The sequence below is a fragment of the Macrotis lagotis genome, chromosome 2 (genome assembly GCF_037893015.1).
Source record: "Macrotis lagotis isolate mMagLag1 chromosome 2, bilby.v1.9.chrom.fasta, whole genome shotgun sequence".
Taxonomy (NCBI): Eukaryota; Metazoa; Chordata; class Mammalia; order Peramelemorphia; family Peramelidae; genus Macrotis; species Macrotis lagotis.
In genome coordinates this window covers 186,283,354-186,399,224 of record NC_133659.1, presented here as the reverse complement: position 1 = coordinate 186,399,224, position 115,871 = coordinate 186,283,354, and the positions used below count along the sequence as shown (strand labels likewise).

Here is a 115,871-nt window from a genome sequence, read left to right as displayed (position 1 = left end):
GAATGATCAGATGAGGTGGTCAGCCTCAGGATGGTTGCTAGCGGGCTCCTCCCCACCCAGCTCCACGGAATTCAACTTAACAAACCTCTGCCCCCCGCCCCGAAAACGGCCGGTGCGGTCCCCTCGGCAGTCTGAGAAGCGACCTTAGAGATCGCGGTCTGGGTTTTACAGCTGGAGAAACTGAGGCCAGACCTGCCCGAGATCACAGTTAGTGGCAGAAGCAGGACTAGAAGCCGGGACAAAGGATCATCCCGTTGGCACCATAATAAATAAATAAATAAATAAATATATGTGTTTGTGTGTGTGTGTGTGTGTGTGTGTATATATATATATTCCATAATATACTCCAGATCCAGGGAAAAGACTTCAGGATGAGAATAGGGGAAAGTTTAATTGTGACCGGGTTTGCGGTCGATTAAAAGAGTGTCGGGTTCATTGGGGGGAGGTACTACACGAAAGGTGGCTAGAATATACATCCCGGGGCATCAGGCCAAGAAAGCCACCCTCTGTCTCCTGCCACCCAATGGAAATACAGTCTTGAATTTGTTCTGGGACCCCAGATAACCTCAGAGATAGACAGGATGTTGTTCCCAAGGAGACTGGCCCTTTATTGCGGTCTAGAGAGAATTAGTTACTCTGAGACCATCGCACAACTCTACAACTCCTCCCCAACTTTAACACCATCTGGTCACTGAGGTACCCCCCCCCCCAAGATACAGAGGAAGGTAGAGACACAGGAGTGTGGAGGTGGAGGGTTGGGAGGGGTATAAGTTATAAATAACCAGTAGGTGGGTGGGAGTGGGGAAGAATGGGAGACACAGAAGATCCTAGGCAGATGACACATGCTCCTTCTCAGACACAGCTGCATTTCAACACTGGGGACAATGAGAGTGGGGCGTGGATTTTACAAGGGAAAGGGGAGTGATCCTATCTGACACAGGCCCCTTCCTACTCCCCTCTGTCTATTGAACTGGGGGGAGCAGAGCTTTGTCTCTTCCAAGTGCTGTGTAGGGGGAGGTAAGTTAGATGCTATAATGGGTCCCTGGAGCACTTGTTAAGGATTCTACACACACACCCCTTGGGGCCACTAGTGTCGTGAATGTTGTGCCAGGCAGGTTGGCGCCTTTGCTCCTCCTAGAGATGGCAACAGGGGCCCCTAGGGTGCAGTGCAGGGAGGGCTTTTATGTTCCTCTGCTTGTCTTGTCTCCTGTAAGCCTCTGGAGCTTCCCAATACATCCCAAGAAACAGCCAGGTCCAACAGCTACAAAAATAAAGAGAATTTTATTTCCCCTATGAGAGCCAGAGAGGAAAAGGAAGGTTCTCTTGAGGAGAAAAGGGGATGGGAGGATATGGCCCAATGCTCAGGGAGCAGAAATGGTTTATGTGGAGAGGGGACCCTGAGTGTGAGACAGTACAGGGAGGGAGGTAGATGGACTGAGTCACAGGCTGGAACTGGGGTGGGGGGAAGGCGTCAGAGCTGGAGAGCTGGGAAAGAGTTATTCCTGGGAATATCTGAAGGGTCGTCGACAGCCAGACTGGTTACCTTGAGCAGAAACCTAGGAACATAAAACACACCGTGAACAATGAGAGTTAAAGATGTGCTTAGAATATTATTTTTTTCAAAAAGAAGGAGGAAGAGGAGGAGGAGAAGAAAGAAAAAGAGAGAGAGAGAGAGAGAGAGAGAGAGAGAGAGAGAGAGAGAGAGAGAAAATAAAGGAAAGAATGTAAGCTCTTTAATGACAGGAACCATTTTTGACTTTCTATATATGTCCAATGTTTAGTAAAACATTAAAAAACTGTATTCCACACAATACTGTATTCTAGCAGTGAGTAAGTTTGGAAGAATAGAGCCTGGAGTTGTATTGATATCACTGAGTTGAAACTGGGTTGGACTTGCTCGTCAGGAGAATTGGATTTGAATCCAGACTGATACATTATAGTTGGGTGACCACAGTAGTCACTGTTATATCTCAGAATCCTTTCCCCTTCTTGAAAGCACAAGGAAATACCACCTATTTCCCAGAGAGCTGTGAGAAAAGTATTTTGTAATCCTTAAAACAGAAAGCAAATGGGAGCCAAAGAGTATACTATACACTCTTATTCTGCAAATCCCTCTCCCCAAAGGGGTTTCCCTCAGTCCCTTTCTTACCCCCCTCAGATGGGGAAAGAGTTTTTGTCCCTAGAGAATCTCTGTCTTAATTCCTAAATGGGAAGAATGGTATACTGGATTGAACACCAGATTTAAAAGTCGGAAAGACTAAATTTGGAATCTTGCCTCTGATACTTAAATCTTAGACAAATCACTTTGACCTCTCCAAGCCTCAGGGGGATTGGAAATGGTGATCTCAAAAGTACTTTCTAGCTCCAAATTTATAATTCCAGGAATCTTCCCAGCCTAGGCTACGTGATGCCTAAAAGACTATATATGCTTGGAGATCTCTCATCACAGCTGAAGACTTTAGATTCCCCCACTTTCCGCATTTTGGGGGGCAGAACAGAGCTAAGTGTTTCTCATCTTCACCAAGTGATCTCAAGAGAAAAATCTCATCTACCTCCCTCCCTGCTTCAGTCATTCTGGGCAGGAAATCCTTCAAGCAATCTAACCTCTCATACTTGTTACAGTTTCAACAAGAGACAGAAATCAACTAAGTCCTTATTTTCTGTACTTGAGAAGACTTTGGAGACTGTGGGGGCACAGTTCAGCTTTGCCTTTAGAGACTCCCAGCCCAGGACTTAATGTTTGCTTCTTTCCTTCCCCAAGCAGGAAAACCTCCAGGACTTTTCACTACTGCCTCTGGAGTCTTCCCCACTTAACTTAGTCTTGTTCACATACCATTCCCTGCCACCCCACCACCACCACCACCACTCTTCCCTACCTGCTTTCAGGTCACCTGGGAAAAGGGCACTTCCTCTGCCCAGTCTGACGCAGGCACAACTCTTTGTCTCATGCCCACTGGGCACAGTTGGCTCAGATGGCTCCTTGAGGAGTACAGGGGCAGGAGGGAAAGAATGAAAGAGGGAGTGGGGTCAGGGTTCACCACCATTTGTCACACCTCTGAAGTTCAGAGGACCCAATGATGATCAGTCCATCCAGTGGCTTTTGACCCTGTAGTGGGCAAGCAAGGTACCCAAACCATCCCTGGAGAGCGGCCCAAGCCCCCACTGGATAGGCCTGGGCCCTAAAACCATGGTCACTGGAAAGTATCTGAACTGGAGTGGAAGTGATATTGGTTGGTGCTTTGAAGTGGAGCTGAGCCATTGGGGAAGACAGAGCCAGCAGATGGAGATGGAACTTCCAGGCCAGATGATGGTCCCATCGGGGCAGGACCAGAGGCAGGGCTAGAAGGGCATAGCTGTACAGAACGTAAGGTTGGTGTAGTAGACCTAGAGCTCTGGGAAGAAGTCCCCATTTCTGATTCCCTCAGACCAGCTTGGGGAGAACTTTGGAGACAGTGGACCTCAGCACATGTGGTATCCTGAGTCCCAGGGCATGGCTCAGTCAACAATTGAGAAACACAAAGAGGTCTTGGTGGTGGACATGGAGGAGTTGAAGGCCCAGAGTGTACAGGAAAGTCTGTGAAGGAGGCCCGGGATGCCAGCCAGGCTTGAAGCAAATGCATCATGTGGCGAAGTTCTCTGCTGAGCTGAGACACTTCCTGGTTGAGGTGATTGATCTGCAGAAAATATGGTTATTACAGGCAATCATGCAAAAAAAATTGACTAAAATTTCCAAACATGGGCGGCTAGGTGGCACAATGGATAAAGCACAGGCCCTGGAGTCAGGAGTACCCGAGTTCAAATTCATCTGGCCTCAGACACTTAATAATTACCTAGTTTGCCTTGCAAAAAAAAAAAACTAAACTAAAAAAAGGAAAAAAGAAAAAAATTTCCAAATGTTTTGGTTTTGACCTTTTAACCCGGAGCAGGCTCCCAGGAACATACTCTTTTTTTTTTAAGGTTTTTGCAAGGCATGTGGTGTTAAGTAGCTTACCCAAGGCCACACAGCTAGGTAATTATCAAGTATCTGAGGTCAGATTTGAACTCAGGTACTCCTGACTCCAGGGCAGGTGCACTACCTAGCCACCCCAAAGCACACACTCTTTAGAAGACCAATGACAAAAAAAAGGTCCATTTCTACAACTAAAAATTTTATAAAACATATATAAATCTTGTTTTTTCAAGGGAAAACAATTTGAAATGATGTAGGTCGCCATCTACATTGGTGAGGTGTGGCTAAGCAAGTTGTGGGACATGAAAGTAATGAAATATTCTTGTTCTGAAAGAAACCATGAATATGAGTTCAGAGAAATGTAAAAAGACAGTGGATGTGGCAAAATTATCATGACCAAGCATTATCCCAAAGAAAAGAGCCTGGAAGGCATTCTGTATCCCCTCCCCAGCTCACCCAAGACTTCTTTGCAAAAGGTTTGAAACCTACCACTTATAAAGTCCAACTTTTTCCATATGTTGCCTATGTTTTCCTTGAACTGTTTCCCTCCCTGTTTTTGTTTGTTATAAAAGATGGATCTCTGGGAAGGGGAGGGAAATGTCAATAATATAAATATCAAAGATGCACAAATTTCCTTATTAAGTAGTTAATGCCAATTAAGCCAGCACAAATTAACACAAAAAAATCCATGCAATATCAATTTAATAATTCTTTTTTTAATGTCTATGCTTTCAGATCACAAAAACTTCCTATAATGTCTTTACTCCCTCATCTTGACTCTGCCCCTAAAATTTCTCAAGATGAAATGAGTTTGAACATGGGCCCAGTGATGAATGGTATGTTCATAGCATGAGGACTAGTCTAGATAAATGAAAAACTGACTACAGGTGTTCATTTGTTTTTTGCTTGTTTGGTTTCCCAACCATAACAATTTATGAAAACCTATCTCCTAAGACAAGGAATTGTTGTAATCTTTATCAGTGATAGAACAAAGACATCAGTCAAAGCATGGAGCCTTGAATAATAACTTCTAGGGAACTGATAGCTTTTCTAGCTGTGGAGAACAGGGTGGTATCACAGGGGTGATATTAGGGGAATGAAAGGTGGTTGTGATTGATGAGAAAAGAGCATGAGTATGGATTGTTAGGTTATTAAGGGCCTAGAGGTAATTCAGAGGCTTGAAAATGGAACAAGAAGTAATATGGAATGATGGGGGTGGTAGAGTAGGGCTGAATAGGAGTGAGAGAAGGCCTCAATTTAGAGATAACTGATCTTAGAGCCAGAAATTGAGTTGGAGTTGGAATCCTCTTTCATGCTAGCTCTGCAATCCTGTCATTTAACCTGTCTCAGCCTCAATTTCCTCATCTGTAAAATAAAGACAATAACATCACCTACTTCACAGGGTTATTGGGATGGTCAAATAAGATAATAGCACTTCACAAACCTTAGACTGCTATACAATTACTAGTTACTACTACTGTTGTTAGAGGATTTAGGTTCAAATCCTAGCTCTAAATATTTGCTGCTTCTAAGACTGTGGGCAAGTCACAAACTCACCGGATATATGAAGGGATACTCTCATCTGTAAAATGAAAGACTTGGATTAGATGACCTCAAAGGTCATCTGCAGGACCAGCCAAGTTACTCTTCCCTTGCATTTAATATACTTCTATATCTATCTAGGGCAGGTAGCTGGCCTGGGAGTTAGGAAGACCTGAGTTCAAATCTAACCTCAGACATGTACTAGTTGTATGACCCTAGGCAATCATTTAACCCTGTTTACCTGTGTCCTCATTTGTGAAATAAGCTGAAGAAAGAATGACAAACCAGTCCAGTATCTTTGCCAAGAAAACCCCAAATGAGGTCACGGAGAGTCAGATATGACTGAAACAACTCAACAACAAGAAGTATCTCCCTCTAATGTGAGATAAAGTATAAAATCCTCTATTTGGTGTTCAAAGCCCTTTATAACCTGCCCCCTCCCACACACATATACACCTGTCTAGTCTTCTTGTACCTCCCCCCACCACCAGAAACTCTGCAATCCAATGACACTGTCCTTCTTGCTATTCTACAAAGACATTCCATGCATTTTCATTGACTGTCCCTCCCCCTCATGTCAGGAATAATCTCCCTCTTTTTCTCTGCTTCCTGTCTTGCTTCAGTTCCCATCTAAAATCTCACCTTCTATAACTCTTTTCTGATCCCCATTAATGCTAGTACCTTCCTTCTGAGATTATTCCTAAATTATACTGAATATATCTTATTTGTATATACTTGTTTGCATGTTACTCCTTCTTTAGACTGTTTTTGCAAGGCAATGGGGTTAAGTGACTTGCCCAAGGTCACACAGCTAAGTAATTAGTAAGTGTCTGAGGTCAAATTTGAATTCAGGTCCTCCTGACTCCAGGACTGGTGCTCTATTCACTGCACCACCTAGCTGCCCCCTAGACTTCGAGATCCTTGAAGCCAGGGACTGTCTTTTGCCATTCTTTGTATTACTGGTACTTTATATACATGGTACCTGACCCAAGATAGGCAATTCATAAATGCTTGTTGACTGATTCAAATGTTCCCTCCATTTACAAACTTGTGATGCCATAATAAACAGTGAAAGACCCTAGCACAGGTCTGATGAGTTTACCTAATGAAGGTGAGGGACATGTACTTGTAAAGCTGTAGCTTTCAAAAACAACACACTGTTCTACTAGGCCTTTGCAAAAGACTGAATCTGTTTGCAAACAACTGCTGCTTTCTCTTGGGTGATGGGAGGGTTTGACCAAGGCAAAGGGCACAGATGAGTCCAAGTTCTGCCAGGTCTTTTTTTCTGCCCCACTAACAGGAGCTCTGCCCCCCCCTCCCTACCCTCCAGCCCCTGTGGGATAGTGGCTGTTTACCAGAGAAGAGAGGGTGACAAAATCCCAAGGGTAAGGAACCTATGACTCCTTGGCAACCACTCAGAGACAAATGGGATTATGCCATACCCCCTAATCCAGAGCCTGAGACCTGCATAGTGGAGGACTTTTCCCTATACCTGGAAGATTAAACCAAAGTACAGGATATCTGGGGTCCTGATCAGTATGGAGCTTAGTGACCACCCCTTGTTTACCTTCCTTTCCCCCTCCCCATTGTGCCTTTCCTCCTCCCTACTTTCATGGGTTCATTTTGAGAAAAGGCTAGAGGAAGTTTTAGAAAGATAAGTGGGAGACAGGGAGGGGATCCAGGTTGCAGTAGGTTCCCTCCTCCATACCGCAGAATTGAGAGTTTTTCTCTCTCTCTAGGCCATAAAGCCCATTCAATTTGGAAGTGAGAGGGGATATCTCTTGAAAATGGTATGTTTTCTCCCATTAATTGGACAAGGGAAATATCCTGGATTCAGAATCAAGAGAGAATGATTGAATCATGCCTTGACATTGTGTGACTCACTGGCAAATTGTTTAACCTCTCTCAGCCTCAGTTTCCTTAGCTCAAGACAGATAACAAAGACACTTTGTACATGCTTCATAGTGATGTAATGAAGATCAATATAAAAATGTCCTTAAAACATTTTACAAATTTTAAGGTATTATATGTACGTTAGGAGTTATGGACATCTCACCTCTCGGTTCAATCGACAAACTTTCACCTTCATCTCCTCTGTTTCAGCAGCCAGCTCCCTGCTGGGTCCAGACCCTTAAGTTAGAAAAGGGGAAGGAGAGGTAGATAGTGTCAGGGAATCTGGATGGCCTGGAAGAAAGGAAGGAGTCTCCCCTCTTTTTATCACAGGGAACCCTTGGAAGATCCTAGATAGCAGAGGAAGGTGAAGAGAATCCACGGGAATATGGAATTGAATGATTGATTAATGAGTTGATTGACTGATTGTACCCAGATACTACACTACTGTGCTACAAGATAGCCACATGAAAATAGAAAGTGATCTCAGAGGGAAAACCACAGCAGTAGAGAATGAAGGGTGGGATGAAGAGGGACTGGGAGAAGCCTCCTTTAGAAGGTGAGATTTGAATTGACTCGTACCTGAGGGAGGTGACTGCCGTCGAGGACGAGGCAGTTTGGGTCCCCGGACAACGTGAAAACTTTGAGATTCTCCAGTGCTGTTAGAATCCTCGATGCCATCCACTATCCTGGGGAAGCCGGGGAGAAGGATGGGGATGGGAAAGGCAGTCGTTACAAGTGGAGAAAGCAGAGAATAGAGTAAAAGGACAGAAGGGTAACAAGGTCAAGTCAGCGGGGAGCAGTGAGGAGATACAAGGGGGATATTGGGAGATGGGTGAGGGAGGTGGGATATTGGGCAAATCTGGACTGGGGTAGAGGATGTTGAAAAGTGGGCAGTGGCTCAGCAGTAGAATCAGGAATTGGTGTAAGTGATACAGTAGAAAGAGCTTGAGAAAGTTGGGAAGAGGATTGAGGACAGATTGGGAATGGCTGGCATCTCACCGGGGGCTGAGGTCCGGGGGTCCATAGGTGCCCAGTGGGGGGATGAGCAGCTGAGGGGCCTTCCAGGCAGCGGGACCCTTCAGGGGGGCATGAAGGGAGGGACTTTGGCCCCGGCCAGCCGGGGCTGGGGAAGGGGAGGGAGATTGGGAAGGGGAAGAAGTGAGGGCAGAGAATGGAGGCAACTCATCACCCAGAAGGCTGGCAAGGGAGCCTCTGGGCCGAGCAGGGCTGAGGCTAGGCAGCAGGAGTGGCCGGCGGGGTCGAGGGGCTCCCGCAGGCTCTGGGCCTCCTTCGGCCTCCATGATAGATGATGCCAGGGTCTTGTCTGAGGAGGAACCGAAGCTGTCTGACTGGGGCTAAAGGAAGAGTGGGCCATTTATGGCCTCAGGGGCCACAGAGAAGAATACCCCTTCTCTGAGTAAGGGAGCCTTCTTCTCTTTTCAAATGATTTCGCCCTAAGCAGCAACAGAACTGAGGAAAGACATAACTTCTCAACCCTTATACCTACTAATCTATGGCTCTATCTATTCATATATACATACATATATATATATATATAATATATATATTTATGCATACACACATTTGCATGTGCATATATATGTGTGTGTGTATTGTTAGGTTCTAGAACTACAAAAATTTTTTAAATGACATAGACCCTTCCCTTAAGAGACTTACTCTTCCCTGACCTGAGCCCCTGGGGATTCTCCCAGTCCAGCCCCACTCCCCAGGGGCACAGATTACCTGAGAAAGGCGTGGGGATCGGCAAAAACGATTGAGACCCTGGAGAGGACAAGGCGGAGATTAGAGAGGAAGAGGGGGAAGAGGAGTCAGTATCTGAGAGATACCATCTTGTTTCTTCAAGGTCAACTCCCATTTTATCCCTCCTCCTCAAACTAGTGTTCCTCAGAGTCAGACTGAGATGGGGGCTGGGCAAAAATCTAATGGCAAAGGCTCAGATAAGGTCCTTTCCCCAACTCTGAGGTCAAGGGAAAGAGAAAAGAAGATAAAGATCTGGAGATGAAAAGATAGAGCCAGAAAGAGGTAGGGAAAGCAAAATTAGGATCCAGATATAAGTACAGGAGCCAGCTGATAAGTATTGCCTTCCACACTGGTAGACTACCTAGCATATGAGAAGCACTCAATTAATATTTGATAAATAAATAAAAGATGTATCCAACTAGATCAGTTAGAAGAGCAACAAGGACAAGGGGTCCTGATGAATCCCCATGAGGTCAGGGTAATGGTTACATATGAACCATATGCAGAGTAGTCATATCTTGAAGGAGTCTGGCATAGGAATCCTTGCTAAGGGGTAGTTTAAGCATGAGTTTCAGAGGAAAGGACAGAAAGGACCCTAATAAGGTAAATGATATACATACATGGGAATCAGAGCTTTGGTGCAGGTTAAAGGTGAGGTCTCGGGACAGGCCAGCTCGGAAGGCAGCCCCATATTCAGGATAGAGCCGCAGAACATCAGCTAGTCCTTGACCACTCAGCTGTTGCAAGCCACAGTAGGTCAGCGCCTTTACATCAGCATCTGTCTTCAGGACACAACCCGAAGAGGCTGATCCTGATCCCAACCCAGGGTCCAATCCTGGCTCTGAGACATCTGCCCCAATCAGGTCTCCCTTCCCTGTGAGTGACATGACATTGGATGGTCAGTGTTTGATCAATGAAGGAGGCTAGAGCATGGAATTGAAGGAACAGCATTAATCAGTGGAAGAAATGGTAAAAGGGATTAGGACAGTGATTGTAAATGTTTGTTTGAAATAGTCAGGTGGTCAATAGATGGACTGATTATTAAAAAGGAGAATCAGTGGCTAGAATGATCATCAGAGTTAGGGGATGTTCAATGACTGCAATGATTGATGGGGACACGACCAGTCACAGAAATGATTTTCAATACACAGACTGAGTATGAGGATAGGGGAGAGTCAGGAGCTGGAATGATAACTGGGAATGGAAGATGGTCAGTGACTGGAATTATCAGTGGTTTGGGGGAAGTAGCAGGGATGATCGATGTCTGGAATTATTAGTGGGGGTAGAGAATATTTAATGGATAAATTGGTCAGTAAGGGTAGAGATAGTGGATCGAATAACCAATAAGGGTAAGAGACGGTCAGTAGTTGGGGGGTAGAATATGGACAGTGGTCAGAATGATCAATGGTGATCAGAGATGGTCAGTGCCTAGAATAATCAATGGATAGAATACTTAGAGCAGAAATGGTCAGTAGAATTGGTGGACAGTAGAATAATAGTCAATAGGGAAAGTCAGTGGAAGAATGTTCAGTAGGATTGAGAGAATAGTCAGTAAGAGGATGGTCATCAACAATTCCAGATGCCCACTCTGAATTCCCCAGATTTCTAACTTTCTGTTGATCCCTGAAGCTGAGACTAAGTGTCTCACCTAGAATAGCCAGCACCATGTTGTCCTGTAGGACTTCAAGTGAACCAGAGCAGACATAATAATATGCCTGCAAGGCATCCCCTCTTCGTAGCAGGTACTCTCCAGGAGCACAGAAAGAGGTCTTGATATGTAGCGAGAGGGCTCTCAAGCAACCCCGGCTTGCTGCTCCAAAGAGTGGCAGCTGCAGAATTTCCCGGTTCAGGTGCATTGCAATGTCAGCCCGCAGTTCATCTGGGAAGTCCTTTAGCAACTGCATAAAGAACATAGGTGACCCTGATGCTGCTATACTCATTCATAACATGCTGGAAGATCTGGAAGGAAGGAGATCATGTTTCCCAACCCTGACCACTCAGAAGTCCTTCCCCAATCTCTTCTGTTGCACCCTAACCCTAACATCTCATCTCCTTGAACAACAATGAGATCTTCCCCCATTTAGTGATGATGACCTTTCCCCACTTATGACCTGGGCCCATGACCAGTGCTCACTGAGAATCACAGAAAGTTCAGTTGGAATGAACTTCATAGGCCATGTCTAATGACAACATCCTCAATAAGTGATCATCCATACTTTTTGTAGAGAAACCCATTATGTCCTAAGTTAGCCTATCCTACTTTTGAATAGATCTATATATTAGGAAGTTTTTATCCCCCTAAATCAAGCATAAATGTGTCTTTCAACATTTTACCCCCTTCCCAATTGCTTCTAGTTCTGCTTTCTGGGGCCAAACAGGAGCAATTTTCTTAACTTTTTTTTTTTTTGCAAGGCAATAGGGTTAAGTGGCTTGCCCAAGGCCACACAGCTAAGTTAGTATTATGTGTCTGAGGCTGGATTTGAACCCAGGTACTCCTGACTCCAGGGCCGGTGCTTTAGCCACTGCGCCACCTAGCCACCCCACTGCGCCACCTAGCTGCCCCCAAGCAGGAGCAATTTAAAATCTCCATGTGATACTCCCTTCAAATACTTGAAGACAACTGTCATCTATCACCCAACCTCTTCTTCAGGCTTAGTGACCTCAAATTTGATTTGAACTTAAGACTCTTCATCATCTTGGTAACCCTTCTTTCATTTCTCTTCAACTTATCAATGTTTTTCCAAAAACATGGTGCCCAGTACTGAATGTAGCAAAGCTTTAGAGACAGTCTTACTCTTTAATATAATGGGACTCTCATCTTCTCAGTCCTAAATTCTACACTTATCAATATAGCCTAAGATTTGATTAGTTTCCTTAAAAGACATATCACACACTGCTAGGTTATACTGAGCTTGTGGTCCACTAAACCTTCAGGTCATTTTTGGACAAACTGCCACCTCACCACACATCCTTCATCTTTGATTTAGGAACTTTCCCTGGTTGCTTTAGTTTGGCTATCTACAAATTCTGGCCTGACCTCCCATCAGAGCTTAGTGGGTAAAGTGCTTGCAGGTGATGTGCTGACCTCATTGGCATCAATGCCACTGTTGACAGCCCATGTGGTCTGGAAGTATTCCAGCATGCGCTGCTTGAGGGGTCGGGGCAGGCGGTGTACTCTGATGAAATCTTTCAAGTCTTTCATGCGCGTGTGGTAGAGAGAGCGTCGGGAATACATACGTTGGATGATGGCCGTCACATTTCCAAATACCACAGCATGCATTAGTGCTAGTGGGTAGAGGAGATAGCAATAGCACTTCAGAGTCAGATAGGAACAAGATTAGGCTACTATGGACAAGGGATGGGGTTCATTCTCAGGATAGACAGTGATCACAGTAGGTAGCTTTGAAAGCAGTTCCTTGGGAACATGGTTAGACTTGACAGTAAAGATTCTCCCATTCTTCTCCCAAGAGATGGTGCTTACTGCTTAGGAACTCTACAAATCCCACTAATTGACATACATGTTGTCTGGTGGGGCCATACCCCCGACTTCTTCATTGGGGGGAATTAACCTAGGACAAACCTCAGAGCCAAGTAGAGTGAAAGCAAGAGAGAATGGGCAATTAATTAATTATCTTTAGATTTCTAAGGTGGGTAGATGAGGGAAAATGGAGATCCAGAGTCCTTGGTCAGAGTGTCTCACCCCCAATAAGCATGGTGCAAATGGAGAATATCTTCTCTGCATCTGTGTTGGCACAGACGTTGCCAAAGCCGACACTGGTGAGGCTGCTCAGTGTAAAGTAGAGGGCAGCAATGTAGGCACTACGCCGAGAGGGGCCACCCATAGCTGAGCCATTCACATAGGGAGACTCGAGCCTTTTGCCCAGTTCATGTAGCCAACCTACATTGGGAAACAGGAGAACAGAACAGTTTCCAGAGACCTGTGATGCTACCCACCAACCACACTGAGTAGGGTGGTAATGGGGGAGGGAAAGGATAATTTAGCTTGAAAAATATCCCTAAACCCACATGACCTTGGACAAGTCACTTAACTTCAGTTTCTTCATCTCTAAAATGAGAGGATTAGACTAAATGGTATCTTGTTTTTTTCTAGTTCCAAATCTATGATCTAGCTCCAAATTCAAATATATATAATTGAAATCCAAGACTGAGGAACATCAGAAATTAGGGGACTATGGCAGGTATGTGTGTGTGTGTGTGTGTGTGTGTGTGTGTGTGTGTTGGGGGGAAAGATTCTTTTTCTCAAGGCCTCAGCTACCACCTTGGTATAAGGAAACTGGTAGAGACTGAGGAGAAAGTGAAGGTTTGGGAGGACTCATGGAGCTGAGAGGACAAGTAAGAGAATCCTGTAGCATTGGGTTACTTGAAGGATCAGTCCAAGGGTCCTGAGAGGAGTTACTGCAAAGGTCTCACTGGAAATTAGTTGGAGATTCTAGAAGGTCTATTAATTTCTAATGGGAGAAGAGTAGGGAGTTCCCAAAATAGAGATTTAGTAAAGATATTAGGCTGAGGAGTCAGAAATCCAACACTCACCAATGTCCCAGACCAGTGGGTCATTGGCCTCCATCTCCTTTCGACCAATGACATACCAGATGCAGGCCATCCAATGTGCCAGCAGGGCAAACACGGACATGAGCAGGGTGAGCACCATGGCACTGTATTGTGAATACCGATCCAGTTTCTGCAACAGTCGCAGTAGCCGCAAGAGACGCACTGTCTTCAATAGGTGCACCAGTGATGTCTGGGAGGAGAAAAGACAAAAGGGGTTGGTGAAACCCCATACCTAGATAGTTCAATGTCTCTTCATGGCCCTCAGAGGCCCCAGGTAAAGCCTTGTCAGTCCCTATCCAGTACTGGCTCTGGCTTGCTACTTGGAAAAACAGAAAGGTCAAGATATCATTATAATAGAAGGAAAAAGATAATAATGAGTTGATTATAGGCTCACAGTCCAAGAGTTGGAGGGGACCCCAAAGTCATATGGTTCTACCCCCTTCATTTTCCAGAGAAGGAAGCAAATCAACTTTCCCAAGATCACATAGGTAGTGAGCTTCAGACATAAGCATTAAACTCTAGTTCTATAATTCCAGTGCCAATGTTCTTTCCACTAGACACACTGACTCTACTAAACCTGTAAGCATTATTTAAACCCTCACTATGTGCTAAACACTATGTTAGAGATAAAAAGAAAAAATGGAATTGTCTTTGCCCTCAAGAAAAATTACATTCCACCAGGAAAATGATGTACTAATAAATAGCATACAAGTAAATACAAATATTGGGGGAGGGGTGGAGCAAGGTAGGTGACTCAGTGGATAGGGCTCTGAATCTAGCATTAGGGGAAGACTTAAGTTTGAATCCAGCCTCAGATATGTTCTAGATTTATGATCCTGTTTGCCTTAGTTTATCTATAAAAATAAGCAGGAGAAGGAAATGACAAACTAAAATCTTTGTCAAGAAAACCCTAAATGGGGCGGCTAGGTGGCACAGTGGATAAAGCACCGGCCCTGGAGTCAGGAGTACCTGAGTTCAAATCCGGTCTCAGACACTTAATAATTACCTAGCTGTGTGGCCTTGGGCAAGCCACTTAGCCCCATCTGCCTTGCAAAAAACCTTAAAAAAAAAAAAGGCAGAGACTAGTCATGAAGTCAGACATGACTGAAAAACAATTGAGGATTAGCAGTTTGAGGATCAAGAAAGGCTTCATGTGGGAGGTAGTCCTTGAACTGAGCATTGAAGGAAGATTCCAAGGGTTAGAGGGGAGAAGAGAGGGCTTTGACACATGGCCAGAATGCTTAAGATAGGGCATTCAAATGGAAGATACCAGGCACCTGCTTTTAGGAGAAGATATTCTCCATTCCCCTACTACATGGATGGGAACAGCCTCTTTCCATTGACAGATTCAAATGACAAATTTAATTATACCAGATGGAGGCACATTTACTCACTTTTTTTTGGTGGAATGTATTATCCCATTCACCTAAAGAATAGTCACCATGCACTAAACTGAAGGTTGGGAGAGAGGAAAGAGAATAGCCTATGCAAAAACCAAGAGGCAAAGAGATGGATCATTATGTTTTTAGAAGTCAACTCAAAATGAATAGAAATCAGAGGTTTTTTGGTTTGGTTTTGTTAGTTGGTTTTTTTTTTTTTTTTTGCAAGGCAATGGGGTTAAGTGGCTTGCCCAAGGCCACACAGATAGGTAATTATTAAGTGTCTGAGGCCGGATTTGATCTCAGGTACTCCTGATTCCAGGGCCGGTGCTCTATCCACTGTGCCACCTATCCACCCCGAGATCAGAGTTTTGAAAGACAGATAATGTATTAGCCTAGGAAGATAAGGTGGAATCAGACTGTAATGGGCTTGAAATACCAATCAGAGAAGTCTGTATTTTATCTTCAGAGTTTAGAATAGGGGACTCCTTGTACTTTTTGATCAAGGGAATGACCTAGGGAAACTCTGTTATAGGAGTATCATTTTGGTAGCTGTGTGGAGGATAAAAAGGTGAAAGATGATTCATGGACACCAATTAGGAAGGCATTGCAATAATCCAGGAGAGAGAGATAATGAAATCCTGAACTTGAAGTGAGTGGAGAGAATTAAAGTGGAGTCTAAGATAAATGGTGAAGACTTGATTTTGGGGGTTGAGAAAGAACTAGAAAGAGATAGACATGGAAGTAGAATAGACAAGATTTGGCTACACATTGAATAGGGGGTGTGAGGGAAAGTGAAAAGTTGAGAATGAATCTGAAGGTGGATTACTGGAAAGATAGTGCTCTAGACAGAAATAAGTAAGAAAAACAGAGGATATTTAGGAGGAAATAAAGTGAGTTTTATTTTGAACAAGTAGAATTTGAGATGTTTACAGGATATTCAACTGGAAATGGTCAATCCAATGATGACATGGGACAAGTTCAAAAGAAAGAATAGGACTAGATAGACAGACATGGAAGTTATCTGCATTGAGATGATAAATGAACTCATAGGAGATATTGATATCACCAAGGGAATGTGTAGAGAGAATAGGTCAAGATAGAGCCTTGGAGTACCCTCATAGTTAGGTGGTTAAGACATGGTTGTTGATGCAATAAAGGAATGACCAGATAATTGAGAAAGATCAGAGAGAGAAAAATATCATGAAAACTCAGATAATAGAAAGTATATAGAAGAGCATGTTCAGCAGTGGTATAGAAAAACAAGAAAGATGAGGACCCAAAAAAAAAAAAAAAGACCATTAAGAGATTGTTGTTCTGGGGCAACTATGTGACTTAGTAGATAGAGCAAGTAGCTCTGAGTCAGGAGAACCTGAGTTCAAATCCAGCCTCAAACATTTACTAACTGTGTGACCCTGGATAAGTCACTTAACCCTCCCCAACTCCAAAAAAAAAAACCATTGCTCTGTGAAACAAGTAGCTCTCTAAGTTGGGTAGAGAAAAGGACATATTAGGAAATCAAAATGATATAAAAAAGATAAAAAATCCTCTTCTACTGATACAATTTGAATTTTGATATCATTATTTAATTGAAACAGTCTTCTCCAAGGTTACCAGTGCCATTCTCCTTTGATTCTTCTCCTTTCTATCTAGCTGTTTCTCAATCTTCTCAGTCTCCTTTGATGCATCATTGACCTCCCATCTATTGGAGACCTTAAGGCTGTATCCATTTCTCCATCCTTTACTGGTTCATCAATCATGTCATGCCTACTAAATAGGAGTGTTCCCCAATATTCAGTCCAGGACCCTTTTCTCCTCTCTCTAAACTCTCCCACTTGGTGATCTTATTACCTCTCATGGATTCCACTATCATCTCCATGTAAATGATTTCTAAATGTATAAAGCCAGTCCTAGTCACTCTTCTTATGCTACAAATATAGCATCCACAAATATCTTTTGGACATTTTGAACTAGATAACTTATAGATTTATAACAAGTCTAAGCTACAACTCATCAGCTTTCCCCCCTAAATCCTCCCTTCTACTGAACTTACCCAGTACTAGTAAGTGTACCATCATCCCTTCCAATCACCCAGGCTCACAACCTCAGTTTTTTTTCCTTTTTTTCTCAGTCATCTAACATAGCTAACCCAGAGATAACTAGGTAGTACAACAAAAAGATACCAGGACCTGGAGTAAGGAAGACTTGAGTTCAAATACTATCTTAGATATTTACTGTGTGATCCTGGACAAACCATCACTTTCCTCAACTGCAAAATGGGCATAATAATATCCCCTATTTTTCCCTCAGGGTTGTTGTAAAGAGCAAATCAGGTAATATTTAAAAAGCCCTTTGGCACATAGTAGACACATAAATACTTGTTTCCTTCCTTTCTTATGTCCTTCTTTTTTTCCCTCCTTTCCTCCTTCCTTCTTTTCTTCCTTCCCTGCTTCCTTACTTTTTTCCTTCATTGCTTCCATCTTTCTCCCTTCCTTCTTTCCCTCTGTCCTTCCTCTCATTGTCACTGAATGGATTCTTGTCAGTTTGCCTTTACAATATCTCTATTTCTCTCCTACTATTCATCTAGCTACCACCCTAGTTTAAGTTCTTATCTTCTTTTACCAATACTGTTGCAATAGACTTCTGACCCATCTTCTTGCTTCAAATCTATCCTCACTCTAATTGTTGTTTTTGTCAGTTATCTGACTCTTTGTGACCCCATTTGGGGTTTCTTGGCAAAGATACTGGAGTAATTTGCCATTTCTTTCTCTAACTAATCTTACAGTTGAAAAAATTGAGGTAGAGTGAAGTGATTTGCCCTGGGTCACAGAGTTATTAAGTGTCTTGGGCCAGATTTGCAGTCAGATTTTCCCAATTTCAGACCCAGCACTCTATCTACTGCACTACCTAGCTGCCCTCCAAACCTAATAGCCAATGAGATTTCTTCTAAAGCACAGGTCTAGCCATGTCAACCCTGCCCTGCCCCTTCTGCTCAACAAACCCTAGTGGTTTCCTATGACATACAAGACCAAATATAAAATCCTCTGGCATTTAAAGCTCTTCATTATCTGCTTCCTTCCCAACTAACTTTCCATTCTTTTTACAATTTACTCTTTTCTGTGCACATTATAATCTAGATACAGTAACCTACTTACTGCTTCTCACTTTTCTCTCAGAGATTACTTCCATCTAATCTTTCTCTTTATGTACCAAGTTATTTACATGATGTTCCCCTCCCCACCAGGAAAGGAGCTCCTGAGTTTCTGTCGAAACTATTTTAGCATTTCTTTATATCTGCAGCATTTAGCCTAGTGTCTATCATGTACTATTTAATAACCGTTTGGTGACTGATTGTAGAGAAGGGAGAAGATATCCTCCATTTTCTCAATCAAGTGAGATTCTCTAACAAGAGGGAATAGGAAGATGGGATGGGATGGGATAAGATGCTTGAAAGGAGAAGACTTGGAACAAGTGATGTGGGGAATGCTCTAGAGATTTAGTTAGGGAACAGTAAAAGGATTACCTTGTGTCTTTGAGATAAGGTGACATAAATTTGTTCCAGACTCAGTATGTGAGTAGGAGCAGAGGTTCAGTAGTGGGGGTTTAGCAAAGCATGACATAGGACAAGGGGTAAAGTATTCATAAATTCATGAGAATGTAAAGATTAACTGGCCAACTATAGGATCAAGATTAGAAAAGGAGGGAAATGAGACCAGATGATTTAGAAGAGCACTGAGGGCTATATTGACCAAAGGTCACACTGAAGATGAAGAATAAATTGAGGAAGAGTGAGGAATAGAAAAATAGACAGGAGATTATAGTCAGATAGAAGAATAATAGAAACTTTTGTTGTTCATTTGTTTCAGTCACTTCTAACTCTTTATGATCCCATCTGGGATTTTTTTTTTGGCAATGATATTAGCCTGGTTTGCCATTTCTTTCTCCAGCTCATTTGACAGATGTGGAAACTGAGGCAAACTGGGTTAAGTGCCTTTCTCAGGATCATACAGCTAGTAAGTATATGAGGCTGGATTTGAACTCAAATCTTCCCTACTTTGTACCAGAACTCCATCCACTGAGTCACCCAGCTACTCAAAAATAATAACTTCTTACATTTTTATAGTGTTTTGAGGGTTACATTCAGGGTAGGTAGGTATATGAGGAAATTGAGGCTCAGAGAAAGTAAGGGATTTGTCACTGGCCACATAGCTCAAAAGAAAAGCAGTGTGGAAGAATTGAAAAATTACTGAATTTTGTCAGAGAACGTGAATTCAGAATTGAGCAACTTAACCTGATTGGGACACATAGGTGGTGTGGCAGCTCAGGATAATGTGTAGTGAGAAAAAAGGAAAGATTACATTGGACTCTCATATATGACCTCTAGTGTCCCTTCCAACTCTAGCTGGATCTTGAGGAAGATTTTGTAACTGTCTATGAAAGAAGAAAAGGAGAGAGAGGGATTAAAAAAACAAGCAAGAGGGATAGCTAGATGGCCCAGTGAATAGAGCACCAGCATTGGAGTCAAGAGGACCTGAGTTCAAATCTGATCTCAGACACTTAACAATTACCTAGATGTGACCTTGGGCAAGTCACTTAACCCCACTGCCTTGCAAATAAAAAAAAAACAAACAAGCAAGAACTTTCTCTCTCTTAATGACCTCTGGGAAGAACCTATCTTACCCAGAAGGAAAGCCCAGATGAGCTAATCTCTGAAGAAGACCTTGCTTGAAACCCCTGGACTACCAAAAATGCAAGTGACCTCAGAAACAACTTAATATAACACATTCATTTTATAGCTGAGGAAACTGAGGCTGGGGGCAACCCAATAATTTGTCCAGGGTCTCATAGCTCAAAACTGACAACTGGCATTTGAGTTTCTGTGAATCAAGACTTCTTTTCACTGTATCACTGTTTGACAATAATGAACATCCTTGAAGACACTCAGAGTCACTTATGATAGAGTATATGTAACAGGCAGTGGGGTCCTTACAGACATGCAAAAGTCTTTACAGTTATGTGGGAATATGTGCAGACAGGCTAGTTTGGGTACCCTCTCATCCATTCTCCCTTTAGGCAAGATAATACTCAGACCCAGTATTTCAGGGTCAGGAGGTCTGGTTAAAAGACTCATATCTGTCCCTTTAAAACCTTAAAGTGAAATAGGGAGGGGGGAGGGGAAGAGGGTAAAGACTAAAGTGCTGATATACTTTTCCCTAACCTCTAGGCCCCTAAACACACCACTCAGGGGACCGAATTTCTAACTATGGAGGAGAGAAAAGGGGAGAATCTTGTAGCACCACCATCCCAAGGCAGGTTACCTCTTTTATTCCTGGCCCATTGGCCTTGAGGTGCCAAAAGAGAGGGGTAGGTAGATATCCATATACTTGTGCATTCAGACAGTTGGAGGCATGCATATGGGAGCCAAAGCATGATCACTTACATCCATGCATATGAGTTCATTCAGGGTTCGAGGCACACACATGTGTGTGGGAGCATGCACATGTGTGTGCGGAGCTGAGAGATGAAGCCCACAGCCTGTTGGTGGCTGGTTAAATCAGGGTATGTGTAGGCGGCTTCCTGCTATAGCTAGCTGGAAGTGCAGCAGGCAGAGAAAATCAACCTCCAACCCTACTCCCTTCAGATGGAGAGAGACCCAAGGGACCCCATCCTCCTCCTCCTCTTCCTCCTCCTCTGCCTTCACCTCCATCCTCTCTTTTCTCTAAACAACTGGAGTGACCTTATTTCTCTGCCAAAGGACAGGACCTTGAGTTCTGGATCCCAGAACTGGCCTTGCAATTTCTTCACCCTTCTGTCTATCACTGAGAAGAGGGAGGAGGTGATTCTGAGAAGATGTCTGAGAAAATAGGCCTGGGGGCAATCTAACATAAGATAACCCTCTGCCCCATCCCAACTTTTCACTGGGTTGCCCTCCTTACCTGAAATTCTGTTTCTCCTTCCCTTTACATCTTCTTTGCCTAGCTTCTTTCCATTATACCTCACTGCTTCTCACTTCCCAATCCCCTAATATTAAAAAAAAAAATGGGGCAGATAATTGTGACATGACTAGATCTAGATTATTCCTCTAGTCAGTGTCAATTCAGGACTAGAAACAAGGTCCTGTTTTGGTCTTCTTTCCCCTCCACCACACTGACTTCCCTGAACATCTTAAAGAAAATCTTTTTTTTCCCTTCAAAACTCCCATAAGTTACATCATTCATTTATTAATTTGTTATCTCTTACTTGCTATGTCATACTCCCAAATAGATTCTATCTACCTTGATAGCAGGGACTGTGTTATTAATTTTCTAACTCATATAGTATCCAGTAAGGTTTTGGGCCCCTAAAAGATACTCATTAAGTAGCATGCTAATGAGAAGGAAGACCTTGGAGGAGAATTGAGGATTATCTTTGGGTTTGAGCTACCCTACACTCCTCTTGGAAGGGAGTGTTGGGCTGAATTTGGCATTTTCCAACCTCTCAGCAAGAGAAATTGGTACCAAGGCCTGAATTTAAAGATCCTTTTTGTTTTTTGTATCAGGTAGGGAAGGAAAGATCCTGGATCCTGAATTGAGGATATTAGAATCAGGGAAGAGTCTGAATCCCATGGGAGGTCACTTACAACGGTAATATTGAAGGCATATAGCAGGTCAAAGGGCAGAGCAGCAATGAGGTCAATGAAGAACCAAGTGGCCAGATAGTGAAGGCCAATGGAGCGGGGGGCAGAGACAACTTGACCTGATTGGGACACATAGGTGGTGCGGAAGTTCAGGATAATGTCTAGTGAGAGAAAAGGAAAGAAGACAAATGTCAAAATTGTTAGGAGGATAGGAATGTTATCTTCACCCTAACCAGTCCTGGGAACTTTAACCTCATTAGGAATTGTAAGTGGGACTTTGGGATTGAAAAGGTTCCAGATGGTGAGGATGGGCTACAGCTGGACCATTCTTTAGCTGAGATGAAAGACTCCATGCTGGGATCCCAGAGACCCAGGGAAGGGGGTGGGTCCCAGGTCAAACTATATTCTGGAAACCTAGGAGAGGGATGGAACACAGATGGATCTGGGAGCTTAAAGTAGGTTTGGAGTCTGGACTTTGGGGAGGAAGGTCCAGAAAGTATCTGGGGTGGACTCTGACCTAGGATGAAGAGCATCTCCACAACGATGTCACTGACGAGAGTGTGCCGGGTGGTGATGGGGCTGTCATCGGCGCCTGAGAAGCAGACGTTGTAGGGGACAGTGATGGCCACATAGAAGGTGGCAAGGAGGATGAGGCCATCCCAGAGGGCCTTGGGGACACTGTAGTGAAGGAGGAGGCAGCGGGACCCCCCCACAGAGGCTACCTTGTATTCAGGCACTGACGGCTTCGGTTCAAACACGTTCTGGGGGAAAAGGAATCGGGGCTGGGGGGACACTGGGGGGGAAAAGGGCTGGGGAACATTGGGAGGAAAGGGGCAAGGGTAATCATGAGGTAAAGGGACTGGGGCTGAGAATTCTGGGAAGAAGGAAGCAGAGTCTAGGGGCTCTAGCCTGCATCCAGAATGCAGAGAAAGAGATCTCTGAGTCAGTGTGATCCATTTGGAGTCCCTCTCCCCTAGCTCTGTAGTTCTGCTTCTTTGTCTGGTTTGCCCTCTTTCTCCCACTCTCAAATTAACCCCTTTTTGTTTGAGTTGCTCCTATTTCTGAGGGCACCCTGAAAGGTTTGCTCCTCCTAGTCTAGAGCTTGAGTTGGGGTATGGGATAAAGTCCCTGATTCCCAGTATATGAAGAGTAAGTAGGGATGCTCTCCTGAAAGAGAGGTGGTGACAAGTGGAGTCTGAGATTCTAATTAGGGTTTAGCCCTGAGGCCATTAGTTTCTCCCTTCTCAAGCTTTGCTTCTGGGCTCAGGAAGTATCAGTGGAAGGAGATGAAACACTCTAGGGATAGCAATCATACCCACCTCAGCAGTCCTAGTGATGAGCACAGAATATTAGCTAATACAGTAACTTGTCTGGGTGCAGTGGAGAGGGGAAAGGGAAGGGCTCCTTTGTAGGAGACTTGAAATTCTCATAGGTTAAATGGAGAACAAACACTTATCTTTCTCCCTGATCCCAGGGAAAAAAGGTCTTATCTTTGGGGATCTCACTACCCAATTATTTTTTTCACACACTGATATCAAGGAAAACTGTGGAGTAGTAGAAAATGCCAATAACCTATATCTTGCCTTTTTGACATAACAAAAAAAAATGGGATGATGTCACAAGCCCTCCCCCCAGGAAGTAGGAAGCTCATCAAGGCAGGGATAGTACAGGTTAGGGACATGGGCAGAAATAGGACTAGGGGAACAGGAGGATATTTTTTGGGCGGGGGGGGGGAATGAGAGACACAGGAAAATGAATAAAGGAATAGAGGAATTTGGAAAATGGGTGGAATAGGGTACATTGCAGATATCAGGCTACAGAGACAAGGATTAGGGAACAATTGGAAGACAGGAAGACAGAGGGATTTAGAAACTAAAGACTGGGAGGGGCTAGGGCAACTGGGAGATGACTCACATTGTTGGCTTTTACATTGCCCTGACCACGGCGGCCAAACTGGGTGGTAAGCCTGTGTAGAACAGTATGACCCTGTCTCCTGGCTGTTCGAAGCCTTGAACTACCTCCTTTTCTGCTTTTAGTCTTCTCTGCTAGAGGAGTGAGTTGGGAGAAAGCATAATCTGTGAACCCTGGGCAACATGTAAAGTGTCATCCTTCTCACCTCAGGACTCTCTTCCTTCAATAGGCCTCCCCATGGTTTGCTTTCCTACCCCATCATTCTCCTTGCTCCCCCCAATTACTGAAGTTACCATGGTTATTCCCTCCAGGAGGACCCAGTCCCCGTCCCTGGCTCTGGGTGATGTCTTTGAAGGAAAAAAGAAATAGCACCACATCTCCCATCTCATTCTTGATAGGCATCATATCCAGGAGACACCAGAAAGCTGAACCTGGGGAGAAAGGAAGAGATATAATAGATAAAGAGCCCTGATTACTCCAAGACATCCCTTTTCCCCAAATAATCCTTTCCTTTAGTCCAAGGAGATAAAACAGGGGCTTGTTTTTAGACAACAAGAGGTTGGAGGATAATAGATTGTAATAAAAATTAGAATAGGAAATATATTTTTTCTACAGATTAGAAATAAAAATAAAATTATAAAATTGAGTTCCTGTCGGGTAGGGACTGTCTTTTTGTTTGTTTGTTTGTTTGTTTGTATTTGTATCTCCAGCATGTAGAATATTGCTTGGCAGCTAGAAAGTAGTTTCTTTGGCTCATTGACTTGACTTTTAAAATGTGTGTTAACAAATAATAGATATTAATATAACATTTTAAAATTGGCAAAGCCCTTTTTGCATATTATCTTATTTGAATCTTACAACAATCTTGTGAAACTCCAGATATAATTATCACCCCCATTTTGCAGATGAGGAAATGGAGGCATAGAAATCTTAAGTAAGTGCTTGTCCACCCTCACACAATTAATGGGTGACAGATGAAATATTTGGATATAGGTCTTTCTAAATCTGTTAGGCCCTTTAGCCACGAGACACCCCTAAGTCTCTTGGGGGAGTCAAAGAGTTCTCACCATCCTTTCGGTAGAAGCAAAGCTCAGCTCGGTGCTCCTGCCGGCCTTCCAGAGCTTTGTGGAGCCGCTGCAGGGCAGGCTCACTGGTCTCAGGGCCATAGAGGAAGCGACAGCTGCAGGTTTTCTGCATCACCTCAGTTCGGCAGAAGCCTGTGAGGTCGCAGAAGCCGTCCGAACAGTACACGATGGGATAGCCCCTGGGACCCTGAGCATTAGCCAGCAGGAAGTTACTGTCTGTGAGGAGAAAAAGCCTCAGAATGGGGGTAAGGGGTAGGGCTTCGTTGGAGAAGGGAAGATTTGAGAAAGGATATCTTAAGTTCAAGATGAGCATGGATCTGAAGTTACAGACATAGGATCACAGATTCCAAGATTTAGAGCTGGAAGGAACCTTAGCAGTTTTTTAATCTATTTACTTCCCACAACTATTTTATAAGAAATGATACCAAGGTAGGTTCAGTAACTTGCCTAAAGATGCACAGGAAGCAAGCAGATCAGGGATTCAGTCTTAGGTCCATGACTAAATCCACAATCTCTCCAGTTCTATCCCAGGAAAAGCTTAGAGCAAGATTTTCAAATTCTGAACCTTACACTTGACATAGAGACTCTAAAATAAAGAAACTAAATATTGGTCTAATGACTAGAGACCCAGGTATTATTCCCAGGCTGGGAAACTGGAGCAATGGTAGAGAGGGAGGGGATCTATTCTGATTGCTCATCTAGAGGCAGGTAAAAGATTATTCTCAATTTATAAATGAGCCCCAGGGAAGTTGAGTGATTTGTTTAAGGTCACAAAGTTAATATAAAATATGGGAAAGGAACTAGAATCCACCTCTTTTTAGAATTCTAGAATGTTAAAGCCCCGAAGAGCCTATAGTCTAGCCCATTTCATTTTATTGATGAGAAAAATTGAAACCCAGGAAGAGGAATGCCTTGCCCAAGATCACATATTTGTTTTTGGAAGAGTCAGACATGAACCTATTAGATCTTTTGACCTAGGTGCTTCTTCACTATATTACAGAGACTTGGAGATTTGGAGTGGTAATGATAGTTATAATCTGTCCCTGATACTCAAAGTTTGAAGACCCCCCCCCCAGACCTTCTCCCCACCCCTTTGTCCAACCCCATAAAAACAAGATGGGGGCCGACTGCGAAGAGGGAGAGCACAGAAGACTATTCTCAGCAGGATGAGAGGAGAGAGAGGCCAACATAGCTTGAGCTCAGACTCAGGATCAGAGTCTAAGTAGAAGTAGAATATAAATTGCTACTCAAGCTCCCCTCTCCTCTTCTCAGAGTCCTTTGAGGGGACAAAGGGGAGAGGATGGTAGTTGAAAGGGGCACTGGAGGCGAGGGGATAGGAGCAGGGCCCCGTGCTCTTCCTCCTCCCTTCATCGCAGGGCTGGTTGCCACGGTGATAGGTGCTATGGAAACGCAGGAGGCGGGAGGAGGGGAATGAAGGGAGGGGTAGGGCCCGAGCAACTCCGCATCCGCCCTCGGGTACCACTTTCCTTCCCCTCCTTCTCTCTCTTGGCCAACCCGAAGGGGCCAGCTTAGCTCCTTTGTAAGAAAAAGGGGAAACGTAGGAGGGGCTCTGGGGTGGCTGTCCACGGTCCTGAATTGAGAACTAGCGCTAGGTGGGATGCGGACGGGTACAGTGAAATGAGTAGGGTTAAAAGAGAGCTCTCTTCTCCACTACTGAGGGCAGCCATCCCCTCTTTAGTCAGTGAGGCAGAGAATCTCAGTTTATGGTTCTTTGGTCTGTTGTGTAGGGTGCACATGACCTTGGTTCCAACCTCCTTTTGCATTGCTCCTGTCCCAGTGAAGTCCGGAATTTTATTTCTTCGGGGGGGGGGGAAGGGCGGGAAAAAAGAGAAAAACTGGGGTCCTCATAGCATAAACGAGGTTTTGGCTTCCTTTCTTTTTAATCTTCCCGTCCCCTCTTCCCTAGTCCCTCCATACCCTCCATTCACACACACATATGCCCATCCCCATAGCTCAGTCTTTGGGGACTGGGGTTAGGAAACCGAGATTTAGGGGAGGGGGTGTCCCTAGGCCTCGAAAAACCCCTTTCCGCCTCTACTGCACAACGAGCCTCCCCTGACCCCTCCCCACACCAACGCGCCCCTAGCAACATCTGACCCTTTGCAACCACAGTGAGGTCCAACTTCAAACGTTTCTGGCTCCCCTCACTGCTTGTCCTCACAACAGTCCCAGCCTTTGTCCCGTCTCTTCAAGAGGCCTCATCCCAATGCATTTTCTAAATGCCCAGCTCTGACCCGTCCGCCCTCAGCCTCTCTCTCCCTAGGTCTCGGGATGCGACTCCTCTCCAGTGTCCTTGGGCTTCCCATTCCCACCTTCACTTGTGTTTCCGTAGCGCTCAGGCTGACAAGACAAGGACAGGTTGCACTCTCCGACCCAACAACCCGGGGGTCACCCCAGTCCCTTGCTCTCTCTCCCCAGCCTCTGCAGCTCTCGACCTCTACTCACGAGTGCCGTCGAAGCGTGTGGCGATCGTGTCCAAGAAGGTGTTTTGGGGGGCCAGCAACCCCTTCATGACAGGCATGGCCCTGGGGTAGAGAGATCCGAGTTGGAGGAGGCGGTTACAGGGAGAGGATTAGCACGGCCGGGCAGGGTGGGGCGCGCTGCCGGCCGGGCCGGGGCGCCCCATGCGCCTGCCTCCCTCCCTGTCTCCTCTCCTCCTGTACTCCTACGACGCCGCCGCCTCTCTGCTGGGCTTGGGGCTCCGCTTTTCTTCGCGGCGCAGCCCGGGCCACCCCGCCCCCCCCAGTCCCTTTTGGGGCTGCGTTCTTCCCCCCTGTGGCCTGGCGAGCGCCCGCCACGTGGCCCCCAAGGGGGAGGGGCTGCCAAAGACAGCCCCCTCCCCTCTCAGCAGCCCACTTCTGCGAGGTAGGGCCCACCCACGCGTGTCTCAGAGGGAGCTGGCTGACGACACGCCCACAGGGGAGTCCTGGAGGGATAGGGAGAGACTAGCATAGAGAACATCCCCCCTTCCATGTGTCCCCGCCTCCTAACCTGTCTTCCTTTCAGAGAGCTCTCGGCGGCCCCAGGTGTGAAGCTTCTGCTCTGTGGCCCGGCTCCCGTGCATGATTCTGGGCCTCCTACTTCTGGCTCCGCCCTTGGGCTTCCCCCTCGCTTCGCCTACGCGGGACCTTATACTTGCAGTTCTGCGCTGCGTGCTGGAACCCAGGAGCCCCCTATTGGGCCCTCCCTTTATTCACTACCCCTCAAATTAGTTCTTGCTGAATTCAAGAGGCCGCGGCATGTGGAGAAAAGCAGAAGGAGGGCGTTCTACCTGTGTGACTTGGTGCAAGTTATTTTACTTCTCTCAATTTCTTTTTCCTCATTGGTGAAATGATGACGTCTTAAATCCCTATGAACTCTAAATTTATTAACTTATGATAGCTTCCAGAAATATGATCCAGCAGCGAGAGAAGAGGTAAAGTGGATGAAATGTTGGGTTTGGGATCAGGAACACCTGGTTCTAGATATCACTTCACATGGATATCTAAGCTATGTAGCCTTGGATCAATCATTTAACACATAAAGAGGTGTTCCATAAAACTCATCTACTAAATCAGAGTTAAGTTTCAATCTGCTTTGACGGATAGTTTCCGCACCAGAAATTCCAAAGAAAACCGTATCATAAATCCTTTTGATAGTCTCATTTTAATTTTGCAAAGCATATGGTCTCATTTGGATCCTTCCTCAGTGAGGTAAAGTATCAGCCTGACTTTTCTGGTGCTTGTGATCAAGTGGCATGAAGGTACTAAGAATTGGAGAGTGATAGATCTAATTCCAAGCCCAGAATTCTTATCTACACCTCACTGCCTCTCTAAAATGACCCCTATCTAATCTTGTGCAGAAATGGCTACAATCACATGGTTTGTCCAACTTTCAACTTGCACTTTTTGGGTAGTTTTTATTGATATCTTTCATTTTTAACACCCCCACCTCAGAATCTTCCCTGTAAGAACATTTTAAAAAAAGTAATCCCACAAACAGTAAGGAAAGTATCAGTCAAGTCTTACAGTATATTCCATGTTCCACCCCCTTGGTCCTTCACCTCAGCAAAGAAGAAAGGGAGGTTCAGCTTGTGTGTCTTAAAATAATTATTTTAACATCTTACTTTGACATCTGCCCCTTTCTCACACATACATACCTCTCCAGAATGGAAAGAGAAGCTAGAGGATTTAGAAACCTAGAGAAGACTGAGACTCTGGGACAGTCAGGTGGATTATAAATCTCTGAAGGTTACTTTAGGACAGAACCAGAAAATCAAGGGGACTGATACTATCACAGAAATGTATGCAAGTGGGATTAGCACAACTTCCTGACAGTGAAGGAGGGAACAGAGATAGGAATAAAGGCAGCTATAAGCTTTATTATTCCCTCTGTAAACTGTAGGGGAATAGGGCAGTCAGATGGCAGTGGGTAGATGGGACAAGGCATGACAGGAACCATTTCCTGGGTTGGATTTGATTTGATTTTTTTTTTTGAGGAATGTTTCTGTTTAGTTCTTCAGTCTCTGACTGGGATGGATGTAGACAAAGGAAAGTAAGATTAAATCTTGTGTCTGTCTTCTTAATATTCAAGGACTAAAGACTCCAAAATGGTATATGATGAGGATAAGATGTGGGATAGAGTTTAGATTAGCAGTTACCAAGGTGCCCTAAGGGTGACTGAGACTGCAATAGGAAGAACTTTGAGAATACAAGGGATATTTTATAATATTCCTTTTTTTTTTTTAAAGAAATGTACATGGTAGCATAAATCTACAACTGGAAGGGCTTTAGGAGAACATCCAATTCATTTAAGGTATGAGGAAAATAGGATTTAGGAAGATTAAGTGGAAATCACATAGATGGTAAATTTGAACCCAGAATGGAGATATCCTTGCCACTCAATCTGCCCACCCCTTCAATTTCTTCAACTCCAGCAAATCCTGCCCTCTTTTCATTTTTGTGCTGTCGTTTTATACTATAGAGAATGTCCAAGTTTAAAATGACTGTGGCACACAGAAGGATATAATTTACAGACCTTGTTTCAGACCCTTTCCTCCCCACAAAAATTTGCTACTAGGGAAAAGAAGAGGGTGGCCGCAATAACAGAAAAAGGACACATTCAACGTGAATCATCTTTATTCCCCCAGTTCTCCGGGTGGAGCACAGACTGAGAGGAGGGAAAGAACCCACCTGTTTCTCCCATCCCCTTATTTGGGGACACCCCGAATACATGGAAATTAAGAAGTTCCTACCCCGCTAATCCCTCCCCAGCCTTTGCCCAGACAACTAAATCACTGAACAGCCAGTCTTGGGAGTCCAGTGGTGCCCCAAGGCTTTGAAAGCCCAGTTGTTGGGGGAGTGGCTATTGGTAGACAGGCGCCTCTGTGGCTCACTACCCTTGCCAGCTCTGGACAGGGTTCTGTGCTGCGGGGCTGTCGGTACACAGATGCCCAATGCAGGACAAGGTGCCAGAGACCCGGGAACAGCTGCTGTAGCCCGGGGCTCCGGAGGGACCGGGGAGGGGTTCTCCACTTGCGCCAGCACGACGCCCCACTGTGAGGATGCCTGCTGCATGGTTGCCACTGGCTTGCAGGAGCCTCTGGAGTCGTCCCTGGAGCCCAGATAGGCCCGCCCTCCGTTTCCCCAAGGTGAGGATGCCCGCTGCGTGGTTGCCGGCTCCATGTAGCAGGTCGTAGAGACGACAGGAGCAAGTTTTCTGTCGGCAGCAGTTGGGCATGGGCTGGGCAGTTGCTCGAGCAGGTAGCATCGCCGGAAGCACCAGCAAGAGGAGCAGCAGCGTCACCGTGGCCCAAGGAGCCTAGATGGGAAGGGTGAGGAGAGAGGTGGGCTCTGTACAGGAAGGGGCAAGCCTCCCTCCACCCCGCACCCCTCTCCCCATGCCAGCACTTTTAAATCTCCCATCCCTATGAAATTGTTGGCCAGAAATTCCAATTCCAATAAAACTAAGAGTTTAAAGAAGATGAAATCACTTAAAGCCTAACTTTCTATACTGCCCTAGGGGATCAAGAAAATGGATCATTTAAACTTCCTCCCACCCTTGGGAGGTCTTATCACCTCCACTCTAAATACAAAAGGACAAGGAGATGGAAATGAATTAGATCTGACCATAAAATGGGTTTAGGGGATTCCACATTTCCTATGGATGGATATCTATCTAGCCAAGACTCCCATCTTCTCTCCACCCCAATGTCCACCACAATCAAACCTATTAGTCTTTCCTGTGCTTGTTTTCTCATCTGGTCTGTCTCACTACACCCTATTCCTCCAACTCCCCCCCCCCACCATGCTGGCATGCATAGAATGTTTTCAAGTTCATAAGCAAATAAGAGAAAAGTCAGGATGCTAAGGATGAGTCCTTTTCATTTCTATTGCCTCTCCTGTGGGAGAGTTAGGATAATAGGCTCACCCACTGCTCACTTTCCAGTTGCCTGTCTCATGGTCCACAACAAGAAACTGAACCATGGACCTAAAATGGGGACTCCTAACTCCTCATTAAGATCAGTTGAGGCTCTCCCACTCCAAATTGAGCTAATAAAACTGTTTGCAGCCTGAGAGATCACTTCCCCTACCTACATCTCCTATTCCCTGCTTCCTTGATCCCTGAGGCCTTTACCTTTGGAGTGGTTGGATCCATGGTGCCAGAAGCTCTGGAATAAGTGGAAGCCAGAAGCATGTCAGGCTGTCCAGTCAGAGGGTGCAGAGAGCCAAGCAGATGCTGGGCAGCAGTGACTGGGTGGCAGTGACTGGGCAGCTCTCAACTTGAGGCTTATAGTGACCATGGCTTGAAGGGGGAGGGATGGGCATCTACGCACATCCCTCCGATCAGACAAAGCCAGAACTAAGAATACCATCTTGGGGGGGGGCTTGTCTCCAGGCTGGGTTGGAAGAATGAATGAGGTGACAACTTTGGAGACGGTGTTTGGGTGATGGGGCCTCTGACCTTCCCCTGGAGAAGATGGAAAGCTCCCTGGAGATGAAGCAGTCGCTGGGCATTAATAAGGCAATTGCAGACCCAGGAATCCGAGAACACAAAAGCAGCTCCAGCTCTGACTGGGGACAATGAGACTGAGCCAGAGGGGAAATGAGGGTCGTTAGACTAATTAAAGGATAGGGTGAAAATGAGGGGGGGGGGCCCAGATACTGCATCTTGTCCTAGACATGGTACATAAATCATATGTAGCGAGGGAAAAGGATGAATTGTTAGCAACTCTCTTTATTCTCATTTCTTTGTCTTTCCAAGGCTCCAAAGAGTTATTTCTCAGAGGAAAAAAAATGCTTTTATTTGCCCTCATCTTCCTTTTTTTAAGTTCACTTCTCTCCTAGTTTCATAAATATTTCTCTTTTACCCTTTCATCCCACCCCTGAGACATAGAACCATTATACATAATCATCTTAGTTTATTGTGACCTGGCTTGTTGATAGGTTTCTTTGGAGGCAGAGGCCACTATTTCATGGGCTAGGTTCAGCAACTGCTTAGGTTTCCTATTCCCTTTTAATATTATTGACCCCACTTCTCCCCCATTTCTAGCATAACACCAAGGTAGAAGGAATAATAGTGGAGTGAAATGGAAATAAAGAATAATACATTGGCACTATGTACAGCAGAGTTTAGCTCTTGGCTTGTCCTCAGTTTCCTTTTCTCTAATACAAGGACATTAGTTTAGATGATTTCTGAGACTTCCTTTTAGTTCTAACATTCCAAAAAACTGTGCTTGCAACAGAGCTCAGAATATACTGTCTCTGACAAGGTTTCCCCCACCTGATACCCCTTCCCTGGCCAGTATCAGTACAACCTCTTGAGAAACAGGGACTGGGTAACTGAGATAATGCTACTATTAAATTAAGGTTAAGTCAATGAGGGTGAAGGAGGAGAGGACAGAGTGTTCCCTTTCTAGTTTAGAGGCTTCTTACTTGTTCAGGGGCATGACTCACCAATCACCCTTCCTATTTTCTATTTTACACCATATCTCTTAGACATGGATAGAGAGGAGTTAGCTAGGTCACCCTGGAGTCAGGAAGACCTGAGTTCAAATCCAGCCTCAGACACTTAATAATTTCCTAGCTGTGTGACCTTGGGCAAGTCACTTAACCCCATTGCCTTGCAAAAACCAAAAAAAATGAATTGAAAAAATGAATAGACAAGCAGTATGGCACACAGACAGTTGGCCTTGGTTCAAGACCAGCCTCAGACACACATGGGGTGTGTGACCCTGGAAAAGCCAACACCTTTTAGTGCTCTTAGAAGCAGAAAATGCAGGGCAGCTAGGTAGCGCAGTGGATAGAGCACTGGCCCTGGAGTCAGTAGTACCTGAATTCAAATCCAGCCTCAGACACTTAATGATTACCTAGCTGTGTGGCCTTGGGCAAGCCACTTAACCCCATTTGCCATGCCAAAAAAAAAAAAGTAGAGAATGTTTCTGATGCTGACTGGCATTGGTAGAGTTTCCTCTTTCAGAAAATTCCCTATATTAATGAAATCAGAGGCCTAATGTCTATCCTTGTCCTAGTCCCTATGTTTAAAAATCAATTCATCGGTTATGCATGGGGACAGAAGAGACAACAAGACAGTCACCTATACTTGTTCTATTAGGGGAAGGAAAAAGAACTATGTCCCTCATCTACTAGGGCCCTCACCTCCAATAACACTACCTCCCCCCCCATTAACAGTCCTTCACTGCCTGGCAGCTGAAATTAGCATTATTTAAGCTGGATAGGAGGCAGGAAAACTGGCCACAAGGGTTCCCAAGTGAGCCTTTTTTTCCCCACTCTGAGAGAGCACAGAGGTACTAGATTGAGAGATCCCCCTGGACTATGGGTTTCCACAGAGACATATAAGAGAGATATACTGTGATGGAAGTGGGGACCTAATAACACTCAAGACACTACCCTCCTCAGCAGAAACTGGATTAGGCTTTTATGTCTCAGGATCCGGGGCATCTCTGGAGGAAAGGAGGAAAAGGGCATCAATGAAGGAGAGGAGGAGAGGAGAGCTCGAAGTTCACTAAAGCCTCCTTGGCCCACCAGGTGGACTTGAGCTGGTCCAATACTTCCTCGGAAACGGAGAGACTTGTAGGTGGAGGAGGCTTCCTGGAGGCAGTGATCCAGCTGGGAATAGAAAGGACAGATAAAGCTTAATCCAGAGTATAGATCATGGATTTATCATAGCTAAAAAGGACCTTAGGTTCTCTCCTCTTTCTCATCTCAATTTCCTCTGTTTTCTTCCCTGGATAAGTTTCTCTTTCTCCCTCCCAATCATCTGGACAGTCAGATCTGGAGTGGGGTAGCTAAAACCCCTTTTTCTTTACTCCCTTACCTTGTAGCGATGGTCCTCAGACAAGCCTCTTACTCCTCTCAGTTCTACAAATACTTCATAGTGGGGGGCAGAGCCATCAGAGAAGGAGCCTAAGGGAAGTTTCCACACTTTATTTGAGGGAATCCTGGATGGGTTCTTACCTCCCATTAGTTCTCATTTTGGGGTACATGGAGAAAAGTGACAGGCATTTGGGGGGAGTGTGGGGGTACATCTGGACTTGTAAATGGAGAACAGAAGATTGCTATTTCATAAGAGAAGGAAAAAGGAAGGGAAACAACACTTCAGAATGAATGAAGATACTATTGTGGAGAGGATTTCTATCAAGAGATGAGGAACTGCTATCTGCCTGGAAACTTGGAGAGACTCTGGGCAGTGGGAAGTGAGGGCAGAATGGTGGTAAAAATACACCTATTTAAAGGCAGGGGACTGGATAGCATGACCCTAGCAGAGGGAGTAGAGGGAGTAGAAAAATGTCTTACCCAAAATGCCACTCTCTGCACAGCAGAAATCCAGCAACTTGGCCCCTGGCCAGAGCCCCACAGCACGTAGTAACGCCCCAGAGAACACATCTTCAGAGATCCCCTCACCTCGGATATTGAGGGACTGATTCAGCCTAGGAAGGGGTGTGGGGAGGGAACAAAGGGGTCAGATCAGTCTTCCAAGGAGAGTAGCATTCAGGGATGTTTTCTCCTCTAATCCTCAGGGAGGGGCTGACAAGATTCTCGGAACCTCCTAACAGTTTCAGGGAGAAGATTTATGTGGCTTGTTTAAAAAGAAGTCAGGGTTTAGAGTTAGGAGGACAAACTGTTCCTGGAGTCTCCCAGTTCGGGAGGGCCCTGCAGGATCTCTCCCAGATCTCTTAGCAGGGGAACTTTGGGGCCACGGGTTTGTCTAAGGGATATCTTGATCTGAGATATTTCAGCTTGAGTCTCTTCTATAATCCCCTGGAAAAACTCTCTTAGTATTTCCCTCAGTGGGTCACTCACCTTCGGACAAATCTGACTACAGGACACTGATTGTAGAAGTCAATGACTTGGACCACATCTCCCAGGAGGCACCTATTCATAGCAAAGAAAGGGGATTAAATGGTAATAAGAAAGAGATAAGGTAGGGAAGACAAGGAGCAATTCCTTCAGCCCCTGACTCCCTCATCCCCAGCTTTACCAGGAGTTCATTTGCTTAATATTCCTTCCACCTTCATCTTGCCGGTGTAATACCTAGAGGGGCAGAGGTGAGATGGGGATTGGGGGTGGGATGAATCACCTGGTGAGACCAGCATTATTGGTTAGCACCAGCTCATATTCTTCCCCTTGCTGGGCCTCTCCTAATAGGAGAGTGGAGGGGGCCTCCTCTTGGCTCTTCTCCCAAGCTGGGAACAGTTCCACAAAGGGAGGTCCTGGGAGTAAAAGGTATCCTGACTTTAGCTGCTTTCCACATAGGTTCAATCCAATCACACCTGAGGGTAGGAAGAAGAAGAAGGGTGGGGCAGAAAACAAATTGTGAGCCAGGAACTTCAGAACAAAGCTCACCCTTCCCTTAGCTTACCCAAACTAGCTATATGGAAATGAGAGCTGGATAAAAAGTGGGACCCAGATCAGTCTCTTAATGAGAGGGATTCTGGCATATTCTCCCACCAGCTCATCTATGGGGGAGGATAGGGTCCCTATTGCCTTGTGAACTTTTGCCTTGCCTGATAGTACCCCCTGACCCTTCCCATTCCAACTCTTGACTTTTTGCTTCTTCTTCCTTCCAGGAGCAAATCTTCCCCTCCATCACTTGACCCTAACTGCTTCAACCTGTCTAAACCATGACCCCCAGGTGACCACTGCTGTCCACCCTAGGCCCACTCCAGAGCTCTCCCAACTCCCTGACCTCCAGCAGCTACATAAATAGGTGAGAAGAAAGGCAACCCTTGGCACCAGGTAGCCCCCAAGGCAGCCTTGGCCACGTCTTGCCCCCCTGCGTCCTTCATCACCACCACCTGCAGCTGGGGCCAGAGCCTTCGAGCCAGTCCTTGGGGTCCCTGTTCCAGTTCAGTTTTCAGCTCTGCTGCCCGAGTAGGGGCAGGGGGCAAGAAGCCAGGCATGCCAGCAGCCACTGCCTCCACCAGCCCCTCCCAGTCAGCCCCAAGGCAGGAGAAGACATCCAGTAACTCAGTTGCTGTTCCGGCCTCTAGCACCTGCAGCTCCCTGGTTCCAAGAGCTGCCAGAAGTAATGCCCAAGGGTCCCCTGCTCCTGTTCCAGAGGGATAAGTCCAGTCCAGGGGCCTCAGGGGCCAGGGGAGGGAGCAAGGCCAGGGGGAAGTGAGGGTCAAACGAGCAGTGCCTCCTGGGACTAGTGCCCCTGGATACAACTGTTTCAGAGAATTGAAACTCAGCAATGTGACCTGGAAAGAGAAACAAGTATGGATGGGGAAGCATCAATTTATTTCCTATCCCAATTCCAAGCCTGAGTCAAGTCTCCCCAAACTGATCTCAGTGTCAAAAATTTCCAGGTAACATTCCCACCACTCATGGGGTATGAGCTTCAAGATTTGTAGCTCAGATGAGGAAAGTGGTTCCTTTAACCCTCTTCTCTCCACCCTGGAGGCCCCTCTGACATTTCCCCTAGCTACCTGTAAAGAATCCCAGGGGGTAGAATTGGACTGGTGATATTGCAACTTTGCCATATTCTCATCTGTCTCCTCTGTCTTGCCATGGGGGTCCAGGTGAGGCCAAACCAGAGGGAACTGACTCCGGAAATCATTCAAGTCTGTGAAAATCAGAGATACCACCACCATCACCACCCCTATTGGAAATACTTTCGTTAGAATCATCTCTTAGAGGGGAGATCCAGGAGACTCTTTGGTATATAAGGGGGGGGGGGGCTTTTTCTAGAAGGATCAAAGAGAAAAGAACTTCTGGGCCTGATCTGGAAGGAAACCAGAGTTTGGGACCAGCACAGTGTGACTAACTTAGGAAGTTCCTGTTTTGGAAAGGTCTCTGTCAGTCTGATGTCTGGCCAATCAGTTAAGCAAGGGACTTGCTTAGAGTAGGGACTCTCTCTCATTCTAAGACCAAATTATGGGGATTTCTGGGTCCAGAGGTTTTGTGTGTGGTTTCTCTCAGTCTATGTACTTTCTATTCATAGGATTATAAATTTAGAGATGGAAAGGACCTTAGTCCTTTTCAGATAAGAAACAAAGGTCCAGAAGATTAAGTTATTTGCCCAAGATCACACAGGTAGTAAGCAGCAGAATCATATTTTTAACCTAGGTTTTTGAAATCCCAATGCAGCATTCTCTCCACTGTATTACTCACTGTGGTGGTAGATAGCTAGAGGGTACAAATGGAGAGAGTGCTGGACTTGGTAATCGGGAAGACCAGAGTCTGAGTCCTGTCTCTAGTGAATTCTAGTGAATGACCCTTGGCAAGTTGCTTAAACACTCAGTTTCCCCATCTGTAAAATGGGGATAATAATACCACTTACCTCCCAGAGTTGTTGTGAGGGTCAAATGAGATATCATATGTAAAATGCTTTTAAATCTTAAAGCTCTAAACAAATGTCATATTACTATTCCTCCATGTTATTACATTGGTTATACCTGGGAATTATTTCCATATTCATTTGGAGAAACCTACCTGGTATTTTCCCTAGTGGGTCCGTGGCAGTGCGGGGTCCTTGAAGACACTGATGCAGCACCTGCTCCTGGCTTCGATGGACATGTCTTGTGCTTTTCTCCAGTCGCCACTGCTTCCAGGCTGCTGCCCAGCTCAGGGCTCTTAAGGCCATATAGTGCTGCAGCACAGGGCCCCAGGCCTTCCGGGACCTTCTGCTCTTCTGCCACCAGAGTAAAAAGGGCAAGGGCAGCAGCAAGAGTAGTAATAGCAGTGGCAGCAGCATCTTGATGGAAGCTTTTAGGAGAGGGATAAGGGAACCATGGCAGCTTCTTCCTGGCCTGGGGCACACATGGGACAACTGAGGCAAATGGGGGGGAGGGGAGAGGGAGAGGAGAAAGGAGCATTCCCTGTGGCTGCTGGGATTTGTTTGGTTTTCTCCACCTACCTCCGTGGTATTTCCAGGACACCCAGGACTCCAATCCCCTCGTTTTCACCTCCTCCCTTTATTTTTCCTCGGTGTTCCAAAGCCTCTTCTCGAAACCCCAGTTTCTGAGGGTCCTTCCGGGTTTCTTCCGGAAACAGTAGTCCTCTTCCGGACCAGAAAGAGTTGGAGTTTTAAAGGGCAGGGCCCAGTTGGGTAAATCTGGTCACTGGGAAGGCGGCCAGCTGCAGCTCGGGGTGTGCAGCGGGGGAAGTGGAAGGTAGAAGGGGTGTCTTAAAGGGACAGGCTGTAAAAAGTTAGGAGCTCTAGCTCGATTGGGGTTTTTATGGGGAGGGGAAGAGGAAGAAACAAGAGCAGGGCATAATGAAAGGCAGGCTTGGGGAGTGGGAATAGGGTTTTAAAGCACATTTTGATTGTCTGTGAGTAGCATGCAAATGAACATCTGTTTCTTGGGGCAAACATTCCTAGTAAGGCTTGCAGCTTCAGAGAGGGGACAGTTCCAGAGTAAGAGAAAACTAGAGAGGTAAAGGGATTGAGTGCATGAGAGGAGGCTACATAAGGAACCAACTTGGGAAAAGGTCTAGAGATTTATTAATGGAATGGACCACATTCTCAGACACTGAAGGAATTGATAGATATGATTGATGAGACACTGTGGTTGTTATTCAGGCTTTTCAGATTAAGTCTGACTTTTGGTGACTCCATTTGGGGTTTTCTTGGCAAAGATACTGGAGTGTTTTGTCATTTCTTTCTCTAGCTCATTTTACAGATGAGGAAACTAAAGCAAATAGGATTAAGTGTCTTGTCCCAGGGTCACATAGCTATTAAGTGTTTGAGGCTGGATTTGAACTCACATCTTCCTGACTCCAGATCTGACGCCCTATGCATTGTGCCACCTAGATGCCCCATTTTTAGTGATCTTTTTTCTTTTTCTTTCTTTTTCTTTTTTTTTTAGGTTTTTGCAAGGCAAATGGGGTTAAGTGGCTTGCCCAAGGCCACACAGCTAGGTAATTATTAAGTGTCTGAGACTGGATTTGAACCCAGGTATTCCTGACTCCAAGGCTGATGCTTTATCCCCTATACCACCTAGCCACCCCCATTTTTAATGATCTTTAGATCCTGGAGAAACAGAGAGATATGGCAGACCTGGACAGGACAAATATTCTGATTTTCAAAAATTGTGGAGAGAATGGGATCTTCCAACCATAGGCCAAAGAATTTGACTTTTTCTCTAAGGTAAACCTAATTCTAAAGGATTGATTGTTAAAATCTAGAAAATATCACAAAGAATTAGCATGCCACCATAGTTCCATCAAGAAGAGGCGATCATGGAAAACTTCTGTGCTATAAGAAATGAAGAACAAGATGTTTTCAGAGAAACTTGGGAGGTAAATGGATGCAAAATGAAGTGAGTAGGAGTTATGAACTGATTCAATCATTCTGGAGAGCAATAGGGAAAGAGCAATAAAGCTGATCATACCCAGTACTTCCTATTCTAGACCTATATCCAGAAGAATCATAAAAAATGGGAGAAGTACCCCATGTTCCAAAATTTTCATAGCAGCTCTTTTTTATGGTGGCAAAGAATTGGAAATTGAGAGGATGCCCATCAATTGGGGAATGGCTGAACAAGTTATGGTATATGAATGTTATGGTATACTATTATTCCATAAGAAACCATGAATGGTCAGGCTCTAGAGAAGCATGGAATAAATTACAAGAACTGATGCTGAGCGAAGTAAGCAGAACCAAGAGAACATTGTACACATTAACAACAACATTGTGAGTTGATTAACCTTGATGGATATAGCTCTTCTCAGAAGTTCAGAGAGCTAAAGACAACCCTAGGAGACCTGCTATGGACAATGCCATCCCTATATGGAGGAAAAAAATCCAAACCAAAAAAATCCTACAGAATCTGAATGCACACTACATTTACTTTTTAAAAATTTCTCTTATGTATTTCTTTACTTTAGCATGGTTTTCTTTCATTTCCATTAATCCTAATTCCTCATACAAAAAATAACTAATCTGTAAACATGTTAAACGCAAATGTGTATGTACAATATTTACTTGACTGTTTGCCCCTGAAGGCAGAGGGGTGAGAAGAGAGGGTGGAAAGAAATTAGGTAACTTAAAAATATGCACATACAAGTGGATGAATGTTGAAAAACTTTCATAACATCTAATTTGAAAAATAAAATAAAATATCAATTGAAAAAATAAATTAGCTCATGTTTAAAAAAAAAGAAAAACTAAAGTGAATAGAAACCAGAGAACACTATATACAATAAAAGCAACATTATAATGATGATCAAGACTTAGTTACTCTGATCAATACAATGATCCATGACAATTCCAAAAAAATCATATTGAAAAATTCTATCCAACTCCAGAGAGAGAACTAATGAACTCTGAATGTAGATTAAATCATTTTTTCCACTTTCTTTTTTTTTTTTGCTTTTTTCAACATGGCTATTATGAAAATATTTTGTATGATTTCACATGTATAATTGATAGCATTTTGCTTGCCTTCTAAATGTGTGGGAGAAGAGCTGAGGGGAGGGAAACAATTTGGAACTCAAAATTTAAATAAATGAATATGAAAAATAAATAAAGGGGGAAAAAAAAGAACAGGTTAACATGCCAAAGAACTAGAGACTGAGGGGTGGCCAATTTTCTGAGGAATGATAAGTTATGGTGCATGAATATAACAGACTACTAATGTACTCTGAGAAAAATGATGAAGGAAATGGTTTAGAGTAATTGGGGAAGACTGTATGAACTGATGCAAAATAAAACAAGTAGAAGTTTAATTTTAATAATTTTAATAATAATAATATAAAGACAAACAACTTTGAGAGACTTAGGAACTCTGATAAAAAATGACCAATCATAATTCCAGATGAATAAATATATTACTAATCTTCAGAGGGCAGATTCAGATTTTTTTTGTACATAGCCAACTTGAGAATTTGTTTTATAGAAATAAATATTTTCATAATAGGTTTTGTTTCTCAGTGGGGAGGAGTGAGAGGGAGGAAATGGAATCGATAGAGTGTGGACCAAAAAATGTGGACCATAATTAAAAGAAAGAAAAAATCAATCAGGCCATCCCAGATAAATATCATTTTCCTTTTTTTTTTTTTTGGAAGCAGTTGAGAAAATAGCTCATTCTTTTCTTGTAAAAAATGCCCTTGAAAGAGGGTCTCCCGTAAAGTGAACCATGATAGCTAACATTTTTTTTTATCAGTGATTTTATAAAGACTACTTTATTAAACTTGTAGATAGCAAAGGGACAAGTTACATACTAGATGACTGACAGGATCAAAAAATATTTGATTTGAACTGAAAACAAGATTAAATTTAACAGGGGAAAAAGGTCTTATCTTTGAGTTTAAGATATCAATTTCATAAGCACAAAAGTTGGAGAGAAATGATTAAGTAATAATTTGAAAAACAGCTGAGAATTTTAGGGCATTGAAAGCTAACACTTAAAAGTTAAGACTGATATGGCAGTCAGAAAAGGCTAATGTAGGGGTGGTTAGGCAGCGCAGTAGATAGAACACTGGCCTTGGAGTCAGGAGTACCTGAGTTCAAATCAGACCTCAGACACTTAATAATTACCTAGCTGTGTGGCTTTGGGCAAATCATTTAACCTCATTGCCTTGCAAAAAAACTTAAAAAAAAAAAAAAGGCTAATGAAAAACACTGGTTCCAGAAATAAGACGATAGTCTAACTATGTGCTTCATAGGTCAGACTTTGTACAGAATATTATGTTCAGGGACAGCTAGGTGGCGCAGTGGATAGAGCACCAGCCCTGGGGTCAGGAGTGCCTGAGTTCAAATCCGGCCTCAGACACTTAATGATTACCTAGCTGTGTGGCCTTGGGCAAGCCACTTAACCCTATTTGCCTTGAAAAAAAACCTAAAAATAAAAATAAAACAAAACAGAATACTATGTTCAGTTTGAAGTGCTACATTTTAAGAAGGATATTGATAAACTGAAGAATATACAAGAAGAACCATCAGCATTATGAAGGAGGTCGAGTTTAGGCTACTGAAGATCTACTGAAAGAACTGAAATTGCTTAGCTTAGAAAAGAGAAGACCAGTGTGAGATGGAGAGCAGAGGTGGAAGATAGCTATCTTCAAATACTTGAAATGCTGTCCTGTGAGTGAAGGATAAGAATTTCTCCCTTTGGCCCCAAGGGGCAGAACTAGGAGCTCTCAGTAGAAGCTAAAAGGAAAGAAATTTAGTCATGTCATCAGGAAAAACTTCCTAACAATTTAGAGCTATTCAAAATTGGAAAGAGCTGCATTGGGAAGTTGTGAACTTTTCAAGTAAAGCCTGGATGTGGGTTGCAGTGTGGATTCTTTCCAGGTGTATATTAGTTTAGAAGGGTACTGAAGCCCCTTTTGCTTTGAAATTCTGTGATCCTCATTTTTAAAATTTTCTTTTATTTTTTCCAATTACATGTAACAATAGTTTTCAACATTCACTTTTTGTAATATTTTGAATTCTACATTTTTCTTTCTTCCTCCCTTCCCTTTCCCCTCCCCATGACAGCAAAAATCTGAAAAGTTATACATGTACAATCATGTCTAATATATTTCTATATTAGCCATGTTGTAAAAGAAGAATCAGAATAAAAGGGAAAAAACACAAAACAAATTTTAAAAAAGTAAAAATTGTAAGCTTTGGTTTGCAGACTCCATAGTTTTTTCCTGATTGTGGATGGCATTTTTTTTTTAGGTTTTTGCAAGGCAAATGGGGTTAAATGGCTTGCCCAAGGCCACACAGCTAGGTAATCATTAAGTGTCTGAGGTCGGATTTGAATCCAGAACTCCTGACTCCAGGGCCGGTGCTTTATCCATTGCGCCACCTAGCCGCCCTGGATGGCATTTTCTATCACAAGTCCTTTAGATTTGTCTTTGTTCATTGAACTACTCAGAGGAGATAAGTCTATCATAGTTGATCTTCACAAAATGTTACTGTTAATGAGTACAATGTTCTCCTGGTTCTGCTCACTTCATTCAGCATCAGTTCACATTAAAATCTTTCCAGATTTTTCTGAAAGCTCATGATTTTTTTGGGGGGGGATTTTTCAAGGCAATAGGGGGTAAGTGACTTTCCCAAGGTCACACAGTTAGGCAAGCATTAAGTATGAGGCTGGATTTGAACTGAGATCCTCCTGACTCCAGGGCTGGTGCTCTATCTATTGTGCCACCTAGCTGCCCCTGCTCATGTTACCAAATAGCATTCTATCACATTTATATGTCTTAATTCATTTAGTCATTCCCTACTTCACGAGTATCCCCTCAATTTCCAATTCTTTGCCACTATATTTTTGTACATGTGGGTCTTTCTCCCTTTTTTCTGATTTCTTTAGAATAGACTTTGGAGGGCTATTGCTGGATCAAAGGGTACGCACCATTTTATATCCCTTTTGCCATAGTTTCAAGAATGGTTGGATCAGTTCACAACTTCACTAACAATGCATTAGTGTTGTGACCCTCATTTTACAAATGAATCCCAGAGAAGCAATATATTTAATGCCACATGGGTAGTAAGTAGCAGTCAGGTTCTGAATCCAGGCCCTTTATGTGATGCTTAGAAGTCTAATTCTGGGGAGGCAGTCATGAGGCAACTATGAGAATGACCTTTAAATCTAATTAGAGGGGAAGCTTCACAGCAAAATAGGTCATATTTTTTTCAGGAATGAGAAAGACAATGATCAGGAAGGTGGTTTCCCTAGTGTGAAGCTCATTCATTGTACTGTGAGCCCTGCTGCCCTCAACACCCTCACCCCCAAAACTTTGCATGCATATACAGGACAAATAAATCAAATGAAAAAGGTTTTATCTCTTCAGGAGGCCTTTATTGTAACATAAAATACACAATTTTGTGACTGCTCAAAATTGTACACAATACTTTATTGGTGGCTGGTTATATATGAATCTGCTTCAACACTAAAATATGTATCTGAAATAATTTCACAAAGTTTTAAAAAGAAAAATTATCAAAAGTATTCTCTTATTTAAATTATACTCACTTCTGGGGTATTCCCACCCCCCACAAAACTCTATGAATACCACACACCGTTCAAACATTTTTGTTGTTTTGTGAGAGGGTCAGGGAAGGCAGGGGAAATGTTCAAAACTTGACTTTCTCAATAATCACCATTAACAAAAAGTTTGGCTCTGTAATTTGCAAAGGGGGGGAGAGGGAGAAAGAAAACAAATATTATATATACATAAATACATACATATATAAATGTATATTTATATATATGTATGTATGTATTTCAGTCCAAAATTTCTCACAGGAGCAGCTTCTGGAAGAGGGAGGGCAGCTAAGCAAGTGGCCAGGCCTCATGCTATCTGAGAAGCCTGATATCCCTAGAGAACTGCGATGAGGGAGTGAGTGAGGCTTAAGAGCATCCCTGCTTCCTAGAACCATCTTCAGCGTGGAAATGGCCGGAGGCCAGAAAAGAGAGACACATTTCTCCAGCTTTCTCTTGCTCAGCTTTTTGCCTGGGCACTTCATTATGATCCTATTCTTGTGCTGCCCCCTGGCGGAAACATGCTGCCAGAACAGGAATTGAATTCTCATGCCATGCCACTCCAGGCCAGACCAAGTCTCAGCCCAGGACCTGAGACTCCAAAAGCTGTTCAGAAGGGATAATCAGGAAGTGAGCAATCTGGAGAGTCATTTCGCTGATACCTAATGAAAGGTCTGGGTACCTAGGAAACATGGACTTTCCTCTTCCTCTTTTACCCCCTCCTCCATCTTCAGGACTGAAGTCCTGATTAAGCCCATATCTTGGGGTGAACAACATTCCACAGCCAATGCTGGTGATCCTGGAGAGTTTGGTCTTCTCCCAGGAGAGGCAAAGAGATACTCCTACTGCCTGGCAATGACAGGCTGTGGATGCCCAGGTTAAAAAATAATCAACATATAAAACTGAGCCAAGGCTAACACACAGAGGCTTTTAAAAAGTTACCTTCCAATAAATACTTTACTAAAGAGGAATATTTCTCCATCAACATCAAGATACTTGATAAATTCATAACTTTTTTGTTAAAAAAATATCTGTTTATTTACTAGCAAGTATAAAAATAAGGTTTTTAGTGACATCACTCTCCTGGATATGGCCATATGCCTTTCTCTTGGAGAGAGGGGGCTGGGGCAAGAACCTCATAGGCCTCACCCATAGACTGTGTCTGCTCATTCCTCAACCCATGTCCAGCTACACATTCTAGCTATAGCCCACATATCCCCAGTAGTAAAAAGCTACTGAAGACACTGCCATGAGTCAAAATTATGATAGGCTTCATTTCATTTTTTTTCCCTTTTTTTTCCTGCTTACTAAAATAAAACCAAAAACATTACAAATAAACCAAACCCCCAAAACCTCTATCACTGCCCACAATCACACATTAAGTAGATCATGGACTTCAAATTCAACAAGCTAGCCTTTGGTTCAGATGGCATTCATGCCATCAAATCTTCAAGACACTGGTGTAAACACTGGAAGGAAATGCAAGTGACAATGGGTGTGGCTGGCATAGGACTTGGGGTAAAAAGAAATAATTCTGATGACATGTGAGTGGGGAGAGGTAGGAAGGAAATGAAGAAGATACATTTTAGAAAAAACAAAAGGGCATCTAACATTTATAAAATCCATAACCCTTTAAGTGATCCTTTAAAAAAACAAAAACCCTCACACTTTAGAATCCAACAGTCCAAGCAGGGAAGGAAAAGTCTTTGATCAGATGCAAATTGCAGGTTTCCGCTGCTAACAAATTATTGTTTTTAACCCTGGAAGTTAATATCTAGTATTCCACTATAGCCCAAATGCACAGGATATCGGTCCTACCAGCATGTACATATATGGCTAGTCTTTCTTGTACCCATTTTGAACATACACATCCCCAAACATTCATGCATGCATGCGTTCTCTCTCCCGCAAAGGAGCAAATTCACACAAAAAGGTGAACTTATATGTGCTAAGTGGTATTTCAAAAAGATCAACCCCCAAACAGAAAACCCACAACTCTTTACCCCACTCCATCTATCTTTTCAAACTGTCATAATTTCTCAACCCTACCTAGAAAAAAAAGAAAGAAAACCTGGCTTTTTCTGTTAAAAGGCAGTGATCAAAATTTCAAAGGACAGTTAAAGGCAACAACTGTTAAAATTTTGACTGCAATATTTGCCTGAAACAGCAATATGTCATTGATTAGGAGGTGCCACCTCCCTTCCACTGCTATCCATCCCCACCCTCCCAAAGTCAAAGCTCAGCCTTTCCCAGAAACTGGCTTTTAGTAAAGAGAAATTGGCCACAGTCCCTAAGGTCCTGACAACACAGCCAAATCCTGGACAGAAAGGAGGAGAGGGGGAGAACAATACCTCACTTGAATACACATACACACACACTCACTCACACACACACACACTCTCACACCCACCCCACTGGCATCACCATGCACAGAAATACTAAAGTCACAACTAGTATTAACACTTCACATTATGAGTATTATTTCCAAAGAGAAGCGATTCATGGAATTAAACATCCACAAGAGCGATCCTCTGGCGAGGGATGAAGAGCTATGGGGTGGAGGGGTCAGGGGTCACGACTGGGCGTGGGGAATCCATTGATTGTCCATTGGTCGGCGTAAGAGTTCTTCAACATGTCTTGCTACATCCATAGTGTCATCCAGGTCAAAATCCCCATCTGGGTCAAGGACAGAGTCAGGACTGATAAAGAAAGAGAGAGATCATCAGAACCTGAAAAGAAATCCCATCCCCAGTTAATCTTAGGACTCTACATGACATTAGCCTTATTCTTTTGCTGTGAGATAATTTTTACCATATCATTAGCTCATAGGTAAATGGAGAGTCAATCATTTAATAAAGCTGTATCCAGTGACTCAAATTAAATCCCTCCCAAACCACAGAAAAACTGGTTTGAAGGACACCTTGTGACAATGCGGAGCAACTAACAGCCCACCCCATCCCTAGGATGATCCCTGGCATTTTTCAACTGAATAGATTGGTCTCTTTAGCTCACCAATCCTAACTTAAATCAATAAACCCCAGTCCACTAGGGGACCCTAACAGTTCAACATTGGTCACCACCTCCTTGGGCCCCTAAGAGAATACAACCTACTTCTGAGGATACATGTTATAATGAGATTGGGAGCACACGGCTGGGGATGGGGCTTGATCCATGTATGTGGCACTGCCCCCTGAAGAATCTGCAGATGCACTGACAAACCTGGAGGAAGAAGCAAAAATATGACTTCAACTTGAAAGGATGAAGGGGAAACAGGCCTAGAGGGAGAAAGAAGGGCTAGTAGCTATTTTATCTGGTTCTAAGACCCTAGGAATCTCTTTCTGTGATTCTAGGACTTGAGACTTGAGCACAATATGCTTGTACTTGCTAAACTGGGTCTATAGCTTTTCCTCAGGGTTGCCTCTGCTCAGTCAGTACTATTCAAGAAAACCCAACTCAGTCGCCTCTCCATTGTCATTTGTTTTGGGGATTCAGCTTTTTTAATATACCTCTAGTTGAGTCTAAGATAGTGTAAAGCAGAATTCTGTCCTAAGGAAGTATCTTTTGGGGTAAATAGGAAGGGAAGTTATGCCAAATACTCTGAGAAAAGGAAATGTAGTTTTGATGCTAGGATAAAACCAAGATCCCACCCAACAACCAAGCTCAAAAAGGAATCCTGGGAAAGAACTGGACAGGGCACTTATGGAATATGATTGGGGGATATGAGGGATGTGAGTTGGCACTTACTCTGGGACCACCTGCTTGATCTGTGGTTTCACATATCCATCTACAGCTTTAGCTGCCAAGGAGAGACAGAAGAGGAGTGAGGACAGTGGGGGCTCCCAAATAGGTAGCTAGGTAATATTTTCCTTAGAAATGGTATTCCTTTTAGAATCGTAAAACAGAAAGGCACCCAGAGACCTAGTCCCCAATTTTACCCAACAAAGTCAACAAAGTACCATCTCAATGCAGAAAACGCAAATTAAAGGCTTCATTGATATAATTCATTGGCAAATTTCACTAAATTCCCCCAACCACAAACCAGATTTTCAATATTAAAAGTCCAAATTAAACATTAAAGATACTGTCACCCCAAAGGAAAATGTACCTCCCCCATTCACCTGCCTGCTTGTTTTCATACTGCAGTGGAGAGTTTGACATTTTCATGGCATTGAAAAAGACACTCTCCCACTCATTCCCAGGTGAGTACTATTTATACAATGAGTTGGGTTTTTTTTAAATGCTAATTGTTTTCCTCATTCTCCATATAACTTGTCCTAGGAGAGTAGCCTTGGGAATAAAACTAGGCTATTCAACTTTATGTGAAAGGCTCATTTATAGAAAGTCCCACTCAGAAATAGGAAAACATAGCATTATTTCCTAGAAGCAAAAATTAGAATAAGCATCAGAAGACTAATTTAACTGCTCCTATTTATGGAGTACTTGATGGTTACAAAGGGCTTTTCATGCTATCTCACTTGATACTCATTCTCACTTTTATAGATCAGGAAACTGAGGCTCAGAGTTTACATGACAAGTCCGAGCTCATTCAGCCAGTAACTAGCAGAACTAGGGTCTGAATCAACATTTTGGGTCAAGGTTAGTAATCATGAAACAGCATCAAGATCCAACCAAATAAGACTCTTTGTGGTTAATAAGCTTCTTCAGCTTGTATATAAGTAACATAACTTGATCTAGTCAGGACTACAGAACTTTAGGATTTGATAACTAGTACTGAATTTTACATCTTTTAAATAATTCAGTTCCCTTCAAGAAGTGACAGAATAGTAAAGGAGATTAAAAAAAATAATTTAGTCAAAGGAAGTCATTTGGAGATAGATATAAAAGGAAATTCTTGGTTATAAATGCTAATAGAGGGAAACAGATATGTATATTAAAAACTGCATGTAATTAAGCAATCATCTAGCTTTGAAATTTTCAATATTTCTTTCTTTCTTCCTGGAAGATTTGTCTTCTCAATTCTACTTGGTATATGCTAGCTTTAAAAATGAGTTTTCATCCCTTAAGATGCTGACATAAGGGATGTGGGGTAGAGAGAATTCATAATTAACACTTGTCATGGGTATTGTAGAAGTTGTATAAAATACATGTGTAATTGAAAATTAAGTTTATATATTGCTACATAAGATTGAAAAGGCAGCAATGAGACACATCAAAACTAGATCAAACTTTGAATTTTGTTACCAGTGGCAGACTCGCACATAACTGGTGTGTAATACTTGGAGTATACTTCATCTTTTGGCCGATCAGGAAATACGTAGATAAGGTAATTCAGATCTCCCAAGCGGTCAGCCAGGGACCGGATAGAGAAGTCTCTGGTGGTAAAAGGCATCAGATTCCAAAACATCCTCTCCTCTAAATCAACAAATAGAAAAATGACATTCTAAATCTCCATTCAAAAAATGGAACAGGAAATCTCTCCTTTGCCAAAGGTCTGCAATATTACTGTCATCCAAAAGGCTCTTCTTAAGAGCCACCTTCCGGTTATGTCAGAGGTAATGACTAAGATCAGTGACAACAGAAATACACTCATTTTCCTTATGTGAGCTAAGTGTGAATCCTTGATGAATCCTCATCAAATGCAGTTCTAATGCCAAGTTATTTCCCTTGGGAGGAAATGAATTCTTAATTTTTCACCTCTTTTGTCTTAAAAAAAAGCAATATACATATGTTGGCAAATAAGAATGATAACTTATATAATTACATTTTATTCAGAAAAACAAATAGAACCTCTCAAAGTTCTTCAAAATATCACTTCTAAGTTCAGGGCTAGACAGGACAACCACTGATAATGCCCTTAAAAGTTTAAGGACTGAAGGCACAATTAAAATGATCCAAATGATACTGTACCAAGAGCATCTATATGACCTAAAAATATATTTTTACTACAACAAATATTAAGACAATGTTCCCCCCCCCCAAAAAAAACAACATGAATTCTGAGGATGCTGTATAATGAAGTCAGTTTAATTTCTCAACTGAGAGAGAAACAATTTTATAAAAAAAGGTAGCTAACCTAAGGTGAAGCAACTACCTTTTTGATGGTAGTGGTGGTGGTAATGTAATGGTGGTTGGTTGTTTTATTCAAGAAGGACAAAGGAGCATACTTACGAGAGTCAAATTTCCAGGCAATGGTGATGCCCCCTATTTCAGAGTCACTAAAGCGAAGCAGGAAGGTCCCATCTGGTTTGTTGATGAGTAGGTCATGGGCCTGTTGCTTGTTCACAAAACCCAAGATGGCCCTAGTCACAGAAACAAAAGGAGAAAAAAACATGTGAAGCTTTATTCCCTAAAAGGAAAACTTTTTCCTTTATTTCTAGCCAAGTATTAATAGACTCTCACCCATCATTCCAATGAGGCTTGAGATGTTTTTTTAAAACTTCCATCACCCCATCAAACCACTGCCAGAAAGTGTAATTCCGTCCAGGTAAGTTCTCCTGTGTTTTGACACAATAAAACAATTTTTTAAATCCTGAAGGAAAGGAAGGAGGAAAGGAGTATGAAAGACATTTGGAATTCAAGTCTTTTTTTTTAATTGAAGTTGCAACCAAATAAACAGAAAACAACCATCTGTCACATCTTACCTTCACGAATCTTTGCCTCTGAGTTTCACCAACAGAATTATTACCCAAAAGAGTATATTCAGGAGAGATTGAAATCTTTTTTTTTTCCTGTTGTGGACCAGCACCTCAGTTCTTCCCTGACCCATTCACAGATTCTCTGACAGCTCTCCTTAGTGCTTCTTCTTTGCCCCATCACATTTTATAATAATATACCATTCTATTTCTGTGTATGTGCTTTGTGGAAGGCAATCAGGGTTACGTGACTTGCCAAGGGTAATATGATTTTTAAGTGTCTGAAGCTGAATTTGAACTTAGGTGCTCCTGACTCCAGAATTGTTGCTCTATTCAATGTGCCACCTACCTACCCCATCCTCCTCATTGGTAAATGGGTCACATCAACTCCTACTTAGACTAAACACTTAATATGTATTTACTGATTGGAAAGGAAGTGAACTGAGGATGGTACAAAGGGAACAAGGAGCAGAGACACCCCAGAACAATATCCATGGCTTTCAAACACCACAGTTTTTTCAATTGACACTGACCAGATCAACCCATGAAACCAAGAATACCTTATCATCAAATAGCACAGGCTGCCAATGCCCTTAAACTAAACAGGTTAACAAATCATTTTAAAGAGCCAGGAATCAAAATAACAGAATTATCAGTTATCTGAGCTAATGATGCTGAAAACAGTTTTCTTAATTATTAATTAATTATTCTTAAATTGAAATTTTTCTTTCCCAATCCAAAAGATAAAGTAACTGATCTCTAAATAAACATCCTTGTATAAAGGTAAAGTCACCACTAGGAGTTTAGAGAAATAATATAATAGTTAAGTAATGTAATAGTTTGAGTGGGGAATAATCTTATATTACAAAAAAATTTAAAGGATGAGAGTAAATGAAACACCATAAATCATACTTTTCCTGAACACTTCTCTTCTCTCTGGTTTTAATTATGTTTTGCTTCATTTTATGTTTTTATTATGAGGGACAAAAATTGACTAAATGTGCTTGCAAGTCTAATTGCTTTGAGCCTATGAGCAATAAAACTTAATCTCCAGGAACATTTTCTCTATTCCAAAATCTGGCTGAGTCTTTTATTAAAAAAAGTTGCCAATAGTGTCTCTTAATAGTGAAGGGTAGAGGCCATAGAAGTAGGATTAGAAGAAAACTCCTCAAAATTTCTATTGTGAAAGATTCTCCCGAGGTGTGCAGTCACCTGACCCCCATTCCCCTCACCCTGTTGAACTGGGACCAAGAAATGGCCATGCTGTTGTAATCCTCCATGTTGTTGCTGCTGCTGTTGAACAGTTTCTGAGCCAAGAACACCAAGTTCTCTTTTGTCAGGCCTCGGTTGCTCTGCACTTCTGCCTTGAACTTCATGTTGAGAGCCTCACACAGCTGGGGCCACAGGACTTTATCAGGAACAGCAAATGGCACCCGGCCCTGGACAAGAGGAAATGATAAAGAGACTAAGAACAAGTCAGAGAAAGGTATATATTCTGCAAAGGAAGAAGGTCTAAAAGTATACAAGAAATAGCTAACTAATCAAATTCCTTCAGAAGAAAAAATTATCTACACTAAGAATAAGTAGGAAGCCTTAGGACAAAGATCCCACAGTTCCTGAGAGGTATACTATCCCACCAAGCTCAGACATTCCCACTTTAGCCTCATATGCATGACTAAGAAAGACGTTTCAGGGTAGGCTCCCTCTGTAAGAGAAATAGTTCAAAACTGTGGGAAGACAGCTAAGATTGAAAAATCACACCAAGACTCTGGTGCTTTTGTTAGATAGTTTTATGGAGAGAAGAGGGATTTAATGGATATGATAAGGATATGGATAAGCTCTGGCACTTAATAATGAAGAAAGCCAGAGTGCAATGGATTGAATCTCAGCATCATTCACTCATATCCACATATTTGAAAATAATGTTGGCCTCATAAATCCTCAACTTTTCTATATTTGACTAGCAAGATACAGCAGGAAGAGCTAGAAAGAGAAATTCCATTCAAAGTAACCTCAGACAATATAAAATACCTGGGAGTCTATTTGCCAAGGCAGACTGAGAAACTTTTTGAAAACAATTATAAAACACTTCTCACACAAATTAAATCAGATTTAAATAACTGGGCAAACATCAACTGCTCATGGATAGGTAGTGCTACTATAATAAAAATGATAATTCTACCAAAACTAAACTACCTGTTTAGTGCCCTACCAATCAAAATTCCAAAAGATTAATAAGTTAGAAAAAGTTTTTTTTTAGTTTTTTTAGGTTTTTTTTTTGCAAGGCTTAAGGGTTAAGTGGCTTGCCCAAGGCCACACAGTTAGGTAATTATTAAGTATCTGAGGCCGGATTTCAACTCAGGTACTCCTGACTCCAAGGTCGGTGCTCTATCCACTGCATCACCTAGCCACCCCTAGAAAAAGTTTTAAGTAAATTCATATGGAGAAATAAAAAGTCAAGAATTTCCAGGGATTTAATGAAAAAAAAGTGCAAAAGAAGGGGACTTAGCCCTACCTGATCTAAAATTATATTATAAAGCATCAATCATCAAAACTGTCTGGTATTGGCTAAGAAATAGAGTGGTGGACCAGTGGAATAGACTAGGTGCAATAGCAGGAAACGATTATGGTAATCTGCTGTTTGATAAACCCAAAGAGTCCAGCTATTGGGATAAAAACTCTCTCTTTGGGTTTTTGCAAGGCAAATGGGGTTAAGTGGCTTGCCCAAGGCCACACAGCTAGGTAATTATTAAGTGTCTGAGACCAGATTTGAACCCAGGTACTCCTGATTCCAAGGCTGGTGCTTTATCCACTACACCATCTAGCCGCCCCTAAAAACTCTCTCTTTGATAAAAACTGCTGGGAAAATTGGAAGTCAGTATGGAAGAAACTTAGATTAGACCAACACCTAACACCCTTTACCAAGATAAGATCCAAATGCATATAGGATTTAGACATAAAAACAATACTATAAGCAAATTAGAAGATCAAGGACTAGTTTACCTGTCAGATCTATGGAAAGGGAAGCAGTTTATGACTAAGGAAGAGATGGAGAATATCACTAAAAACAAACTAGATTTTGATTACATTAAATTAAAAAGCTTTTGCACAGATAAAACCACTGCAACCAAGATCAAAAGAAATGTAGTAAACTGCGAAACAATTTTTACAATTAAAGTTTCTGACAAAGGATTAATTTCTAAAATATACAGAGAACTGAGTCATATTTTTTAAAAAAAGCCATTCCCTAGTTGACAAATGGTCAAAGGATATGCAAAGGCAATTTACAGATGAGGAGATCATTGTTGGAAGGGTTGCAGGAAATCTGGGACACTATTACATTGTTGGTGGAGCTGTGAACTCATCCAAACTTTCTGGAGAGAAATTTGGAATTATGTCCAAAGGACAACAAGAATGTACATACCCTTTGATCCAGCAATACCACTACTGGGTCTACACCCTGAAGAGATGATGAAAAAGGGTAAAAATATCACTTGTACAAAAATATTCATAGCAGCCCTGTCTGTGGTGGCAAAGAATGGGAAATCAAGTAAATGTCCTTCAATTAGGGAATGGCTTAGCAAACTGTGGTATATGTATGTCATAGAACATTACTGTTCTATTAGAAACCAGAAGGGATGGGAATTCAGGGAAGCCTGGAGGGATTTGCATGAACTGATGCTGAGTGAGATGAGCAGAACCAGAAAAACACTGTACACTGTAACAGCAACATTGAGGTGATGATTAACCTTGATGGACACGCTTATTTCATCAGTGCAACAATCAGGGACAATTTGGGGCTGTCTGCAATGGAGAATACCATCTGTATCCAGATAAAGAACCATGGAGTCTGAACAAAGTTCAAGGACTATTCCCTTTAATTTATAAAAAAAAACTGATTTTATTTTATTGTCTGATCTTGTTATCTGTTATACTTTATGTTTCTTCTTTAAGGATATGATTTCTCTCTCATCACACTCAATTTGGATCAATGTACAACATGGAAACAATGTAAAGACTGACAAATTGCTTTCTGTGGGGAGTGGGGGAGGGAAGTAAGATGGGGGAAAAATTGTAAAAACTCAAAATAAATATCTTTAACTAAAAAAAAATAATGTTGGACAAATCTTAGTTTACTTCTTTTAAATGCAGATTTTTCTTGATATCTTTTGTTTTTACAACACAAAGGTAATCCTCCCTGTGTAAATCTCTCCCCTACCTTCCTTCCAGAAAGCCCTTAAAAGTTCTTTCTTGGGGTGGCTAGGTGGTGCACTGAATAAAGCACCGGCCCTGGAGTCAGGAGTACCTGGGTTCAAATCCGGTCTCAGACACTTGATAATTACCTAGCTGTGTGGCCTTGGGCCAGCCACTTAACCCCATTTGCATTGCAAAAACCTAAAAAAAAAAAAGTTCTCTCTTACAGTTTGTTCTTCAGTTGTTTTTCAGTTATGTCCTAATCTTAATAACTCCATTTGAGGTTTTCTTGGCAGAGATCCTGGAGTTGTTTGCCCTTGACTTCTCCACCTCATTTGATAGATGAGGAAACTGAGGCAAAACAGGGTTAAGTGACTTGTCCAAAGTCACACAGCTAATGAGTATCTGAGGTCAGATTTGAACTTATGAAGATGCAATTTGATTCTAAGTTCAGCTCTCTATCCATTGTATTACCTAGCTGCCACTGATATAACACTTCTCTCATATAAACATTCTTTTAAAGGAAAAAAATTTGAAAACAAAATAATATTGAAAAAGTCTGACATTACGCACAAAGTTTCATGGATCCCAATATCTGCAAAGGAGTAAGGGGGGGGGGTGTATCCTCATGCCTCTTTTTGGGAGGGGGTCAAATTTGTTCTTTAATCATTTTACAACATAAAGTTTCAATGGACTTGTGGTTATGGTTGTTTCCAGTTAATTTATACTGTTGTATAATTATGCTGTTGCATAATTTTACTGTTGTAACCAATGTGCATCTTCTTTTCTTGGCTCTGTTTACTTTACTTTGCATGAACTTTTACTTAATTGCTGTTTACATGCGTTTTTCCAGGGTTCATCCTGTTCATCATTTCTATAGTATAGTAATATTCTATTAGGTTCAAAATTAGCTTAGCCATTTCTCAATCTATGGAAATGCATTTCTAGTTTTTTGGCATGCCAAAAAGTACTGCCATCAATACTTTTTGTCAATGACCTCCTTTGCAATAGAACCTCTAGGCAAGGGTATGGACATTTTTATCACTACATGCATAATGCCAAAATGATTTCCAGAATTGTTAGATCAATTCACAGCTCCACTAACAAGTTAACACTTCTATTTTTCTACAACCTCTCCTACAATGATTATTTCATCTTTTGTTGTCTTTGTCAATTTGCTGGCAACTAAGTGAAACCACAGGGTATTGTGATGTGCATTTTTCTTTAGTATGTAATTTGGGGCATTTTTCATATGGGTTTGTTAATGATTTGCAATTTTTCTTTTAAGAATTGTATGTTCATATCTTTGGACTTTGTTTCTACTGGGGATAGCTTTTATTGAAGTCAAATATTTCTGCTAGTTTTCCACATCAAATTCTTATCAAATATATTTTATAAAATATTTTCTCCTGTCAAAGACTTCCCTTATTATTCTTAGATGAACTCATTTAACTTGTGCAAAAGCTATTCAACATCTTGTAATCAGAATTACTTTTTTTTATCTTTTGGATTTGCCTTTGTCTCTTACCTGGTTAAAAATTCATACCTTATCCATACTTGTGACAAATATATGAAATAGGTACATTAATGTAAGCATTGTTGGTGTCACTATAGAACTGTATCCAAAATATTACTAAACTGTGCATATTTTTTGACCCTACTATAGTATTACCCCAAAGAGATAAAAAAAAAAGAGGAAAAGGTCCACATATACAAAAATATTTATGGTAGCTCTTTTTATTCAGTGGCAAAGAATTGGGAACTAAGGAAGTGTATATCAATTAGGAATGGCTGAACAAATTTTAGCATATAAGTGTAACAGATATCTATTGTGCCATAAGAAATAATGAAAAGGATAGTTTCAGAGAAAATTGAGAATGAATTAAAGAAGAATTAAGCAACAGAACCAGGAGAACATTTTATACAATGACAATAACATTTTAAAAAATCATGTATCCATTTTGAATTTATTATGGAATTTGGGGTAAAATGTTGGTATAAACCTAATTTTTGCCACATCACTCTCCTGCTTTCTTAGTAGTTCTTGTCAAATTGGGAATTCTTTCCTAGATAATTTACATTTTTAGGTTTATCAAACTCTGAATGACTTGAGTTAAATTATTTCTGATTCTTCCTTGTCTAGTCTATTTCACTGATATATTACAAAAGATACTTTTCCAATAATGTTATGGGTTGGACAAGATTATGTGAGAATTTGAGGCCATGTGGTAAGCAGGAAAAGGAAGGAGGAAGAACCTAGTCATTCTGTCCATAGATTTTACAGACTAAGACTGGTTTCTTCTCATCAGAACCAGATCATTTTGGGACAGAGTATTTTTTTAAAATCTTAAATTAAGGTGAAGTCATCTTAAGTATTTCAAGAAATTGTTTCACAGAGTCCTCCTGATGGCAGCAAAAGAGAGTAAATTGTATTTTAAAGAACACTGACATGGATACTAAGTGATGCTTGTCATCTCCACCCAGAAAGAGCTCATATCTTAGGCTCTGGTCAGTATAAGTACTAAGGGAGTTATAATAAGGATAACTGATCTTTTCTGAAACAACTTCTGCTAGAAAATACAATGTAATCAACTTTCCCTTATAAAGCAATATGGACAATTTTCTTTTCTTTTTTTTTAAAGGTTTTTTTTTTGCAAGGCAAATGGGATTAAGTGGCTTGCCCAAGGCCACATGGCTAGGTAATTAAGTGTCTGAGACCGGATTTGAACCCAGGTACTCCTGACTCCAGGGCCAGTGCTTTATCCACTGCACCACCTAGCCACCCCAACAATTTTCAAATAGCAATACTACCTATCAGCCCACAAACTCCTTGAATAACAACTCTGGAATGAAGTGAAAAAATCATAATATTTTGAAAAACCTTAAAGGTAATCGAAAAGCAAGCACTGTGAGCTTCTTTTTCAGAGAGGAAGGAAATCATGATGTAATTTTTTTTAGCTTGTAGGGGCTTTGCTGGCCTCACCCTCTCCTAGGGTTTAAAAGGAACTAGAAGGAACTAAAGAGTAAAGAACATGACAAATAACGTTAGACTAAAACTAGGCTTGGGTAAACTTATTTTTCCCTTCTTTTTTATCCTAGGGAATGGCACTCTGAAAAGGGGAGGAGAGAAGTAAATTGAGAAAAATAAGTAATGTCAAAGAAAATGATAATAATAAAATACATTTTTTAATAAGAAGGAACACAAAATTTATCTCCAACTTCAGGATTCATTAAGAAGACTGCATTTGGGGCAGCTAGATGGCACAGTGGATGGAGCATCAGCCCTGGAGTCAGAAGGACCCGAGTTCAAATCCCAGCCTCAGATATTTAATAATTACCTAGTCGTGTGACCTTGGGTAAATCACTTAATCCCATTGCCTTAAATAAATAAAATAATTTAAAAAAATACTGCATTCCATAACTGGGAAACATTCAATGAAATAAAAATAATTAAAAAAAAGAATACTATTATTGTTCTAATTCCAGTAGGGGTCTTTCCTCAAAAAAAGAATCAAGACATCAGTCTGAAGACATTAAGGCATGGACATAAGAAAATACTCACAGGTTCTGCAAAAGCATTGTCCCAGAGAACAGTAGCTGTGGCATTGTTATCTTGGCTACCATGAACTATCACCACCACAGGGAGGGAGAGGGTCTAGATGAAACAAACAAGAAATGTCAGATTCCACAACCATTACATTCTTTCCTTCCTTTTTAAAAAGATATGTAAATATTTTATTTGTTTTTCCAATTATGTACAATGGTAGTTTTTAACCAATCTTTTTTTTTGCAATGTCTTAAGTTTTACATTTTTCTGCCTCCCTCCCTTCCCTCCCCATCCCCCAACAGAAAGCAATCTGATATAGGCTTTACATTTGTAGCCAGGCTTTAAAACACAGATCAAAACTGAATGTGTTGTGAGAGAAGAATCAGATCCAAAAGGGAGAAAGAAAACAAAGATAACAAAATTATGGAATACATAAGACAACATTTAAAAATTGAAGATGGGGGAAGTTAGGTGGTGCAATGGATAGAGTACAGGCCCCTGGAATCAGGAGGATCTGAGTTCAAATCCAGATGCAGACACTTAATAATTGCCTGGCTATGTGACCTTGTGCAAGTCACTTAATCCCACTGCCTTAAATAATTTTTTAAAAGCTTTTAAAAAATTGAAGATAATAAGCCTTGGTCTTCTTTTAAACTTCATAGTTCCTCCTCTTAGTATTTTTTATCACAAGTGCATTGAAATTGTCTTAGATTATTTTATTGCTGAAATGAACAAGTCCTGCATAGTTGATTATCACCTTATATTATTGTTAATATTTATAATGTTGCCCTGGTTTTGTTCATCTCACTCAGCATCAATTGATGCAAGTCTTTCCAGGCTTTTTTGAAATCACATCCCTCATGATTTCTCATAGAATAATAATAGTGTTCCATCACATCCATATACAATTTATTCAGTCATTCTTCAATTGATGGGCATCCCCTCTATTTCCAATTATTTGCCACGACAAAAGTCTCCCTCCTTTTCTTACTAACAAATCTCAACACCCTTGGCTCTAAGCAACTGTGATCCTTGAACACAGCATTTGGATTATTCTAGGGAAAAAAACTATGATTTTACTTAGCTCTGACATAAACATGAGGGGCTCCAGGAATTTAGAAGCTGCCCCAAAATACCGAGTTGTTTAGAGTTTTACAAACAAACACTAAAAATCCCTGGGACAAGTACTCAAATTCACACTTTAAGCTGCCTGGGAAATTTTTCATGATACATCTATTGTTTTTGTTTCAATCTACTTATGGCATCTTGTTGCTCACCTAGTTACTATCTCCTGAATGACCTCAGGCTTTTATCCCTGAGATAACCTTACCACACTCTATAGTAAAAGGAAGGGGATGACTAAAGTACTTCAGAAAAGACAATTGCTCTATATTCAGAAGTGATTAAGCCAACAGGATTGGTAGAGAGATTTTTTTACCTTGACCTGAAAAACCAGTTCATTCCCACCAACACTGAACTGCGACTCAAAGAGGATTGTAAATTTCTCTTCTGTTACTGATTCTGCACCACGACGGTCAGACCTCTTAATACGTTTTAGTGACTGTGAAAGGAAGAAATGAGATGACAACTCAATCCAAGATTTTAATAAATTGGGTGATTTCATCCCTCCAGCCCTCCTCTCCTCACCATATTCCTGAAGTGTGCGCTGAGGGTGCCAGTTGCCTGGTGATATTCCATCACACAGCAATTGTTCAATATCTCACCACTGTAATCACTGCAAACAAGATCCCCCACAACAAACCAGTTTCAAGGACCCACAAGCTTCAGGGTCAAAGCACAAGTTTTGAAATTAAACTAGGGCAGTGATAAAGACCTATCACACTCGAGACAGAAAAGTAGGCTGAAGCAGAGATTAACTCTAAATGAACAATTACACAGGAAGAGGGGAATAGGCTAAAGGAATGGGATAAGAAAGTAATTGCACCTTAACAGATGTCTCTTTCCTCTATTTGGGAGAACAGAAGAGAGGCAAGGTATCAGAGAAGGGATGACTAATAATCAGATCTCTCTCTAGGAGAGAAGATCTTTTCTTTTTTAAAGCCCAAGGACCCCAGGGGAAGCAGCAGATAGGAAGGAAAGGAATCCATCATTACTTTCGCGTGTTCTCGTTCTTCAGCAAAGACTTGGCCTGCTGCTCACTGATGATGGTGGCTTTCACTTGAGGAGGGTTCATGTGCACATTCAACTTTCCACCCACCAGGAGACGCACTGTGGCTGCAAACTTGGTCTGTGTTTTCAGGACCTGAGGGGGCTGCTTCTCAATGATGAAAGTGCTGGAAGGAAGAGAAATAATCAGATATCTAGGATGCTGCTCACACCCCTTCTCATGAGGCAGTTTTCCCCCAGTCTGAAGTAGCAAAAAGAGAATGCTTCTAATGGTTTGGAGATCAATCAGCAAGGTGTGCTAAGGATGACCTTGGGTCCTTTCAACTTCTAGGGATGGGTAGATCTCCTCTAAGAAGCTGCAAAAACTCTACTCTTATCCAAAAGAATACTGAGTTAGAAGATAGCAAGTAGGAGAAGGGACCTAAGATAGAAGGCCAAAAGGAGTTAGAGATTATTGGATTGGGGAAGAAGTGAAGGGGTGTCTGTGCTTTGGGAGGTATCTCAATTTCTCTCCAGGACACTGTCTGTTGGGAGTGAGAATCAGGAAAGCTCAGGCCAAACAGCCTGTGAAGAAGAGTCCAAAAGAAAGGACAGTATGCAACAGGAGAGCCAGATGTTACCAGCTCAGTGATTCATAGAACTTTCCATTGCTCTCCAACGCTGGAGCTGGCTCAAGATGAAGTCACCTGGTCACCAATGCTGAGATGATATCTGTGATGGTGGCATTGAGCTCAGTCAGCATCTCCTCCACAGGTCCAGGAATGGGCAACTGTTGACAAAGATGTTCAGCCCTCCTGATCTGCTGCCGGTTCTGCCAGATGATCTCTGCCAACTTCTCACACCTGGGCGGGGAGAGCCACAGGGTAACACAAGAGAATGGAGTAAATTATCCAAGATTTAGGCTGACCCAATACTGACCTAGGGAATGATATCCCATGCTAGATAGGAACTTTCTCTCCAATCAAGGAAAACAAGGAACCACAGTAGAGGATTAGGTTGGGAGGGGTGGTGCTTGGCTTCAGTTACCTTCTCTAACCATTCAGTCTGGAAAACTGGCACTGAGGACAAAAATCCAAGGCCAAAAGCCTTATCCTCAAAGCCCCATACAGACCCAAGTAACCTCCCTCACATACCAAGATTGAAGGACATCCAGGCTGCCCTCTGGGGGCCCTCCATTCCCAGCCAGTTGCTGCCTTCTCTTCCATTGGATCAGCTCATCATCCAGAATAATAGTTTGCTGCTTCCTGAGCAGCTGGAGGGTTTTTTGGTGTTTCTCTGCCAGCTCCTGCAAAGACCAATGGATCAGAGCTGGGAGGCATCTTAACATATCTTCTGCTCCAGCCCCCTCATATGACTAGTGAGCAATGAAGTCCATAGAGGTCCAGCTCCAATCCCCAGAAGAAGTAGTAGTAAGTGATAGTGCTGGGGAATAGAACCCAGGGTTCTGACTCCAAGGCCAGGACCCTTGGATGGCTCAGAGTACAGCTTTCTCTCTTCCATTTAACAAAGAAGAAGATGATGGGGAAGGTCTTTTCTCACATGGCTTCCTTGCTTCTCTTGCCTCAGCTTCCCTGCTCCTGATTCCCCTTGTAGCTTCCCTGCTTGGTTCTTTGGCTCAACTTCCCCAAAAGAGAGCAGGACACTGCTGTCCATCAAAGGACACCCACCACCCTTCACCCCCTTATCAATTCTGCCCAGGACAGAGAAGAAAGGAAGGTGCTCACCACACGGTACTGTTGGAGAGTCTGAGCCTCACGCTGCAGCCAGGCCTCCAGAGACACCTGCTTCTGTTGAAGTGCTGTTTCCCTTGTCAAGCGTTCCTGGGGACTCAACTGTGACAGCTGGGAAAACTGAGCTATGGGGGAAAGGAACAAACCAGGACACTCTCCTTTAGATTTCACACAGGAAGCCTGGGGACTCAGGCATCTTGTGATCAGGAATGGGGGATACCCCCCTCCAAAATGAGAGAGAAAGAGAGAGAGAGAGAGAGAGAGAGAGAGAGAGAGAGAGAGAGGGAGGGAGGGAGGGAGGGAGGGGGGAGAGAGAGAGAGAGAGAGAGAGAGAGAGAGAGAGAGAGAGAGAGAGAGACCTCTCTGAGCAACCGCCTCTTCTGCTTTCAGTCTCCTCTCCAACAGTGCTTCTAGTTGAAGAAGGCCTCATCCTTTCCCCTCAAATACAACAATGGACAAGCAGGGTCCATTTCCTACTTCACATCCCCTCTAATCTACCTGGCTTCTCCCAGATGAGGAATGTGATGAGGGAGGCTGCACAGGGGGGTGTGTGTGTGTCCCAAGAGTAAGAAGAGAGGCACCAGAATCCCATGATCCAACAGAAGCTACCAAGTGAGGGGAAGCTGTTTGATCTCAACCCAACCTCTCACAAAGAGAGGGTGCTCATGTCCCAGCTGCTAGCAACTGTGCTCCCAGCCCAGGCACTTGAGGTTGGTCTTTCTGATAACATGCCTGTCTGGCTATCCTGGGACAAAGCCAGGCTCCAGCCTAAGAGACCAGGAGAGGGAGCTCCTGGAGCTCCACACTTGCTTTCTTCCAAGGTGAGCCTTAGCCTGGTTCTGCTCCAAAGGTTCCCACATCCTAGGCACAAGGTAGACACTATCCCCCTGACCCAAGGAAGGGCTGTTCAGTTGCCAGCTCTGAGCTCCAGACATTTCCTGGAAACCCTTTCAAAGCCAGCCTTCCCATGATCTGTCAAATACAACTAATTCCCACCATCCCTGGTTGGGCAGACCTTGATATTTTTATGTCCCATGCAACATTCACTTGTGTTTCCTCTAAGGGGATGAGGTGCTCTGAGTTTGTGGGCATTTTAAAAACATCTATTGTGATCACAGCAGTAGCTGGTATTGTACTTAGACTGGGAGCTGTCTGAGAATGTGAGCTGCTTCCCCATTAGACTAGGAGCTGGGTGAGGATAGATCAAGTCTCTCCCTTCCTTCTTCTTTGGTGTCTTTGCCACTGTGTTCTGTGTTTATCAGTGATGGGCTTTTTGGCAGCTCTAGTCCAAGGCCAATGCCCCAACTAAAAGCCCCATTTTTCTTTCCAGTTCTTAGCTCTCTTGGTGGTTCCTGGTCCCACCATCAACCATAACCCTGACTCTAGCCACACTGGTCTCACCTTGGTTTCTGAGGCTCTCCTGGTACTGGATGATGAAATACTCCTGGGTCTGCTGTAGCTTCTTCAGTTCATTCTCTGTGTCCTGAGTGACCAGGCGAAGCTCCTCAAATGTCTGGTTGATCTGTAGGTGTTTCTGGGACATAGCATCAGCCAGGTTTCCAACTGGAGAACTACACTGCACACAGTGGGAGACAAGGGGAGAGGCAGCAGGGTCACAAGGCCACAGAGGCCTGAGGCTTTGGATAAAGCCAGTGGCTCTCTGTGGTACACTCCACAGTCTCCAAACCTTTACCACAAGGACAAGACAATTACCATTCAGACAAAAGAAAGGAAAAGACTCAGCTAGGAAACTAGGAGACTCTTGTAGGGCATAATTCTGGAAAAAAAAAAGGGAATTTTGGTTTGTTTCTAGCCTAGTCTCATCTGAGGAAATCCTCAATGGACTTCCAAGGGGGCATAAGAAGAGGGATTATTCCAGAGCATCATTTTCACTAACAATGAGGACTCCTCTTTCTGGACAGTGCAGACAGACCCAACTTGGTTGAATCACTCAGCTCTTTCTCTCCTGCTATGGAATAGAATGTTACAGACATCTAGATGGCGGTCTCTCAAAGAGATTTCAACTCCCCCTTTCCCCACACACCCATTGACTTAACAAGGCCAATGTCACCAGGTTTCCGTAGTACCTACCATTCAGTGATTTATTTCCATGAAGACATTCTGCTCTGTCTCAACCAGTTTAATCTTCCAGCCCACTTCTAAATGATATGACTCTCAGAGGAAGAGGATTTGTCCTCAAATTCTCAAAAAAACAGCACCATCCTCATCTCTCATAGAGAACAATTCATAATCAAAACCTAATTCTTACTCCCACTAGATCAGTTCTGTTCAGGACCAGAGTTTCTCCCAGAGGAGGCATGTGATGAGGGAAGGACTGGGAGCAGTGGGGATGTAACAGTTTTTTGTACCATCAGGTGTAATTGTATATCAGTTAGCTTTGCTTAAATTGTCTTTTTTTTTCTTTCCCTATTAGAGTGTGAGTTTCACAAGAACAAGAAGTATGGAGTATTTTTCTTTTTTTTTGAAAGGACCTAGAACACAGTAATTGATTAATAAATGCTTGCTGACTGACATTTCTCCTTTCTTCCAGGGGATGATCTACAGTTTAGGGGAAAGCTGGAGAAGGATATATTTAGAAATGAAGGTAACACAAAACCAAATGATATCAACAAAAATTTTAAATGTTTTCAAAAGGCCTAGCTCAGAACCAGTAACATTTTCTAGCATCTTCGACTACCACCCAATTCATCAAAACCTAAGCCTCAGCATTTCTCATTCTCCTTGAACTGTGTTCATTTACCTGTTTGTGATATTTTATCATAAAATCAAATAATTTGATATATGAGTGTCTCACATCTCCTATAGGCTAGTAAATTACTTGGGGCCATAAACCATCTTTCCTATTACTTTTGTGCCCCATTTAGCCCTTGGAATAGTTTTCTGTGCATAAGAGAAATTCACTCAGTGTGAAGAAAGAATCCGATGAGAGAGGAAGCTCTTACAAAGCTCTCTGGGACACTTACATTGGTAGCTTCTCGGACTAGCCTCTGTTCATTGTATAGTATGTGCCGGATGCATCGGACCAGTTCCATAGGGCAGCGGTCATAGGTGCTCTGAAAGAATCAAACAGTAAATACCAAGTAGATCTTGTCTAAGTTATAGAATCTATTACTCTCTGAGGAATCTAAGTTTTAATTAGTGAAAAGCATCCTCACACCTCTGATCTTGTGTTTTGAAAAGAACTCATCATGGAAGCATTTTTAACAATGCAACTACATAAGTAAACAAATATGTATCTTGATCAGTAGATGACAATCTAGGATACAGAGTAAGTTACAAAAATATATATCCTTTTCTAAAAAGAGTAAACATCAACAAAAACAGAGTCCATTTACAATTGATACCCCTCCTTAGATATGCCACAAAGAAACAATGGACTGAAGAAACAAATTTAATTTTTTTTGGAATGAGAGTTCTAAAAGAAGTAGCAGATTTCCTGGGAAGGAAGGAGTAGCTGTACTCAGATTTCATATTCACCTGAAGCTGAGTTGCATAATGCCCTAGCTTGATCTTCAGTAAAAACCCATCTTCCCCAACTTGGTGCTCAGCTTTCTTCTGCAGCTCCTGGATCAGACCCTCCAGGAGCTGAGTAGCTTTAATGTTCTCCTGTGGATTATCAAGATCTATTGAGTCCCTGGAGGGAAAAAAATTACACACACATGTATATATACATGCACTCCTCATGTGCTTTTTAATGTGCAACCTCAGTGCATGGCAAGATATCATTAAAAATAAACAAACTACCTCTTTGTGCCCAATTAGAAAATTTTCAGGAATCTGCTCCATGTAAATCAACTAGATGCTTCTATTCATCTAATCCTCATTCACTGATTACCTTGGCTGGACTGTATAGTCTAGTTTCTTTCCTTTTATAAAGTACTGTCCCTTGTCCTTTCTCCCACAGGTCTGCTCTGGGGTGCTTGTGCTATCTGCTCCTGGAAACAAAGGGAGAAGGAGCATTTCCATGTACTTTATGGGCAATAAGGGTTCTAGAACTTTGACATATACGTGGTCTTCTCAGTTTTCACTAAACACAACAATACCCCCGTCTGAATTTAGACTCTTCCAGAGTCTAAATAGAGGACTGCCTTCAGGCAATCTTACATATCCCTCCTCTCATAGTGATTTATTTCTCTGTCAGAACCAAGGATCAGACATTATGTTTCTTAAGAAGAGACTTGGAAGTAACAGCAACATAAATACAGTAACTGGTCAATTTCTCTGTATTATTTGCCTTAAATACTGAAAATGAATGATCTAGAAAGAAGATACCCATAGTGTTTGTGAAAGGTAGCCACTTAAAGCATGGGTTATAAACCTGGGCAGTGTTAATATTCCAGTAATGGAGAATGAGGTTCAGTTCACATGCCATCTCCAATAGGAGATCTACTTCTAATCCCTTCCTCCCTAGAAATTATTTGTCTATTTGCTTATATGTATATGATAATGAAACTCCTCCTTTTCTGGGTGTTCACAGTAGGTGAATGCTGAATGAATGACTAAGCTACTTTAAAAGCATGGGATCTTAGAACTGGATTTCGTTTGTTTATTTTGGGAACTCCAAACAATTGCTTCTAGACAGTACTAAAATTGCTAACTCCATTCACAGAGGGAATCAAACAGCTGTCAGATTGAAATAACTCTCAGTCACTACTGACCTGGATTGGATCCAAACAAGTGACCTAGTACTAAAAAGACTTTATATTTCATTGCCCATCCCTGAAGCCAATGCATCTGTTTTCAAATGTAGGCACATACAGAGGTATTCAAAGACTTTAGTTGTTTACTCTATCAAATAATATGCCAAAGTCAACACTGGGAAAAAAGAGGAAGGAAAGACAAATTTTTAAAATGTGAATAAGATGCACTAAATAAAAGTGAAGGAAAGGTATCAAGAATAACCCTACACCACTAATGTTGAATTTGGCAGAATTTTCCTGCTTGAGGCTCTCCTTACTCTTGAGATATTTTCAAATTTTAAATAAAACTCGAAGTCAAATTTGCCTCAATTCAGAACTAAGTTATTAACCTATTTTAATGATGTGAACAGTCTTACTTTGTCCTGCTTAAACCTGAATTTAAGATTTTCCTGTTAAAGTCCTTATAATGATATAATCACTCAAACAATGTAAGACTAGGGGTATATATGAATCTAAAAACAATTCTTTAGTATTCATTTAAGTTATTATAAAACTGCTTGGTGGAGTTTTAAAATTTTGAATAGAAACTTGCTATTGTCTCTTTGCCTTCTCTTAATAACCTTCCACAAAAAAATGGAACATCCTATCCCTAAAAAAAAAAGCACCTAAGTGAATAAATATCAGGAGTGATAGTAAGCAAAGTACATTTGACATGTTAGATTTTATTAATCCAATAGCTGATTTCATGCCTAAGGCATTTTAAAACTACAAAGAAACTCTAATCATTTTTGGAATTTCCCAATGTCACTTTTATAAATGGAAATTCATCTAGTGGCACAATCAGTGAAAAGCAACTAATCCTATGTATACATTAGCAAAGAGAATGGTTCTTTCCCAGGTCTGTCATACAGAAGAGGCCTGAGGCACCTACGCTAATATGGCAACCACAATGAATTGTCCTTTAAAACCTTGAAAAACATTTCAATGCATTGATGTTTTTATGTCTGAAATACTTAATTTTAAGGCTGACAGAAATTGACACTGATAGCCAGGGTTTTGACAAAGACATCACCAAGGAGAGAACAGATTACATTTTGTAGCAATTTCTGTTGGATACAATTTTGTGAATTTTATCCATCCCTTTAAGCCTTAAAGTTTGAGGACAAAACCCATATTCTCTTTTTTCTAATATGGTGACTAGAGCACTCACACACAATGTTTCGCACCCTTTGGGAGCTCACAGCATAACTTGATGGTTCATATTTATTAGCAATAACATTCTAACAGACAGCTAGGAGGTTACCAGTCCTAGAGTTAAGAGGACTGAGTTCCATTCTGGCCTCAGATACTATTGTAAGTTTCAATCAGGTCTCAGACAATTAGTAGCTATATGACCTTGGGCAAGTCTCTTAGTCTTGTTTGCCTCAGTTTCTCATCTGCAAAATGAGTTGAAGGCAAACCACTCTAGTATCTTTTCCAAGAAAACTCCAAATGGGCTCATGGAGAATCAGATCAAGACTGAAAAGTCTCAGTAAAAAAAAAATAAATTTCCAATTCTGGAAGAAAAATTCCCAAAGCTCCAATCTCTCTCTCTCTCTCTCTCTCTCTCTCTCTCTTCCCCCCAAAATTTTAAAGTCTAAATTAGCTTTCTACCATTCTTATTAAGCAAAGATCAAATTTCTAGATCCCCAAATTACTGAGCAATAAGAAAAACTAGTTTACATACCAAGCTTGGCTCTCAATCCACTGAGATAAGTAATGCCGCACCTCGATGGGAAAGTGCTGGCCATATAATGCTTGCATCTGGTGGAGGGCATCTCCCTGGAGCTGCTGTGCTTGGATCCACACAGCCATTGTTCACAATCTGCTAAATAAACCAACCAAGTTTTGTTGCTGTTTGTAAAAATTGTTAAAAGAATTCGCACTGTAGGAAAAACTGTAAAGCAATCAAGGTTATGACCTCTCCTAATGGTCTAGTGATCAGATTTTACAGATTTCAACATTAAGTGTGACTTTTATCAGACTTTGATACTAATGTCACTTAAAGTGGTCATATAAGTAGCTGCCTGACAAGGTTGATGCAGCTGTTGTCTAGTAAATCCCAAGAACAAAAGTACCATTACTGTAGAACATAGAACAATTTTTAAAATCTACTATTTAATAGCTACTCTTTCAGTTCCTCCTCCCACTGCCAAAATAAAGTGATAATTTAACATTATACAGGAAAATAATAAAAATGGTAGGGATGTGAGATCCTTTGATTTTAGAGAATGTAATAAAGAATTATTTTAAAGCAAACTCATAAAAGCAAGGTGAAAATGCCTCATGCCTAATGTTTAACAAAATATTATATAGCTTGTTAATCTTCACCATACAGTAACATATGGGACTCTGCATTCGAAAAGCAGACATTTGAGGAAAATGTTCCAAGATTCAACTTCAAGGTCTACTGCCATGACATTTCTGAAGCAATGCTCAGCTACATTACGACACTTTAAAAACTACTATCATTATCAGCACATTCCAATTAAAATCAGGGAGGACATGTTTGATCCACATAATGGATCAAAATAGAACAGATTTAATTTTATTCTTTAAGATGGTTTCAATTTTATATGTTTTACTTGATTGCACATATATAATTCTATATCAAATAGCTTATTGCCTCCAGGAAAGGGAAGAGAGTGAGGAAGAGAATTTGGAACTCAAAATTTAAAAAAAAAGGATGTTAAAAACTGGTTTTACATGTAATTGGGGAAAATATTTTTAAAAAATAAAAAAATTCTCAATTTTAAAAAATGTGTTACTTTACCAAAAAATTAGAATGAGTTACTTATTTGCCTAGGTTGCCATCCATACCTTCTATCTCATAACCACCAGAAAATCTACATCTCAATCATCATCATAAATTGGATTAGACCAGAACTTAGAGAGCAAAGCTCCACATCACTTTCCTTCACAAAAGATCAAATGGAAAATCACAACAACCCCAAATAATGAAATTTTACATAAGTAGGGCTATTTGTTTTAGAATCCACCCAAGGGGATTTAGTTATCAAAGAGTAAAAAGAACTCTAAGTGATTAGTTACATCTAAGATAGGAAATATTTGCTATAGTTTCTTAAATAGTACAGATACTACACCCAACAAACTTTACTTTCCTAAAGTTGTAGTTATCTGATCACATAACACTGAGCTATTTATGGGACAGGTCAGTTAGCCAACAGTGAGAAGTAGGTTGGATGCCAGCATCTATTTTGGGGTTGTGCAATGTTGCAGAGCAACATTTGAGTCGTACACTTTATTTGGTGCTTTTTAATTGAGATCACAATAAAATTGCCTACAGAGTAGGTGCAATATTTTTAGTGGGTATAAGAACTAAACCAGAGGAAAAAGAATCTTCCAGAAGGAGTGCACTTAACTCAGTTTATTATTCAACCATACATCAATAAAACACTTTATTGAATGTCATGGTTTTGGATCAAGATATCTTACATCTTGGATTTGGGAAGCTCAAAACACATTTGAAAATGATAGAGGATCACATAATTTTGGAGGTAAAAGGGACTTCAGAGTCCATCAAGTCAAACCAACCTGAAATGGGATTTCCTGTACAACAGATCCACTCCAAGTTTTCATTCAGTCTTTGTTGTTGTTGTTTTATTGTTTATTGTAGAAGAAAAATATCTTGGGATTTAAAAAAAATGTACTATAAATAACCAGTGAAGAAAATAACACACATCTAGAAAATAAAGAGATAACTATTACAGAAAAGAAACTCATGAAATCATTACCTCAAAGAATCCCTTAGGATCTTTCTCATAAACTGAGATTTTCATTCACCTAGCAATATTTAGATAGTTAATTTGAAAAATACTAGATCAAAAATTGATAGAAATTCTTAAAAATGAAATCGATTGACAAATAAGGAAATTACATTTAAGTTCAATGAAAGAAAAGTTCATTCAGTCTTTGCTTAAAAATTTCAAGTGAAGGAAAGCTCACTATCTCCAGGGGGAGTCCATTTGTGGATAGCCTTAATTGTTAAGATGTTTTCCCTTACCTCAAAATTAACTTTATTTCTTTGTAATGACCATACATTATTCTTCTTCATGCCATACTCTAGTCCCAAAGAGAACAAGTCTAATTAACTTCCAAATGATAGGTTCTTCAAAAACTTTAAGACAGCTATCATATGTTCCCTGTTTATTTTTATTTCCTAGGCTAAAAGTCCCAAATCCCTCTTTTGATCTTTTATAGAATGAATTTGAACACTGTCACCATTCTGATTGCCCTTCTCTAGATAATCTATAATTTATCAATGTTCCTAAAATGTTGTACCAAACCTGAACACAACACTCCATATGAAGACTGACAAGAGCAGAGAACAGCAATAGTTCCATCCTTTCTTTGTACTTCCTCTTTTCCTACATTTCCAGATACCATGGCTCTCAATGCAGTTCAAGATTGCATTAGCTTTAATGGATAAATTACTGGCTTATATTCACATTGCAGTTCACTAAAATTCCCAAAGCTTTTTTTCAAATGAAGTGCTGTCTAGCCATAACTTATAAGTTTTTGAATAAAAATGTGAATCTTTACATTTATCCCTATTAAATGTTATATTATTTGATTTGGCCAATTTTTCTAACTAGCCTGTGATAGTATTTTTGAATTCTGATTTTGTCATCCAAGTGTATTAAATATTCCTCACAAATCTGTCATCTACAAATTTGCTAAGTGTCCCACATTTGCTTCTCCAAATTCTTAATAAAAAGATTAAAGTTAGTAGAGCAAAATGGGCAGTCAGGTGGATAAAAGCACAAGCCCTGGTGTCAAGGGGACCGGAGTTCAAATGTGGCCTCAGACACTAGATATGTGACCCTGGGCAAAACACCTAACCTTGATTGTCTTCCCTTCCCCCTCATTCCTCATCTCACTGCCAAAAAAAGTAGAGCAAGTTTAGAGCTTGGAAAATCCAATGGAGATTTCTTTCCATGTTGACATTAAACATTAATGACTATTCTTTGGATCAGATTTAAATTATTCTAGGTATATAACAGTATACTTAATTGTACTATCATCTCTCCCATACTTCTCCATCTTCTCTACAAGTATAGTATAAGATAGTCTGTCAAACGCATTGTTAAAATCTGGGTAAAGTGTATCTATAACATCTTCCTGATCTACCAGTTTAGTAACACCATCAAAAAAGGAAATAAGTTAAATTTGGTACAACTTGTTCTTGATGAAGTCAGGTTGACGCTTTGTGATCATTACTTCCTTTTCTAGCAATTCACTATCTTCTTAATAATATATTCTAGAATTTTCCTAGAAATTGAAGTTCATTGGGGTTTCATTTTTCTATCCTTTTTTGAAAACTGATTTGAGAAAAGAGGAGGGAAAAATTTGGAACTCAAATTTTTAAAAAATGAATATTATAAATCGTCTTTACATGTACTCAGGGGGGAAATAAAATATTATTTTAAATTTTTAAAAGGAAATTGACCCATTTGTCCCTGTCCAAGTCTAATATCTCTAGTTTTTAATAATCTTTCAAAGATCACTGCCGGTTCTTTCATTACTCAACACTAGAATAATTCCTTTGAGTCTGCTAGTATGAACTCATCAAGTTAGCTGGGGGTACTCTTACTACCCACCTTACCTGGCAGGGGAATCAATTCTTCTATTAGCCATTTTTTGTTTTGCCCCTTTCCATCTAAAAACCATTTCTTTCATAGGAAACTGAGACAAAGCAAAATACAAGTTGAGTGGCTCTACTTCTCTTTATGGTGAGTTACATTGTCCCATCTATAATAAGTAATGGTTCCATCCTTTCTTTGTGCTTCCTCTTTTCCCACACAAAGCTTTAAGACTCTTTTTAATATACTTAATTTTCCTGGACAGCCTTAGTACATTCTGAGATTTAGCAATGTGGACACTCTGCTTATTGGAGTAGGCTATGCTTTTATAATTGTATTCCATTTAACTACCCTAGTTCAGCATGTCTTAAAAATCTAAATTATTGGTGAATTCCCTGAATATTTACAATGATTCCTTTAGACAATTACCTTTTCTCTGTTTGAAGGAACTGTTCCCTTGGATAGAAGATACTTACCTCTCCTAGGCTCTTATTACCTCTAGTCTGGATTGCAATAACAGACTCCCAGGTCTCATCTATGGAAGTCTAGTCTCTTCCACCTTCTTTTGTCCTTCACACTCCTGCCAAAACCATTTCCATAATGTATCTTTCATATCATCTCACTTGTTTTTCAACTTAGAAGTTCCCTATTTAATGCTGGTACATTTCAAACAAAACATGATCTCTTTCATCCATTATCATATAATTCTAAATAATTTTTTTAGGGGTTTTTTTTTTGCAAGGCAAATGGGGTTAAGTGGCTTGCCCAAGGCCACACAGCTAGGTAATTATTAAGTGTCTGATACCGGATTTGAACCCAGGTACTCCTGAATCCAAGGCCGGTGCTTTATCCACTACGCCACCTAGCCACCCCTTAATTCTAAATCATTTAAACCTTTGTTAACCTATTGTGGGGGCAGCTAGATTTTTACAGTGGATAGAGTCCTCTTCCTAAGTTCAAATCTGGCCTTAGTAGTTGTATGAGCCTGGGCAAATCAATTAACTCTGTTTGGCTCAGTCCTCATCTATAAAATCATCTGGAGAAGGAAATGGCAAACAAAGCTAGTATCTCTGCCAAGAAAACACCAAATGGGCTCATAAAGAGTCATGGAAAATGCTTGACAACAATAGCATAAAAATTTATATAGGTCCTATCAGTCAAATGTATGACAATAAATTACATCTGAAAAGCATTCGGGTACAATGGAAACAGCATCACCTCTGAATACAGAGGGCCTGGGTTCAAATTCTGCTTCTTATACTTACTACAGTGACATTGAGCAAGCTATTAACTACCCGGCCTTGGCCTCAGTTTCTTCATCCATAAAGCTGATGGAATGGCCATTCTTTTCCAGTTTAATCAATGGTCCTAATTCCTGGGAAAGAATCATAACTATCTAGGATTATGCTTTATAATAATTCTACTCAAATGCAGGAAGATCTTATCTTAGTTCTTAATTTTATCAAGTAGCAGAATGCATGATTTCTTTTTCTGGAGGGGGGTGTTGTGGGGCAATGGAGTTAAGTGATTTGCCCAGGGTCATGTAGCTAGGAAGTATTAAAAGTCTGAGGCTACATTTGAACTCAGTTTCTCCTAACTCCAGGGTCAGTGCTCTATCCACTGTACCATCTAAATGTCCCTGAGAATGCATGATTTCTAAATCAAGTTTCATTAATTCCCTTACTACAGCCCTAAGCTAAGACATCTTATATAAAGTATTGGATCTGAATTTAAAAAAATACAAATAAGATACTCTTAAATTTATGCAAATATCAATATTAATATATTTAATGACTTATACATGAGAGCAAATAGTTGCTCTGAGTATTATTATGCTATTAATATAAACCAAAACAGTCAAAGTTGCATGGCTTTTGATCCTGTTTATGTGGTTATTTTATTAGCTGTTATGCATATTCAGCACAAATCACCTTTTTTAAAAAAATTTACGGTAATTTTAATAGTTGTTATTCTGAATCAATAGATCTATTAATTTTGCCAAACAAATCTTGCTGTAGTCATAAATTACTTTTCTTACTAATTAGAAACACAGAATGAAATGGCAATATTGAAAGTTTTTTATAAGCTATTATAAAAATAAATCAACCTTACAATGTTAGGAAAAAGTGAGAAAGTTACAAAAGCCTCCAGTGTGTTTGATTCTGTGTTAAACTTGGCACAGGCTGTGGACCAGAGCTACCCGGAGTTGGCAGGCAGAAGGAGGCTGAAATCTCTAACACTGGAAGGAACTCCAAAATCAGTGAGATCACAGATCCATATGAATATTAGGAAAACACAGCTTTATTTTTTAAAAAATGAAATGACTAACAGATATGACAAAAAAAATCACTCTTGGCAACAAAATATTTTAAACAGTTGTGACAAAGTTTCAAGTCTAAATATTATTTCGCTCCACCAGATCTTAAAACTTTTCACATGTATGATTAGGACAATTCAAGGATAACATAGAAGCTATAATACCAATGCAGCTGAACAGCTGGATTTCGTTCTTTTACTCTAGAGTATTTATCAAAACCATAGCCAGATACTCTGTATATGCAACAACTGTACATTTGTCCCAAATACAAGTTGTTTTTTTTCTGCTTACTTATAAGCAGTCCCATCTTCAGTGCATGACGTTCTAACAAGGGAAGTGGTTTATATCTTTGGTAAATCATCGCAGTGGCTTCTGCATTAAGACTGGGAAATGGATTCACATTCTTACTTTTAGTCAAAGAAGAATAGTCTGAGCTCCCTTAAGCAATACTCTCAGTAGTCTTAAGAATTCCAAAGAACTTAATACAGCAATACTTCTTCAGATGAACAATAATATGCATTCAACAAATATTTCAAGCCACCTATCAAATAGATATCAAGACCCCAGCAAAATAGGACTCTAAGTACTTATTAATTAAAATGTCAAAGGAATCATCACACACAACACACTCAGAGAACTTGAATGGACTTATGAGTCAAGAAGACTTGTATTCAAGCCCTGTCTCTCACACCTAAGTTATGTGATCATGGGAAAATCACTTGCTCTCTCCACACTGTTTTTCTACAATTATAAAGGGAGTTTCTATACTGAGAATTCCTATCAAAGATCTTGATTGCATTTCCCCCTCCCAATCCAAACAAGTCACATATAAAATTACATACATTATTAAGCACTGAAAATTAGCTTCTCTAAAGTTTCTGACAGAGCACTGTAGTCTTTGGTAGGAGCCATAGTTAATGGCTAAAAAGTTAAAAAGTTCATAGGAATTTTTAAAAAATTGACCTGCTACTGTTTAAAATAGGAGGGGAGAGTAGTGGGGCATGGTTAAAGAAAAGCAGTTCTGGCTTAGAAGACTTTAAAAATGTATTCAAGGATTTATTTCTACCAAAGCTAGTCATTCAACTTAAAACACTTTAAATGTCCTCAAGTCCTTGAGCCCAAATGCTTGGGATAGAGCAAGTTCTAAGAATAATAGGTTGGTGTCTGGAATAGGGATCCTTGGGGAATTCAAGACTTAGAAACTTACAGATATGGTCCTGAGATAGCTCAGTGGATAGAGCCTACGGACCACAGTTGAAAGTCTAGACTTCAAATCCTGCCTCAGACACTCACTAGCTATATGACCCTGGGCAAGTCTAACTTGTTTGCCTCAGCTTCCTCATCTGTAAAGTGGAGTTAATAGTAGCACTTACCTCCCAAGGTAGGTATCATATGACATTATATTTGTAAAGTGATTAGCATAGTGCTTGGATCAAAAGCACTGCTATATAAATGCTAGCTATTAATCTTTTCCCCTCCTTGAACCTTTTCATATATACATTCCACACAAACTATTTTTATTTTTTTATTCCCCTCACACCCTTCAATTTGATTTTGATATAGTCCAAACAGATCTTGGAAAAGAATGGCAATCCCATTTCAGAAAATTCATTTTATTAGGAAGAAGTTTTCTTCTTGAATGTTGTACACCCTAACAGCAACATGGGGTTGATGATCAATCTTGATGGATTTGCTTATTTCATCAGTGCAACAATCAGGGATTATTTGGGGGTATCTGTGATGGAGAATACCATCTGTATCCAAAGAGGGAATTGTGGAGTTAGAACAAAAACCAAAGACTATTTATTACCTTCAATTAATTAATTAATTAATTAGTTCGTTCATTCATTCATTCATTCATTTATTTTGGGGTTTTTGCAAGGCAAATGGGGTTAAGTGGCTTGCCCAAGGCCACACAGCTAGGTAATTATTAAGTGTCTGAGACTAGATTTGAACCCAGGTACTCCTGACTCCAGGGCTGGTGCTCTATCCACTGTAACACCTAGCCACCCCTATTACCTTTAATTTAAAAAAAAAAGTATCTCATGTAATTTTGCTTTCTATTAATTTTATTTTTTCTTTAAGTATATGATTTCTCTCTCAACATATTCAGTTTTGTTCAGTGTATAGCATGAAAATAATATAAAGGCGATCAGACAGCCTTCTGTGGGGGCTGGGAATAGGAAGCAAGATTGGGGGAAAATTGTAAAGTTCAAAAAACAATTAAAAAAGTTTTCTTCTTTCCAAAAGAGAAATAAGAAGTGAGTTTGCATAGCACTCTAAGCCTCTCCTCAGCTGTAAATGAAGATCAAAAAATCTCACCCTCTAAGATACGTATATTTTTGAAATGGCAAAATAAGAATTTGTCATACTTTCTAAACCACTACATTTATTCAAACAAATTCTTCAGGCACAGAAGATGGGAATCTTAGAATTGGAAAGGACCTTTAAAGTCATATAGTTCAAATACTTATCATTTGCAGTGGACAGTCAATCATTAAATATTTTTAATTGCCTATTTTATGTAAATCAATGGGGATACATAGAAAATGAAAAGTGTCTCTCTCTACTCCGAAAGAACTTAGGACTGACAATATGCAAACAAATATATATACATTTAATGTTTGGTTTTAGAGATAGTATTTTTCCCTGAAGGCTAGATAAATCTCAGAAATTTTGGTATATTATTTATCATTAACATTTTTTCACATTATTTTTCCTATATCTCGTTTTTTGATACAGACATCATTTAGGATTTTATTGTTAAGACTCCATTTGGGTGTCTTTTGACTGTTTTCTCTGAATTGATTTTTATTTTCATTGCTTTATAGTCTATAAAGAATGTGTTTACTATTTCTGCCTTTTTCTATTTGAATTATCTCTGTGCCCTAAAGCATGGTCTGTTTGTGTGAAAGTTCTATGTGATGTTAAGAAATATGTATATTCTTTGACAGTCCAGTTTTGAAGATGCCAAAAGTTTTTTAGTTCTATTCCTCCATCAAATTATTAAATTCTGCCTTTTCCCCTTATATTTATCTTTCTATTAAATTTGTTTAAAAGTGAGAGAAAAAGAGAGAGGCATTAAAATTTCCTGCTACTACTGGAGAGAATTTTACTATCCCTAACAATCTCTATTTGAACACTTCTAGTGGTAGAAACTGATGACCTCAACAAAGTGCTACATATAATTTTGGGGCTACTGTAATTATTAGAAAGTAATTCAAAATCTTACTCTTTATCCTCTGGAGCTTTACAGGATAGATAGAGATGTAGAGAAAGCATTTAATAATCATTTGCTAGGTCCCAGGTAACATAGTAAGCCAGGGGACACAATTAACAAGCAATCAAGACAGTTCATAAAGAGAAGCAAGAAGGGTGAGGGAAGGAGAGCTACTTGTGCAGAGACAAAGAAGAGGGCTACGGGAAGTTGTGTGAAGTCCTGGACTCCAGCAATGGAAAGCAAAAGCTGACCTATTAGAGCAAAGGGAATTAAGAGTAGAAAATGTGCGGCGTATCTTCAAATCACTATTGCAGAGGAAAAAACTCAATGAACTGAAAGTCAGGAGACATGGGTTCTAGTCTTGACATTACTACTAAATAGCTGTGACCCGGGGGAAATCATTAATTTTGTGTCTCAGTTATCTCCTATGTAAAATAAGAGGGTTAGAATGAATGTTAAAATTTCCCTCCAGGTCCATGATTATTATAAAAACAATTATGTCCAGTAAGTCTTCTTTTCTGTAAGCTAAATATTACCAGTTCCTGTAACATTATTTGTGCCAATCAACAAGCATTTAATAAGGGCTTCTTATGTGCCAGTCATTGGCTGTTCTCTGGAGGAATTTTGTCCATTTCCATTTTAAAATGTAGTACTCAAAAATATAATATTACAACAAAATATAGTTTGATTGGTGGAATTATTATTGCCCTTATTCTAGATACTATGCATTTATGCATGAATCTTGAGACTGCTTTAGCTTTTTCTTTTTTTTTCTTTTTTGCAAAGCAAACAGGGTTAAGTGGTTTGCCCAAGGCCACACACCTAGGTAATTATTAAGTGTCTGACACCGGATTTGAACCCAGGTACTCCTGACTCCAGGGCCAGTGCTTTATCCACTACGTCACCTAGCTGCCCCTGCTTTAGTTTTTTCAATACTCTTTTTTGGGACTCTGAATGGCAGCATGGGATAGTAGGAAAAAAAATTGGAATCAGAAGACTTGGGTTCAAATATTAACCTTATCACTCACTAGTTGTGTGGTTGACTATTTGTGAGGTTCATAGGACCTCAGTTTTCTCATCTGTAAAATGAGAATAGTCTCATTTTCACAATCTACCTTATAGGGTCATTCCTACTGTATCTGCTTTCTCCCTGTAATCCCATTTGAGGATTTCTTAGAAAACATACTGGAATGGTTTGGCATTTTTTTCCCCCAGCACATTTTACAGATGAGGAAACTGAAGTGAACAGAGTTAAATGATTTGCCCAGGGTCTCATAACTAGTAAGTGTCTGATGTTGGATTTGAACTCAGCTCTTCCTGACTCCTGGTCTGGCACTCTAGCTCCTTCATCACATAGCTGTTTAATAGGATCATTGGGGGAAAAAAATATTTTGTAAAATGAAGTGCCCTATAAACATGAACTTTTATTGCTATGCCCAGGTTCATATCAAAGTAGACAAACATGCCTTCAATCAAATTCTTTTTTTTTTTAGGTTTTTGCAAGGCAAATGGGGTTAAATGGCTTGCCCAAGGCCACACAGTTAGGTAATTATTAAGTGTCTGAGGCCGGATTTGAACTCAGGTACTCCTGACTCCAGTGCCAGTGCTCTATCCACTGTGCCAACTAGCTGCCCCTCAATCAAATTCTTGATAAAAATGTTGCACATAATGGAACCCTGTTGCTTCTGTGTTCATGCTGAAGACTATTTTTTTGGCTCTCATGCCTAGCACACTGTCTGGCACATACTAGGTAGTTTAAAAAAAAAAGGCTTGCTGAATTGAACTGAGTTGAAGCTCTATACTCTTTGGATATAATCATTCAAACAGCTACAAATTTTGGAAGCAAATAAGCACATATTCTCCCTCATGCCAGAAGGTATACCATGGAAGTCTTTTATTCAGGAGTCATATGCAACTAGGAAGATGAAAAAAAATTCATTGATGTCAGCTTTTCTATTTTATTACAAAGACAAATCTATCTGACAATTAATTAAAGAGAATCAAATCTCAATTTTTAAAAATTACACTCTTAGGTGATTTATCAAAAATTCTAAAATAAATATAGGACAAAATTAAAATAGAGAAGCTGACCAATCATAGGAATATATGGCATTAAAGATTAATTAGTAGATAGCTCAACGATGAGAAAGTAGCTTTACTATTCGTTCAAATCTAAAAAAAGTCAGTAAAAAAACATTGTAGCATGATAACTAGCGATATTAGCTTAGGTTTTGTTCAAGGACAGAAGGCAGAGAATATTTTTAAATTCTTACTGAGGAAAGCAACAGCAGTTCTAGTTGCCTAGTGGTGAGGATTTTGGTGACATTAAAATATTCAATAACAATGAAAGATAAATTTACCATTTGTATGAAAATTGGTCTAATATAACTTAAAATGTGAAATTAAAATGTATCAAGTCAACAAATAGGTAAATACTAGAGTCACTTTTTTTAGGTAACAATATTTCTAAAAACACCAGAATATAAACTGTCAAAAAGAAGAAGATATTAGACTATTAACCACTCAAAAATCTGTAAGTTACAATCAATCAACAAAAATATATTAAGCACCTATTACATGCCAGGCATTGTGACAGACATTGAGGATAAAAACAAAAAGAATGACCTAACTGCTACTCTCACAGAGCTTGCATTTTAAAGGGAGATAACAGGTGTGTATGTCTGTATGTGTATATATACAGACAATACACATCTATTTATTTATATATACAACTATTTATTTATATGTATATATATACCCATACATATATATATATGTAAACACATAAAAAACACACAAAGAGAATAACAACAAATAAATACCACTTTAAGAAGGAGAAAAGAGAAGATCCATTTGCACAACATAAAAATCAAGTCTACATTACCAGTGGATAATTACTTTTTAAAAATTCTACTTTAACATAAGAAGCTTTGGTCAACTACAAGACATCTTAGAAATGGGGAAAGTATAGAGGTCTATTTCCCTTTGTGAGAATGTATCAGCATCTAGATTTATTAGATTTTTTGCTGCTGACAATATAAACCAGAATCTTCATATTACTATGCCCTGAAGTATGAATACATATATATTACTTTACATACTTAAAATGAAGCAAGTAAATGGAACAATCTATTTCTGAAGAAACTACATCAATATCATTTTGTAAGGAACTGAAAGCATTTTCAGGAGCTCACAAATAATGAGCATCTGCATTATGGGAAAAAAGAGTTAAATATAATTTCAGATTTCACATAGTCTTATAACATTTTTCTTGAAGCCTGAAACTTTCTCAGAATCCTGTGTTAGTTTCAAAATTTCAAGTGGATATTTGTATCTGTACCCATTTTACATTGTCATTCAAGATTAAACCATCTAAGAAAGTGGCCCATAAACAAAGTTTGTGATGTTTTTTTTTTCTTTCTGTTCTTTTATTCTTCAGTCATTACATCTGCTACAATTTTCTGGAGCTACTTAGATGAAGGTTAATCTCCTCAAAATTCTGTAGTAAAAACAAAAATAGATATAACTGATTAACAAGATACTTTACATGTTTCCACGAACTTTCCCTTTGTCACTGAGAACTACAGTATTACATTTTGGCTAAGCAAAATCTCCTTTGAAGGCTGTACTAAGTCAAAGCCCAGAGAGAGACACATGAACTAGATACTTATTGGCAATCAGTACGTCTATATCACAGAAGTCAACTAACCTGAAATACATAAAGAACCCAATAGTAAAAAGATAGACATTTATACTTTTATCCAAATTATGGCATTTAGAGTCTGCTACTATCCTATAGGTGCAGCTAGGTGGTGTAATGGATAGAGTAAACTGCCTGGCCTGTAGATAGGAACACTCTCTTCCTGAGTTTAAATCTGGCCTTGCTAGACACTTACCAACTTGTGTGATCCTGGGCAAGTCACTCAATCTTATTTACCTCAGTTCCCTCTTCCGTAAAATGATCCAGAGAAGGAAATGGCAAACCATTTCAGTATCTTTACCAAGAAAATCCTAAATGAGGACATGAAGAATTGGATATGACTGAAAGCAACTAAACAATAGTTAACCTACAGTTTTTAATACTATAGATTAGGGTAGAAAAGGAGAGGGATGTAAGTGAAAATTATGAATTCTACACTATTTTTTCAAATAAATTCACTTCTACTGAGTGGTTCGTATTACAGAGGAATAAATTAATTACATTCACAATTAGTTGGAAGATTTCAAATAAATAGTAATTCAAATTAATGATGTGGTTTCAAGTGGAAAATAAAGCTAAAATTGATTTTTTTGCCATTCCTTTATATTTGATTACTGTATTTAAATCCTTTAAAGTATTTTTGGACTCAAATATTATTTATACTTAATTTATTCATATAACTTTCTTCTATGCCAAAGAAATTTTAATTCAGTTCAGATTGAAAAAGTGAAAGTTCTGGTTTAGCAGAGTTTGAACTAATGATGCTTCTTTCTTAAGGAGACTTCAAAGACAAAGAAAAAAATAGGATTTGGAGATTAACTGTTAAAAAAATTAATTATTATAAGCTTAGATTAATTTTTCATCTTCATTTGGCCTGATATGGCTGAATAGATGGATCAAGTTACAATTTTTTCTATTTTCATGTTGAAATAAAAATAACTAAGAGATTTTTTGACAGATATAGAAGGCAGTCCCAACCCTCCCCTCACTAACCATATTTGATGTCCCCCCACAAGTTTAAAGTCTAGAATAACACAAGAACATTTTGGGGCCTAGTTTTTAATTCTATCACAAAAAGAGCTAGATTTTGGTTCCAACCTACTCAGTTCTGAACTCTAAATAATATGTCAGATATATTATTCTATTCTAAATGGCACCTGCCTGTTTTGGGCCAAGAGCTTAACCCTAAAACTAGGGTACTGATGTGATTCCAATAGCTTCCAAATGGCCTCTAGAAATTTAAATTCATTCAGGAGTAAAGGCATGAATATTTCAGACCAAATGACTACAGCACAGTAAATATGCTGCCATCTTGCTGGTAGAGATCAGAGAAAATCCTAATCTTAAAAATAAAAATCGTAACATTTAGAGTATTTTCTAATTTATTCTAAGCTCAAAAAACCAAACTCAAGAATACTTGAATAAATATGTATGTCTATGCATGTAAGTATGTATGTGATACCTCCTATAGAGTTACTTTTCCCAACTCCTATGAGCACTAGAAGACTAAATCCCTACAAAAGAGGCTTACCATTCCTACCATCAGATATAAGTTTCACTGATTATCAGCTAACTAAACTTAATTAGCTTTTAGAAAGGGACATTTAGCAAGGTGGTATAACTGGACAATTGTTACAGAAATGTCCTCTCAAATTATGGGTATAACTTCCTTTAAAACACACACACACACACACACAAACACACAGAGTCCCTGGGGAAAGTGGGCTCAAACTTAAGAGAGCTCACATGACCAAGGGATGAAGTCAACAGTTCTTCATTACTGAAGGTTTTTTTTTTTCCCTTCATGGAGTTCTACTTAAGTGTGTGCTACTATGTTCCAAGGGTCAGTATCTTTGAAGAATCCTGAAGTTACCTTTCCTTGGCACATCTACTTTGTCCTCAGTGACGCCCGACACATTCTCTATTATCAACCACAGCTGTTGAGACACTATTGAGAAAAGGAAATTTCGTATTTTCTCATCTTTCAAAGTTCACAAGGTATTAACTGTTCAATTGCAGAGTGGCAGATGAGAATGTAATACTTCTGTGTGGGGGCTCATTCTCCACATGTTTTTAATATCCTCTGTACAGAATGGTAGGTGCAAGGAATCCTCCTCTTAGAAACTTTTCCCTCATAATATCTTCTTTAATATATATCAGCACAGAAGTATATCTAATTCTTTCAACAAATCCCAATATATTCCCAGAGTGTCATCCTCTGATATTATCCAATGGTTCAAAACACTTCTTTCCTTCTAAATTAAGGACTCTTTCAGAATCAAGCTTATATTTTTGCTTGACTAATTCTATAAACTCATGTATTCTTACCTGATAAAGATATCAGAGTATAACTGGTCTATACCCTGAAGAGATCATGAAAAAGGGCAAAAACATCACTTGTACAAAAATATTCATAGCAGCTGTTTGTGGTGGCAAGAATTGGAAATTGAGTGAATGTCTATCAATTGGGGAATGGTTGAACAAATTGTGGTATATGTAAGTTATGGAACACTATTGTTCTATTAGAAACCAGGAGGGATGGGAATTTAGGGAAGCCTGGAGGGATTTGCATGAACTGATGCTGAGTGAGATAAGCAGAACAGGAGAACATTGTACACCCTAACAGCAACATGGGGGTGATGCTCATACTTAATGGACTTACTCATTTCATCAGTGCAACAATCAGGCACAATTTTGGGGTATCTTCGATGGAGAATACCATCTGTATCCAGGGAAAGAATTGTAAAGTTTAAACAAAGACCAAAAACTATTACCGTTAATTGAAAAAAAACATTATCTTATTATGTAATTTTGCTATCTCTTATATATATATATATATATATATATGTATATATATCTTTATTTTTTTCCTTAAGGATATGATTTCTCTCTCATTACATTCAACTTAGATCAATGTATACCAATGTAAAGACTAACAGATTGCCTTTTGTGGGGTGGGGGGAGGGAAGCAAGATTAGGGGGAAAATTGTAAAATTCAAAAATAATACATTTTTAAAAAAGATATTAGAGTATAAAGTATCTTATAAATTACATTAACTGTGACTGAAGAATGTGGAACATTCCCCTAACATAAATCTAATTATGAGAACTGTAAAAGACTAGGAAAGTGAACAGGGCTAACTATCAAGCAAAAACTATTTGTTTTTTTGTTTTGTTTTTTCAAGGCAATGGGGTAAAGTGAATTGCCCAAGGTCAGACAACTAAGTAAGTATAAGGCGTCTGAGGTACAATTTGAATTCAGGTCCTCCAGACTCAGGGCTGCACCACCTAAAAATGCCCCATATCAGCAAAATATTCTCTACACAGAGATCTACTCTGTCATTTCTATAGCTGCCATATTTATAGATATGTTGTTGTTTTTCAGTCGTGTCCAACTCTTTGTGACCCCATTTGGGGTTTTCTTGGCAAAGATACTGGAGTGGTTTGCCATTTCCTTCTCCAGTTCATTGTATAGATAAGAAAACTGAAGCAACAGTGACTTGCAGAGGATCATGTAGCTAGTTAAGTATCTAAGGTCATATTTTAATTCAGGAAAATGAGTTTTCTTGACTTTAGGCCTGGACTCAATCTACTGTACTTATTTTTGTCCTTTAAGGAGAAAATACTTCCATAACTGGTTCCTTTGTCATGTTCACTGAAGAGTATTACAGTTCATTAAATACAATTCATAAAAGAACACATACTTGTGAAGAGTGTATCTTTCTACTGGAAAAATATGTTTAAGTGAAATAAGTTCTGCTGGGGTAAAAGGGTGTTATTGGGGAAATAATATGCCAAGGGAACAAACTCTATTAGCAAAAAGAAAGGACAAATTAAATAGGACCTTCAATATTAAAAAATGACATTATTGTCTTAGGGCTTTGGGAGAAGAAAAAACTTTTTAAAAACTCAAGCAAAAAATAGAGGCAAAAAATTCTGTTCACATTAGGAAGAATAAAAATAAGTTTATGAGCAAATTAATTTAGGCAACAGAGCAACTGGTGCCATTTGATAAATGTTATTAATTACATTTGCTATGATAAATCAATTCTTGGGTAGCAGATTTTCTCTTGCTTACTCTCTACCAACTCCTTACTTGGAACTCTGAACTTAGGTACATGTTACTCAAAACAGAGGAAAGATGTACTGAAAGACTCCTGACTCTTAACTAATGACTTATGCCCCAAGATGCCAGCCAAGATCATGATAGAACAGTCCTGTGTATGTCCTTTCTGTCTGAACTATTACAGGAAGAAGCAAAGAGCAGCGATTTCCTTCCCAAAGGTCAGCTGCCTCTGAGAGACCAAACAGAAAGTAGTTAGTTCTTGCCAACTTCCCCTCCTGCTTCTGAAGAGTATGCAACAGCTTTTAGTTTCCAGTAAAGCTCCAAAGAAAAACAAAGCAAGTATGAGACTCAGAGTCTATGCAATACAAATCTTACTTGATTCAACTGTAATCAATAAAATCACTGAGCTCTATATCTGTTAACATGAAAAGAGAATAGGAGGAATATTTAGACTGTGTGGAACAAAACTAAAAGAAACAATGTAAGAACTAGTTTGAGTCTTACGATAATAGAGCCTTTGGAAAATAATTTTTAAAAAGATAATATTTTGATCGCAATGATAATACCAGCATTATCAATATCTAGTGAGTAATGAAGGGTACTTTTTGGTAAGAGAAGGTTGGCAAGTTATAGGGCTGACAACTAGGAGATATAGGTGTACTTTTCTCATTTCTAATATAAAGGAGATGTCAAGAATTTTCCTATAGCCACAAAAACAAGGGAAGAAGTTCCTTAATCAGCTTGAGAAAAATAGAAAGTCTTGGTTATTGGATGAAGGCAAGGGACTCCACAAAGGAACCATCTAATGAGTGACTGGCAGTATCAGGCATATCCCTTGGGCATAAATAAAAAAGCAAGGCAAACAGTTTGAGGGCATCTACCTGTGGAAGGGGAAAGGAAGGGGATTATTCTTTGTTCCCCTCCACACACACTTCAACTGTAGATTCTAACAGCAAAGCTATTTGTCCAAAAGGAAATATTCTGTCCATTCTTCCCACTGACATAGTATATATTTATGGAAGACAGAGTCTCAGATTTATGGATTTTTTATAAAGCTATCTTAGTAAGTACTAATATAATCTACTGATCTTTCATTAATGTAAAGCTCGGTGGTGGGAGTTCATATGCTATAGTTTTAGATGGAGTTCTTGTATTTCTTAAATCCTGAAGTAAGGAGGATTTCAGAGGCAATGCTATATAAACTTTTTAGGTTAGATGGAGCTAAAAGTACATTCCATTAAGAAAAATATATGGGGGTAGGGTAGGGGTGAAGGATAAGAATATTTATCTCTTCAACAGAAACTAACTTATGGACAATACTGAAGAAATCTCAAAATAAAGAGTATAGTATATTTTTGCTCTAACAGGCGCAATATACAGCATAAAAATGGACATTCTTCTCCTTTATAGAAATCAATAAGGACTTCTTTGAACAGTGAATGGGAGGAAAAGAAGGAAAAAAAGAATATTTGAAAGACTTCATTTAACCAGATCAGTTCATAGCTTAACCAGCACACTGCCTACAATTAAACTTGCTAGGTCCTTTGAAAACGTGTCTCTACACATTGTGTTATAAGGTTCTATGTGGTTTCCAACACCTTAGTTTCAGGTTGCGGTAGTAACGGAGGCACCAGTTGTTTTTTTTTTTGAAAGATATGCTTTTTTGTTCTAAAGGTTTAGGGCTTTGATGATAGTGGCATATTTAACCCCACCCCAAGAATACTCAACAGTCTGAAATGAAAAAAACTACTTTAGGTTCAAGGAAAAATGTATTAGTGCATTGTATATGCAAGAACACTCAGTGGAAACTGTCTACCTCAAGGGAGAAACAACAACAACAAAAAAAAAACCTACTTCATTTTCAGCCCTTTCCTGCACTTAAGAAATGACTAAACCCTTCCTCTTAAATAAATTCAAAAGGGTAGTTTCAGGAGGAAAATGGGCATACAAACCAGATTAGTCTAATCTGAACAATAGCTTTGGTTGGCTAGTCCTAACTACGGCTTGAAATTATGTTCAAGAAATACAAGTTAAAAGAATAATAATAATAATAATAATAATAATAATAATAATAATAATAATAATAATCACATGACATGAAGCAAAACAAGGGTCAACCATTCTTAAGAGCTAGTCAATATTTCAATGAAAAACTTAATTCTATTAAAATTTAGAACACGTACCAACTGGAAAAAGCCATATGATGTTATAGCTGGCAACATTTTAATAAGATAAAAACAAACAAGTGTTCCTCTAAAACCTTAAAGTCTTCAGAGAGCATACAGGGAACTGAATAAGAAAAAACAGAGGACCTTGGGGTAAACTGGCTCTGTACTGATGATTTTTAGAGAGGAAAGACAAGGAATAATAAAATGAATACACTAAGAAAGGAGTAAAAAGGAGTGAAGCTTGCTATTTCTCATACTTGAAGCTTGTGGGAAGAATGTGAAAATATGGGAGGAGGGTTGGAAATTAGGACAAACATCATACTTATTGAAAATGAGGAGTTCAACACACACATATACACACACACAATTTGGTATAGAAATATTCTACAGGAAAATGAGGATGAAGAATTCGGAGAGAAAATAAATTGGGGAGATGATAAGTACAAGCAAGACAAACTCCTTATTCCTGAAGAAGAAAAATCCAGAAGTAGAATCTAATGGGGTGTTTCATTAACTGGGGAATAGCTGAACAAATTGTGGCATATAAATGTAATTATTTCACTATGAGAAATGACAAAAAAAATGATTGCAGAGAATCTAGGTAATATGAACTGACAATGAAATAAGCAGAACCTGAAAAGCAATATATAAAAGGACAACAACACTAAAGACAAGCAACTTTGAAAAACTTAGGAACTCTGACCAATATAATAACCAAATATGTATCTAGACTAGTGATTCAACATTTTGCTCTCAGAATCTTTTTGCAGTCTTAAAAAAGGAGCTTTTGCTTATATAGTTAAGATCCATTACTGCATCAGAAACTAAAACATCTTAGTATCATTATGTTTGACTTTGACCTTGAGAACCTCCAAATAGGTCTCAAGAACTCATAGGGGTTCCCAAACAACCCTGTGAGAACAACAGCTCCAGACTATATTACCCATCCTCACACAGAGAAATGACAGGTGCAGAAAGTGACACTTATTTCATGAGTTAATCTTGTTTGATTCTGCTTATTTGTTAGGAGATACCCCCCACACAAACATCTTTTTTAAAAATCAAGGTGGTTGAAGCCATGGGAGAGGGATTAGCAATACCTAATGCCAAGAAGAGAAAAGCACAAAGAACCAGGGCAATGTTGGAAAGTTAACATATGAAATTTATTCTATACTTTTTAAAAAACCTAAGCAGTATAAAGTAGAAATTAACAGTTTTATAAACAATCATCTTTTGTATTCTACTACATTAATAGAAATGCATTTTTACATAAAAGTTCAAATTTTTAAAAAGAAAAACAGTCCTTTAAGAGTTAGGAGTTAATCTCTGAACATAAAACACTATTGTGCAATGTGTTATGGGAAGATTTGGGACAAGGACACCGGGGCAATACCCTAGTCTTATGAAAGGATATGAAATAAATGAAATAAATATTACCCTATTGCTACTATTTTGCTCATCCACCAGTATACAATATAATTTATCATTTCTTAAACATTTTGTAAGACTTCCATGTTAAATATCATCAATAAGACCCAACAAATAAAGGAATTTTGAAGAACATGGAAATTCAGCTAATTCCTTTATGCTGCTATTTTTAACAGTGTCAAGTTCATTAGCTAGACTCCCTATTTCAGAAATAATGATACTGATTCATACTTTAGCAACTGGTGACAGAGGATTGACTCAGCATTGATTTTGATCAAGGTAAATACAGTGGAAGTAGCACCATTTCATAAAACATCATGACAAGTTTGTAAAATAGAGATGACACATAACGAGGACTATTTCCAACAAAGAAGAGAATTGCCCAAGATATAATGAAGCTAATGTGAGCAAAGAAATCAAAGGAGACTTCCTCATCATGCAGACTGTACTGTTTCTCTCTAATTAGATCTCAAGAAAGAAGTTGAATGCAAACGGAAGCACCACACATTTATCAACATTTCACTGCTTTGGTTACCATGTACACAACTAAATACAATCCAGAAAGATTTATCATTGTACCAAAACAAGATGATGAGCTTCCACATCCAGAATGCTGATGAATGCTAGGATGACTCAGTAGTAATGACATCAGTCAGAAAGAAATCATACCTATTTTCTGCCTTCTGAGAGTTCTTCAACTTCAGGATGAAATATTGATTCGTGATGATATTTCAGTAAATCCATGCATCTATAAGCTACTTTATATCCAAGCTGTATTTCCATGCACAAAAGCAAATTTAGCAAATGAAATAGTTTGACTTGCCATAAACAAACTGACTGCCAAAATCACAGGCTGCTTGCTCAAAAGCTGTCACTAATTAGCAGTTGCTGCTGTAAAAAAGAGTCAAACTTAATGCCAATGAGAACATATTAACCTGAAAGAACTAGTGATATAACACAAGGAAAGCATATTTTATTTTTAGTAAATTTCACAAATTAACAAATTTGAAGAAGTCAACCTAGATGAAAATAGTTCTGTGTCTATTCATATTTAAACAACCATAATAATAACTCATATTTGTGTGACTTTTTTTTTTTTGCAAGGCAATAGTGTTAAGTGACTTGTCAATTACAGCTAGGTAATTATTAGGTGTCCAAGTCCAGATTTGAACTCAGGTAGTCCTGACTCCAGGGCCAGTGCTCTATCCACTGTGCTACCTAGCCACCCCGTATGACTGCTTTAAGGCTTACAAATCACTTTCTTTACAACAAATCTACGAAACAGACAAAATAAATACTGACTCCATTTTAAAGATAGGCAAACTAAGGCTCAGAAAGTTGATGCAATGTGTTTGTAATCACAGGGCTATCTTTAGGGGTCAAGATTGGAAGTCAGGTCTAGTGACTACAATCAGTCCAGCATTCTTGACTGAGGGATTTTGCTATTACATTCTGAAGGTAAATAGATTTTAAGAACAAGAACGAAAAGTGGGGGGAGAGGAGAATGGTTAAAAGGGTAATGAATTATGCCACAATTGTTTCTTGGTCTTTCCATCAAGTCAAACTTAGTTCTGTATAATTTTGCACAGTAGATTTCTGTCTAAAACATTTCTAGAACCTAAATGTATTTATAGACAGTAAATGACACTTCTTTAAAAGTCTTTCCTAATTGAGCATTACATTGCCTAGTTGCTGGGTTCTGAACATTTATGTTGCTTATTTTATGATTCCCTATTTTACAAATGAAAGAATGCTCACAGACAGTACACTTGATACAATCATTTACATTACAAATTACAAATCATTTTTTTCTACAACAAACCTTGTTTGACACTCTTTTTCCCTGAACTTCTGTGACTGTTCTATCCTGATTTTCTGCCTACTCCTTTACCATACTTTCATGTCTTCTGATGATCTTTCTTACTATGTTCCAGGTTCTATGCTAAGTGTTGGGGAATAGAAAAAAGGATTAAAAACAAAAACTGCTTTCAAGGAATCTAACAGGGAGATGATACGCAAATTGTATTCAAACATGATGCATACAGGATTAATTGTGAAATCATCTCAGAAGGAAGGCACTAGAATAGGAATGAAAAACTTTGCAAAAGGTGGGGTTTTAGATGAGTCTGGAAAGAAGCAAATACAAAGGAGAAAATCTCAAGGAGGGGACAACTAGTGAAAATGTAGAGTTGGAAGGTAGAGTATCATGTGCAAGGAACAGCAAAGTTAGTATCACTGGATCAGAGAGTACAGGAAAGGAGTAAATGTATAGGAAGACTGAGAAGGTAGGAATGGGTCAAGTTATTAAGGGCTTTAAAAGAGAGATTTTCTATTTGATGTTAGAGATAATAGGATACCATTGAGGTTTATGGAAAAAGTGGTAGAAGGGAAGGTGACGTGATCAGATGGGACCTACCAGAAGTTTAAGCTTAAGGTAGTGAGGGCTTGCATCAGATTGGTAGCAGTAGCAGATGAGGGAAGGTATATTCAAGAGATATAATGAAGACAGAATGAACAGAACATGGCAACAGAATGGTTATGGGGGAGAACAGTGAGAGAAAGAATAAGAAGTTGAAGGTGATACCTACCTTAGTAACTCTGGATGACTAGAAGGATGGAAGGGAAATTAGGAAGAGGGGAAGGTTTGGGGATAAAGATAATTAATTGAATTTTGGACCCACTGAGCTTAAGATCTACAGGATCTACAATTTGAGACATCAAGGTTACCGGGCATGGCCTGGATAAAGATCCAGCGAAGCAGCCTGAGAAAGCACTATCAGACAGGTAGGAGGACAATCAGGAAGACAGGAATGTGTTGTGATTAGCACAGTGCTTTACACATTAAATAGCTGATCTATAAACATCTGTAGTTCTTATTTAATTGATTTCCTCAAGATGGGTGAATGATAGAAACCAATGTTACTAATTTTATTTTCAGGGTTCTAGTTAAGTTGCTTTAAAATTGTATTCTGGTTCAGATCCCTTCTCAAAATTCTATAAATTCTATCACAACTCATACTTCAAATCTACCCTTTCTCTATTCCCTAAAACATTAGCATCTCTCTTTTTTTAAACTCCTTCCTCTTTCATCAATAATAATCAAATCTGTGCCCTTTTGACTCAGAACATGGTTCTTTTAGTTTCATTTCTATAATATCCCTTCTCTACATCCTATTATGTCTACTTCTTGCAACTTGATTCATATCTTAGGCTACTGGTTGTATCTCCTAAGACATAGTCTCTACACAAACTTTGGAAGACCCTCAGTAATCCCAATCTGAGAAAGAACTCAAAAATATTTCTAATGTTCTCCAGTATTATATTAAGATAGTTGGATATACATTGGTCTAAAAAGTAAATTAACACTGAGTTGTGAGGTTTAGAGATAGACAACTACTTCATGCTCTGAATTTTAAGGTCAGGTTCTCTCTACAACTACTCAGACTTGAAAAAAAAAGAAAAATGAGTATTCGATTTCTACATGAAGCAGCAATTAAAATCCCTCTTAAAGGGGCGGCTAGGTGGCGCAGTGGATAAAGCACCAGATCTGGAGTCAGGAGTACCTGGGTTCAAATCCGGACTCAGACATTTAATAATATAGCTGTGTGGCCTTGGGCAAAACACTTAACCCCATTTGCCTTGCAAAAACCTAAAAAAAAACTTAAATGCTCATGGCCTTATGCAGGGTTATTCTATACTAGTAAATTTCCAGTTCATAATCAAGCTAGAAGGAGAACAACCTACTTTATAGATCATGGGGAAAGACTAATCTCTGATATTATTGTCACTGCAGACCTATCAAGAAGATCTAGAGAAAAACCAGCAGACATGCAGATTAGACATCACAGTTTCTAAAGCCTTAATAACACCCTGGGGGTTAAGTGACAAACTGCTAAATTATCCTGTCTGAACATTTATTGTGTTTCATCACTAAGGAGAAATTGGGAACAAAGGAGGATTCCAACTGATTTCTTAACCTATCCTGGGATAATAGGAGACCAGCCAGTCAATTCTCCTAGGCAAAGGAACATGTCACCAAGAAATTCTGCTACTATACCTCTAGCTTCTGCACTAATACAAATGGTTTCCACTTTATCTAATGTGACCATCTAGTCCAACTTGTACCTGAACAAAAACCTCCACAATACTCCCAATAAGTGATCCCATTCAGCCTTTACTTAAAGACCTCAAGTGAGGGAAGCAGTCTATTATACTAAAAGAGATCTAATTGTTAGGATCATTTTTTATGCTGAGATACAATTTGCCTTTTTACATCTTCCATCCACTGCTAGAACTAAATAAAACAAATCTCATCTCTCAAACATAAAACAACCCTTCAAATATTTGATTGAACCTTCTACCATACTGGTTGCTTCCTCTGGAGGCTCTCAAACTAATAAAACTTCATCACAAAATATGGCACCCAGAATTTAATACTTGTAGATGTTTTTTGTGCAATTGATCTATTGTCTCCCTCCTGGATATTATGCTCTTTTAATGAAACATTAGATTGGGGAGGGGTATGTAAGCTCATAAAAGAGCTTATAGTGGAGGGGGGGGAACCTCAGATCTTATTCATTCAAATGCATAGTTACACTTCTCCCATCTTGTACTTGCAAAGTTGAACTCAAGTATAGGACTTTACCATTTACTTTTTACTTGTTTTATTTTTAGCTTTCCAAACAAAAAAGAACAACTCCTTTCACCCCTACCCCTCAGAGTACACTTCATCTCATTGTTGCTATCTTAAATGCAATCTGTTTTAGGAGGAAAAACTGAAATCTGGAGGTTTGAAGAAAACTCAATTAATTCCCTCAGTAAGGAAACAAGGTTCTTTTAATGATCAATACTAGCTTTTCTTTGGATTCTGACACAAACATTTTACTAATGAAGATAAATTTAAGCAGACTTTTCTAACAGCAACAAATTAAACCCTTGGAAATTCTATTAAATGAAATGAACAGTATGCCACAACTTTTTTTTTAATACTTGTTTTCGCTACTTCTTATGCCAGCAGAAAGAATAAAACTTAGATAACAAACATAGCAGCTTGGAGATAAACAAATACATTAGTTCTTGGCCCTCTGGAAGATTCTTTAAAGACAAAGAAATACAATGAAATCATGCTGATCCCAGGGATTTGACCTACCTTTGGAAAAGCTGCTTAGTATCTGAGCTATTTCTGATCAAACCAGGACATCTGTTAATCCCTGATGAAAGTTGATTATCTTTATGGAGACACAGTTTATGCAAAACAGACCTGTTCCAATCAAAGGATTCTAAGGGCTAAGATCATTTTAGTGTGGCATTAGACCAGCTTTTGTTTTGGATATACAATTTAATTATGAAGATAATCCTCTAAGCTCATCACAATCAAACAATAAAAACTACATATCTTTGGGAGATAATTTTCAGATCCAATCCCCACAAAAAAGACCATAGCATTCAAAACTGACTAGAGAATTCAAATTTCTCCTGACAAATACTAAGGTGAAAAGTGGAAGGAGATTAGCAAGCATTTATTCACTGAATTAAAACAGATATGCACTCCATTACAACAAATACAAATGCACACTCATATACACACACATAAGATATACAAAATTTCTCTAAAATGAAAAGACTTCAAGCTCCAGATAATGGTCCCTTTTTAAAAAGTTTCGTATGATGCAGTTTGTGGAATTTTATGCAAATTCCAGAACAAAGGACTTTGAGATTCCTTGGAATTCATTGTAATATATTTCAGTTAAAGGCCATAACATAATTGTGATTAAAAAAATTTCTTTACATCTTTAAATTAGAAATTTGAAGTTATTTCAGCAGATCACTTGACTATATCCAAAAGAAAATGGATACTTTAAATGTTCTTACTAAATTTTTTTGGCACTAGGCTAAAATACCTACCTTAGAATAGTTTCCAGAGTTCTCATAGTTCAAGCTACCAAACATCTGATTTAAAAGTATATTTCTGTCAATGTCCAGGATAACAGAGTATAATTACATTCATATTTGGTTCTCCACAGGCACTGGATGTACAGCAAAGAAATAAAAAAAGAGGGACAGCTGGCCTGCAGAGATGAGGTTTAGTATATACCTAGGTGACAAACAGAACTTCTCAACAATGCCAAATCTGAAGTTCCATATTTCCAGTCTTCCACATAAGGTGAAAGCACCTCCAGAAGTTGGTATGTCCATTTTACCTTTGGAATCAACCCCACATACACTGATTGAGCACTTTGTGCAGAGCATTATGCTAGATGCTGAGAGGCATGCAATGTTGGATAAGACATAGAGCTTATATTATAGTAGAACGATATGATGAATACACAAATAACTATTATCAACAAAGTACACAAGAAGCACAAACAATGTGCTATAAGAGATCCAAGATAGGAAAATGGATACAAACTGGGAGCAAAGGGGAATTAATTAAGTAGGCTTCCTAGAGGAGGTATGCCACTAAGGCTAGGCTGTAAAGGAGAGATAAAATTTCAAAGGGAAGGAAGCAGAATTCTAAGCAGAAAGAACAATATAAAAAAATTCATGAAGATAGGAGAATGTGAGTCCAGTTTACAAAAATGTCAAGTAGGTGGAGAACTGTTTGAGAAAAGGTAGGGAAAATGCAGTTGTACCTAATAGAAGAGCCTCTCAAATCCCAGAATAGGATATTTTAACTTTAATGGGAATGCAGATAATCAAGTTGTAGGGAAGATCAGTGCATAAGAAAATATAATCTAATTGAGGTAAGAAAGGAAAGAGTGAGAAGACCAAAGCTGCTACTGCAACAGTACAGGTAAGTAAGTAATGAGAGACTACTAAGATTATGTATATGAGGTAGAATTATGTTGAGAATTCTCCATTTAAGTCTGTCCTAGGGAGATAACCCTGGATTTCTCCAAGATTTCAGCATCATGCAAATATTAGATAGTTCTAGATAGGAAAAAAGGTTCACAATATAGAAAGATATGGAGAAGAGACTATCTGTTATCCAAGGATCTAACAATTCAAGCTATCCAAAAATAGACTGGAAGAATTTCAGGAGATATTATATTCCTCTTCAATAGGTGGGGGAGGGTTGTCTTCAAGTGAAGTCTGAATGACTACTAGTCAGGCATGCAGTAATGAGGATTTTTTTTTTCAGGAATGGATTGGATCAGAGATTCTAAGGTTCCTTTAAGCTCTGAAATTTTGTGATTCAAATTTTGTAACCAGTTCATAAAAGGTTAGCCATCATTACCAGAAGACTGCCTATCATGTAATGATTTTTTTTTGGTCACTATATTAAAAGCATCTATTATCGCATGGAGGGGTCATGATTAACGTCAATGGAAGAACAACCTACACTGATGAAACATGGACATTTTGAAGTACTGAAAAATTGAGAGGATTTAACAAATGACTGAATGAGCAAGATAAGGGAGAAGGAAAAGGGTGAAACAAAATAGTATATATCTTTTAAAGGGAGACTGGTGAAGCCAGAAGACCAATTTTTAAGGGAAAGAAAATAAATTTGTTTTTGAAGTGTCAAGAGGTCTTCCAAGTGGAAATGTGTTAGTGATTCTTAGAGATTAAGATCTGGAGTTTGACAGAGGGCTAGATTGGGTATATGAATCTAGAAGTCATCTGTGCTGAAGTGATAAAGTAATGGAATAAATGAATTTGTCAAAGGAGAAGATTTAGAGAGAAAAGAGATAAAGAAGTTTTCCTTAGCAAGTTCCCTTGAGGGCATACATCTAGAAAAGAAGCCCTCAACACAGAAAAAGAGAGACATTAAAGAGTAAAGAAGAAAACCAGAGACTGTGGTATCTTGGGAATAGCTAGTGGAGAGGGCAGGATATTGAAGATTTACAAGATTAAAGAGATGGCTGCTGAAGCAATATCCTGATAAGGGTGGGGAGAGATAAGATCAGGAATACAGAGAAAGAAGGATAAGTTTCAGTAAGGAGGAAGATTTCTTCCTCTGAGAGAAAAAGGAGAGATTTGATGAAATTACAAAGTTTTAAGTGGTGGCAGGAAGTTCTATCAAATGGCCTCAATTTTCAAAGTGAAGTTGGAAGCTACACATCTCTTGTTCAAGAAGGAGGGTAGGCTGAAGTAGAGAACCAGAGAACAGAAGATACTGATTTGGCAGAGTCAGTGTGAAGAATGAAAAAGATCAGTAAGCACAGAAAGACTGCTAAGTTTAAGAAATTTCCCAAGGTTATACAGCATAATCCATTATGAATGAAATAAACCCAATTTCATAACTTTAGAGGAATAAAAAAAGACTTTATTCCCTAAAATACTTTACAAAAATATCTATAGAAAATTTTGGGGAAAATGTATGTCTTGAGAAACATTTCCCCTCTACAAACTTGGGCAACTCTGTCAAATTTAAAGCAGTTTAAATTCTGGATGTCTGTGTACATTACCATCAGTTAAGACTTTTCTTGTAAGTTTTTGTTTAGTCATACTTATACTCTTTTCCCCCATGCCCCATCCTCTAAAAAACTTTCAGCATTAGATGGATACTTGTCATCTCACTACCACTAACAGCCAAATTAGTTCTCAATGAAAGGCAGGTAAGAACAAGAGTCCAGGGAACAACAGCACCACTCTCCAGAACATGATCCCAGCTTACAGTCATATCCTTAAAATCATCCTTCAAAGGAGTGAAGACGCACACTTTTAACTGATGATACAAATGCTGCAGCCATAGCTACTAAGACTTCAAAAGAATATCCTGGCCACCAAAGTTCTTGGTAGTTTAAAATAGTATAACCTTTTACATATATATAGTTATCAATACTAACGATTAGTTGCAGTCTGCCTTGCCTTATCTACCTCTTGGAATTACTAGGGTTTTAACAATTAGTCCTGTAGCTCAAACCTCCAATGTATGATGTTTCCTCCTTTTCAAATGTCAAGTCCTTGAAAGCAGGGACTATGTTTTTCTGTTTGTATGCCCAGAGATCAGTACAGTGTTTTATACATAATAAAAACTTAATGGTTTTTTTCATTCACTGCAAATATGAGCAAGGTCATAATAGGGATAAAATAGCATTTAATATTACATATAGAAACAGCATTTTCTCCAGGTTTCTTCTTTGCCAAAATTATTCAGAGAATTCCCTATCTTTAAAAAGGGGTTTTAATCCAAAAGTTCATTATTAAATTGACTATTTGGAACTCAAATAATTTTTCATAGAACAAAGCTAAAAATATGAAGTATGTGACTTTCCAGGCCAGTCCACAAAATACTATTAAACATATAATAAATTTAATTGTAGTAGTCATTTTTACCAATTTCATTTTGAACAATCTATAATTCATCATTTTTATCAATGACTTAGATGAAGTCAAAGACTATGTTTATCACACTCACAGATGACATGAAGCTGTGAGAGAGATAAATATCTGCATGACAGAAACAACAAAATTTTAAAACTCTAATGGGAAAAATATAGCAAAATTTGGGCCAGATCTACATAAATACAACTTTAAAAGGGATGAGTGTAAAATCCAGTATTTGAGATACAAACATTAACTGTACATGTGTAGAAAATTGGGGAAACATAATTGGGCAATAGTTCACGTGAAAAAAGCCTGGCTTTTAGCAAAGTGGAAGTACAATATGACATGATAGCCCCCTCCCCCCCAAAAGCTAACGTAACCTTAGACAATATTAATAGGAATAAAATGTTCAGATCGAGGAAGGGCTAATTCTGCTCTACTAGGCCTTCCTTAGAGCACATCTTAAGTATTGTGTCCACTTCTGGATGTCACATTTTTGTAAGGATATTGTCAGGTTAGAAAGCGATGAAGGGAAGTCAACCAGGATGCCGCAGGAAGTGAAATCATATCATATGAAGATTGGTAGAAAGATCTAGGGATGCTTTAAGATGTGAGGGGGGAAAAAGGAATTAGGGAGTTGGAATTATTAGTATTTTCAAATATCTGAAAGGCAGTCCTGCAGAAGAAGGCTACTAGTCTGACTCCTGAAACCAGAATTAGAACCAAAGGATTAAAATTACAAAGACTTCAGTTCAACAATTATAAGGAACAAATGTCATAATTAAAGCTCCATAAAAGTGAAACAGGCTTCCTGAGGACTAAGCAAATTTCTCCCCACCAACAGTCTTCTTAAAGATAGTTCAACCACTTAGAGAATTTATATACAAGGGCTGAAACAAATGATTTCTGGGGTCTCTCCCATCTCAAAGATTTTATAATAATAACAGTATTTAAAAAACAGAAGCAATCTCATAATTGATGTTTGGATAAGAAAATCTATTCCAAATTTCCATTAGGGATGCTTACATATTCCTTCAGCTAGGTGGCATAGCAGATAGCACACTGGCCCTAGCGTCAGGTAGCCAGCCCTAAATTCAAATCCAGCTTCAGTCACCAACTGCAGAAACCTAATCAATCCAAATCCAAATCACCTAAATTCTGTGTCTACCTCAATTTCCTCATCTGCAAAATGGAAATTGTAATAGAACTTGCCTCCAAGGTTGTTGTGAGGATAAAATGAGGTATCTGTAAGATACTTTGAAAACCTTAAATGAGAGGCAGCAAGGTTGCATGCACAGTGGTTAGAGAACTGGCCCTGGAGTCAGGAGGGCCTGGGTTCAAATGTGATATCAAACACTTAATAATTGCCTAGCTGTGTACCTGGGGCAAGTCACTTAACTCCAATGACTTAAATAAATTAAAAAAAAGAAAACCTTAAATGCTATACAGATATTTAGTATTGCTATGGTCATTATTATTTTGTTTGCCTTCCTATCCCAGTGTCACTGCCTAATGTCCTTTCTAATCTCCTCTAGGGTATGATTAAGCCTAGCAACTAGGGTAGAGGAAGGAGTAGGGAGCAGAGGAGATGATGCAGGAGGGAATCTATTATCGTCTGTGTGTGTGTGTGTTTAGGGTTGAGTGTAGCTGGCGGTAAATGAAAAGGTCTTGGGAGGAAGGCAGCAGCAGACAGGCACACAGAGACAAATTTACACATGTTATTTTATGTTTTTAAATCAAGATTATAATATTTCACTTTAAAATAACTAACAAAAATAATATACATTATATATACATATACAGTAAAACTTTAAAAACAAGTTTACTATCACAATAAAGTGAAAACAAACAAAAACATAAGTCAAAACAAACTTGCATAAATGAAATTATCAAATTATTTGGGGTAAAAGGAAGGTAAAGAAGAGAAATAAAAACAGTTCTTCTAAAGAAAACGAAAGGAAAGGACTTTATTTATTAAGATTATCTGGGGTGCCATTAGCTCTCTCATAAGGTTACCAAAATCAAAACAAAACAAAAAAAAAAGAAAATATAGCCCCTTACAAAACCAATTCCCATGATAAAATGCTTACTCAACTTTTCAAATGCCTACCAGTTGGTAATACTTATAGGTTTGTCTTTTATAAAAGAAAGCATTAATTTTAGTGGCTCTCTTGATAGGTTTAATGGTTTATGAAGCTTATAAAGATATTGTATAACATTTTTTAAACTTTTAGTCTCTTTGAATCTCTCTTTTAGAGATAAATGCTAAAAATAGATCAAACCCTTCTACAACAAACTCCAATACTAGGCCAAGCAAATGCTTCATTATACTAAATTTTTATTGACTATGAAGTGAGTAGGACTTAGAAATCTTTTAATAATACAGACATTCTAAAAGTGATATAAAATAGTAAAGAAATCTGATCTGGATAGCCTTGCTCCAAAACAAAATATTTTTTGAGAGATCAATTAGTTTTTATTTTAATTCTTCCTTTTTAACTTTTCCCGAAGGTAAAAATGTCTGAGTACATTTTAATTCCCTATACATAGAGGCCAGTTATTGTGAATTTAATTAAGGAAGAATCAAGGTGTACCAAGTACCAATCCCTGGAATTAACAATGACAAATGTATCATAAAAAGTCCCTCATACTGGAGGTTTCCTTTTAACAAATAGTCTCAAATGAATACCATTCTAAACATTTGTAGAAATCATTAAGTATGACTAATGGAATTACAAGAAAGAAATCTACATGCTGAGCAGCCTATAGTAGGTGTCATCATAAAGTGAAAAATAACTCAAATGTAAATGGAAGAAAAAAAGTCCTGAAATAATATAGCTTTTGTTCAATAGTGATAAAGGCTAAAATAAACTAGACCAGAATTTTCCTTTTAAAAAACTTAGAAAATGGACACTATTCTGCAAGAAGAAAGAAATACAAGTGAACATGAACAGATAGTAAAGCAATATAATTTCCATTTAGTTTTCACATAAAAAGTGAAACAATAATCAAATTAAGAAAAAGATCATTTATAAGTTTGAAGTTAACCTAAAAACTCTAGAACATTTTCAAATAAGTAAACTTTGATATATTTAACAAACTTTTTTTGTGTAATACAAAATATACCAAAGTTATAGCTCTCTACCAAGAACAACAAAAAGTTTTTAGAATTCCTACAATGTTCTTAACTGAAAATATTATGGATGTCTTTTCCAAAAAAATATAATTCTTATTTTTTTAATTAAAAGGTTACTTATTTGTACTGAATAAAAAGCTAAATTTCTGTTTAATCTTTAATTTGGAGGTAGCAATAGTTCAACACTTCTAATTGCCATATTAAATTTCCAGGGCAAAATTTAAACCATAAACTACAGGCAACCAGTTTTCTTAAACAGAAGGAACCACACCTTCAAAAAACATGTGTTGCTTGTTTTTTCTAACAAAACTATCTCCATTTTCTTCTGGTGCTATAAGATCAAGGGATCATGCTTTATCAGCAACCATAATGGATGCAGTTATGTCATTCAGGAAACTAAGAATTTACTATTATGTTATGATATTCTCAGCAGCTAGGAAAGAAGAGTTAAACAGAATAAGATCAATAAACAGAATTAGGTCAAGAAAATCAATACTGTCACTTATCATAAAAATTTGAACTTTAAGCAAGGACATATTTTACCTTTAAAACATACCTAGCTAACATCTAGGACTTCCATATCCAGGCACACAACAAAAACAATAAGTAAAAAATTTGAGAATATTAGCACATTTCATTCCTATCTACCAGAACCCATATTGTCTAACCATGAAAAATCTTTAAAGGATAGTTGACTTTATATTTGGTTAACTGTATTTTTCCCTTGTCTGCTGATAGAAATTGAAACTGGATTTTATTTAGGATAGTTCTATACTTTTTGGTCTTTTAACCTATTTTCCCCAGAGATAGCAAAAGAATGGAGGTTTAAAAAAAAAACTGGATGCATTCTAATAATCTGAGTGAACTTTGCCACTAGTGCCACAATGACTATGAATTCTTTTATAACTTGCCCTAGAAAGCAGCAATTTAACTCCAGGTTACAATACTTAAACAGATTAACCAGTCATCTGTTACTCTTTATAAATGTACCATTTAATGGCCATTCACATATGTCTGAAATGAGTTTCCCATTTCAGAAAAAAAGAAAAAAGGCAGATTTGACAATTTACTGGCTCTGAAATTACTTTCTACGTTTTTATCACTAAGTCTGGAAACTAAATGCTTTGTAAACACATATTTTTTCTAATTTTGAGATTCTTCATATAAAGTTGTTTCTCTCTCCAACTCTGTCAACATTTAAAGTTAATTTAGAACTGGTCAAAGGTGACAGTCTGACAATACTGGAAATAACAATCTGTTTATAATAAACTTTTTGCACACTATAATTAATAGCTTAGAAGCTTACTCACAAACAGTAGGAATGATTTTTTTAGTTTGCTTAGTTCTAAAACCAACTGGAGATATAACTGGAATCTACATGGCAAGGGAATAAGTGATGAGGGAAAATAATTCATTTTAAGAAAATTAATCAACCATCAAGCATTTATTAAGTACCTACTACCAGCTGCTATACTAAGTATTGGGAATACAAGACAAAAATGACACAATTCCTCTTGAGAAGAGCTTATGTTCTATCCTTGAGAGAGTATATGCATGGCATATATATACTTTATAATAGATATATATGCACATATGCACATGAATGCATGCACACAATATTTCTGTCTCTGCATGTATATTTACACACTTATACATATACATGAGCTGTGTACATATACCTCCTACACACATGTACATGTGTATATACTTGTGTGTATATATTTACATACATTGGCTTCCAGGCTAGAAGAAAAGTTCAAGCTAATGCATGTATCTATATATCCCTTACATGTATGTATACATTTAACACACTCACACTAGGGTGTGGATATATACATATACATATACATATACATATACATATACATATACATATACATATACATATACATATACATATGTCTCCCCAGACATAAAAACACATATAAAAAGCATTTATAAATTAAGTACAATGTAAATAATTAGGGGCTAAGTTTCTCAGGAAGAGAGGGAACAGAGAGCAAGAAAAGTTTCATGAAGGAAATTGGAACGAGAACATTCCAAGTATAAAGGACAATATGTACAAAGGCACAGTGTTGGGATACAGAGGGTCCTGTCACAGTGTACCTGAAGAGGGAAATGGAATGTAGTGAGCAATGCAGGGCTCTTATGCTTAGAGAACTTGAAGCACACAACAATTAATTGAGCTATTTAAAAGCTACCCCTCAATGATTAAAATTCAGAGATCACTCCATCTAGAAACCACAATTAATAACTTCAACAGAACAAGCACAGGGTCACAAACCCCTTCAAAATACAGTTAAGAAATGAGTAACATACTTATTTCAGTTCTCAATCAACTAGTATGTATAGTATATAGACTCCTTCCCCATCCCCAACCAACATACCCTGGCTGAAACCAACCTTTGTTTGTAAACAGAGGTCAAGGAAACAGTTTTTACCTCCTCAAAACAAGTCTACAATGATGCACCAAGGGTAAATGCTCCCTACCAGGAGGGGAAAGTAGTATAAATGGTTTGTTAATATAAGTTCCTCTACAGGCACATTCATTTGGTTTAATGAAAAATAGAGAAAAGGGAATGGGGAGGGGAAATAGAAGGGAGGGAGAGAGAAAGAAAAACACAAATTTCAACTCTCAAAAAACTTTTAATAAAGTAAAAAGAAATACAAGTCTCTCAAATGTAAAACAACAACAACAACAACAACAACAACAACAACAACAACAACAACAACAACAACAACACCATTCTAAGCCACTATCTTTGAGGGGGGCTGGTCTGAGATGACTTCTAAGGTCCTTTGTAGTTCTAGTATTCTAGAAAATTCTTTCCTTCACACAAGAGGCCACAGAGAAATACACAAATAACTCTTCTTGCCTTCTCCATGGGTGGAAAAGGGGCTGGAGGGAAAGAATTTGAAAATAAAAATAAAAACTTTTTTATAAAAGAAAATAAACAACTCCTTAAAAAGTTTTCAATTACTCACATGCCTCATTTCACGCCTGAACCACCCAAGTGTCTTTGCATTACAAGTTAAGGTGGTTGAGTAAATTCCTAACCCAGGAGGCAAAATTATAAGAGATATTTCATAGAAGAATGAATTTACAGGTAGAGACAATCATTACTCTCCTTTTGTATTCCCCTTCACTTAGCACAGTGTCTGACAAATTGTAAGGGCTAAATATATGTGTATTGATTGATTGGTTGGTTGCTGCTGAATATACTGAAGAGAGGTCTTAAAATTATTGTAGAATAACTAGAATACCTTCCCATTGAATCCACTGTTAAGTCAAGCTGTGCCCTGATGAGGCAAATAGTTATTTTTAATGCAAATCATGGATGTGACTGTTTGTGGTAACTGTGGCTTGATTTCCCATATGCAAAGAAATCCCCTTAACAGGGGAAATAAAAAAGCATCTAAAAACATGTGGGTTTGTCTTGCTATCATCTCAAAGTATAGCCATAATTCAGATTTTTAATGACCCAATAGCCATTGAAAATATTAGTCATCAAATTAATCACAACACTAATTGATTGGATCATTAATGTGATTTCCCCTTGTCTTCCCCAACTCTTCTCTAACTAGTCAGAAAGGAAAGCTGTCATATTTTCTGAGAATTTAACCTCTATTCTCAAATCAAACTCAAGTAGGTGAGTATGAGAAAATGAATCAGCATAGGCAGTTCAGAACACTCATAGTATAAAGAACTGAATAGTTGTACATAGAAAACAACTGCATCAAAAATTTTTAAAAATATATATAATATATATATGTATGTATATATATATGTGCATATATATATATATATATATATATATATATATATATATATATAATAGAAAAGATGGACTATTCAGAGTACCAATTGGTAAAGGAAGCAGAATCTAGCAGTACATTTTGTAAGTTGGTTGTCCAGGAGCTAGAAAAACTAGACAAATATTCTTATGGTTTTAGCATTTTTCATATGATGGTAATTTAACCACGTTTATAAATAAACCAAAGAGAGAACAACCAGTATGCAACAATTTATGACAGTCTTCTTTACTGAAAGATTCCTGAATTACAAAACAAGAAAAGAAAGCAGGTCTAAAATAAAGGTAAAATGTATCTGCCATCTTTGTACAAAGTATTCTTGATGGTTATACTGTGGCATAATTTAGAACTGCTCTTTTCAATGATATAACCCTAAAAGAAATCAGCCTATGAGGACTAAAATGCACTTAACCTGCAGGTATATTTGAGGGTCTATTTCTTCGGGGACTCATTTGGTAATAACATTTCAGATAATACTGGCAAATAAAAAGCAATAAGAAATCACTTAACTCAATGTAACAAAGAGTCTCTTTTCCAAAGCTCATTCTTGAATATTAAAATGAAAGGCAGATCTATTGCATTAGGAGCCTCTATCAGCGACTGTCAGGAAGTCAAAAAGAAAATAAACCTTATGGAATGAGGGGATGTCTCCAGATACCCCCATTTCCTTTTCAGAAGCTTTTCATGACCTCTTCAATTGCTCCCCTTCCTCCCTAACAACCTTGTATGGATGTACATGTCACTACCCAGAAAATGTATAGTATTTACATTCCCAGAGCCTAGTACTAGCCATTTAATACTTTCTTGATTGAGTGATAGAAGTCACTGCCCAATCCAAATGATTCTCCATTATATAGTAAGTAATTGTGTTTCCTTCTCCCTAAATCCCTGATATCCAAGATTCTGGTGACATGTTAATTACATTGGTGTTTTTAAAATTTTCAAGGTACTCTCCTGGGAGATAATTATTTGTAATCCCATTTTTTTCGGTTAAGAAAACTATGAAGGAACTCTCCTCTCCCCCCACCCACCCACAAGGCCACCAAACAAGTTAGTGATAGGGTTGGGAATAGATTCAAGAATTTCTAACTTCCCAAACCAGTGCTCAGGCTACTCAGTAAAGCTGTCATGAACTGATACAATGGGTCAAAGACAAACCACATGACACATGATGTTAGTCTTTATGTGTCCAAAATAAAAAAAAATGACAGGGTTAACGTGTGGACCTAATTTTGAAAATAAAAACAGGAAGCACTCCCACCCCAATATTACCTTTTTAAAAAAAAAAAAAAGGAAGCCAAACCTCAAAAGATACCTTCCAAGGAAGTCAAGGGTGTGACTTAAACTAACAAAAAACAAGAAAATAACATCATAAATCACTAAAAATTGAGGGTCATCCAATAAGAAATCTATATTTACAAAATACTGCTTACAGTGGGTAAGACACCATAGTTGTACACACAATCATTCCCAAATTTTCTTGCTTCTTTCAATGGCTAAAGGTTGCTGAATACCTGATAAAATACTTCAAAAAGGTATCATCCATTAGCAAAGAAAAAGTAATTAAAATAAATTTAATTTTTTGAGGCAATCAGGGTAAAGTGGCTTAAATGTTTTAATTCACCTTTCTTTTTGTTATTATGCTACTTGCTTTTTTACAATAAAACTGATCAGTGGAAACTACATTGGTAAATTTGACTTTCTCATTCCCAGAAACTAGAATAACATTTTTATTTTTCCCATATTGTATGGGAAATGTAGTTCTGATTTTCCAAAATAATTTAAAAATTCTCTTTAAACACCAGTAAAACTGTAGATTAATACAATTTCATACTACTCCTTCAAATATTACCTTCATTAAGACAAACCAGCTTCATTTTTTTTATCATATAATGTATATAGTTTCTCTTCTAAAGAGCTGGTCCAACTTGAATTGTCAGATAAATTAAAACAATCTTAAATCCTAAAACTATTTTTCTTAAAAACTACTTCCTTGGTGCCTTTTATAAGAATAGTAGTAATCTACCATCTAATAGAGAAAAGGAAAAATGATATTGGTTTTTATTTTGTTCCACTGGAAGTCAGTATTTACGAGAAACCTTTGAATAATTTTAAATATCTTGACTCTGGACAGTCAAGCAAGTCAAATGCAGAGTGTGTAGAGCAGAATATGAGTTGAGCTTCCTTTGATTTCATTTACTTTTTGTAGTTTAACGCTCTGAACAGGCTACTTATCCTATTTCAAAACTTTGAGTCCTAAATCAGTATGACTATCCATTACAGATATACTCTATAGGCAATCTGCAAAAATTAAAGAGTCAACACAAAAGCAGTTAAATATGCGTGGGGAAAAATAATTATCCCATAATATAAACAGTCTGAATTTTAATATTAATAAGGACAGAATCCATGCGTCAAAATAGCAACAAATGTTCTTTTACACTATGTTGAATACAGTTCCTGCAAATACAAGTAAAATTAAGAAGGATCTTTCATATATAAAAAAATTGATAAAATCCATTAGGAGTGGAAAAGGTAGGGATGAGATGAGAAGTCAGGGGAAGAAAGGAAGTGCTATCCAAAATATTTATGTAGCAAAAGACTAAACAATGATAACATGTTTTTCCTCCCTCTATGCAATATGAAATTCCCATTTCAAAAAGGGCAGTTTTAAAGAGCTTTCTTCTTGGTATAAGCCATATCAATATTCTGCTGGCAGAGAGAATATGAATACTGACAATGCAAAAAAAAAAAAACAGTGAGAAGCTGGGATAGTTTGCAAAGTTGGCTTAGTGGTGGGGGTTTTTTGTGTAAAGTTTAGCACTAAGTTATGCAATCTCAAACTGCTGATGATGGAAATCAACCCTTTTCTGGTGTTTTGTTTTAAAAAACAACTTTTCCTTCCCTTCCTCATATTCTACTATTTACCAGGTATCTAAAGAAATCTCGTTTTAAAAGCCAAAGCAAGTAAAATGCAGAAATTGAAATGAATTTAAAACACTACCTAACTAAAGGTGTTTTTAAACATCATTACCTTCCTCCTCCTTACAACCCACTGCCCCTTCTTCCATTTCCCAGTTTGTTTTATGATTTCCACAATAGCAACAACAAAACTTCTTCCATAAAATGAAATAATGATTTTGTCTCTAATAATTTTCTTAAAATAAGTTATTATATAAATATAAATTAAATCAACGGGGTTTCCATAGACTGAAATTATTGAAAGCAATCTGGCATCCAAGGTATTGTCATAAAGTTAAATTAGAAAAATATCTAAGGCTGGCATTGACTTCTTATCTGTGTCAACAAATGTTGAACACTAATACATTAGTGAGCCTATAACAAGTATAACCTAAAAGATTAATGCCCTATTATCTAAACTAAATGGTAAAAAAAAATCATGTGGGATATCAAACAGCTGAATGTTTACTGTGTTAATGACTATCCAATAGTTTTGGATTTGACTAGATTATGAACACCATTCAGAAACAGTTAATGAATAGGACAAGCCTAATAGAATATTTGGAGAATAAAGAAACAGTCATATTGAACTTTAAAAATCTATTCCTTCCAACCATTCCACAGATGGTTGAAAGAATTTTCAGTTGGACAGAGACCTATCATTTGGTATTTTGAAAATCCACTTATCCTAGGGAAAAGGCTGTCAGGAGCGCATTGAGGAAACAAGGATCTGACCATGGCTGATAGGGGCTAGGCACCTTTTTAGTGCGCACGTCCTAAGCGCTTAATAGAAGCTTATTGATTGATCGATCGGCGGATCTCATCAATGCCGCGTTGCTGCACTCTGTTCTTCTCCCCCCCTCTTTCCCAATTATCCCTTTCCTCGGACGGCCAGACCGCTAGCGGGGTTGAAGTTCTAGCCTCTTGGAATCAGCGGCACCATCTCTCCAGATTCACCCTAGGCCAGTCGAGCTTCTGCCACCCAGCGGCTCCATGTCTGCCTCCCCCAGCCCCCCGCTGCCGGCCCGAGGAGCGCGCTGTCCCGCCGGGGGCTGGGGGGCTGCGGGGCCGACCACAGCCCGGGCCAGGCCCCCTCCACCCCGCCCCCGCCCGGGGGTCTTAGCAGAAGTGCGGGTTTCTTTAACTGCCTCCTGAGGGGGTTGTCCTTGATGCCCCTTAACAGACACACACACACAGACACATGCAGACAGACACAGACACGCACACACATCTAGACACACATACAAACATACAGACACACATCTAGACATCTACACACACAGACACGCACACTCATTCTTCCTGGGACTCACACACGCACACAGACAGCTGCGTCTGGTTAGGGGCAGGGGCAGGGGCTGGGGCTGGCCGGCGGGCAGCGGGGCCGGCGGGCAGCGGGGCTGGCCGGACCCCGCGAACAGCGTGGGGGGCGCTGCGGGGCAGGCTCGGCCCCCTCCCCTCGCCCTCCGGCGGCCCCGCACGCGCCGCCCCCTCCCCCGGCCCCCGGCTGGCCCGCAGCCCCCGCGGGCCCCGCCTCGCCGCCCCCCACCCCCCGCGGGCAGGGACCCGACGGCGGCTCCCGGAGGGGCGGCCCGCTCCGGGCCGGGGGCCCCGCGCCCCGCGCCCGCTCGCCTCCCCGCCGGCCGGGCTCCTACCTCGCCTCGCCGGGCGCCGCTCCCTGCTCCGAAGGCTGCCGCCGCGCACGGCCCCTCGGCTGCGTCCCCGCCCCGGGCTGGCGGCTCCGGGCTCGGCGGGCTCCGGGCTCGGGGGTCCGGCCCTGGGCTCGGCTCTCCTCCCGCCAGGGGCTCGCGGGGGCGCGCGCGCGCGAGCACGGTGCCGGCGCTCGCCCGGCCTCGCCCCCTCCCTGCTCCTCCCCGCCCCGGGAGCGCGGCCGCCCCGGCGCGTGCCCGGCCCCCGGCCCCGGCGCGCGCGCCGCCTCGGCTCACACAAACACGCGCGCGCGCGCGCACTCCCCGCCCCCCCCCCGCCCCGAGCGGCGCGCGCCGCTTCCTGGTTCCGCCCCGCGCCCGCTCCTCCAGCCGCCCGCGGGGGCCCCCGGCCACCCTGGGCTCCGCTCCCCGCCCCCAGCCGCCCCGCGCACCCCGGCCTGGGACGGAAGGGCCGGGGCCCCAGGAGGACATGCGGGTTTGTTTGGGGAGGGTCGCCCCCCGGGATCCGCCCTCCCGGGCCGCGGCCGGCCGCGGGCGCTAGGCCCTTCCCACCTCCCCTGCCCCTGCCCCAGCCCCGGGCCTGCCGGCGCTCCTCCCGGCCCCAGGGCCGCCTCCTCCCCGCCGGGGTCAGGAGTCCGCCGCTCACCTGATCAATAATTACCCCGGCTGCGCTCCGGGGCGGCCCACCCGCGGCTCCGAACGCGGCTGCCCACGCGGAACCGAGAGCGTGCGTGGACGCTTGTCCCCGCCGCCCGTCAGCCCGAGTGACAGCCGGGGGTCGAAGCCGCCGCCGCGGGGGCACGGAGGGGCAGAGAGGGAGTGGGCACGTTTCCTTCCCCGGAAAGCTCCCCGAATTGAAGGCGCCCCATCGGTGGGGCTGGGGCAAGGGGCCGGGGGCTCTGGAGGGCCCAGGCAGGTTGAGGGAAAGGGGGCAAACGGGGCTAAGGCAAATCCGAGGTCCCCGGCCTTAACTTTTTCAAATGACCATGCCTAGGAGAGAAGGTCCTAGGGAGGGGGTGGCGCTGAGAGGAGGAGCCAGCTGGCATTCTCCCCACCCCCACTCCCATCCCCAGCTACAGAGCAACGGAGGCCACATCTCTGGAGCTGGGCAGCGGTTTCCTTGGCAACCTTCCAGAGACCAGCACTGTACACAGTTCCCTCAGACCTTGGGGAACCCAACCTTACTGGGGGACAGGGTAGCGGAGCAGGAGCCCCATCCTCTATCTTTTCCCTCCAAGTTGTAAACCTCTGTACCCCACCCCTTTTCAATCTTCTACATAGCTGTCCAGCTCTAGGTTGCTGTGTCCAGAGACGGCCATTTGGAAATCCCCCAGTCCATCTGCAGTTAGCTCCGCACCTCCAATGACATTTAATTGTTTCATGTCTTCACCCACCACCACCACCATCATCCCTTTGAGTTGCTCTGCAGAGCTCTCACAGGTGATCTTAGAAAGTCCCTTCTCTCCACTGGAAGGCTCTAGTCCTGATCCTCAGCAACTAGCACAGTTCATCATTCAATTAAAAATATATATGTTGAATTGAACAGAAAAAGAGGAGCAGATGAGGAAACTGAAGTTCCCATTTAGGTTGTTAGCATCATTCCCCTGAGAATCACCTAATCTGTAAGTATGGAGACAAAAAGGAATGGCAAATAAGCAATAGATCAGATAGTAGCAATGGAAGCCTTACTGGCTCTGCTGAGGGCATTCTTCTTTCTCTACCTCTAGACTCAAGCTTGGACTGACACTAGGTCACTTTACCCTTTCCATCTATCTCCCTAAGTCAATGGAATGTTACCTGGCGGAGAATAGGACAGGCAGGAAGCTTCTTAACTCCCCCCTGCCCCTGTTTTTTTTAATGCCTTCCTTTAGCTCTGCTATCTGACAACGAAGCTCTGTCTGACTTTAAGAAACTAGCTGTTCTTGAACAGATGGGTGTACAGATGTTAAGGACCAAATGTTCTAGATGACTCCCTCTCCAAGAAATATCAACCTAGGTCCAAGGAGGAATTTCAGCCATTCCTTACTTGGAGACCATCTGAAACTGGAAAAGGATTCTAAGAGTAAAAGAGATTCTATAGAACTAGTCATAGGGCTCTGGTCTCAGAAAATCCTAACCAAAATGTTTTTAGGGATCAAAAAAAACATTGACCATAAACAGACATAGTCCTAGATTCTGGATCTACATTTAGACAGACCCTCCCCCGTAGAGAATGATATTATATGACACACACTTCTCTCCAAGCACAGAAACACACACACACACACATACACACACACAAACACGAAAACCTGAGTGAAGGAAAGGCTTCTGGGAAAAGGGAGAAATCCATTTTGCAGTCTGTATTTTATTCTCATCTAATCTCACCACCCCCAGCCTTCCTATCACCAGCCTTCTATTCAGGGATAAATGGGTATATTGCAGAGAGCATCCACCCCCTACTTCCCTTTCCCTCATAATCCCTGCCCAGATACAGATAGACCATGAGACCATTTTCTGGGAAAGTAATTAAGTAGAAACCAGAACCCTGTGGCTTTAGGGAACAGTTTTTAACTCATACTGCCTCTCAAGACCCAAGACTGCCAACCTCTATCTGAGTTCTAGGACTAGGTCTCCTCTAAGCACTGCCAGGGGCAGAGAAGGGAGGAGTGAGGTAGAGGGAAGAGACCACAGATAGATCAAGAGAGGACTCTTGCTTCAGGGAATTGAGAGCCATGCCATCCATATGGTAGAAAGCTACTCCATGCTAAGCCAGTACAGGCCCATAAAGCTAAGAAGAGAGGGTTTGCTACCAGTAGGAAAAAGGGGATAACAGGTCTCCAGGGGCCTTCATTTTGCATCTGTATTTGGGAGTAACAACCCCTCTGTAGGGTTAAGTCATTTCTCACATTCAATCTAACCTAATCACTACTTCTGGAGCTTGATTGGGCCAAGGTAGGGCTAGGTTTCTAGGGTACATAGGAGACAGGTCCCTGCAGGAATTCCCAGGCAGGAGATGCCCCAACCAGCCTAAATATCACTCTTCTGGAGCAGGCCAGTATAGGGTGGCTCCCTTACATCCTCTTCCTCCAATACATCTCCACCTGCCTGGGCTTCCTTCCAGCTGCTTTTGGGGATGGCTCAACAGAGAGGATGGAGAGCCCATGACAAGCTGAATTATGGGACAGGGTCACCCTGCCCTTCCTACTTCTACCCTGAAGCAATGGCACATCATTCAGGGAGGGTGGGGCCTGCAGGAGGGAAGGGGCATTGTGCCAGCCCAGCCTGGGTATCTCTTTGGATTGCTGATCTGGTTGAGAATTCAAAGGCAGCTCAACATCAGACCACCAGTGGGGTTAACATGGACAGAAGCTAGAGCCACAGGACCTAGGACTTGAATGGTTGAGCACCATGGGTATGATATGATTTGGTATGCATGGTCTGCAGGGGCATAGAAAGCTAATAAGGTGGGTGCCTGAGCTGGATAAATTTGTGGGGTTGTTTATGAAATAAGTCAACAGACAAATTTCAACGAAGTAGAAAGAACAAACAGCCCATGCTTGGGTATGATTTTAGAAAGAAAAGGAGATGAAGGATCTGGTACCAGGTTTAGGGACCAGATCAGGAGGTTGGAGATGATAGGACAAGAAAGAAGCAAAGCAGTATGGAACCTACCAAGGCATCTGCTCCAACTGTACCAAGGACACTTCCCCCACATCTTCCAGGATCTGGGTGCCTTTTGTTTGAGGGGGGAGGGGGAAAGGAAATGGGTGTGTCTGAGCTCTTGTGAAACTGGGGAACAATAAGAAACAGAGGGACTGAGAGAGGAACCCCCTCTAGCCATAACAAAATGGGAAAGCAGTTTTAGATGGCTGACAGACCACAGAAGGGAGGGAGAGAGGGAAGGAGGAGAGGAAGATGCACACACACCCACTCCCCCAGAGGGCTTTGAGATCTAGTATTGGACTGAATAAAGCACAAAAGATTTCCTGTTGGACTAGAAGGAGAAGCCAGGGGGAGGGGAAGGACTTGGGGGGGGGGGAGAAATATAATATAAGGGATCCTAAAGCAACCTCCTCACTCCCTACCCTAAACTTTTTTGCCCCTTCCCTCATCTCTGCTGCATCTTCTTCCTTCTCCCACATCCCAAATACCTTCCTTCCCTCCCTTGAACCAAGGGGATACTCAAAGGTCTGAGTCTTGTTCTCTATCCTTTGCCCTTCCCCTCATGGTAGTTTGGGAAGCTAGCACAGACTCATCAATACTCCCTCTCTCCTTAAGCTGGATTGTACCCTACTTCTAGAAGACAGAGTTCTCGGCAAATGGTGGCAGGAGACTCACAACTTGTATCTATCTCTCTTCCTCTCACCAGGGCTTCACCTTCCCATCTAGCCCAATTCTGTATTCCCCTCCCCCTCCATATTTTCCTAGAAATATCAGGGACAGATATTATGCCTAGGGCAGGATGGGCTCCTTTTCCCTGGGTGACTTCACAGTAAATTGGCTTCTCTGAAGGGCAGTGGGAGGAGGAAGAAAGAAAAGGGTCCTGCACTCTGAAAAGTATAATGGGGGGTGGTGGTATTACTTTCTATTTATGTATCCTGACCCCCTCTAACTAGGTATCCTCTAGTTCACCCAGAACTCTAGCTCCCCCCCACCCCTCTTCAGGCTCAGAGAGCTGTCTCTGCATCTTCACAGGAAGACATGGGGGAGGGGACACTGATACTGGTCTCCATTGGACAGGGAGACTATGGTCTCAATGCCAGAGCTACTTGTCACCTCTCTTGGGTCCCTCTGGAGTCCATGGAGTAGGGGAGGAGGGAGAAGAGTGGGGGAGGAGGCAGAAACAGGATGTTTGCTAGCCCTGGGGGTTTGGCTCTCTCTCTCTCTCTCTCTCTCTCTCTCTCTCTCTCTCTCTCTCACACACACACACACACACACACACACACACACACACACACACACACACACACACACACACACAGTACAGAGCAGCTGAGCAACTTCCCAGAATGCCCCCAGATTTCTGGTGAAGACCCCTCACAACCTATCCCTCCCTTTGGCTCCCCACCCACTAGGAACTCTCCTTGAAGGAGAGATTCAGAATAGAGGAAACAAAGGTAGTTCTGTACCTCCACCTCCACCTCACCTCCGAGCCAACCAGGTCACTATGACCTTAATCTGTTTTCCTTGAGGGGATTTAGCACCTTCTTTCCTGGTGTCTCAATCTCACTTCCCACTAGTCTAAACTACTCTCCCACTACCTACTCTACCCCAATCCAGCCAGAGGAAGAAGGGAGGGGAAATGGGGTCATAATTCATATATTCCCCTCTCAAGCCAAAAAATACACCCAACCCCAGGATTATCCAGACCACTGCCTCCATTTGACACTTTACCAGCAAACCTGTGCAGTGTTTCCGTGGTAGGAGTGTATGCAGGGGCGATGAGTAAATTGGGGGGAAAGGGAAAAGCAGTATAAAGGTTGAAACAAGCCAGGAA

General features: G+C 40.1%; 4 protein-coding genes across 14 annotated transcripts; all 4 read right to left on the bottom strand.

The window, feature by feature from the left end:
• Positions 1-2,897: 2,897 nt before the first annotated feature.
• Positions 2,898-27,247, bottom strand: KCNH4 (potassium voltage-gated channel subfamily H member 4). The gene is made up of 16 exons (XM_074220544.1): positions 27,172-27,247; positions 24,688-24,921; positions 23,914-24,051; positions 23,624-23,754; positions 22,227-22,470; positions 21,713-21,870; positions 13,697-13,904; positions 12,846-13,043; positions 12,231-12,430; positions 10,794-11,043; positions 9,766-10,019; positions 9,128-9,166; positions 8,384-8,739; positions 7,964-8,070; positions 7,548-7,621; positions 2,898-3,674 (listed from the first exon to the last, which is right to left on the bottom strand). Exons 1-16 carry the CDS (start codon positions 27,245-27,247, stop codon positions 3,192-3,194), a joined length of 3,150 nt encoding a protein of 1,049 aa, XP_074076645.1. The 3' UTR covers positions 2,898-3,191.
• A 2,586-nt stretch (positions 27,248-29,833) lies between these two features.
• Positions 29,834-32,008, bottom strand: HCRT (hypocretin neuropeptide precursor). The gene is made up of 2 exons (XM_074223883.1): positions 31,342-32,008; positions 29,834-30,525 (listed from the first exon to the last, which is right to left on the bottom strand). Exons 1-2 carry the CDS (start codon positions 31,399-31,401, stop codon positions 30,100-30,102), a joined length of 486 nt encoding a protein of 161 aa, XP_074079984.1. The 5' UTR covers positions 31,402-32,008; the 3' UTR covers positions 29,834-30,099.
• A 104-nt stretch (positions 32,009-32,112) lies between these two features.
• GHDC (GH3 domain containing) lies at positions 32,113-38,345 on the bottom strand. 2 transcript variants are annotated; one of them, XM_074223881.1, is made up of 9 exons: positions 38,086-38,345; positions 37,662-37,934; positions 36,656-36,792; positions 35,914-36,427; positions 35,305-35,497; positions 35,028-35,099; positions 34,521-34,654; positions 34,042-34,130; positions 32,113-33,833 (listed from the first exon to the last, which is right to left on the bottom strand). In XM_074223881.1, the coding sequence occupies exons 2-9, from the start codon at positions 37,921-37,923 to the stop codon at positions 33,603-33,605; spliced, it is 1,632 nt and encodes a 543-aa protein (XP_074079982.1). In that variant the 5' UTR covers positions 37,924-37,934; positions 38,086-38,345; the 3' UTR covers positions 32,113-33,602. The 2 variants fall into 2 exon arrangements, with proteins under 2 accessions (XP_074079982.1, XP_074079983.1); XM_074223882.1 differs by having other exon boundaries at positions 37,662-37,978; positions 38,086-38,239.
• Positions 38,346-43,942: 5,597 nt separating this feature from the next.
• On the bottom strand, positions 43,943-111,098 carry LOC141513741 (signal transducer and activator of transcription 5B). Of its 10 annotated transcripts, none has more exons than XM_074223867.1 (21): positions 111,039-111,098; positions 70,593-70,685; positions 68,725-68,865; positions 66,194-66,293; positions 65,836-65,992; positions 65,322-65,411; positions 63,739-63,913; positions 62,332-62,462; positions 61,741-61,892; positions 61,294-61,449; positions 60,595-60,774; positions 60,128-60,215; positions 59,919-60,041; positions 58,496-58,588; positions 51,972-52,178; positions 50,507-50,601; positions 50,276-50,406; positions 49,349-49,519; positions 47,891-47,942; positions 47,258-47,365; positions 43,943-46,845 (listed from the first exon to the last, which is right to left on the bottom strand). In XM_074223867.1, exons 3-21 carry the CDS (start codon positions 68,813-68,815, stop codon positions 46,719-46,721), a joined length of 2,427 nt encoding a protein of 808 aa, XP_074079968.1. In that variant the 5' UTR covers positions 68,816-68,865; positions 70,593-70,685; positions 111,039-111,098; the 3' UTR covers positions 43,943-46,718. The 10 variants fall into 10 exon arrangements, with proteins under 10 accessions (XP_074079968.1, XP_074079966.1, XP_074079967.1 ...); XM_074223865.1 differs by lacking the exon at positions 111,039-111,098 and adding an exon at positions 110,378-110,513; XM_074223866.1 differs by lacking the exon at positions 111,039-111,098 and adding an exon at positions 110,378-110,513 and having other exon boundaries at positions 68,725-68,862.
• Positions 111,099-115,871: the final 4,773 nt, after the last annotated feature.

Excerpts from the sequence above, each read along its gene's own strand:
- HCRT (XM_074223883.1), bottom strand. The coding sequence starts at position 31,401 with ATGCTTCTGGCTTCCACTTATTCCAGAGCTTCTGGCACCATGGATCCA. Across the intron at positions 30,526-31,341 it reads TGGATCCAACCACTCCAAAG|GCTCCTTGGGCCACGGTGAC; the intron begins GTAAAGGCCTCA and ends CTTCCCATCTAG.
- LOC141513741 (XM_074223867.1), bottom strand. The coding sequence starts at position 68,815 with ATGCCCTCCACCAGATGCAAGCATTATATGGCCAGCACTTTCCCATCG. Across the intron at positions 47,943-49,348 it reads TATGTGCGAGTCTGCCACTG|CTAAAGCTGTAGATGGATAT; the intron begins GTAACAAAATTC and ends TCTCCTTGGCAG. Across the intron at positions 47,366-47,890 it reads ATCAAGCAGGTGGTCCCAGA|GTTTGTCAGTGCATCTGCAG; the intron begins GTAAGTGCCAAC and ends TTCTTCCTCCAG.
- GHDC (XM_074223881.1), bottom strand. The coding sequence starts at position 37,923 with ATGCTGCTGCCACTGCTATTACTACTCTTGCTGCTGCCCTTGCCCTTT. Across the intron at positions 35,498-35,913 it reads TATTTATGTAGCTGCTGGAG|GTGTGATTGGATTGAACCTA; the intron begins GTCAGGGAGTTG and ends TCCTACCCTCAG. Across the intron at positions 34,655-35,027 it reads GTAGTCAGATTTGTCCGAAG|GCTGAATCAGTCCCTCAATA; the intron begins GTGAGTGACCCA and ends ACCCCTTCCTAG.
- KCNH4 (XM_074220544.1), bottom strand. The coding sequence starts at position 27,247 with ATGCCTGTCATGAAGGGGTTGCTGGCCCCCCAAAACACCTTCTTGGAC. Across the intron at positions 24,922-27,171 it reads CACACGCTTCGACGGCACTC|ACAGTAACTTCCTGCTGGCT; the intron begins GTGAGTAGAGGT and ends TTCTCCTCACAG. Across the intron at positions 8,740-9,127 it reads GATCCCCACGCCTTTCTCAG|CCCCAGTCAGACAGCTTCGG; the intron begins GTAATCTGTGCC and ends CTCTTCCTTTAG.